This window comes from Chaetodon auriga, chromosome 11 (assembly GCF_051107435.1).
Source record: "Chaetodon auriga isolate fChaAug3 chromosome 11, fChaAug3.hap1, whole genome shotgun sequence".
Taxonomy (NCBI): domain Eukaryota; kingdom Metazoa; phylum Chordata; class Actinopteri; order Chaetodontiformes; family Chaetodontidae; genus Chaetodon; species Chaetodon auriga.
In genome coordinates, this window is record NC_135084.1 from 6,462,631 (window position 1) to 6,606,809 (window position 144,179).

Sequence of the window (144,179 nt, forward strand, 5' to 3'; positions counted from 1 at the left end):
CAAAAGAAACTGTGATTGTTAGGCTCATCGATACCACTTAACTTAAAGACAGCATGTGACTGTGTTGTGGTGGTGTTTTGGGCTGTTTAATATGCAATATATCAGACAAACAGCATGTACACAAAGCAAGACCCAAAGAAATGTGATTTTTTTCCCACCATTTTTTGCTACTATTTTAATGATGGAATGAAGCAATTTATAATCAAATGTGTGTTGAGGCTTTGTGGTAGTTAACAAGCTCTTTCTTATTTAAGTGTATTATCACAATGCATATAAATACATATTCTGCCAGTATAAGTATTTCTCATGGCAGGATACCAAGTACAAATGTAAAACCTGTTTTAATTTAAAGAAAGATGATAACCTTATCTTTCTTGATAATTCAAGTCTGCCCTTTTATTCACACTTGGCTAGTGGAAGTCATCTGATTAGTGTTAAGCACAAACGTAGGCAGCTTTGCAAACTGTTGAACACTGATCAACTAACAATAGTCTTAAAGAAATATTTAACTTACAGACCCCAGCAAAATGCAAACCAGCGTTCGGAGCTGAAGCCTATCAGCGGCTCCTGTTTTCTTTTATTATGCAGAGCAGCTCCCTGCTATCACATGAGGAAAAACAAAGCCGGTTAATTATTCAGTGATGAATTGGACCTTTACACAGCGGCCTCATTACACTGAATAGGTGCATCAAAGTGAGTGGCAAGCTTGTTTTAACATGTCCATGCCTTGACCACGCTGTATGCAGATGCTGTGACCTTTAACCTCAACCTTTATGTCAAGTCTGTCATCTGTGCTCTGACATGCTGCTGGACAACAGCCATGTACTTATTTACATGAAGTGTTTACTTATACACTTAAACTTGCTTTTTATATATATGCTTGGTGCTTATTCATATATAGTCTTGACCTCCCGGTTGCGTTCTTTGCTTTCTGAGCATCAGCTACATGCAAATGTATTGAAAATGTAAATGCTAACATTCTGAATCTAAAGTCAAATAGTTCAAAAGGACAAAGTGCAGAAACAGACTTACAGTATTTGTAGGTGTATTCGAAAACAATGCAGCTAGAGTTACCAGAGTTATCTAATGCAATGAAACAAGCTAAGACCATTTCTTTTTATCTTTATCTGGACAACCTGCAGAATCAATGTCTCCATGTGTGGAGACGGCTCCTGAAAGTCCCACCAACTCTCTCTATGCTTTGTCCAAATCCTATCAGACTTCACTGTGCACACAGCACCCTGGCAACTGTGGAAGCTGCCAAACTCAGTAATAAGTCAAATAAGGAATTACATGAACTCTGGATGTTCATATTTAAAAGCTTGTACCATGTAATTCATTATCTAAAATTACTCAGATAAAATAATAAAATGGGAAAAAGTCTTATCAATAAACCATTTCAGCAGATTAAACGCTTGCCATACTCAAGTTTACATACAATGATCGAGTGATTAAAGATAACTGAACACTGGTTCAGTGTGTACTATGGGCTATTCAGCTAATGCAAAATCCCGATAAAGAGCTTTCCTTAGTTTGATCCCGCCACTACAGACATCTGCATATTTGAAAAAGCAAAAAAGTTATCTGATCATCTTATCTCTTCATGTAATTGCAAAGCACAATCCTCCAAACAGGAAAACTGCAGTGCTGCACGGCTGTGAATCACAGGGATGCATAAACAAAGCAACGTACACAGCAGAGTCTGGGAGTAGTACTGCACTTTGATTAAACTGCACTTGGGTGTTGCCAATCATTTGCCAATCACTGGGCATGAAGTTGGACATGCATTTCAAATACAAGCTTTATATCAATAAATTGCTTCTTTTTAATCTGGCAGTTGTGAAAACACATGCCAAATTCCAAGGGTATTTCCTCTATAAACAAATTTGATGACACAGAGAATAGCTGTGCCATTATGCATGACATTTGGTGATTAAAATAATAGTTAATAATGGTTTTGCTCTGTGGAGCAGGATGAAAACATTAGCAAATATTAGCAAATAAACATGCTGCATATATACATATAACTGCTTAAGGTAAAAGATATTTTTAAGATATTACTTTATTAAGTACAGCTGCACCTTTCCTTATCCAAATTTCGATAATTGTCATTATTTGTTTGGGAGTAGTCAAACCACCGAAAAATAGTGCAAAACAACAGAGGGCTTGAAAGTGCCATCTCATTATTCATTTTCTAATAAATAAACAAAGCATTGGACACAAATCCTTTATCATTTCTGCCCTAAATCACAGGCTATTCAGAGGTCTGTTACTTAATTCATCTCCTCACACAAAAGTAATAGTAACAAAATTAAGTATTCTCAAGTATGTTAGTATTTATTGTAAAATGTTTTACTTTCGAGTATGGTGATAATGGACATACTTGTTCTTCAACAGAACCAGAGGAGTTATTCACAGCCGGGGGTCGTTTTTGCAGAGGTGATGCAGCTCCAGAAATGTTTCAGAAAAGAAAAGAAATAAAAGTATTAAACACATAGAAAAGCATTTTGCTTTCTCTTTAAGCCTGAAGCTTTTGAAACTGCCAACAGGTTTTTGAAACCACCATCTGTTGTATTACTTTCTACTGTATAGAAAAGGTAATTTGATGTATAGTTTATTATCTGCCTGAACAGTATGCTATGAGGACTAGACCAGATAATATGCACTTTATGGTATTATATAGTCATTAGAAATATTACATAGTATTACATAGTTTAGAATGAGGTAGTATATACAGTAGTAGTCTACATTATATTGTGTGGAACTGAGAAAAAGCTACAAAATATTTGGATGAATGTTCACTCAAAGCCTCTGCTCTACTTTATCGCTAAGAAGAAGGTAAAAATAGAGAATATTTTCAACAATATAGCAACTAAACACTGTATAATACTGTTATACTGATCCGTCACTGTATTACTAGTTCTCTTAATATATTTGCATCTCTTTCAAACATGTATTTCTAAACTTTTCCGTGTCAGTAAAGGAGCGTCGCACGAACTCATCTACGTGGTAAAGGCTCAAAACAGAAGCCACAAGGGGGCAGCGTTGAGGTGAACTGTTGTTATAATACACTGTATGATACGGTTTATCATACGTTTTAAATTAATATATTACACTGAAAAAACACCACAGTGAGAATGCCTAAGCTCATGTCAAAAGGTGGTTTATTGTGTTTTGTTTTTGTTTTTTTTACAAACAATTTCTAATTACGCAACATCACCATGAAAAATTAGCACCTCCCCGCCCCGTAAGTGTCTTCTCACTGCTTTTCTTGCACGGTCACATTTGACAGCGGGACCAACGCGGAACGTTAGCAGCCATGGCTAAAAGTGATGGAGGCGATTACTTCAAAAGAACCAGCACGTTCTGGATTGTCAGCGTGAGCCTGGCGTTGGGATATTTCACCGTAAGTTCATGAAATCAGATTTAATCGAAGTCAGATGCACAAAAACAGGTGTTCGACTTTATTTTATCCCGGCACTGTAAATGCCACCGTGCTGTGTCTCGTAAAATGTCGTCCGGCTTGTGTGTTTTCTGGAATCTAAACAGCGGTACTTTCATGAAATTCTCTTTCTTTTATCATAGCAGTTTAACACTTGGTTTCGGTGAAATGTCTTATAGCGGCAGAGTAGCCTTCGAGTTTTTTTTTGCCAAGTCACTGGTATGTTGATAGCTAATCTTATCGATATTCATTCAGAGCACAGGTCAGACAAACCTATGAGCAAAGTCCAGTGGACGAGTTACCTGTCCCCCGCTTGGCTAACTCTACCTAATGTGTGCCTCGACGTCTTCTGTTGTTACTGAAACGTGCCAAACTCCGTTCAAAATATGCTAATGTTGATTAAATGTTCCCTGTTTCTCTGGCAAATGTTCACATCGACGGTCATCAACATGTCTAATTGACCAGTAGAAAAAAAATATTAATGAAATGTCAGCAGGCTTGAAATGTGTTAAACAGAAAGACAACGTGTAACTTTTTAAGTGGGATTTTGTGTAATTCTCTCCTGAAATGGACCCTCATCGCGGACAGCTTCATTCATACATTGACCTCCACTTACACGTACACCGTGATGTGGACAGGGGCCCTGCTGTGAGGACAAAATGACAAACACACAGCAGGGTTGAGTGTTGGAGTTATTTCAGAATCAGTAGTAGGTGAAGGAACATAGTTCGACCTTTTGGTGTGTGTGTGTGTGTGTGTGTGTGTGTGTGTGTGTGTGTGTGTGTGTGTGTGTGTGTGTGCGTGCGTGCTTGTGTGTGTGGCGTCCAAACCATGAATGGAAAGCAACAGAGGGGCCCTTCCAACAGCACCCCTTTGTTTTCCATATGGACACATGCCTGACATGTCCCAGGTGGACAGGAGAGGTATATGGGTATAGGTGTGTAATTACAAAATATCTTCAACTTTAATTTACTGTTAGAATTACTAATATTACTGTGGTAAAATGTTGTCATTTTTGTGGGATTTGTTTCAGAATGCTTTTGAAATGTGTTTGATTGGCAGTAAATGTGATGCAGTGGAAACGAGTGACTGCTCTGTCCACCCCGTTCAAAACGGTATTTCTGTCTGAGGGGATGTTACAAGGTTAGCTGGTTGTAAGCTTTATTTCTGTGAAGGTGCAGCCGAGAGTCTGACAGTGACATAGAAGATGTGGAGTCAAATTCACATGTTTTCTCATTTTGGGTTCACATGACGAGGCTTAAAAAAAACAACAACAACACACACATGGTGCAGAACTGATTCTCCTTCATAACTGCATCAAATTTAATTTCAATGGCATTTCTCACAACAAGGCCAGCAAGTCATTTTTTTGGTCGATACAGCCGTTACAGTTATGATCGGAATGGCTGCAAGGAGCCATTCATGGAGCCACCCCATGAACAGGAATCCTAATAGATGCCTTACTGACCAGAACGTGGGGAACCACAGAGCCAGCTTTCAGAAGAAGAGCCAGTCACACTCGCTTTGGTTAGACAGAGATAGTGATTCACACAGACGGTCGCATAGACAGTCATTTGACTTACATGTCGTGTAAGAAACCCTGAAATTCTTCGTCATGCGTTTTGGGTTAAAAATGTTATTAAAAAGTCAGTGTGTTAATTGTTAATGTTCAACCCCTGTGTCTGTGTTTTGCAGTGCACTGTGTTTGCGCCAGAAAGAATCCCGTTTCAGTACCTCGGCCCCTTTGGCACCTTCTGCAGATACCTTGTGGATAACCATGCTGACACTTTGTACAAAGGGTAAGTGTGTTAAGTGGTTTCAAACACCGTCCTCGGGGAAATACTCTTGTCAATTAATTCCTTTGAGTAAATAAGACCTTAAAACTGAAGATTGGTAGTTCCAAACATGTCAGAGCTCAATCTGTAAGGCGCCATTTCTCTCACATACTCTAAGTGTTGAGATTTTCCCTCATTAGAAGGAAAGGCAGTCACCCAGAGTATCTTTACAGCAGAGAAGCATCAGTGACAATCAAATGATGCGCAAAGCACCCTCACAAGGCTCAAATACACTGTTTAATCAACTACAGCCTGAATGTTTTCCCATTGACAGATCGTTCCCACCACCTCCGCTGATAGAGCACTATGCTAATTAGTCGTTTAAGTCACATGCCTGCCATAGCACCAGTGGACTGTTAGGACAGCAATCAGTACACGATGTTTTGTTGTTGAAGCTATGTGACATACAGAACAGCCGCTAGGTGTTTTCTCAGGAGAGGGCTCAGCTGAAAGACATCACTCAGCCGTTAGTGGGTTGATATTTGTGAACTGGTTGATCTTCTTTAGGCCATCATGTGATTCCTGCTAATCCGTTTGTCAGCAGTGTGGTGACAGCTGTGTGTTCATCTTTGCATGAGGGAAAACTGAACGTGATGTGAAGTCACTGTCGCTCCAGGGCGATGTGTAGATGATCCTTGTTGAATTCAGTAGAAAGTCTGTAGAGTTTGACACATCTCTTTGTTACAGGTGGTGGTTCACCTTTGCCATCCATGTGTTTGAGGGCCTTGCTGCTTTGATTGTGTGCAGGTAAGGATGACAAGAATGTGGTTGTCCACTAGATGGTGCCCTCATCTTCATCATCATAATAATAATAATGATATGAAATTACTGGCTATGGGGATCAGCAGTCAGAGACACATGGAACGGCTGCCATCTTGGCTTTTGTTCATTATTCCTTCTCCGTGCCTCCTGCAGTTACAAAGGTATCAACAGCATGACCAGTCGCTGCCTGTGGTTTGTCCAAAGCTTCCTGTTTGGCTACCCTTCCCTCAGCCTGCTTGTCAAGTACGACCCCAAGCGTCCCAAGCAACACTGACACCAGCAGGAGAAGATGAATCCAGAGAATCAGACGCTTCCTTGTGCCTCTTCTTCTTCCACTGAACAGAGGAAGACATCTGAGCCTTTTCTTTGATACTTTTTCCTTTAATATGAAAGGATTGAAGTGAACCCTACAACACTACAAATCTTCCAACTTAGTTTATTCTGCTTCCTGTGCTTCTTTGATGGACATGCATCTCCATTTCATCCCAAAGATTTTTCATTAATAGAGAATAGAAAGCACAACTATGCCTTTCTAAATGATATAAAGCTTTTATTGATAATAATATTACCAGCATTAGAGCTCTCTTGATGAATCTGCCCTGGGCTGAATATTTACTGTAAAACAAGACAAATCTTTGATGAATTTTTTTTGTACTCTCGTGATGCTCACTGTCAGCCTGGCTGATGGTAGGAGGGATCTTTTCTCAGCTGTTGTGATGAACATATCGTCAGACAGGTTGGCTGCAGATGGTATGCTGCAACCAGCCTCAAAAGTTCTCTGGGATAAAAATAAAGAGCACTGCTGTGTGCATTTTAATTCACCTTTGCCTTTCTTATAATGAAGTGCTGTGAAACTGCAGACTGGAAGTTCTTAATGTTTACGCTGCAAAATAAAGAGTTACTTGCAAACTGCATGAAACGTGTTTGACTGACATCCTCTTGAAATACTCATAACTGTTCGTAATGTAGGACTTCATCCTGTACTTCATTGAAATTTACTGAAGAACTCACTCAAAATAAATTAAGAGCCAAAAGCTGCACTAAGGTAACAGTGTTTTGCGCTACATGCTAACGTCAGCATGCCAGCAAATTCAATGCTAACACGCTGACGTTTAGCAGCTGTAATGTTTACCATATTAACACATTAGCCTGATAACATTAGCTAATTAGCACCTAACACAAAGCAGGACTACTCCTGAAGCTGATGGGTATGTCATTAAATTTGCGGGTATTTAGTCACAAACCAAAGTCTTTGTCAAAGTAAAACTTTGAAGTGATAAAAAAAAAAAATAAGAGATCACCAAAGTGATTCAGTTCATGTTGTGGGGAACATGAATAGAAGTGTTGAATTACACAGCAGTTCATCCAAAAGTTGTTGACATATTTCAGTCAAAACCATGAACGCCCACGTCATGGAAGAAAAATCAGTTTTAATTTGGATCACCATCGTCTTTCAGATTCATCCTCTGCAGACATGAATGTCCACAGTCCATCCAAAGCAGTGCACCAACCAGCAGGCTGACATCGGCATCATTAGAGCTGTGCTGCTAGCTCAGCTAAAAGCATGAAAGTAACATGTATTCATTAACTGATTTTCTGGCCATTTAGGAGCATCAGAAAAACAAGCTTTTAACAAAACGCTGCCGGATTCACAGCTTTTATGTTGACAGCGGAAACATGTTAGTTGCTGAATGTTATTTACATATCCAGCAGACACTGAGCAACCTTAGCATCCATTTGAAGTCATGTTGGAAACAACCTGACAAATAAGTCTAATATTAACTCTCGTTCAGTTTTGTTCTAGTCTCCGTCTGCTCCTGAGGGAAATATGTGGCTTTTTAGCTGCTAAATGCTCCACGATGTTCTCCAGCTAGTCACTAACTGTGTTTGTTTGGTGCTGAGCAGGTAGTTCCAAGGCTTTTCCACTGAAAACTGCCTGCTGTGGCTGATAATGTCACAGATGTGAACAGTGACACTGAACTAAAAGTTTTGGTCGTGGAACAAAAACAATGTATTAAACTACGCTGAAACTCTCCACAGAGCAAAGGGGAACAGCAGAGTTTGGTTGATAACTATTCCAGGAACCCTTAAAGGACGTAGTGTTACTCCAGCATGGTCCTCTTTGAATGTTGTTTCACCTCTTGCAGAGTAAGGTGTTAATGTCACACAGGTAAACAGTGTGACGCCGTTTGAATGAGGCTGAACCCATAACACAGGGTCACGATGTCCTCTGCTTATGAACTTAAGAGCATTAGCCCGTCTTAAACAGCCCAGTCTACACTAGAGCTGTCTCCAGCCATTAATCAGGGATGGATAGCACAGATACAACTTCCTTTCACTTCCCGTCTCACTTTTACTCTTGAGAAATTACACCAATCATCATCTTTTATCAAGACAGAGAGAGAAAGTGGAGGAAAATATTTGAAATATGGATCTAGTTTTATTCTCTACTTCTCCCCAAAAAACATCACAAAACCATGAAAACAGATCACAGAATTAGTCCATTTTATTTGGAGAACACTTACTTGGATTGACTCTACCATCTCAGACAGTATAAATACAGAAATATGTACAACAATTTAAAAACAATGTGGATTGAAAAATACATCTTTTATGCAGGTGGTTTAGGGAGGTGGGTAGTCTATACTTACTTTAGGAAGGAGGGAGGAGTAAGCCTGCATCTACAGCTCATGATTCATACTCTGTGAATAACTATAAGAACTATATTCATCTCCTGAACGCAGCCTAACCACTTTACTGTAATTACAGGGTGCCATGATGACAGAACAATAGCAGCATAAGCAACAGAAGTCATCTGAATTACATTTGCTCTATAATCTCAAGGCTTTTCTGTCCACACTTAGGTTTGCTTAACAGCCAGTCTTAATGAGATTCCTATAACAGAGTTCATATATCATAGTAGTGTATGTTACAGGGTGTGTTTGCACGTCATCTCACATTTTCTGTATATGTCATTTACTCTTCTTTGTTAATTTTCTATTATAAATATAGTTTGTGTTCATGTTGTTGTTGTGATCACCGGTCCAGCCAGCATATAGAGGGGTAGCGCTCACTCAGTGTCTTGCGCAGCTGAGCGCTCTGTGTCTTATCCCTGGTTTCCACCACACACTCCACCTGTCAACACAGGTATACAATTAGCCCACACACACACACACACACACACACACACACACACACACACACACACACACACTAGAATTAAGGCAGTGAGTGGGTTGCCAGTTAATTATGCAACACCTTTCACCTTTTGACACTGCCGGTGAATTAACAGTACAGTGATGAGCTGTCGGTATAGACTACAGAGGCAGTAATGCAGACCCGGGAGACGATGGAGCGATTCTGCTTGTTTCCAATAACGTCGACAGTTTCATTAAGTTTTTTAAACAAGATACAGTGGAATAAGGCCAGTCTAGTAGAAAACCTTTCAAGATTCATGAATTCATGAAGCTTCTTTCCAGTGGCACCTTTTGTTTTTCATTTCATTCAAGGAAATCCGATTTTAAAGTGTGACTCTGTAAGGTTGATCACCATAATAGTAAATGTTAAAATGTCACCTTAGCAGCACAAGCAGTGAAGAGTCATTAGCAAACTAGCTCAGTGCTGTCAGTTACACAGAAATATATAGTTACGTTTTTATAGTTTGCTAACATTGACTAACATTATAGCTAATGGTCATACCAGACCAGGTAAGGCTGTAGCAGCTAAAGCCCTGAGTGTATCGAATTGAACTTGTAAATGAAATATTTCAGCTGTAACAGGAGGAATTCGTTATTTCTTCTTTCAAAAGTTTAGTTAAATAAGAAAAGATAGGATGAGACAGGACTTTATTAATGGTTAATGAATAACCTATTAATTCTGCATATATTTTCTATTCAGTAATGATGAAGTTATGACCAAGTAATAAATACTCATGGGTGTATGAAGTCTGCATTTAAAGTCATTAATATTTGGTTTTGAACCATCGAATGTGCAGTTGTAAGTAAGTTGCTGTCAAATGAATCTGGGGCCTTTTCCAGATCCTGGACCAACCAGTCAGAGAGATTCTCCAACCTGACAATCCCAAACATGTTCTTTTTAATGGATGAATATTGGACCAGGAGTGGCCTCCAAACTCTGTGATGTCACAAATCCTGCTCATGGGCCTGCCTCTTAAAGTCTGATTTTCAGTTAGTACAGAGAAAATTTACACTTCCAGCAAAGAATGTGAAAACAGCCTTGTCGTGTCAGACTCTGCACATGCATCATTCTGCACAGTGAAGCCCAAACATTCGACCGTAGGAACAAGAGACAGATCGCATTTCTGACAGGAGGGGGACTTTAAATTAGTCATAAAGCCATTAGTTACTACTTTACGAAGGGTGCCTCATTAGAAAGTAGTACCAATATTTCTTGCAGTGGGAGTTTGAGCCCTTCCTGGATGCACAATCTGCATATTCAGCAAAAAAAATATCTCTACATTTTACTTGATTTGTATTTTTGGCCTAATTAGTCACACAATTTTCCTGCCAATTCAAAGCCATTGCAGTGACTTAAAAGTGGATGAGTGGATTGAAGAGGAGGAGGAAAAAGAATGTGGTGAAGAGGACAGATTAGCTGCCTACCTTTGCCTTAAAGAGGTCTGCCTTGTCACTTTGTCTCCGATGGCAGACATCCAACAACCTGGGAGGAAAAGACAGGGAGCAAAAAAATTAAAGGCGGCATCGTCACAGGATGGGTGTCACCATGAAACCACAGAACAGAAATCTTTAAATGGGAGGCTGTCAACCCTACCTGACGTCCTCTCTGGACAGGACGTCCAGCAGCTTAGCCATGTCTCCTGGCCATTCTCCCAGCTGCACAGAGAACTTACTGACCCGATCATCCAGCACCAGGGCTCGGTCCACGCACTGCCTCACCAGCTCCAGCTCCATGTTAGCGCTGCTCACCACTACAGCGACCCTGCAGCACACACACACGCACACACACACACAGAGGGAGTCTTGTTTCATCTGCAGCCAAATGGATTAGTTCTACTGACATCGTTTTATTGCCAAAAAGTCAGCTTTTCAGACATGAAGAAAAATGTCTCAGCCCTCACAGCTAGGACTAAACAGTATTTAAAATGACGTTAAAGAGGCGTTTTACATTGTTTCAAAAAAAAATTCTGCCTCAAATACACAAGGAAGCTTTTGGTACTTCTGACAAACATGAAATGGACTGCTTTAATTCTAAGATGTTCACCTGTTAAAAGCAATGAATTAATGCTTCTGTCAGTCAGGTTCAATAATATTAACCTATCCGACCCACTTTTTGCCTCTCAGTTCTGGTAGTTGCCCAGCCAAGATGGCAGCCAGTCCCATGGCTCCCTCCGTGTCCACAGTGGAGCGTTCAAACTCCTGAAACCGCAGCATCGCCACCAAACAGTCCTCCTCACTGTGAGGCAGAGGTAAAGAGAGAAAAAGAGATGGAATTAAACAGTCAATACTTCAAATGACAAAATGTAAAGATGGCTCAGAACAGCAAAGCACTTCATTCTTAATTTGAACATATAGGACATATTTCCTCACATAATAATGGACATCTAATTTCTGAGTTAGCATTCAAATAGGTGGAGATGCAGTACCTGACAGAGATGACTTTATCTACTAGTTTCTTTGCCAGCTGGAAGGTGTTAACACCCAGCGAACTCTCCATAAGATCTGAGAGCAGACAGAAGATTGGCATACGCTCAGTTTCTACAGCAAACTAAAAACCTGTTTGAGCTTCCAACTGAAGAATGTGCAAATAATGATGAAGTGTTGACATGACATTTCTGTCCTGATAACATTACCTCCATAGAGTTTCTTATTGGGGTTGCTGTGTATGTCTTTGACTGGACTGTCAGTTTTCAGAGACTGTAGCAGCAGAGGGAAACCTTCTGGCTCGATTCCCTGTTGAAGAAAGAAAATTCGGTGAAAACTGAGTCAGTTTCTAGGATTATGCTGTTTGTATATTTTCACCACGTTGAAGTCTACAGCCATGCTAGCAGCTCTGTGAGGCTTTGAGCTAAATGCTCACATCAGCATGCAAATAATTTCAATGCTAACACACTGATGTTTAGCAGGTATAAACCTTCCCTGTCACCATTTTAGCTCAAATGCTAATATTTGCTAATACCAGCAAGCACCAAACACAAAGTACCGCAGAGGCTCATGGGAACGTCATCAATTATGTATACTCAGTCTGCAGACATTTCAAAATAAAACCTGTTATGCAGCATCCTGCCTGCTGTAATTAGATTTTCTACATCTTTAATATTAATTTTAATGAAATTGGAAAGATTTGTATGATTACTGGGATGTGTTTTCATTACAGCAGTCATACAAGTCTTTTCTGCCATCTAATGACGGCATGGAGTTTGTCATCAGGCAGAAATCAGTGAATCATGCTTTAAATGTTAAGATTGGATTTATTTACACAGGAAATGGAGTGGCCAAATCTGGTCCTGACTTTGTTTGAGTGAGCTATCCCCCTAATGAATGTATATTGCTTTATTGATTACTTTATATCTTGAAGAGGTGACATAATTATAAAGAGCCATTTATTCTGCTACAGGGGTTTGGTATTTGAATTAGAGTGTTGTTTTTTCTCAGTGTTTGTATTGTTTATATTAATATTGTTGAGTCTTATGGCATATATGGCACATGTTCTGTGTCATGTGTTGTGATTTTTCACTGAAGTGTTGTCAATACAATATGAGGACCACAGAGATGAGCTCCTGTTATTATTACAGAAGCAAATGGGGGTCTAAATATACAAATAAATACAATCTATGGGAAGATTGGTAGCATTTACCAACACATACAGTATGCTGCATTTTATAATGATGACTACTGACTCCACTTGGCAGTAAATTTGATGGATTGCTTCTTCATACACAGCGATATTTACATATTTATGATTGAAAATAGAAGCACAGGGCTGTTATGTTCCTCCAGTGTAAACAGAGCTAAGGCTGTCAGAGTGTCGGCTGTGGGCAGATATTGGAACAAGAGAAAACACTTCAAATACATTTATCTTGTTAAGGAAATCCAAGCAGAATGAAAAAAATGCATTTGGATCAACACTGGGGAGATGTAGGAGGCACATAACAATCTCTTCCTTGCAATAAGAAGTAAGGGTTCATGGGGAATGTGACCTCATTTTAAGAAACAGCACTGACAACATTCTTCTTCTCCATAGGTACTGTAGCTGACAGTGATATACAGATGCATATAAATTCTGCCTCCATGGATCACAGCAATCTAACTTACGATGATAAGAATTTGCGAGTTGAGGTGTTTCATGGCTGCAGCTGTACCAGCCAGTAGACCGTACTGTCCAGCGGCAGGAACAATCACTGCATCCAGTTTGGACACTTGCTCATAGATCTCCATGCCCACGGTGCCCAGTCCTGCCAGGTATGCTGCACTTTCATCTCTGGACATCAGAAAACAAATACAGAAAGGAAGAATACATCAGGTGAAGCGCTTCACAGTGTTATAGGTTAGCAGACTTTACAACAGAAAGAAGAAATATATTCTTGCTGATGTGAAAACAATGGAAAATTGTGGTAGAAATATGATTTCAATTCATGACCAACTTCCATAACAGTATCCAAAAGTATCCAACCCACTGAAGTCCAGTGTGTGCAGTTGCTGTATTTGCATGAAGTAGCTCAAAAGTATTAGCGCATGCAGTGGAAAAGTGAGACATTGAGTGAGAGTAAATAACTTTCTTCTTGTTACAAAGGAAAAATGTAATTCATAAGAAAAGAAAATACACCACCACCAAAGAGGCACTTATTGCCACAGTGGTCACCATTCAGCAAGAGTTACTTAGACTTGCTTTAAAGAGCTTTCCACTGATTTAGCATTACACTCCTAACACTGTCAAACTCACTACCCACAATGCTACTTGACGGAAGAAGTTTGAGATTTGGATATGTAATGCTAGTAGCGCCTAATGTAGCCTCAGTAGCCTCGAGCAGAGGTCTGCTACTTCTTCCTAACTCCACATTTTTTCCATTTCCAAACTTGTAGACTTCAGCGTCAACTGATGCTGACTCAAAGGACACCGCTTGAGGCACCGTATCAGATTCCACACTGCTCCCTCTGGAGCCACACAAGCTTTATACAACTAATTTCACATAAGCAGTAATACTGCCCAACACCTGGAAACACACTTTGATGTGTAAAATCAGCAGAGTTGCTCTTCCCATACACACAAAGTGCCTTCGGCTGGTCACTGCCTACGGTGTTTACAGTGTGCAGTGACTCTCTCTGACAAGGCAGCAGACATGTTTCATGGCAGAAATTCTGATGTGTGATCAAAGGTCTAAATCTTCTGGTTGTTGTCAGTGTGTCTCACAATAAAGTTTTTCTTTAATACTGTAAGTTTTGGTTGAGTAAAGTCAAGCCAGAAACCTGACTCTACATTTTGACATAAGAGGAAAATCATGGATGTAATCAATAATATTAACAACAACAGATTCAGAGTCCTGGTTTTGTGTATAGTGGTTCTCTGAAGGAAGGGGTAAATGAGCAATTGTAAATAGTAATGTAAGTGTAAATTAGTGGGACCGACTCTTCCAGGTAGAGGTATCCGTTCTCTTTGGCCAGATGGCGGGCGTGGTTCTGGGAGTCGTGGCCAGTGCTGCCATAGGAGATGACCATAGCACCGTAGTCCCTGTAGATCCTGAGGCGAGGCGAGGAGCAGCATGACGGCATGATGACGAACACCGGGATCTTCAGCTCCACTGCATGGTGAGCCACGGCCATGGAGAAGTTACAGTCAGTGGCCACGATCACACCCTTCCTCTGCTGCTCCTGGAGGGACATACACACATGCTTGATATATATTCATATATCATATATGTCAACACAGCTGGAAGGCAATGAAAAATCCTTTAGTGTCTATTGGAATTTGCCTTTCCAGCATAAAAATGTTCACTGTTCTGCACGGGCTGATGAGCAGGACTATTTCTTGGCAAATTGTTGTTAAGAAAGATTCAACTTGTTAATTTGTGAGCTTTAGAGATGCTGGTACTTAGATTTTGTACCTTCAAACAAAGCTAGGTGTTGCCTTTGTTTCTTTATGCTAAGCTACGATAGCTTTGTATTTAACAAACAGATATGAGCCAGTGTTTCTCATAATGTATACCACAATTCCTATAATCCCTGTGCTTCCTGTCACAAAGAAGATCTTTACATGGCTTTACTGAAGAGGATCATTTTTCCATCAATGCATTGCACCACTTGCCTTCGTCAGAAACTCAAACTAGGTTAAACAGAAGAATTTATAGGACAATCAAAAATATACATTTGCTGTAAGTCCATTCATACTGTTGACTGGAATTCTTATTAGGTCTCCCAGTTGCCTGAGAGGAAGGCTTACTTGCTCATAGACTTACAGTGTACACATGCAAGGGGACATATTTCCAAGCCACTGTCCCTTAAAGGTACACTCAGACTATACATATCTGTATAGGTCAGTGATGGTCAGTTAACACACAGATAGCAGATTACCTGTGTGAGGGAGGTGAGCAGGTACAGGGCTCCTCTCTCCTTCACAGAGCCCGTGTAGTGCAGGTGCTCCTTCTTCAGGTAGATCTCCATCCCATACTGTTTGGACAGTCTGGAGTACTGCACGCAGAGAAGAGGCAACACTTTAAGAGCAGCGCTCTGTTTATTATCATGAGGAAGTTTAAGATTTGGCCAAACACTATTAATTCAGTTAATCCCTTGAGTTTATCTTTTTGTGTAGAAACCAAAATTGATTCAGGCTCCTCAGTGTACACAGCTTTTGTTTACACTGATGTAATTGAGAAAACTTGGATGATCACAGCATGAAGACTGTTCTCACAGCAACAAATGCTGGAAAAATCACAAAGAATACAGCAGACATGCAGACTGATAAGATACTGAATGGAAATACACAAAAAGTAATATATGAATTTCAGCGTGCGTGCAGTGAGTGCATGCGTGCAGAATAGAAAGCCCTGATTTGTCTGTTTCTGTATTATGATGTTCAAAATTCTTAATACTTTATATTAATAGGTTACCCTATTGAGGAAGTTATATGTATTTAGTCTGTATTTTATTTTCTGTCTCTGTATATACTCAATTGTTCAGTGAGTGTACAGTCAGTGCCGACTTTATTAGATACACCTGTAAAATCTAATGCAATCCAATACACCAGCTCAACCACAAATTAGACCTTTACAATGAAAATAATGTTCACTTTAATTTGATGCAGTCAGAGAGGTTAATTTAGCTACATGTTTATTATTGAGATCGTAGTGATGTTGAGTTGAACTGCATTATGTTGAGAGTTGTTTCCAATGTTTTGCCCACATCATTTAAGAAGACATGAGGAAGAAGAACATTAGAAACACATTTCAATGTAACACAGTCCAGCACAACACCACCACCACCACCTATAAACACAATAACAAACATAATTTAATTAACAGCTTACTCCTAAATCCAATTTTTTCAATAAATTGTGTTACTCAGACATTTGAACATCTTTGGGGGTGCAGATTACGTTTTATTGTCTTTCATCTCCAGTTATGTAGAAATGGACATGGAAATTAATTCCGTGTCAGATATTTCTAATTAAGAGACGTATAGTAAACTATGTCAAATCCAAATAGAGCTCCTATTATGTTTGCCCAGTGATCGAGATGATGTTTGCTCCTCCAACAGAGGTCAGAGGTCATTCACCACTTTCTTTCCCACCACCTCACTTCACACAACACAAGCTCATGCTTAGTGTACCGTGCAGGGTGTCTTCTGTATCTCCGTCTGAATCCTGAAGGCCGCAGCGCTGATGTCCTCAAAGCGGAGGTACTGGGGTTTGGGGACAATCCTAAACTCGCTGACACGTCTGGTTTTCGGGGGTTCCATAAGCATGATCTCAGGACCTCCCACCATCTTGGTGTCAAAGACCTTCACATCCCCATTGAGAAGCTCCTCCTCACCAAAGTCCTTCAGCCGCTCTGGTTCAATGAGGGTGGGTCTGCGGCCTGCTGTGCCGTTACTGACAGGGCCGCATTTGTACGAGCCGCCAGGCTGGTTGGGGCCCAGACGTAACTCTTCCCTGGGAAAGACGACAACAGACAGAAGTTAAGTTTAATTTTCCAATCAGATATGCTGCATTTGAGATAGTCACAGCTAGTTGATTTGTGGCCAAAGAGCTGAGATTCTACATTCATTTCACACTCAAAAATGAAACCTAGATATAAACAATTCACACACGGACACTGTGAAAAGATCATGTGAACCTGAATTCAAAAGGGTTGTTGTTCAGCTGCCAGCTCTCAGGTCATGGAGCGGGAACCTCCCCACAACACATGAATGCACCACCGTGGAAGACTTGTCAAATCAATTTATGCTTTCAGCAGTAACTGTGTACATACATAGAAACCAGTGGCTGCTGACATTCAGAAAGAAATGATCTAGATCTAGAGTACTATGGAATACATTGGCTGGATTCATGACTCGATTCAACTGAAATAGCTAAATTTTGAGAACTTCTAAGTAAAACCTCTCTAATCCCCAGTGTTTCTATACAGAGAAGATATATACAGTATGTTAACTGATAACTCAAAAACGTCTAGTAGAGGGTGTCTTAGAGCAAACTCCAGGGTAAACCCCTAAACTGCTAATTGAGTGATATTAAACTTCCAGTAACTTTCATCTCATGGTACTGTTCGATAAAACATTTGGAGGAACAGAAACATCGAAGCACAAGTAGACCTTAAGGCAGGGCAGAGTGGAAGCCAAAGCGCAAAATCAAGCCTGTCACATTACAAAAGTCTCAATCAGATGTGAGCCACAATAGAAAGCAGTGAGGTCTGTGTGTGGCCTCCAGCAGGCAAAATCAGGGAAAGTCAGTACAGAGTGTTAGAGCTGCAGGAAACCATGATCTGTTAACTGCATACCCATCCCACACACACCACCTTAATTCACCAAATTCAGACGATACACTGAAATCAGAACAGTGTGAACATCTGAGGCTGAGCGAAAATTCCTTTTTTAAAACAAGCTTTTAAGTTTGAAATTCCTGAGCTGATTAAGTTAAAGGTGAGCAGACCTTAACCCTGGGAACCCATGGTATTGTACATAAATGTACCCAACACACACACACACAATCACACGCCTGATCCTCCTGTCTAAGATGAATTGATTCACCTTTCGTGTCAAGCCATCTTCCACTCACTTTGACAGATTACATCTACAAGTCAATTTATGATTCATTGGGTCTTTCATCCACTCTTTTTAGGAGACACACGGGCAATTATAGTGGCAATTTAGGGCCAAGGGCAGGACAGTTTGATTTATAACATCTCAGTAAATGGGCATTGAATAGAATAAAACACTGTGATTCATTGAAATAGCTCAGTTCCTTCCAACATCTCCTGAAACTCCTCTCATTCCTCTATGACATTTCACAACACTGGATGAAACATCAGACTCGATGTGTCTCTAACCACATAGTTAATCAGGAGGCCCTTTACAAAGTATAAACACAATAATAGGATTACACCCTTTGCAGATTAACCCTGTCACTTAGCCATTAAAGCAGATCACAAAGGGTTAATAGCTAAATTTGAGATTTTAAACAAGGTACTTCAGTGGAGCCATGCCAGCCGTATTCAGATCAACAGCATGAGCACAAAGATGTGTGATTGTCTTTTTAATCTGGCTGATGGGTGGAGTTTGCAGCATTATGATCCAGATAAAACTGAGTAACTCAAGATGACTAAAATGAAAAAGAATTCAGTGATTTGCCGTCTTCAGTGAGCTTTTAGTGTGTTCAAATATCAAGAGGCCACCACCAGGTGGAGCAGTTCTCCCAAACAACTGACTGAATCTGCCAACACTGCAGAGAACATCCCAGTCTATTTTTATCACTATGATCTGCCATTAACAATGCTATGACCTTTCACCTTGTCCCCGGCATCCATTACTGCCCCCTGCCCCACTTGTCAGTCACTCGCAGTCCATTATTCAGGCACACAGTGTGCTCTTAACACAGCTGTGAATTGAAAAGTCCAAGGCAGCACCTGTGATTAGGGTGCTGTGGTTCAAAAGCAGAGTTCAAAAACAACATCAAAGGGGGGAAGAGCAACACAGCAGCCAGTATCAAGCCTCAAAAAGCCTCCTCAAACGAGGTGATGTAGAGCTGAGATGGTGGAAATAGGCTCTTTGAATTCAAAATGGTACATAAAACGAAAAGTGAGGACAAAGCAAAAAATGGAGACATTTCAGCCCCACCAGGCTTTCATCATTGGACTATCTCAGCTTCTTAATGTCCTTTTAAAGACTAAATGCCAAAACAGGCTATTGTGCGCTTCCTTTTCCTGCTGGAAAAACGCTCATCTGGGAAAAGAAAATGTCTCCTAGCACTGTATGACCCTGATAGTTCATGTTGGATTGTTATAAGTGCAATTCTGCATCTTTCTGTCATTTAGAGCCTGTTCAACAACTTTCTTGTATTCTTTGTCGGTTTGTTTTAGCCTACTTAGGTACTACGTGTAGCACAAGTGGGTTTGGATACTCACACACACCAAAGTACATGAAAGTTCAGCTTAGTTTTTCTTTCATGGCTGGGGCAATGCCTAAAATTGTTCTGATGAGTTAAACCCTGAAAATCAAGTTTGTTCATGTTGGCTCAGACAAACAGAGGAAGTACGTACAATCCCTATTTGACCTCTTTGATCCTAATGCTCTTTTTAATTTCTTGCTGTTGTTCTCTAAATCTGTGACAATTACCTGGGGACCACGAGGAGGACAAGGTAGAGGACCAAGCGAAGCAGGAAGTCTACCAGGGCTCTGAAAGTTGGATATATCTCTCCTCTACAAGGAGCAGGCGCTGAGGAAGAGGAGGTAGACAGGGACATGGAAGAAGAGGAGGCTTTGTCTGCTGGGTACCTGGATGGAGCAGGAGAAGGTTTGGGAGGTACCTTCAGAGGAGAAAGATTGGTGGAAGGGAGTTCATTGGACCTTAGTTTGGGTATAGCGGCAGCTGAACTTGGATTTGGACGACAAGTGGGTGGTTGCGTTGATTTCCTTTTGTGATTAAGGTGATCAGGAGGTGGAGGAGGAAGAGATTGGAGATTTGAGGTTGTGTTCACCAGGTCAGGCTGCAAAGAAAGTGGACGGGGAGGAGGAATGGAAGTAACTGAAGAAAGAGGCACTGCGGCTGTGGAGGTAGGAGCTATGTCCGAACTCTGGACAGAGGGTAAATCTGACACTACAGGGCTGAGCTGGGTAGGGGAAAGGTCTGGAGGTTCCTGAGGGCTACATGTTGTAATTTCCCACCTCTGCCAGAAGGGGTCATTCTCCTCGCTGTCTTTCAGTGCAGGCCGGGGTGAGTACAAACGCTCAAGTCGCTCACTCAAGTAGCTGGAGTAGAATAACTGGGCAGCAAAGTTCATCCTGGTTGAAGAGCTGTCCTCCTACAGTCCAGCAAGTCTCCGTATCCAAATCCCTCTTCTCTTCCGACTGCTGTGGTGTGTCCGAGGGATAAAAGGACACTGACTGGAGCTGCTCCCACGGCGTAACGTCCCCTGTCCCAGCTCCCCCCTCTTTCCCTGCCCAGGAGCTATTTAAGAAGGGATTACTCAGGGACACATGCATTGTGGCTCTGCAGCGTCTCTCCAGTGGCCTGGCCCCTCCCTGGGCTCTATTCCTGGGCCCAGACCAGGATTACTTCCCCTTTCTATGACGTAGCGATAATCAGACAGTTTAAGGAGATAGATGCAGACTTAGTTTATCTAGGGAGCAGTGATCTGGAAGCTCAACCACACAGAGGAGGTGGCTATGGATGGAGGATCAGAAATGACAGATTTGTGTCCAGAGAACTGCAAGATCTGATAAGTGTACATGCAAAATCAGCAAAAAAGAGCTAGAACTAACTCCTCACATCTCTATTTTCCATATCTAGAATCCAGGTGCATTGCACTTCACCTCAAACATTCACCTCTATGAGGACACAGTAGACAAGTTTCTGTTCAGCTGTCAGATGTCAGCGCCTGCATCTGTAAGAAACTGAGGCAGAATGTTGCTGCAGAGGAGCAAGCTTCCCTGGATAAATCTGAACAACACAATCGAACTGTACATGTAGTACAGCTATAAAGAGAGACAGGCTGCCAGACAGACAGATAACAGGGGCTTTAGGGAAAGTGGAGAAGAGGTAAATTGGCTGCTGCCAGCACTCAGCAGGTAGACCAGATCCTATTCAGCTTTGATCGGATGTCCAACGTGTCCCTCCAACCTGAACTGAGGAGCAACAGTGATACCAGAGTTCAGTGGACAGTGTGTCGTGTGTCCCAACTCACATCACTACAGGATTGTGTATAATCAGCAGACATGATTCAACAGGATTGTGTATAATCAGCAGACATGATTCAACAGGATTGTGTATAATCAGCAGACATGATTCAAACACAGTATTTGCAGGTAAATGTGAATGTGTATAGTGACTGAGGTGTAAAGTGCTGAGGTATAAAATGTGTCAGTCACAGTAGTGATGTGCTGTATCGTACTGCCCACGGTAATAGTGGTATAATTTTTGATATGATTGAAAAAGATGAGAGCTAAAAACCAACTGAGGAGCTCAGCAGCTATTGTGAGTTTTCAACTGTTGTGAGTAGTTTGACATATCATCAAGAATATCTCAGACACCTGAAATATCATGGTATTATTTCAGTCAGAGCAAAGGACCCCGCTGGACACAGATGCTGTATTGACCAATGAGCTGACCTTACGAACCCCTAAAAACCTGAAGCAGCCTTCTCAATCAAACTGCTGAAAATCTGCAAGAGGATCACTCCAGGCCCACCAAAGGTCGACTCGTGACTTGTCTGAGAAGCAGAGGGTGGAGCTTTGTTTCTTTTGATGGAGTCATAGATTTCACACACAACCACACACCTCACCCAATTAAGATTTAGCTCCTTAAAAAGTGGCAGGAAGACAGTGTGTGCCAGGGGCCAGACAGGTACAGAGAGCTGAGCTCACTTCTTGGCAACAACAAGGTTTAGTGAGCTCCCTGTTCAGGTGTGGATAAGTGACTGGATAAAATGAAGAAGGCCAGCCATCTTTCCATGTTTGTCATCGTAACGACTGCCAGGCCTTACACCGAACAAAACAAACAGACTTACAGACAGCACAAAGAGGAGCACTGGACAGAAATAGACGGTGAGAAGGTGACCCCACCTCACACCACAGATCAGCGTGACGTCGGCCGACTGGACGCCATGATCCTCTGGCTCTGTGCTGGTGTAGACGCTCTGTGCAGCACCATGTGTCTGCTGGCAGGACTTAAACTAACATCCACTTCCTGAAAGACGGGTCACAAGATGAACTTTGACATACATTCACATTTAACATCGTGCTGTTTAAGGGAGTCTCCGTCCGTGTCTGATACACATTCAAAAACTGATATTTGTCTGGTACGTTCTTATGGACAACAAATATATTTAGAATTTAGAATTTTTGATTATCTATTTTGAGAAGTCCAACTTTTCTTGAAAATAGAAAATACATCTGCTTTCTGTTGTTATTAAAACAGGTTGTACTGTAAACTTTTCTTCAGACTTCTGTCATATCTCTATTTCATTTTGTGGAATAAAGTTTAGGACAAATGTAAATCATGTAAATCAGAATAACTATGTAACATTATTACGACCCATTGAACATTTATTTGTCAAGTTTATTGCGTCGAAGTGCTTTGTGTGCTGCTGCTTTTCTCCTCCAGGACCTGACAATGAAGCTTTTTTTTTTTTTTTTTTGCTTCTAAATCATTTGAATTGCTTTTTAGATTTTAATATTATATTGTTTTATAGTGTGTAATATCTGTCCAGGGACTTCAGATGAAAAGCATTTCTTTTTCTTCCACATTTTCAGCCACAAAAAAATTTCTTAAAACAAACTGGCCCTGTTAAATGAACTATTAAACAAGTAAGTAATTGTTTTCTGAATAATTCATAAAATAAATGAAAGAGCGGAAAAGGTAATCTGCCATAGAAAAACTAACATCTTTATTTTTCTTTCATGCAAGATGTTCATTTCATTCAAATTCATTGTGACAGCATGAAATTATTATTCTTTTACTTGTGTCCCTTCAAATGTGATGTTTAATCTTTCTGGCGTGGCTGCAGAGGATGTCTGAGTTTCCACTGACTTTGCTAAAACTAAAGTGTAAATCAAAGACCAGGACAGTTGTTCACGTTTGACATATGTGCAGTAATTCTTGTGGTTTCTTTTCTCATGTCCTTGGCCTGTATCTTCAGTTTTTATCTCCTCACAGACACAAATGCCTTCCGACTCTGCTTTCTCTTTTGATCCCTTCACTCACTTTCCTTCAGTTTTGTTTTCTGCTGCTTAACCTGTAGATCTGCTTAACGGGCCAGACTGGAGAGCAGAGCACGAGGCTGGAGGCAGTCTGGCTTAATGAAGATAACCGCGTTTGCTACGTAATAGTATTGGCTGTGTGGTTGTGTGTGTGGGAAGGTGTGTGAGTCACATAGACAGAGGGAGAGGGCAATTCAGTGAGAATAACAGGAACCAATCAATGCGATTATAAAGGGCATTCTCTGCTGCTGCTGCTGCTGCTGCTGCTGCATTGATTCTCATTTCTTTGACTTCCTGCTGAACGGAAACACTGACTGAGTTTCCCAGAAACAGTCGTTTTTTTGGCTGGTTTTTAATTGATTTTATCAGGAAAAAACAGCTGAAATAACGAAACAAAAACAAATAAGAGGTTGTCTGCTTCAATCTTACCTCCAGTACAGCCAGAAATAAGTAATCTCTGATGCATCACAACATTAATCAAAGCATGGTGTGTGCAGTCCTGGAATACAATATGAATATAACGCTGAAATCTTATATCTTGGAAGACCCCTTATGTCATGTTTTCTTCAGAAACTATGTCAGAAAAATACTGATCATGCTTTTCATAAACTTCAGTGTGAACATGAAAATAGCAGTGACCATAAATGTTACACAAAACTTCCACCACATAAAAACACACCACATAGAAGGTAGAACCAAAGCCAGTCAGTCTGTGGCTGAACTGAGATCTGAGTCCCCTCCCCAGCACAACCCTCCCGCCCCTTCCCACACATTGAGAGTTTTGTTCTGCATCTAATGTTTTCATTAGGAAACTGGGCGCAACCAAGTCAACAGGGGAAGGATTAGAGAGCGAAGGAGCAAACGCAGGCCAAAGAGGGAGAGAGGAAGAGTGGTGGAGGAGAAGAAACCTTGTTGTTTTCAATCTGGCCTGAATTAGAGGAGATTTGGGGCCTCTCTCACCCACTATTTCAGTCTTTTCTCCCACACAATCTTCACTCTTCTTCACCAGCTGCTCACCAGGTTTCACCATGACGGGCTCCTCCTCCGCCTCCTCGGTTGGACTCATCTTCCTTCTGATTGGCTGCGCTGCAGCAGGTAAGGGGTGTAGCTGGGTGTTGTTGGGAGGAGGGAGGATAGAGGGGTCGCAGGTCAGACAGGAAGGGCCAGAGGACAGACAGCTGGGAATTCAGCCGGGCAGCGTTGAAGGTGTGTTGATTTACTAGTGAAGGTGATTTATGAACCACTTCATGTTCTGACTGCTCCACTCATTCTGTCTCTGTTTAATGGGGCAGTGCATTTCGCATGCTTCATGGATATGTGTACATATGTATACACGATGGCTGGATGAACACGCATGAAGCAGAACCGACATCAGGGGTGTACATACACATACGTGTGAGTCGATGTGTGTTCAGGGTTTGCCAGCACATCTGTTACTAATTTCACTGCAGCTCTGGTTACACTTCATCTAATATTCTGTCAGTGAAGTTTTAAGCAATCACTCCGTCCTCCATCCTTTCAGCTTCTAACCAGTGAGTTTAGCCTTGTTTACCACTGTTACTAAAATCCAGTGGAAATTCACAAAAATGTGGGCCAATCCTCCAGAGCCAAATCTGTGACTGACGGCCTCAAGTGTGAATTACGCTGACTTCATACCACAAGAATGGCCAACTGCAGGAAGCATGCAGCAAAAAGCACATTCGCCAAATGCTGCAAGCAAGCCGAGAAACATACAAAGCATTGCATCTCCTATTTTATCTTAAAAGCTTGATTTTACTAACTTACAAAGAACTTAACATGGGTGGAATAGTTCCTTTTTAAAGGATTTTCCATGGTTAAAAGTCACTACCTCAGAAAAGGGCAGGATATGGGGGATGTTTTTCTGCATTGAACAATTTTTCTTTCAATACTTTAAGTACATTCTTCTGATTATACTGACGTGCTTATACTTAAGTAACATTTTCAGTCAAGACTTTACTTGTAACAGAGTACTTTTACGGTGCGGTAGTCACACTTTTACTCAACTAAAGGATCTGAACACTTCCTCCTCTGCAGGGAGGATCAGTTGAAGTGCTGAAGACACTTTAAACAGTGGAACTGACAGTTGGCATGGAAACTCAGAGAGCGGCTGTAATGTCTGCAGAGGTGAAGAGCTGAAAACATTTGAATTACCAGCTGAAAGTAAAAATCACTTGATGTGAAGTGTAAGCATTTAAAGCAGTTGAAGTATCAGTTAAGGTGTAACGGGTGAAAGCATTTAAAGTGTCAGGGCAGACTCACTGTGGCACATCATACGCAGTTTTAACGCCTCATATATTCAAACAGGCTGGTATGTAGTACACACATCTTAGTACATTCTTCACTAGCGGTGCTTCTAAAGCACTTTTCCATGGCCGTCTGTCAGGCCAGAGCTTGGTATGTGTGAACTACCACTCTGACCTGCACTGACTTCTCAATTTTGCACTCGACTGAACCTCTCTCCTCTCTCCTGTAGAGAGCCATGTCAGTGCACAAGCCCACAGAGCTAGAAAAAACACTGCACGCACACACACACACACACACACACACACACACACACACGGTTATTCACCTTTGTCCTCGAGTGGGGTCAGTGAGTCAGTGAGTTTGATCATCATATCTGTTTGCTTTTCCTGTGGTGCGTTTCCTTGGAGTGTGCAAAAGCCAACACAAACAGGAACAAATGCCTTCACCCTGTTTGGAGACACAGACTGTTGATGATATTACATCTCAGCCAGTCATTTTTGCATCAGCCCCATTAATTGCATCTGTAGTTTCCTGCATACAACGCTGACGCTTCTTCCTTTTCACACCAGCATTCATCATGAGCATCAGCGTGTCGCTCTCTGGTGAAAGTCTCCTCCTAAAGAGCAGGCTGGGCTGTGTACACATGGATCACACAAACACACACTGACACTTAGATGGAAGCACAGCTGTGGTTTGAGGGGACTTTTTTTTTTTTTTTTTTGCTGATTGTGAAACCAGCAGCACATTCTGTTACAGCTGAAGATTGGGGTTGTTTTGAAACGCAACAACAAAAATCACCACTTTAGTGACTTCTACCTCCGGATCCTGTGGAGGAACTCTTCATGTCTTTAGCAGACTGCTGATAAGTCACTGTCAAACCAGAGCAGGTGAGCTTTGCCAAATCTTCACGCCCCCGTGGCAGTTCAACAAAACCTCCATCATACAAGACACACCAGGGCAGACATCTGCTTTGACCGCTCAGTGAGAAAATCTAATGAACTTGTTGGAGCCTCCATCCATCCATCGCTCTTTCTTGGCCTGTTTCCTGCATGTCCTGAATTGGCACCCCTCCGGTCGGCGTAATGGAGCTTGTAAAATGTTTCCATGGGATATCTCTGCAAAATCAAGGCAGCCTGATGCTGAGGCACGGCTATGCATGGGAGGACAATGTGCAGAATAAGATATTGGAATCATTTCTGGCCAACTCTGCTGGCACAGCCTTTATTGCTTAAGGAGGAAAGGATTTTAAGGGTCAGTGGTGGACTAAGTGAGTACGGACACTGTTTGCAGCGTGAGACTGGCAGAAAAATAATTCACGTATCAATCTGTATATCATCGAAAGATGAAAGAATAAGGACTTTAAATGTCCATATGTGAATACAGTGAAACTGTTGCTGAGAAGCTGGGAAGCTGGAAAGCTGAACAAAGCCGCAGTCTGTGTTTATTTGACAGTGGACTGAATACCTGGTGTTTATATGTGTGTGTGTGTGTGTGTGTGTGTGTGTGTGTGTGTGTGTGTGTGTGTGTGCGCACATGTGACACTCATCCAATAAGGAGAGTGAACCACGCCCTGGAGAAGACAAAATGAGTCATATAAAAGTATTAAATGGTGGCAAAAGGTAAAAAAAAAAAAAAAAAGAAAAGAAAGATCCTCAAATTATCTTATCTATCTGATTATCTCAAACAAGTGTCCAATTAGCTGTTGAACAAAAAAATTAGATTCCAATCTCAAGTAAACCAAAGACAGTCTGGGGGTGTAGGGTTCTTTACACCTGGTAGGTACACCTCAAGGTACTTTGGCTCACTGGAAGTTATCAGCTCATTTCCTTCAAGATGGGACCTAAATTGTTTTTCTTTTTTTCAAAGAATGAGCTCCGATGTTTGCAGGAGAAAAGGTGAAAGCACATCACTGGCAAGCAGCCACGTTATGGGAGGAATAATATTGACAAAGCCCGCTCTGCCGAAGCAACCTAACACCGCCTTAGTTTCATTAATGTTCAATAACCAGACTCACTCTCAGGCATCGGCTGTCCACATGCACCCCAAATGTTTCATCCAAATAACAGCAGCAGCACCGCTGCCAGCATTCAGTAAATGAATGAAAGGTTCACTCATTTATGACATAAAATGCTATCAATGGGAGCTTGGCCCGCAGCCACTAAGAAGGTGTTAGAAAATGGAAGCAGAGCCCTGTGAGAGAGAACGCAGGCCTCCCCTCAAATATGTCTGCTTCAAAGACTAACAGATAATTGGAAACAACTGTGGGGAGAAACGGCAGGAACAATGTGGCCCCTCCCCACCCCGCTGAAGTGAATTCACACCAACAGCACCGTGCGTTTCCTCAGCATGCCAAGTACTGCACAGTTTTTACACTACTTTAGACTCCACATTATAAATGTTACTTGACTGAAGAAAACACAACTCGCAAGCTGATTATTTGAACTGGAAACAAACTAAATGATCCAAGAAGTGAATGTTAGATGAAGTGTTAATACTGCATTCATTGACAGATGTTTTCACTTGTTTATTTCTCACATTTGATTTGTATTATAGCACCAAAGACTCTCATGTATGCTGTGAAGCCACAGCTAGCAGCCAGTTAGCTTAGCTTAGCCTTAAAAGTGGAAAGTGAGGAAAATAATTAGCCTGGCTCTGTGCAAAGGAACCAAAATCCATCTTGGCTCATTCATGCAAATTTGGTGACTGAACCTTTTGTTCCATCCAGTTTGTTCACCCACAAACAGCCAGTGTGAAGCTATGCTAAGCTAACTGGGCTGCTGTTAAGTGTACAAACATGAGTGGTATCAAACTGTTGCTTTAATTGGAAATTATATCTTTATCATTTGTTTGTTTGGTGTGTGGAATCTGTGTTTATGGTTTAAATAGTTGCTGTTTTCCTTTAGTATCTCATTGAAAGTATATTTTTCCTCTTAAGAGTTCCTAATGCCTGTTTAAATTGAGGGATAAAGTGAAATGCTCTATTTGAAATCAGTATGTGTTAAAGCATGTGATCAAAAGCTTTTATGTTTTTTTCTGGGTTTGCTATTAAAAGCATACATCATACTCTATAAATCCACTCACATATGCATCTTTGCTTTTTCAGGACCTGAGCCTGGCCTGCGGCCGCGATCGGTGCGTTCAAGTGCCTGTCAAGAGCACACGAACCTTCACAACCGCCTGGATGTAGTGGAGAAGGTGCCGTTTACAAACCAGCCTCACATTCTGAGCCCTGAATGGTTTGAAACCATCAGGATTTGGGAAGTTTCTACCCCTGGTGTTGTCAGCTTCATTATTAAATGTCAGCTTTTTCTCCATCTTAGGCTGACAAAAAAAAATCCTCAGCATTTCCTTTTAGGGATAAGATGTCGACAAAGCCGTGGCTCACTGCCACATCCACAGTCTCTTACTGTGCAAAACCCCTCAACTTTTTCCAAAACGCTGATGAGTTACTCCAAGTCTCATCCTACAAACCCCACACTTACTCTGACCTTACTTTACTAACTGCTTTGGGCAACTGTATTATTCATATGAATAAGTGATTGTATTATTCATGAGTGATGATTCTATTATTCATACTACAACTTATTAATGTATTATTCATATGTCAACCACACAACTATGTCTTCTTTCTCCTGTAGAAAGTGGAGGACACAGTTGAGAATTTGGAGGTTGAGCTGGCTGCTCTCCTGGATGCCATTGAAGCCCCAAAGTGGCGCCCCCTGTTGGACAATACAGGAAAGACAGCTGTGGATATCCTGGAAGACCCTGGTCAGAGAGGCCGGTCTTAAATCCATGGAGGACTCAAGAAGGCTCTTGAACTTTGACTTTGAAGGGTTAACTGTGTTTCCAATTTAAGCCTTTGAAAAAAAAAAAAAAAATCAAAGTATGCATTTATTGTATCTGTATTTCAAAATAAAGGTTTTATGAGGACGCCCAAGGCCAGAGCTAGTCTCCATTATTTACTCTTACTAATCCTGTGACAGCCTCATCTCTTTTCCCCTCATAGAGATTCAGTCCCAGATTCATCCTCCTGCAGTCAATAGTGGCACAGCTCATGTTTACAATGCTGTTCAAAGAGCTTATCTCACTTTGGACGTCTCAGCTCAGTGGATCCATACCCCTGCTCTCCATCGCCCTCTACTGCCTGCAGGCAAACTGTGCTGCCCTGAAGCAACAATGAGACAAAGAGACACCAAATTTACTGGAAGGAGATTTATTTCTTTATCAAAGCAGTTAAAGCAGCATTTTTTAAACACACGGAGCAGTTTCAGTTGGTACAGTAACAAGGCTTTTCACTGACTCCCCGTAAAAATCCTGCAGCACAAGAACATTATGCAAAATAGGATCACAAGGAGGAAAAGAGTGGCATAAATCACATTTTCTTCTTCTCGGTTTGTTTTCTCAACAGGGCACTGATTTTCAAACTGTATCCACAGAGTTAAGACATCTACAGTATGGTACACCTCGAGAGCATCCATCGGAAAACGGCTGAATAGGAGACATGCTGTCGCTGGTCAAACACTAGCACAATGCCTTTTTTTTTCTCTTTTTTTTTGAAACACCTAACAGCATCCAGAACATTAACACACAAAGAAACATGTCAGGAGGGTTTGCAAGCACGGTCCCATTAGGAATGATCACTGATATCAAGGAACAAATGCCAAAACTGCAGATTACTATTGTAACTTTGAGAAAAGCTACACTTAACGGTCAAAATCGGTCATCATCCATTTACAAATGATTAACATAAATTACACATCCACTTCAGGCCTATGTTGATTCAGATGGTGTGCAGACTGGTTTAATGAGTCTTAGAAATAACTGAGCTTCCTTTTGCACAAATGGAGACATTCAGTGTTTTAATAATGCAGCAAATTCTGCGTTGGGGTGAAGTGAAAACCTGCCCCAGTTCCAAATATTCTTCCTCTGCTGCAAAGACAATAACGCAACACTTAAACCCACAACAGAGCATCACACACAACTGCTGACCTCATTCCACTCATCCAGCAAGGGTACGAGCCTGTATACTTGACCAAAGCATTAAGACAATCTACGGGATGCCAAAAGGTACTGCATATCATCTAAAAATATCATGCCATCCATATAACACTGGAATTATACGATTTTGTACAGTTTAAAGTTCACAAAACTCACTGTCCAGAAACATTTATGCAGGCCAGTTATACTCCGATTTGGACTGTGTCTATAGTCAGGTGAGCACTGAGGTATGCTATTACCGAAAGCTTGTACATGCACAAATCAGCCAGTAAGGCTCAAGCTCCAGGCTTTGGCAAAAACAAGCTTATATTGTAAAGGTGCATGCAAAAAAAAGCACAGGGCTTGAGACTATTAAATTCATCAAATATTTGGGCGGACTTGGAAGATGCCACTTGATATCCCTTTAGAGAAGCTTCTCAGTCTAATAATGTATACTGTTTAAAGACATAGTTAAACGTTTTGAGAAACACTCTTTTTTGCCTTCTTTCTGAAAATAAGCAGAGAGGCTTGACATTACTCTCAGGTCTGTGTTCAGTATGATGCTGCAGAGGCAATTAGCCTAGCTTAGCTTAAAGGCTGGAAGCACAGGGAAACTGCTGGGACACTCTCATAAGACTGTTTAAACCTACAAGACCAGGATCACATGGCTGACAGAGGCAGCCGAGCTAACACTGTTGCTATCAAGCTAATCTGTTAGCATGTCTACTGCAGCCAGTCTATTATTACCAGCGTTAGGCAAGGTACTGGAAATGTAATCAATTACTAACATACTGGAGCTCTGCTTGTTTCATTTTCAGATCTTTTCGGCACCCTTCGTATTTAAGACAAAGTGAAAATTCTGTGACAGTAGAACAGTAACACAGGGATCAGAACTCATGAGGGCTCCCGAGGGCATTCTTAGCTGTGGTTTTCAAGCCAATGTAAGGTTTTATACGCGGCCCAGTAAGTGAGAACACCGTGTAAATGTAGCCCACGATGCCTTTGGCTGCCTCCGCCTCTCATGTGACCAGCGCCTTGCAGTTCTCCAAGAGTCTCCTGAAAAAGCAGGCCTAGCTCTAACCAAAGCTTAGTCCACCCAGCACACCTCTGAACCTCACTAATGAACGAACTGTTTCTGATTTTTAATCTGTGTGCAAATATAAAGCAGAATTTGAGGTTTCACAGCAAATGACCTGGTGTGACTATGTGTTGATGAGCAACACTGTTTCCATCAATCCAGGACTTCTATGCAGCATTTCCAGAAATTCACTCCATCAGGTTGCTGCTGGCCATACAGAGCATGTGACTTCCAGTGAAATGAATCGCCTCTTGGCTCCAGCTCTGTATTTAACTCACAGACATGAGGGTGCTATCCATCTCCTCATTTAATTTTTGTAAAGACAGCGAATAGGTGTATTTCCCAAAATGTTTAACAATTACTTTAAAGCCCCCCCCCCCTTACCTGAAATAGATACTTTATACATAATCACAATATGATTGTATAAATTATAGTATTTTCACTTGCAGAAGGAACATTGACTTTATGTAATACTGGGAAAAGAGACATACATTCACACACTCAAAGTTCCTTAGAAATGGTTATGCAAATGGTAGAAAAGCTTTGGCATATCTTGCCTACAAGTTGTGCCTGCACACTTGGAAAGACGAGCAGAACGAAGCAGTACGAAGCTTCACACAGCTCTTCCTTTAGTTTATATGTCGAGTTCGCAGTCCCACATAAAACTGTGGTGAGTTTAATTACCTATACTGTATGTTATTTACATGGGTTTCATTTATTAGGCCTTAGGGTTTTAAGGTGGACCGTTGCTACATGTTCCCAGGCGCTCAGACTGAGATTAATGGTGCCACCTTAAAAGTACCACTATCACTATGACAGTAATAGACTAGCTCATCTATAGATTTGAAGTACCAACAGGGCACAGCTACACATTTAAGTACAGCCCAAAAACAAGCTCTACAGGGAGATGATCTTTACACTAACCAAGCACTTAAAGAGAAGACGATGTCTAGTGAAGTAAACAGAGCTTTCTAAAAGATTCTTAAGAGATGTGATTGTTGGTGAGAGTTTTGGGATGCTCTTTAACTCAGAGCATGGCACAGGGCTAAAATGCTAAATCTTGGTAACCATTACAGACACAGTGACAAGCAAAAACCTTTCATTCTGATTGCTGTACTGATTTCCCATTAATGACAGTACGTTATCATCCTAAAAAAGCCGGGAAAAAGAATATTTGGCAAACACTTCAAATTAGCATTTTGACCTATAATGGCTATAATTTGATTAACAAATACTGATTATCATCAACAGGCACCACTTTTAAACAGGTTTACAACATGAGACCAGCCACACTTTCTTGGCCGACTGCAAACAGCCATGAACACTTAACTGTAAATGTGTCTTGAAAAGGTGTTGCAACACGAAGAAGGTGCTCCAGGAGAAAATGAAAAACAGTTGTTCCGAATCAGGGCACACAACATGAAAGAGGCTGAGGGGAAGAGCGAACTGAAGACACAGGCAATAATATAATCTGAGTGCCTGCCCGTGCTGAATAATTCAGTCGTCCCCATCAGATTTTGAACAGGAAGGCTGAGAGGGCGTCTCCACAAAAACCGCCAACCCTCCAAAAACTGCTGACTGCTATTGCTCGGGATGTCATCATGCTCGTGGAGCTTTCTGCTTGTGAACAACACCTCATAGTAAGTGATACCTTATTTGTCATGCTATACTGTAACATTGCATAGAAGTTAGAGCTTAGTCTAGGGCGGACGGGTACAGTAGGCGGGGACTCTCTGGCAATCTGCTTCATTCATGCCTTACCAGAAGGATGCTACAGAACAAAAAAAAGGAGGGGAAATGGTGGGAGCCATATCGGGTCCTGCTGTGCGTCAAGTCGAACCTGCTGTGCGATTCCTCCACTCCTGGCTACAACAGAGAAGAGAGGTGAGAACGAATCTATTGGCATGGCAGCAGCCAGAGAGACCTGCGATCGTCACTGTGAGGCGATGTGGTGCTAGCAGCTGCCGGGGGAGGAGCAGACTGAACCACACATGCTCAGTTTGGAGGAGGACTCAGGCTCCGGATCGGGATCTGGCTCCGGCTCGGGCGCGTCATCGTCAGTGCCCCCGGCTTCGGCCTCTCCGTCCCCGTCTCCACTGGCATCATCGCCCCCGGCCTCTGACTGACCCTCCTCCTGACGCCTTTTCAACCTGAGATGAAACACACGAAGAGAGTCATATATGATCATACAATGTGCATGAATAAGGCAGGAAAAACTCTTTTTCTGAGTATTTTCCTTATTTTTCTATCCTTGTGAGCACATTTGGTCCTCAGAAATGTAGTAAAATGAAACACACGCCAAAAGAAACTGCAGTTGTTGAATGGAATGAGAGGCCTTGAGTCTATTACACAGTACTCATCTCTGCTGTGCATAATTCTAGATATTATGTCCTCCGTTATAAATAGAAGTAGCCTGTCATTAATTAGAGCAATAAGATATAATAAGACATTTGCCAAACAGAAGGATTTCAGTAACGCTGTAGTGGCAGGACCTGGTCAATAATAAATGAGGCAATAATTTAGAGCAGCACTGAACCAATATTCCTGTCCTCACGCTGCAGAGAGGACACACTGTCAGAGATATGTGGACGTCGTAGTCTTTATTCATGATAAACTGCGTATATTTTACTGACATATGCAATAGATGCATAATATTTAGCCACAGTAAGGTGGGTTCTTAGAAAACATTCAATCATCTATGACCTATATATCCCCCCTCATTAAGGAGGCTTGGCGGTCGTACAGGTTTGAAATAATATGCAGGCCTCTCCTGTAAGCTAAATGCCTTCATATACCAGTAATTTCATCAGACATCCTGCATGCTCTGTGGTTTTCTTTTGTAGTATTTTACAGATTTTTTTCACTGTGCCTCTTCACATACTGCAGCTGATACAAGTTCTTAGCGTTCCTCATCTCCTGATGGTGTTCCCTCAGCGATTTTGCACAGCAGTGATGCTTCAGGGTATGTTCAGTGTTAGCTCCACGTTCATCCATTCTTTAGTATCGTGGTTTAAATGCAGGTGGCAGTGAGGAAGAAGTTTTCTTCGAACTCTTCATTACCCTAAAAGCATTAATTGTGAACCTTTGGAGTGTGTCCCTTCATGCCCCGTCGTTATGGGAACATTGTACTTCCTAAAGTAATCACTGAGATCTGGGAACACGGCAGCAAAGTCAGGAAAGTCTGACGGGACAAGGAACATCGGTGATTACGCGATCACACACGATGTCATCCAGGTTAACCAAACTTATTTGGAGGAGAAAACACAAACAGTGACGTGGTTACGTCCACTTTCTACTCTCTGGTTCAACTTTGACCTCCTCTGTGTTCCATAGTTGTGTGCTATCATGAGCTGTGCCCCAAAAATCAACCTACTTTCTTTAATTTTTGAGTGTTTTCATCCACAAAGCAATGCACAGAGGAGATGGAGGAGCTTCTTACAGCTGCAAGAAATCACATCTAATGTGGATGATGGTGAAACAGATCTGGGAACATCTCAGGACAAAACTTCATGCTTTGGCAATGACATCAGACAGTACAGTCTTAAGTCATTGCTTATAAGTATAAAACAGTAACAGTAATATATGTTGATTTTGTGTCTACTAACTTTGTGTATACAGTTGGCATGCAGTATCAAACTGGGACACAGCAATAGCTTTCCTGTGCAGTGACAGATTATGAGCATCATTACGGGTGTGCACACTTTTGGTTTCACTTCCAAATAAAGTGGAAGCAACTCTGCCAAAACGGTTGGTGTGTTTAAAACAAACAAGGAGATCTCAGCACTTACTTTGGTGAGGACAATGTTATCCGAGCAAACAGAATTTTCCTTTAAGAGGAACGGCAAAGTGTCACTACAGTGGCCTGACCGTTAAAGAAAAGGGCTAACACTAATGCAGTGAGACAGCGGATGCGATAGCACGGCCTCGTCATACATGTGTGATGACCTTGTTTTTGTTCCCATGCACTCATGTAATTCCTGTGATATTTCGCCTTTTGGTCCAGAGGGATGATAACTTTCTCTCTGTGTTAGTGCATCACTGTTCAATGACGACACAGAAAACTGCTCTTTTAGAAATGGTCTGCTGCTCCTGTGTTGTCTTACTTCTCACGGTTGAAGATCATGAACTCTTGCTGCACCACGTCAAGGCACTCCTGTAGGTAGTCATTCTCCTGCAGGCAGTCAACAGACACAGCATCATCATCCTCCACATCAACCTCGTTATCATCATTAAAACTTCACGTCGGCTTGAATCAGTCAACTACATGACGTCTGAGGCGAAAATGCCTTTTTCCTTATTTCCATTTTATCCTTCGTTGCTCCTTTTGAACAAGTCATGAATTGTTTGTGAGCCCTCCTCAAATTGGGTGTTTGGCCTGAGACAAAAATAGAAGCTCATATTTCCGAAAGCACTTGAGGCCATGACAACAGCAGCGAAGGCTTCATAATTTAATAATCTTGGTAATAACGGAGTATGAGCACACACAAGCAGCCACACACACATATGTGCTCCACACACACACACACACACACACACACACATACAGATACAAAGTCTCATAACCCTGCTATTGTCTGAGGTACACACTCCTCGCACGCACTGATGAGCGCTGGTAACACGTGACACACACAGAAAGGACTGACGTTAATAACACTGATGTCATGATGACTGTCTGATGGGAACAGGCTGTTTCTCCATAAATACAGAGAGGATATCTCCTGTCTGTGGGAAATAATCTCAATCAAACATAACAAGGCAGAAGAGACAAGAGACTCCAGGACTCTAGATCCAGTATGAGCCTGGTTTCAGCTCACACAGAGAACATGAGGGCAGGTCCAGAACTTATCATGAATTAATTATGATTCATTCCTACAAAAAATAGTCATTTTTAATGTTAGGACTCGTCTTTCATGTCAAATTTTTTTTGTTTTAGATCTTTGACTGGTGTGTCCTCCTACAGTCTTTTCCCATGGAGTCTTTTTCCAGGATGAAGTCTATGTCTGAAAAAGGAGTACATACAGTTCGGGCTGAAACTAACCATTATTTTCATTAACAATTCCTCCTTTAGACTATAAAATATCAGAAGCTAAGACCAGCAAATGTTTTGGGCTTGATAAGTAAAAGGAATAGTTGATATTTTTTAGAAATATGCTTACTGACTCACTTGCCGAGCGTTAAATGAGACAATGGACACCATTTTAACCGCAAATATGTAGCTTTAGTCAGCAGCTGGTTAAGGACTGAAAAAGGTGAAACAGCAAGCCTGGCTTTGTCACGTCAGTGAATAATTTCCAGTGAGAAACATGTTGTCTTCACTTAGAGACTGGTTTTCCAGAGTAGTACAGAGGACAGATGGAGAGCTTTATCACATGGTGCAACAACAATCACCTGAGGCTCAACTTCAGCACAACTATGTGGACTATGGCCGTAATATTGATCTATCCTGTACATGCATCATCTATTGCACAGCTGTCTGTCCTGTGTGTGTGTGTGTGTGTGTGTGTGTGTGTGTGTGTGTGTGTGTGGCTGCTTCACACATCTACAAGCCGGCAGCATAGAAGATCTACAGAATCAGCCCAGTTTGAGGGTGGACGCCCAAGATTAGTGTCTCCAATTCAGCATCGGAGCAAATGTGAAATATGGTCACAACCTCCTCTTCTGTTCCTGAGTTATAGTGTTGAACAATGGCCAGAAGAGCATTTCTACAGAACATTATGATGTCACAGTAAAGTTATCATGTAATGAAACTGCCTTCAGGTGCTCCTGAGATATTATATTCACAAAATTGGGACGTACATATGTACATATGGACGCACAGACAACTTAAACTTGATCTCTGGCCACGGCTGTTTCAAGCACAGAGGCAGAAAAATTACAATTTTCCACGTTTTCAGCGAGCCACTGCCAGGCATCCAGCAAAGACTCCTGCAACTGGTCCATAACCTAAAGAAATTGTAATTCTCACTTTAAAGCTCTGCTTTCCGTACACCTTTAACAAACGTCTTCATGCTAAGCTAAGATAATGGACTGCTTGCTTAAGCTACATATCAAATGTACAGATATGAGAGAGCCATCACTTTAGAGTCTATTTTAAAACACTAGTAAACATCAATGATTTGAAAGATATAATTACAGTAACCTGCATACTTACAGGATGCCTGCAGCTAGCATGTTTGTACAGTAACTCAATCTTTATGTTCACTAGCACTGTGTTATTCCCTTTGGAACAGAGATAACTCACAACAGAATAAAAACATACAGAGGTTTGGTTTGCCTCCATTCTAAAAATATGCAGTTTGAAGGGAACTGACAGAGCGGAGACCAGCGTAAACCTGAGCTGCATCGATATCCAACACTGGCCCTGCCTCTTCACGCGAGCAGCATCTATGAGCAGTGCTCCTATAGACAGCTTATAGCTTGCTCAGACACCAGTGTGCTGGTGTGATCTTAATCATTTGCTTTTCGCGCCTACATACCGAAAACAATAACCCTAAATGTGAAAAAAGCTAAAAAAAATAGCCCTTTCAAATATGCATAATATGCATTTTTCTAGATGCTGAGAACTTGCGTTGGGCTTTTGAAACATGACTGTGTGATTTCGAGTGCAATGTGAGCAATACAGGTGTTTGTTTATAGGAGAAGTAACGAGCAGAGCTAAGTCGCCATGATGAATCTCACTCCTGTGTGCAACTCTCTCGATCTCACTCTCCATTATTCATTTCGGAGGTTTGCTACTTGATTGGCACATAATGTCAAATACCAGTCAATTTTATATGATGTAAGAAGGCTGCAACAGTTTTCATTCATGTTGAAAATAAAACGCAACTTTTCAACTTTTCAGATTTTTGTACAACTCATGACTTGTTTGACCTGAGCAATGACTTGACCTGACTTCTGTGGCTTGTAGCAGGAACTTGACTTGACTTGCTAAATTCTCACCACAGTAACTCAGGACTTACTGGTGACCAGAACATGTGTGACTTACTCCACCCTTGAACGTTTGCACATCTTGCAGTGTTCGAACCTTGAATTCAAATTGATCTTGAAGGTACAAAATCCTTTTTGTTGTGACACAATCACAATCTGTTCAATCTGTTGGATGCACAGGCATTCACTCCTCGAGTCAACACTTGGTAGGACCAACTTTCCTTCAATTACAGCACAGTCTTTTGGGGGTATGCCCCTACAAGCTCTGTACATCTACAGACTGCAATTTTTGCCACTCTTATTGCCACAATAACTCAAGCTCAGTCAGATTGGAAGAAGACCTTCTGTGAAAAGCAATTTTCAAGTCTCGCTACAGAATCTCAACTGAGGTCTGGGCTTTGATTGGGCCATTCGACAACATTAACATTCTTTGCATTTAACCTTCCAGTGGAGCTCTGGCTGTATGATTAGGGTCATTGTCCAACTGGAAGGCGAAAGTCCGGCCCAGTCTCAAGTCTCTTGCAGACTGAAGCAGGTTTTTCAAGAATCACCCTGTATTTGGCTACATCCATCTCAGTCCTGACCAGTTCAGCTGCTGGTGAAAAGCATCCCCACAAAAAGACGCTGCCAACACCATGGATCACTGTGGGGATGGAGTGCTCAGGATGATGTGCGCTAACGAGTTTCTGCCACAGGTTACAATTTATTAAGCATTTTTCTCTGTTCTTTGTTTCCAGTATTTCTTGATACAGAGTGCCTGTCGTCATCCGGGTAAAGGCTTCAGCTGCTAAACCAGTACTTTGTCTTTCTGTTCTAAATAAAATCTGATGTGTTTTTTTTTAAATTCTAAATCTATTTAAGTGTTTTCAATAAACCAAATAAAACCAAAAGGTGTTGAGCTCAGAGCTGGTACTGGCGGCTGCTGTTATTATATGCAGACATCTCAGCAGCTCTCTGGCTGATCTATAGCCTGTGCAGATGGCGATGTCACTCACAGACTGTGAATCCTTGCTGTTGTCTCGAGACCGGTTCTTGGCCAGCCTCTTCTTCTTCTTGTGAAGGGGGCGCGACTCCAGGATCATCTCCTCCAGCTCAAAGGTGGGGTCGCAGTGGAGGCGACCTTTCTGTAGGAGGAAGAAGCACCAGAGATAATTAGAAACACAAACACTCACACGCGGGATCATAAATCAGCTGCGGTATACACAGAGCCACGGAGTGCACTAACGCATAGAGCACACTGAACTGAGTGTATTGAATAATACACATGAATGCACTCGCACGCATGCAGTAATGTACTGTCAGACAACGTGTACACACACTATAGCGAAATACCACGAAGAAGCTGCATTCACTTTCCTTTGCATTATTTAGTTGCTACACATGCTCATTACGATCAGCAAACAGGGAGTGCCTGTGTGTGCTTTCAAGTGTTTATTGTGTGTGTGTGTGTGTGTGTGTGTGTGTTAATATCTGATTGATCACACTAACGTTAGGAACAAATCCAGCCTCCATCTTCTTCTCGTACACAGCGTCCCAGTTGACGTCAGCGAGGTAGGGAGATGTCTGCATGTCAGACAGGCCGGAGAAACGATGCTCTGGGTTCACTGTCAGGAGCTGGAAGGAAGACACACACACACACACACACACACACACACACACACACACAGAGTCAGCAACGTCATGTCACCTTTTGAATCGCAATATCACCTTCACAACTTCTCTCGTTACTCACAGCCAGGCTCCTCTCCCTAGGGGGGTGAAATAAACTTGAGAAATTGTGGGTGAAAAATGGAAATCAATTTGTTGCTTTCTTTCCTTTTTATTGTGCAGTTTGAAAGAGCAGTGAACAAAAACCATGTGTGTGCCATGTGGCTGAGCTGGGGGAAGTGAACATAACAAGGAGCCAGAAATATCAAACTAAAATGGAAATCTGTCCGTCTGTCTGTCTGTCCTTCGATTTCCTCCATAACCTTTCATCCAGTCGCCTTCACACTTGGTGGGTGTGTTGCTGAGGACCCAGAGAAGCTCAGTGTGGAGTGTGAAGGAGTTTGGATGAGCGGTTCTACAGAAAGCTGAGAAACATGGCCCTGCAGAGATGGAGAGCCCCTGCAGTTCTAGATGCAGCAGTTTTAGACATATCAATGAGCGAGTCTGAACAACTGCTGTGACTACATTATACCCAGAGCCATGCAGAGAAAGTGTTATGGTTGAAAGTCTCTCTCAACAGAGACTGGTTGCATCTAATGAGGTGTCTTCAAGGTGTTTCAATGTTAATGTCTTGATAACCCTGCACAGTGGTTAACTTGATGTGATTATGCTAACATTAGCTAGCTATCTACATTGAATGATGCCAGCCTATCCTTTGTAACGCCCTGAGAACCAGATATGAGTTGGGGTAGCTGGCAAGCTTCAGCATGAATTCATGAATTTTCTCAATAGTAATGATATAGCAATAAAGATTAAATTCATTCACTGTCACGCCTGGATGAAAAAATTAGCTAAATTTTCTCAATTGTGTATTTTGATATTTTGAATACATGAAAAGATTGCACCTTTTGCTTTTCATTTCTGCAATTAAATGTTATGTAACGAAGAAGCAGACATAACAATAAAACTGGTGGCATGTTGTAATATTACCTTGTTGTTAATTAAGTTTTACAATGGGGGGGGGGGGGCACAAGCATTCAATATTAAACAAATGGAAAAAAAGGAAATAATCACATCAAATAAATTGTACATTTAATATATTATGTAACTGTCCCCGGCCTCACGTAAGTCAGTAGGCTCGATAACTGACACCAAATTTAGCCACTTAGCTTCTGTACATCAATACGGATTCAAGGTATCTGTACTTCACTTGAGTATTTCCATTTTATACATCTGCTCTATGACACCTTGGATGCAAATATTATACTTTTTACTCCACTACATTTGTCTGACCGCTTTAGTTACTAGTTAGTATAGTTAGTAACTAAAGTACTCGTTACAATTTACAGAAATTTTTATTACCCATCCAGTCTGGTGAAAACCATGTATCTCCTAATGTGGTGATTTTGAATGTTTGTGACAAACTGAAGCAACTGAAGCGTTCCTTTATGGGTTGAGAAAATTGTGCGACTTCTTAAGATGAATAAATTATTTAAAACCTCTCTTGGATTAGCAGGAAAATACACCATCACAAAGCTGGAAACAGGCTGTTTTTCTGAGCTCATGAGAGGTTGAGATCAAGTAAAGCTTTAAAGTCCACGAGGGGCAACTGGGCTTGCAGACAGCATTCAATAGTAAATACAACAAATTAATAAAAATGGTGGTTCACACAATATACATTATACATACCTACACAATTAGCACAAGTACACAGGACTTGGTTCAGTCCTGTCTAGTCAAGACACTACAAACAAATGATGCTCTTATAGAACGTGATGCATTGTGGCACATTAAAGTACCCGACAGTACATCAAGTAGTTAACAATCACTCAACCATAAGCATCTACAGCTGTAAAATGTAACAAACACATTGATGCAGCAGTAATATTGATCCAAAAACATCATATCTAAGATTGAAACACAGGGACCATTTTACTGCACAAGGAGTACTTTTACTTTTCATACTTTAAGTACTTTTACTTATGGTACTTTTCACAGTGTGTTATTAGTAATTTCATATAAGCAAAGGGTCTTAGTACTTTGTCCACCACTGGTCAAAGTAATTCTGACTCACCCAAGGCTGCTGTTGTAATTAAACACAGTTCACACAATAAGTAATCTCTTCTATTTACTTCGTATTTTCTCAAAGTGTGGCCTGCAGGCCAGTGGCGGCCCTCAGGAACATTTCGTATGGGATGAAAAGCATGCATTAGAGTTTAATCATCCAGCGTTAGCAGTGTTCGCTAGCTCTGTTGGCTCGGCCGACCACAAAGGAAAAGCTTCCATCTTTTTGACCTTCACAGAGTTATGTGTCTTTGTCTGAGGAACATCTTCAGAATAACCAGTTACCTGCTGGTGCTAACACCTGAGTAAAGAACCAAGCTCACAGCTAGCTATGTAGCTAGTTAGCTGGCTAGGTGGTTAGCATGCGCAGCCTTGTTATGCGGAGGTTTGAAAACTATTGAGGTGTAGTTACTGCGTCTGTGTACTGTGTTTATTTTAGAGCAGCTGGTCAATTGTTGCTGTTCTTGCTAAATGACTACATTTTGTAGCAGTTGTTGCACTTGCTTGACTGACATGATATAAAAAGTGACATGAACTGAATGTGTCATTAGGTGAAATGCCATTATAACAAAAAAAAACAGGCTTCTGGAAAAATAGTTTTCCAGTAAAACCCTGCTAATATGAAATCAGCATGATGCAAAGCATTTCATAATAATGTATTTTACACAATTTATTCCTGTAATTATCTTTTTGATAATGTGTTCATTTAATATATGCATTACTGTGTTGCCACGAAACTTCAACAGCAATACCAGATCATTTCAAGCCCCTCTGATGTACTAACCAACAGGGGGCACTGTTAATCAAACCAGCCACTCATCAGGTTTGAATCAAAATTGTTGCACTGATCAGGACAGATGAACGCCACACATGAGTGGACTCACTTATTCCAGAGAGGAAATAAAACCTGGTGCTGATACAGTTGTGTTTTTAATGGAACACCATCTGTTTCATCTTTCTCCTCGGGGTAAACGCTGAAAATGATAATGGGATGTGGCTTCTGTTGTCATGTTAACACTCTTCCTGTGCTTTATTTTCTTCCTTTGGTCACAGGTTGATTCAGTTTGCTCCTGCAGGGCCGGTTAGGTCTGTCTCGGTGGAGCCCAGACATGGTAATCGATCAGCAGCAGAGCGGAAGAGACCAACGCTCCGTCCAGAACACTCAGACACACAACACACGCACGCACTCATGCTTACACTTACACTGCCAAAAAATATCCTGCTTAACAAGTCATGATTTTCATATTCGCTCTAAAATCCTATCTTAAAATGATGACAAAAATACTGCCAGAGGGGATGAGATCATCTGTTTGCGGCGCGGTTTCGCTTGTTCAGATGACAACATGTTGACACAAAGCAGAATCAGGTAGACTATTTTTATATGGAAAACAAGTCTGGGTTAACAAAAGCATGCAGCAGATTTATTTCCACTTGATGTAAATGATCTCATCACGCTGGTAGGTTTTCACTCATAAGAGAATTTTGAGCCTCAATATGAGCTTAAATGACTTGGTATAAAATACTTGTTAACACACACACATAGGCGCACACATAGACACACACACAGCATCTCTTCTCTCACTCACTCGCTGTGTTTCTGTGCTTCCATCCCTCAGACTCCCATCTGTCGTTTTTCTTCTCCTTTGCCCTGAGGGTCTCGGCTCATCCTCCCTCCCTCCAGCTCCAGTCCCCCTACAGTACCTGCTTCCTCTGTTCCTGTGGCTTCAGTGCTTTCTACCTTAATATATACCCGAATATCATCTCTATAGCCCTGCTCTGCTTCCCACCTGCTCCTCTTTCCAGGGTAGACAACATGTGTCCCGGCAGAGGGGTCACGGTCGATTTTACTTGGATTTGACTTTGCATCTACATTCCCTCATTCTTCCATTAATTGATTTTTTCTGATGTGTTTACAGCATGTTCACGTTTTACTACGGGACATTTATGACTCTGGAGAACATGATTAATTCCGTTATGGATTCATTTGCAGATTATTTTCTTGATTAATTCTGCTGATCACAATTTCTGCATCCAAGGTGACCTCTTCAAATTGCTTGTTTTGTCAGATCAACATTGCAAAATCCAAAGATGTATAATTCACTGTAATATAAGAGTGAGCGACAGATCTTCAAAAACGACATGTTGGAACAAGGGAAATTTCTGCTTAAAAAATCATTTAAACGATTAATCAAATATCAAAATAGTTGACGTGAATCGACTGATTGCTGAATTAGTTGTACATCATTTCAGCTCTGAGTCCAGTTTAGCCACATAAGGACATTCACGTGTCAAATTACATTAGATCTAATTACTGTAGATCATAACATGTCGAGCACCGCTCCAGCCACAAATCAAGAAGGTGCTGGATGCAAAAAGTTCCGGTTTCAAATTCTGATGTAAATCCAACTATTTAAGTGGAAGAACTGATAGTAAATGGTGTCCAGCTCACCTTCCTCATGAGGGAAACCAGGTCCTTGGGCCAGGCCGGGCTGTACTGGACACTGACTGTACTGAACAGCTGAATCAGGGACTCCACTGAGTTACTGGCATGGATGTCATAGGGCCTCTGGTATCGAAACAAGGTGACAAAGAGAAAAAATACAAAGATGAGGAGAAGAAAGAGGGGTGGACATTCAGTTTTGCGACCTAATAACACAAAAACTCAAACTCCCATCTTGCCTTACCCATCCACGCAGCACTTCGAAGACTGTCACCCCTAGTGACCACCAGTCTACTTCAAAGGCGTAGCCCGTCCCTCCACTGACAAAAGACTGGAAGATCTCTGGGGCTGAAAGCACAAATAGGGAATCACTTCTAGAGCAGAAAAAAGCTTTTCAAACCACTCTCTGTAGATGTGGTTAAAAAAAAGTGTTCTTTTGCAAAATGTCAGCTGCAACAGTTCATTTCCCCTCAGCAGTGCAGTATAATCACAAGACAAGATGGGACATTTTTGCATTTTTGACTCACCTTTTCACAAATAAATATGGAATCGTTTTAATTCACACAAGTGCCTCTCAATGTTTTTGAACACAGTGTATGTACTATAAGCTTATCACATGCTTACAATTAACAAGTCGCATCTTACTGAAGGTGTTATCTGCCTCAAAATGTCAGAAGCGGTTTGTGCAAATGAATTAAGCTGTCTCTTCTAAAGGCACATTTACACATCATTCTTTCTTATCAGCCTATTCATGTTAAATGCAACACAACTCAATTCTCTAATGTCAAGAATAGAACAGCTTTTATCTTAAAACCTCCTTTTTGTCCCATTTATTGACACAGACTGGCAAAGATGTGATGCAAAGCAAAATTACCCATGTAGGGCTTGGTTCCAGCTAAGGCTGTGGCTCTCTCTCCGTCCTTTATTATGGTTGCTATGTTGAAGTCTGTCAGGTGAGCGTGACCTGAGAAGAAGCACAAAATCCATCGAAACAACATCCATTCAAATTTCGGCATTTTCAAATAAATGCCTTCGATCGCTTAAAAAGGAAACATTTCAATGTGTGACAAGATAATGAAAGGAGCGACAACAAAATCTGACATTTAAGCAGACTGGATCATTGTGTCCTTGTGGTTTTACATGTCAGGCACACATCCATCACTCCTTTGACCCTGTTACCAATGTGACTAATTAGTAGCTTGCAGGGTCACTTTTGGTCCCTACTTGTAATGATGGACTCAATCTCACCGCCTGTAAACTCAGCACTAAAAAGGTTGGAGTTATTACATAATTCCCACCTTTTTCTGATCACACAGGTAGTTACAAACAGCACTTGTACTTTCAGGTAGCTATCAGAGCTAAAGGGATGTGTTATGGACATATTTATACATAAGCTTTTCCGGTGATCTCAATGAGATCAAGATCTGTGTTGAAAGAGAACCTGATTACAGCAGAGGAAATGAGGACAGATAAGATACACAGCCACTCACAAACACATTCAGTACAAACAGCATCAGACATCTCCAAAGCGTTCCAAAATTGCTAATTTAAAATCCATCCAATGGGCTGAGATGTTGAAGCTTTGAAGTCCTTTGTAGTTCATGGATAGAAGGAAAATGTAAGGTAGAATTAGGAGTTCTTGAGAATAAAACACGATCATCATTCGCAACAAGTTTGAAGTTCTGCAGAGATAACTGAAAAACTCCACACAAATATGTATGAAACCAGTTCTGAGAAAGATATTTTAATGGCTAAAACATTATTCAGCCCATGTCTGCTGCTGGCGCGCACACACACACACACACACACACACACACACACACACACACACACACACACACAAAGTTTACACCCTTACCTTGCTCATCCAACAGGATATTGTCTGGCTTGACATCTCTATAAGAGACAATAGCAAACACAGATCAGTACAGAAAAGAAACCTGACTTTAGTCATAAAAACATCCAAATGTAGTGAAAATTTTCATCAAGTTAATATGCATTTCCATCCACTGCTGTGCTGTGAGTATCAGTAGTTGGCTGCATAAATGTACAGCTGCTGGCACTGTCAGGTGAGTGAAACACTGCAGCACAGGAGGTGCAATGAGATGATGTCACTGAGAGAGCGCCAGTCAAACCTCAACTGGAAAACGATATAGAAAACGTGATGGAAATGATGCATTTCTGTGTGTTTCAGGCATTTATCTGAGGAACATCAGAGTCTCTTCTTCAGCATTTTTCATTTTGGTAGTGGACATTTCACTGGATGTTTATGTTGCGTGCTTCTTCATTCACGTCATTCTGTTTCCATTGCACCGTTACAGGTTGTTTTTATCAATATGTCGACTTTTCCACAAACTTTTTTTTTGTGATAGTTGGACTTTTTTTCTCCAAGTGTCTTGTGTTTCCAGGTTTGTTTATGTTGGAGTTTTTTTGTCTGAGTTGTTTTATTTTTATTGAAAATAGGCATAAGTACATGTGTATGGAAACCCTTTTTGGAATTGTTGCTGTTCGGAAAGGTGTTTGGATTCACGGCCTTCGCTGAATGTCTGGTTTGTTCCTGTAATTCTCAGCTGAAATGCAAACACTTACTGTAACGATCCCTCAAGTCGTGTAGTTCATGGTCAGGTGGGAAAGACTGGGATTAGATATGTATAGTATGTGTGGATGTGAAAGTGTGCAGGAGGTGATTGGAGGCTGATGCATGTGTGAATTACATGTTGGTGCAACGTGTGAAGTGTGTGTTCAATGAGGGAACGACAGTGAGAAAATTCTGGTTCCCTGCATTTCAAATGTTGCCTGAGCGCAGGAGAACACAACCCTCACCGATCCCCCCGGAGGCTCTCACAGGTTTGTCTGCACATGCTTATTACACCGGGTACCCATGCAACGGACACATTTCAGGCACACACTCACACCCGTGCACACACACATCTCGCTCGACATTTCCTCCAAGCCCTCCACAGGCAATTAACAGAGTGCACACGGCTTATTTAATTATGCCGCTCGTCACGCTGGTGTGGAGAATACATGCAGTCCACAGAGAGCGTCTACACTTCCCATAGGACGCATTTGTTCGCTGCGGCTACGCAACGCTAAGCTGATGCTAATATCATCTGCCAAAAGTCTTTGGGGGGAGTAGTGGCAGCGGTGACGGGGGGGTCGGAGGGATCCTGCGGTGCAAAGCTGGAGGGAAATACATGTATGTTCACAGGAGGAATCCTGATACGAGTGCCAGCTCCGGCACCGTGCCATTTTGTTTGATGTACAAAATTCACTTGACATTGAATTCATTCTGCAGCAAGCACAGAAACACCAATTCAACATTTAAAGGGAATTCTTACATGGCACTGGAACAAACTAGTTGCGTGAGGTGATCTGACAAGTACCAGTTTTAACATCTTGAGTGCATGATGAAGACAAATGAAGCAACCTGGAGGTCTGTGCAGAGAGGAAACGGAAAACAGAAGAGAAAAAGGACTCTCCACTTTCACTTCCCGTCTCCTCATAGGACCAATTTTACCTCCCTGGGCATGGCGGCAGCAGACTGTTGCTAGGAGACCAGAGACCCTTCTTCCTTCAGTTGGTGCAACAAAATAATTGTATAGTATTCTCCTGTCAAAAACTTACAGGGTGGAACAAAATTGTAGAGCTGGGGACGTCCGTGGATACCCAGGGATTGGATTACGGCTCTGGGAGCAGACACGATTGTGTCAAAGGCGGAACAGTTGATGTCAAGGAGAGGGTGAGAAAACAATGGGAAAAAAGCATAGATAAGCAGTGTCTGTCACCTACTTCTAATGGCAGTTCAGGAATGTACATCACTGACGTCTTTGACAACTAGAAGGGCAAAAAATGACACCGGCTACCTGTCGGGAAGCGTGGGAGAGCTGCTGACTCGTTGAAATTACATCACATCGCACTGCACACAAATCGACATCTATGCACAGCATATGGTACACGGGGTCTAATTTACGTACTAATGCTTGAATCTCGTGTTTAATTAGGAACATACACTTGTCATCACCAGGAGGTTGCCAGGCAACCAGAGAAAATTCCACATAGTGACTGCTCCGAGCCAAGAAATAGTTCCACACATAGTCCCAACAGAACTTGTCGTTTTTTCTCATTTTATATGGGTTAATGAAAGAAGATGCATGCGATAACATCCCAGCGACTGAGCTTAGGGGGATCTGGTGAATTCTTTTTTCCTTTTTTTTTTTTTTTTGGACAGGCAGGCTAGCTGTTTCTCCATGTCCTGTGGTTATGCTAAGCTAAGGTAACCATATTCTGGCTCCGGCTTTTATATTCAACCCACAGACATGAAAGTAATGTCGATCTTCTAATTCAATCCCCATCAAAAAAGTGAGGAAGTGCATTTCAAATGTCAGGTTATTGCGAATGCACAATTTCATCTTCGTCATGCTCAAACCCAGGATGCATAGTTGTTCTTCTTAAACTGGACCAAGGTTGGCTACTCTCCCTTCTGTGATGTAGCATCAAGTTCGTCTTTGTTAAGGTGGATATAACTAATATCTTTTTTCCATTTCCATATTTTTTTTTTACCGACCTGGAAGCTGCTCTTAAACATGTAAGCTGTGCTCTTTTATGTATTTTCAATTTCTTTATTTTACTATTTGTTTTTATTCTGTAAAACACTTTGATTCTCAGAAAACACAGGTATGCCACACTGTATACATACATGCAAGACTGCACAACTAGAAGCACACACACTCATGCACACAGACAGCGCACTGTTGTTTTGAAGGAAGAAATGCAGCCCAACGAGGTTTTGAACAAGGTTCAAACAGTTTTTCAGCCATCTGTGGCACTAAATCAGCAGTCTGCAGGGATCCAGCTCTTCCACTTACTGGACTGCACAAACACATACTGCTACGCTCAGCATATTGGGACAAAAAGCTGTGGACAGCGAGTCTACCCTGTTTGTAGATGATGGATGGTAACAATTATGTGAACACACACGAGGGCTATCTTTATATATGTAAACTAACATAAATAGAAACAGAGATGCCAAAATGCCTATAAAAGGTGATATCTTCAGCCCACACCAAGACTCAATGAAAGACTGAATGTATGAAAAAAGCTTTAAGACACTGTGCTTGAATACGGTTCCTTTCACTTGTGTGGTATATTTTTCTAATAATATTTTTATGTTATCTCTACTTTTATGTTCTATCTAAATCATTCCTAAAAACAGATTTTGGACTAGAAGAGAACGAAAATAGAGAAAATGCAGAGGGCACACTTCCCAAAATAAAATATGACTAACCCTTTTTACTATGCTTTCTCAGGAGCTGTAGGGCACCGTGCACTCCTCTGCGAGAATAATTTAGTGTCATCTGACAGGATGTGGTCTTGACCAGTGAGGTCAACGTGGAAGCTGCTGAGATTAGTCAACAGGACACAGTGAAGGTGGATGGAAACATATACTGTATATATCCATGTGAACTGTTACCCTTGAGTCATGTTTACAACAGGGATGATGACGATTAACTGTGAATAGGTCGGAAAATAGCTTCAGTTATTTGTTAAACAGGTCAGAAAACCAAGTCCAGTGACGTTACAGTGAGAGTATGACAGGAAGTTTGTTAGGATTGTAGGCAGTAACTAGGACTGGCTGCACAAAGACATCGGCTTAGATCAAATAAAAAGTCTTGAGATAGACATTTTAATTTGCTATGTATTCTGCACAAAGTAAAACTATTTGAACATTCATAAAAATTTGAATTTTTAATCGTTTAACCACAGAGAATATTTTTGACTGGTTCCGCATGATGGTCTATAGGTTCATTTGCGGGCACACACACACACACACACACACACACACACACACACACTGCACAACGACCTGCTAACTAGCAGTCTGAGGCTCAGGTAAAAGATGAAGCCTTCGACATGAAGCTCTGTGTTGGAACCTTCCATCCTGAAAGCCAACACAGTCAAATGTAAATTGTATGATGCTATCCTTCAGTTTAGTAGTAGGAAAACTATTCTGTACCACATTAAGAGCAAGTTCCCAGTCAGCACATCCAAGGAAGGCTCATGGCCAAAGATCACACCATTGCTAGCCTGAGAGCCGATTTCTTACTCTTTGTTCTATTTGGACATTGGCCAGTTGGTGGGCTGAGTGATTGACACCCAGATACCACCAATCAGTATGGTAGAAGCTGAGAGATTCAAAGAGCTAGAGCGTTGGTTAGTCAATGGAGTGGTGGACTTGTACCTCCTTTTTTCTTAAAAAATAACCAGCTAGGTAAACGTGTGTTTGGCCAACGAAAGCAAAATTGATCAAAACTGACATCTCTAGTTTACAGTCTAAAGAAGTGCATATAAAATCAGTTAGAGAGGCACTGTGGCTTTGTGCTGACACAAAGGAAAAAGATTACTGCAGGATTCCCTCTGGAAATAGAGGGGAGATAATGCATTTGCACAATTCATGATGTAAAGAAAAGACACTTGACTTTTACTTATATTCCTTTTGGTGTTTGCGTTCCAGTCTGAGGAGTAAATCATTGCATCCATAAATCTCCAATAGTAACGCTGTGAGCTGGAGAAGCAGAACACAATGAACAAAGTCTCTCGAATACTAAAAGTCCCAGACACAACCTTGAGAGTCTTCAGTTTTTTTCAACGCAGGAGAAATTCGAGGCTTTATTTGATTAAACAAAATGTAATGATGTAATGAGCTGACATTGCTGCTTTGGGTGTATTTGGAAAGTACTGTAAGTATTATTGATGAAACCAAAAGCCAGAAAAATGGATGTCTCATCCTGCGATGGGAGCGTCAGAGCAGCAGGCAGCCTTTTTTTTTTTTTTTTTACCAAAACGTTAAGATAAACTCACTGTATGCTTCCTGCACAGCACCAAACTGCAGACAAAGGTAGTAACTGACTGGTTAACATTGTGGAAAACGCAAAAGTAGAATGAATACTTGACGTGCATTTGTCACCGAGACTGGCTTCTGCATATTTTACACATGCCGAGTAATGATCTTCATGTCATGTTAAAGTCTAAAACAGTTTTAAAGCAAAAAATGACGCAGTGAAGACAGGAGAGACTGTAGAAAGATTGGCCTTGAACTGAGGAAATGAAAAAAATCAATGTGTACCTATGGATGATGTGCTGGCTCTGCAGGTAGTCAAGCGCCAGTGTCATCTCACAGAGGTAGAGTTTGACAGCGTCCTCGCTAAACTGGACACTCTGCTGCAGGTGGTAGCGCAGGTCTCCTCCCAGCAGGAGGTCCACCACCATGAACATGTCCTCCTCATCCTGGAATGAATACCTGGGACCAGGGGGAGGACACAGCGCTCACTCACTGTCCAGCGTGGAAAGTATAAGCAATAACTGAGCACACAGACAAAAAAACACATACAATAGAGGGCCTTGCATTTTCTCGCAAACGTCCACAGACACACATGCATGTTTACAGTGCAACCACAGGAAACATGCACTTTTCATGCATCTGCCTCTGTCTTTTATGCCCACTGCATATTTATGTATGTCAACGTGTGTTTGAGGCAGGCTCTGAACATGCAAACAGCACAGTAGTCTATTAACACCCATCATTATCCTAATAAAATGACATTTGAAGGAATTCAAAAAGAGGAGAAGTCATTGTCAAATCAAAGCTTGAAAATAGCCCATCTCTGCTTGATGTGACTTAATTGAAGGCTGCTCGTGGTCCTCCAAACGCTTTTGTCAATCAGGCTTACTAATCATGCACATCAAATTAAAACACGGCCTCTCAGTGATCTGGGTGGGGATTTGTAACACTCCACTCCACAATTTCTGCCCCAGACACTGAACAAAACATTAAGCCACACAGATGAACAAACTGCTTCTGTACGATGGAATTTAATTTCTCATCTAAAAAAGGCAGAATAATATCTTAACAAGCCCCCGATGTCAATTTGCAGCAGAGGCGGGAAAACAAACTGAGCCTTAGTGATTTCTTCTATCAAGCTTGGTTTAATGTGGCTGCTCCTGAGCCAATTCTTCATTTTCCCATTGAAGTTGTGATAGTGTGGTGGTATTACTTCTTTTTATAGCTGCAGGTTCCCTCTGTATCTTCAGGCTTGGCCTTGAACACCCAGGGGGACATTCTGATTGGACCTATTCAGGTGCAATTTCCTGCCTCTCTATAAGTGAGAAATGGGGCCTGCGTTAGCCGCAGAGCGAAAATCATTCCATCTCAGCCACAGATTGGTGATTCTGCCACAGAAGAAAAACAACCTATTTGCAATATTGCTGGTTCCTTCTGTTCTCCTCACACAGAGCATAGATTAATTGATGAAATGGTCTCAACATTCATGTGATAGGGTAGAAAATGAACAGGAAGGACACCCTACTGGCTCAATAATCACAAAAACAACACATATAGCATTGTCCCCTGATGAAATAGATTATGAGCCTTACTATTTGATTGCAAGAAAAAGAAAAAACTTTAACCGCAATATCAAACAATAACAAGCTTGCACTCAGGATTATCTTTGTTTTACCATCAAAAGGTTTTTTGGACAAGCCTGCCATTTCCTCTTTCTCATTAGACACCCTGCAACCACTGTGTCAAGACAGTCGTGTAGAACGCACCCAACACGAAATGACAGTAGAGCCACCTACATCAGACACTTTAAACCAACCTGCCCTGACCCTTCAAAGATCAGCCTCACTATTAAAACAGAGCAGCCTCAGCAGATGGCCAGCCCCAGGATGTTGTTTGCCGTTGGCAGGGATTCCTCACTGTCACCTTTTTATCACCTCATTGTCACAGTCTGATTCCCAGTATCCAGTTGACAGATGAGCTTCCTCTGAGGCGGCACTCGCTATCTCAGTGTTCCACAAAACAGTCTTCCCAATCCACCGCCAAAATATCTGGGCTCCTAAGAGAGAGACTGCAGTGGCTCGGGCTGGTTGTCACTTCCTTCCCGGCTTTCACTGAGGTGACAAGGAGATGTCAGATATGGGCCGACAACTGGAGCATATGAAAGCTCTGGCGCTGACAAGCCATGTCACCTTTAAGACTCTAGCCAAGGATGGGACAGAGACGAAACGCAAACAATTTTAGTCCCCATTTTTGGGAACACTTCACTTCAAATAAATACAATGTGAAGTCCACATTTGGCAGTCCTCAAAATCAAATAAAGGACTCTTTTGCTGTCTGGGAGTGGAAAAGAATACTGGTTAAACGATGAGGCCAAGTTACAAGTACAGTATTAATTGACCTTGTTTTGAAAGATTATTTTAAGACATCCATCAATCTCGCCATCTGATTTCTGGCACTTATTCAGGTTTCGGTCACAGTGGTAGTAGGTCAAAGGGGTCAGAATGCTTCAGCCGAGGTCCTTAACAGATCACCATCCCACAATTGTTGGGACTTTCCTAAGGTGAAAATCCGACAAGACACCACAATGATTTTGTTCGCATTTGTCTGGGATAAAAACAACGAATGTATACAACATTTGCATTTCCAGCCATCATTTAAGTCTGCCTCAGTCCTGGGTAAAGGTGTGCACAGATGTGTGGAAGTGAAAACATTCAGAGGGTCTGAAGAACTCAATCTCCTTTTTTTCCTCCCTCACGTAACTTCCTTCATCACTTTTAACATACACAACCAAGTACAACACTATGAATGCCTAAGGGGAGACAGTGTGTGCCCTTACCCCCATTTGTAGAGGTCACTGCATCTTATCACTCTCTATGACAGCAAGGTTTTCACCATATCATTCAGAACAGGTATTAACCCTTTCACCTTTTCGTTATGTTGTACAAACTCGTTAGTTTCAAGGATACTCCATTTTCCCTTCCCTACCTACTTCCAGTATGCTCCTGCAGGATGCCAAAGAGCTTATAGGCCAGATAAAATATACATTCTATCCAGCATGCTCAGGGTCTACCCTTGGGTCTTCTCCCAGGTCGACATGCCCGGAATACCGTTACAAGGATATGTCAAGGAAGAATCTTAATCACATACCAGAACCACCTCAACTCCTTTTAAATATGCAGGAACAGTTCCACTCAGAGCTCTTTCCAGATGTCTCTCATCTCATAGGGATAAATCATTTCAGACATGCCACTCAAGGACTTGTCTATTTTAAAGTTCCCATGTGGTCAAAATCGATGTTGTAGATGTCATCATCTATACGCCAGTATCCGGCCCAACAATGACAAAACAGTAATTTTGTAGGTTTATTCTTAAGTAGAGTTTGTCATTTCCTGTAAAATGATAAACAAGGCTGATGACTCATCCGGCACTTGGAGGAATATAGAAATTTTGCGTCCAATAAACATTTTCTCAAATTTTTATGACCCTTCCATGGATGGTTAGAGAAGGATGTGGCTAGAGTGGAGTGTTTCTGTGGGGCTGGGCTTCATTGATTACTTTACAAACACACAACTTCATAACGTGCACAAAAACACAACTGTATAACTATACCCACTGATCTGATTGGAACCGCCTCATATTTTATGGATATAATATTTTCTGGTTTTCCCTCTAATGTCCCCCTGCTGCTGTTCTCTGTGATTATGGAGTTTCTTGATGGACAGATAAGCTTTACTTGTTTCTAAAAGGAACTGCTAACTGCTGCTAACTGTTCCAGGCTCCCTAACCCGAACTCCTAACCCAAACCCTAGCTTTACTTGACCTAGTTAGCTAAGTTAGTCCCGCAGCTAATGTTTGTGGTCCTATCAGCTGACTCCAGGGTGCCAGGACCCAAACTCTGCATGAAAACCAACTTGGTGCTTTATTCCCTGTCATCAAACTGGCCTCCATGAAAAGAGAGATGAAATGTGACACATTTTGATCTACATTCAAGGTGATGATTTTGTCCGCATTTTGCACAAACAATAGTAACAACATCGACCATGGAAAAATAAATGATTCATTGCTGCTACTTCTGTTAACATGTTTGTTGGATGCACAAGTTCTTCATCTCCTGAAAAGTATATGAATGTAGGACATGTGAGGAGATGTTGAACTTGCTCAACTCATACATCATTCTAACTGCTTGCTTGTAAGTTTCAAGGCTGCATCTTGAGTTGCAGCCTTGAGTTGAGGTAACTTAAATATGAATTTAAGGGTGTGTGATGCTGTAGCTATGATATTGATTGGTATCCATGGATAAAAAACACGCATTACTACCTACCTGTAACCTTAAACCTGCATTCATTAATCTGTTAGACACTTACGAGCAATGCAAAAAAGCTGTAAATGATGAAGTTGATATGGCTACTCCCTCATTTTATGTGCCCTTTGCTGTTCTCCATGTTTAAAAATGAGCACAGTTTACTGAGTGGTGCTTTTACAATGAGCATGGAGGAGTTGCAAGTCAAATTATTGAGTGTGAGTGAATGCCTGGCAGTATTCTGGGGTCTGGGGAGAGCTGCTACTGTCCAAAACCAGGAGGAGGCCATGTGGAAAGGCCAGGACAGGAGTAGGCTGCGACAGTCACAGCGACTAAAAGAGGAAGGTTAGCCGGCTGGAAGGAGTACAAGGAACAGGCTGAAATAATCAGGCCACAATGACAAATGAGTCCAGGGAGGCAGGGAGGGAAATAGAGGGACAGTGGAAGAGGAGAACAGTTTTGAGGAAAAAGCTAGAGAGACACAAGAGCTTGTGATTCTGCTGGCTCGAGTTGGGCAGCAAAGTTTCAATGGCCTACATAAAGTTGATGATAGAGATGTGCTGGCTGAACTGGCTGCATGACTCCATCACAGGACACTGGCATGCTCCTCTGAGGATTCCTGCAACAATGGCACAAGTGGACGCTGTCTCTCCTCCCAGCTGCCTTCAACCAGTCGCCTGAAGACACAACACCTCCACTGGCCTGCTTTCACAAGGTGCACTTTCCATGTCCTACAAAAAGTTCTTCTTTAAAAGTAGTGTGTGGGGCAGTTTCAGTAAAAGTATTAGGTCCTTCAAGGCTGCAATTCCAGGACAAAATTATCTGTGGATTCACAATGCTATATTGGAGAAACAGACTCCTGTGCTTTTGGAAATGATCCCACATTTCGCTTTTTATAGGGATGATTTAAGGCTAAGCCCCCTCACAGGGCTTGTTATAACTGCTGACTGGGGGTGTAGAGGCTAATTTGTTCCACAGTCTCCCAAGGCCTTGTTCCATCTAGGCCTTCAATCAATATTCCTAATGGAGGCTGAACATCCATCCTCACCACTCCTCTTGTTCACTTTCTGACTCTGCTGAAGGCACGGACAGTAAGAGGAAAGCACCACATATACTGCTCTTCCAGATGACTCACCCCTGTTTTGGTTTTGAAACCCTTAAAATCCTTAAGATGATCCCAAGGGACTATGTTTAAAACTCTAACTTTTTGACAACACCGCAACAACCCTAGCTACCCTCGCTGCTCTGCGACTGTCAGCAACAGCACTGTGGCAGCGTCCATTTGGTCATGATTCACTACTGCATCTCTGGGCCCTCAGGGACAACGGGTGATGCTGTTTGGGAATGATCTGTTGTGATGTAACGCTTAAGGCTAAACCTTGCTTTTATAATGAAGCACTACATTCCGTAGACCAGGGGATCAAATTCATTGCTACACTCTAATGCTGGTTCTTCTCTGATTCCAGGTGCAGCGAGGTGACCCCTGCACTTTAGGGTTTCAAATATATGCAAGGGAAAGATGAAGAAAGCGTCTTCTCATGTGTCACAAATCCTTACAAGGATTTGTGTGGATTTGGTGTGTGCAGTAGATGATAGTTAATTTTTCCTCCTCCAAGGTAATCCATTCAGTGTACCCTCGACTCCTACACATCATATCTATGCAGCGAGGGAATGGTCGCAGCAATTACTGTGGGCTGCAAACTTGACATCCGCCCAGCTTAAAGCAGCCTTTACCGAGCTGATGGGATTCAGTGTGGGCTTTCACAAGGCTGTTTCCTAATGAATTTCCTCTGAAGCTACGGACGGAGCTGTTTAAAAGCATGGAATTCAGGGTGTCTCGATGAAAGCAAAACCCCCGCTTCGAGACAGAAAGTTTGTCGGTGTGTAGAGGTAAGAGCTGAAGAAAAACCTTACAAATCCTCTTAGTCTGCACATCTCTTCTTTGACAAAACAAATCAATACCAAATACTTTCTTAGTGCTGTTTTGTGCTCTGCTCCTCTCTACTTGATCCCCCCTCACTGTGATTGCAGGAATCATTACTTCCTCTGACAGCTGTTTGGTGTGTTTCCCGCATTCTCTCTGACTCTGGCTGTCTCTCTGGCTGCCTCCTAGCACCGTATCAATAAAAACACTCCTGTGAAGCTTTATCAAAGCTGGCGTTTCCTGTGACTTGCATTTTTTTTTTTTCTTTGTTTGTTTGTTTGTTTTTGAGAATAGGCAGTTCCCGAAGAACCCAGCTGGTCTATTGCACATCCATTTACAATGCAGTGAAGTGACGAAATGCCGAGCGCCAGAAATCGGAAAGCTCTGTTTGACAAGCCTATGGATACTGGCAACTGTCTGATCTACGGGGAATTGGTTAAACAGCATACCCACGCAGTGAACCAATTAGGTTCCTAGTTATACAGTAAGGGAGACGATGGGAAGATGAAGCAGAGCTCTCATCAGTCCTATCTCATTACTTGCCCGGCTGAGATGCTGTCTCAAGCAGCAGCTAAATGAAGCAGACAGTTTATGAGATGCATACAGGTGCAACACATAACAATGCTGTCATGCACAGACTCTCACAAACTGGGGCAGAAATAACTAACTCATACATAGATTCAAGCAAGAAATTGATTTCCTTTATGTCTCACTGTCTTCTCCTCTCCCCAGCTGGGAGAGAAAATGCTACACTTTCCTTGAATTATATATTTTTGTGTGCTGCGAAAGCTCAACATAGGAAGACAAAGGTGACTTTGTATTTTCAGTCACTCTGATTGTTGGTTTCCATGATGAGGTCACCAGTTCTGGAGCAGTTACTCCAGACACATATTTTGTCATTTGCATGGGACCAGTCTGGTAATATTAACATTACAAAACATTAACACATCTGTCCCAGTTCAGGGTCTTCGTGTGCAACACCCACACACTTGTATTGTAACAGCTGCATCCAGACATTATCACACAGCTGTTTTTACATGGAATCTCTCTCTTGTCACACAGTCTGATGGCACTGGCAACAGCCTGTTGAGGATGTGCCTTTGTTTTCTGCAACCTGTCACTATGATATGATTTGTTATGTAGATTTGACAGCTTCCCTATGCTTTTCAAGAGGGCCAGTCAAATTCAAGCCGGCAAGCTCTGAGCAAGCTGAGGGAAGGGGACGCGTCTGTTTAGAGAAGCCGTCTTAAGGCCCTTCACTTCTACAGCAATAACTGTCACAAAAAAAAAAACATAAACCATTAGGGTACACTGAGCATTTACATCAAAATGCTTTATCAGGCTTTAATGCTGATTATATTTTCTTGTGGAGACACTGAACTTAGGCATTTTTGCTTCTTTAAAGGGTCAAATCATGGCAAATACAAAAAGCTAAACCTGCCAGCAAGTATAACGGGGTCCACGAACCCTGCATAATTCGGAGCTGAAGGCTTGTCGAAGCCAAGAATGCTGAAAAAGGCAGCAATGCTAAGACACATTTGTTTGAATGCCTGGGCGGGCTCAAACACCCATCTGCAGAAAGAAATGCACCTACCTCAAGGGGTATCAAGCCCTGCAGATAGCTTTGGTTCTAGCTGACCAGGTTTTGAGATCTCAGAGATCTCTGTCACCATTGAATACAATGGAAGTGAATCGAATGCTTTATTTGTGGTGGTCAACGCGTTGAAAGAATTCGCTTCAAAATTCAAAAGCAAACAACGTCCCTGTCACTTTAAATGATTCTCAGTCCTCACCATGAACAGTTGTTGCTGGAACCACTTTCTACTAAAGAAATTGTTCTTACAAACCACAGACAGTGTGTCCTGTGGATTATCCAGAGTAGCTGCTGTTGCTGTGACAAAAATTCAGTCCCCCTCTATTGTCTTGGAGTGGAGGCGGAAATCTCAAATCCATGGCAAAAAAAAAAAAACAAGAATCCTCTGCATGCACAGATATCACGAGAGGTATGTCAGATGTCTTTTTGTAATTAGAGTGGAATTATCAACAATCCGAATTACAGCTGTCAAAGATAATTGTGCAATTAATAGAGACTGTGGCTTATCCAGGCTAACTAAGACTGCTGAGTGTGTGAGCATTACAACTTTGGTATGAGGGAAGCTGGCTGAGATATTTTTCTCTATATGCTCTCAGTGAGATGGACAGGCCCTTTCTCTGGCATCGCTGTGGAGCCGACTAAGAAAGCAGAGAGAGGAGGTGTGAAGTGTGAAACTTTTCATTCCCACGTAGCCTCAGTAATACACTTTAGCATTATTGTCACTAATGGGCATTTGAAATAGTGCTGGATACAGAGTATGAGAGAGAGAGCAGAGCAGCACAGCACATGGAAAACTAGAACACAGAAGGCTTTGGCAGCCATACACTCCTGCAGGGAATTATACTATAAAAAATACACAGGCCTACTACTGTATGCTCATTAAAATGCCCTCAGTCTGTTCTAGTAGAGTGGCTTCTCTAGCAGGCAAAAATATCCTGTAGATTAAACTTAAATCATTCACAAGTAGGTGAGGGAATGAGCCCAGGACACGACTTTGCCTTGGTTCATCTGCTCACTATCTACACATAATCAATTCTTCATGGAATGCGTGAATAATAAAATCTTCTGCCGGCGATTGCTCAGAAGATAGGCACGTGCAATATCATTCCTCCAATTACAGAGGAGTAAAGTGCTTTGTGTAATATGCCGTGAATGCCGTGCCAGGTCCCCAATTACATTTAGAAACGTGTCCCGCTCGGAGATGAGCGTTGAATAATGAAAGCAGCCTCCATTCACCCACATATCAGACTCAAGGGAAGAGTAAGGTCATTTCAAACCACAGTAATTATCAAATGTGTGCTTGATGGGCTCAGAGTCAAAATTAATATCCCCAAAATATCTCTCCTGTGTTAATTGTTTCTTCAGTTAATACTGTTGTGTGACTGAGGAAAATGTGTTTCAAGCCTTAATGAGACTAACAAAACTTTGCTTTTCACTGAGTGCCAAATGCAGAGAGTAAAGTGCATGCAACACTAGGAACATAATATTCACAGAGTACATCTATTTTAGGGCTACAACAGATTTTAGAGTGAGCGTGCACTTATCTACGGAGCATCTCTTAGGTAAATATACAAAATGCACAGACAGACAAAGCAGGCGACCGACACAGGCAGCGCAGACGACATTGATAGTGTAAAAACAGGATAGTCACCAGAGATTTACTAAAAAAACATGTTCAATTTCCTGTAGGATCTCAAGCTCTCTAAAGACGTTTCGGACCTCATCTCTCTCTATGCACTGCTGTTTGTTCATGTACTTCATGGCGTACATCTTCTCGGTGTCCCTCTTTTGCACAATGCATACCTGCAGCAAGCAAAGAGAGGAGAGCGAGAAAAAGAGAGGGGGAAAGCAGAAAGGCAAAAGTAAACACGTTAGTACCAGATCAACGTATATTTACACAGTTTGCACACAAAATCTGCATGTGGATTTTTAAAATAACAAACATGCATAATGGAACACACTGATGTATAACTGCAAAATTGTATTGGCAGAGAGAAGACAGTTACATCACTGTGAAGCTGTCCAAGCCAAGTTTCAGCCTCACGAATGTGGCCACGCTGCTATGCAAATCAAATATGTTTTGAAAATAGCCCACAGCAGCTTTCAGCTGTTGATTAATGCGATCGTTGAGATGGATACCCTATACCGAGGCGTAAAGCGCTGACACGCTGAGCAACTCTAATGAACTTCATTTTCAAACACAGGAAACCGCTTCCGAACAAATCACCTTATTATTTATTTATCGCAACTTTTGCGGTTTTGTCAGGAAGTGGCTGTGAAAGGTCAGATGCAGGACGGGACTCCAGGGAGGTCAGAGTCATTACAGTAACATTACTGTCCAACCGCAGTCATTAAACAGATCATGTGTCTGCTGCGAATCCTGCCTCACACACAAATAAGGAATCCTGACTCACTCTGCTGTTTTGTTTTGGTTTTTTGTGTGTTACCTTAAGACCAGATACTTATACATTTTTAATCCCTGGAGGATAACATGAAATGGAGACAGTTAAAGGATAGGATCTTAATACGAAACCGTGTGTGTGTGTGTACACTGAAAGAGCTACTGGAACTAAAAAGGGATTGCTTTGTGTCAAGTACGGAGAGGTGAAACCAGCCTCTCAGCATTCAGTGCATATGGCCTGTGTGTATTGTATTAAAATAGACTATTCTTTAACGTGGCTTTACAGCTGTCTCCAAAGGGTGGTAAGATCTAATTTGCATGACTGTTTAGCGGGGATGCCACCAACGCTCAACACTGTCAGTAAAATGCTTAACTGGGCCAGAGGGAAAACACGCATTTACAGTAGCTTTAAAAGCAAAATGGCCAACAAGACACACAAAAATACTGTTAAGCCTTTTTTTCTTCAACCTGATTTTTTTCAATATCATATAAACAAGAACCCTGGTTCTTACCTGGGGAAAAGGATTAAGAGAAATCTACTTAACTCAGCGGGATTTCTAACAGAGACAGCTGATGTTTGACGTTTTACTGTATGAGCATTGGTGAAGACGCGAGTGCAGCAGGAAACATCAATACTCATCCTGGTAATACACTTAAAATATGCCAGCCTCGATCCAATGGTAGAGGCTCACAGTGGAATCTGATTAGCATGTAAACACACTCCCTGATCTTCCCCCGTAACTTTATTTCTCCCGCTAACCTTGCTTGTCGTGTGCATGTAAACACGGTGAATGTGAAACCCTGACTGACGACAGAAAATCCACATCATCATTCTCTGTCAAACTACTTTGGGAACAAGTCCGAAGCAGCTGTTTTGGCCCTAAAATGCGTCCCTCGTTGCCCCGAGACTCGCACTTGACCATCCTGTGCAGCACTAAAAGCTAAACAGCCCCCTGCTATTTCTGTTATAGACAGAAGGCCTTAGCTGGATTGAATTGTCCACCAAGGCACAGGTCCCCTCATTACAGTCTGAACCAGACAGATGGCTGTTTTACACAGCACTCTGGCCCTGATGCACTGCAAAAAAAAAACACCCGTCTCAGATATCCATTCTCTCATTTGTTCAGTTTACAGAAGAGAGAATAAATGCATGATTTAACATTTTTTAGGAATATGGTGATGCCCTCTTGAAATGAGACACTACCTAAGTTGTCTGCTCCATTCAAATAGCAAACAACTATCTGAATAAAGTGGGTAAGCACCTCCATCACTGGAAAAGAAAGAATAAATGTATGATTTAACAATTTTCAGGGATATGGTGATTCCCTCTTGAAATGGAGATGTCTGCTATATTCAAATGACCTCTGTGCTACAAACAAATCAGACAGATTAAGAAATGTGAAAGTGCTCTGCTAACATGGATTTTCCATTGCACTGGGGGATTGTTTCACTTGACTGAATGGGGAGGGGGGGAGTGATTTTAAAGATTGAATGGCAAAGTAAATGAGGTGTTAAAATAGACGTTTTCCATGTGTGACAGGAGGAAATCTATTACTGTGTAGAACACCATCTATTTAATCGTGCTCGTGGTTCCCCCTCAAGCACAGAGCTCAAATGAGTGCCAGGTCTGAGTCGGCTCTCTCCCGTTTCCTCCGTCTGGATCTCCTCCAAGCCCGGATTCTGTCACTTTCATTAGTTCATCACAAATGAATTTCATCAAACCTGTGCCTCCTCCTCCTCCTTCATCGCGTGTCAGATTATACCGAAGAAGAGAGCTTCTACGAGCCATGGAGTTTACGACGATAACTCCAGATTTACCGGTCAAAATTAGCAGGCTGCTAATTAGTCATTTTCAAAACAATGGTTGGATAAACACTTTGACAAAATCCGCCTCTCATTTCTTGCCAGCAACAGTCGATTTTACCAGCTGGAATGGTAAATGGACTGCATTTATGTAGCACTCAAAGCCCTTTACGACACATTCACACACACACACACACACACACACACACACCCACACACACACACTCTCAGACACAGATGACAGCATCAGGAGTGATTTGGGGTTCGGTGTCTTTGGAATGGAAACAGTCGCTAGAAGATTTTATCAGCTTTGATAATTTGTAGAGAAGACAGGGACATAAAGAAACAGCAGTGTTCTTATAGTGCTGTGCATGAATTCTGGTATTCTGATAAGGAAAAATGTCACAGACTGTTCTTTCCTTCCAACGCAAAAGTTTGTCTGTTCATTAGCTTATATTTAACATTTGCAGTGTGATTTCACTTTTAATTTCACAAGAAAAAGGGGCTTTTAGGAAGAGGACTAACCAGTGCTAACCTCTTCCTAGAACCCTAATCCTAACCCCTAATCCTAACCCCATAATATATGTAACTTTGCTGTTGGCCTGTAAATCTAATAAAGAACAGAGCAAAGCCGCTAATGTTAGCCTAGACTTTGTCAGCATCCAGGACAGGCTTCCACCCTGCGGGTACATGATACTCTGAGGTTGTGCTGGTTGTAAACATGCACCGATCATCATCTGTTTGAGCGTCCAAAAACAAATTCTGATGCGTGCTCTGGTGGAGCAGCCAATCACAATGGCCACAAATGATCCACAGAGCAAGAGCAGTCACTACATCTGTGCTGCAGCTATGCTAACGTCAGGCAACGATGGGTCAACATTTACAGCAGGTAAGCAGATTCATTTTCACCTTTATTATCTCGATGGGGCGAGTGTGTGTGTGTGTGTGTGTGTGTGTGTGTGTGTGTTGGCAGGTGGGGATGGAGGCGGCTCACGGATTTCAATCACTGACTGTGGATTTCAGTCATGTCAAATTGACAGGCATGCAATGGTCATTTGTCAAATTTTCTGATTTGGTATATGGGGAAGCTGCCCCCCGTCCCCCGTCCCCCCCCACCCCTCCCACACACACCCATAGAGGACTCCCTCATCCAAACATATCTTAATTTAAAAATGTTGAATATCAGCTGAAAAAAATGCTTATTGCCAGTTTAAATTTTAAAATCCTGCTATTGGATTTCAAGCCTCCCTATCAGTTCAGCCATACCCCATACCTCATTTTCAGACTTTTTTTTTTTCTTTTAGCCCTCAGCATGATAACGCACCGCTCCAGGCCCGATCCCCTTTTCCATCTCCCTCGTTGAGACCCAGTTTCTCTTTGCTCTTAGCCAGGACAGTCTGTACCATCTGCACTGTGCTAGAAGGTAGACTAAATAAACTCCTTCAAACCCTGCAAACAAGGCTCCACGAGGTCATCCACACAAACTCATCCTTCTCTCACTGTTAAGACTAATACGTCTCTTTCCCACGTGCACCTTAACCTATTTATGTTCAAGCAATTTTCCATGTCTGCATCATCTGAGAGCACGAAACAGAGTGAATTTTCAGAGACATTTCACTGGCTCAGGATCTGTTTTGCAAATCTTCTTCATGGCTCTGCTGGGAGCAAAAGCAGTAAAATTCTCTAACAGAGCAAGCCAAAGTGTCTTACATACAACCAGCGGACCAATCACAGGAGACTTCATGTAACATCCAGATACCTCGTGCAAGTGAGAAACACTCATGATGTGTGGGAACTAACTTGAGGGGAAATTTTCTATAGGAGGCCTGTGAGTGACAGAAGAAAAGCAGAACCCAATCTGAAAAGCTGGAAATGATGGCTGCACTCGTATTACAGCGCTCAGTAGACATTACATTTCTTTTCTATTATTGGTACAGAACACAATTTTCTAAGAGATGTGATCTGTTAACTTGAAAGCACTGCCGAGGAGAGTGTTTTCAAAAATGGGCCCTTTACTACGTGAGTGTAATGCAACTTAAAAATGCGGGAAGCCAAATGTTCACAGTGGTGGATTATTTAAAGAAAGCATCCGGTCACAGCACTTTGAGACGACCGGCAGCAGACAAATCTGACGCTCTCATTTAGAAAACGTTAATAATAATGTAAAGTGTATGCATGTATGCATGTTCTCAGTTAGTAGCAGTATTCATTAGCCATCATCCTTCAGCTTCCTCCCATCATAACCTTTGAATTTTTTATGTGGTTTCATTCAAATTCAGGACGTGCACTGTACGGTGGCTCCTGAGGCTCAAGTTGCTGGCACCTTTGTCCTTTGTTGGCAGATGCGCCCCCTCTGGACCAAGTAAACAGCAATCATTACAACTTTTATTGCACTGATTTAGTTGTGAGAAAGCCCGCCGTTCGACGAGTCGCCATCTTTACTGTCAGGATTCATTTGTTTCAAAGGTTTAGTTGAGACAAAAATCTACACCGGCATTTATTTTTTGATTTTGAGGTCTTCCCGCCCATGCTATGACACCACATGTTACTGATTTCAGCATGTAACTTTAGATACGGAGCTCTAAGTTTGTTGCTTAGCACTGTAATAGACTGACAATTGACTATGGTTTACCCAAGATGAACACAGCCAGTGCTGTACATTGATTCAGTAACTCTAAACACAAGAGAGGCAGAGAGAGAAAGAACTGATTTTAGGCCAACAGGTGAAGTGAATTATTATCTTGTTGAATTACTGCTGCGTCCCCACAAATGTCTGTGCATGTCCCTTCGTCCAGGTTCAGCTCAGTATGCTGAGGTTAACTGTTTACTGTCAGACTTCATGTTCATTCAGAATGCATTGATGTTTTCCTGATTGTATAGTCTTCTGCATATTTTGATGCAGCTGCATCATCATTATTATTATTATTATTATCATTATTTTTTTGTTCGACTTTCTTTAAATTAGACTAATGTTCGTGTCAGCTGTGTAGACTGTAAAAGGTCAAATCTCTCAACCAATCACATCACACTGTCAGTCATCTCACACCAGCCCATCTTATCTGGAATCCTCAGGAGCCGGTCAGCCGGGTGAAATGATGACTTTTAAAAAGGATTTATTCATATATTCATTGAGCACATTAGCAATTCAATGCATTAGTCCAGTTTGGCACGGAGCAGAAAAAAGTAACAATTTTCAGGCGAGAGGTGAGTGGCAGAATGTTTTGCAGGTTATTTGCATACGAATGGAGACATTTTCACCTAGACTGGAATCTGTTGAGATGGAAGATTCCGGCTATCGCCCTGACGTGCCGGATTACAACTGAAGCGCCGACAGAGTGACGGCTTCTGAGACCAAATCTCTCCATGCAGTAATGGATACTGAAGTATCCCTAATTAATTATCTCCAAAATGCTAATGGTCAGCATGAGCCAACCTCCTATTACACTGCTGGCGAGGTTTTCACTGTTAATTCTAATTTAGGGACACCTGCTATTCAGATTGCCTTTGACTATTTGTCAGAGATAAAGGTCATTTTGTTTTTGAACAGGCAGGGTGGAAGCTAGGGGCATGTTAGCGACTGGTGCCAAATTTCTCCACTGGCTGGCTGGCTGTGCATCTGGGGAAGCTGCTGGTGAATAAATCACCTGATCAGAGTCTGGATTTTCAAGCCCCAAGCTATGACTCATCTGACAAAAAGAGCATGTGTCGCTGTCCCCTAGATAACATTAAGTTCATGAAAACCTCAAAGTTTACGGGTCCTGTCTTCCACTCAATGCAAAGTGGCGCACAGGACAGTTGTCATTTTCATGCCCAGCACCCACGCTGTGTGAGTAACAAATGTACTTGGACTCATCTGTGCACCCATTAGCGTGTGGTCTGCTCTCAAGTCAACGGCGCAGTACTTTCCTGCTTTTCAAAGAGCACATTATTCAGATAGTAAGATCCTCCCACATCTGCTTCACCTCAGGGAGCTTTGGTGGATTTCTCCCTCCCATAGACGGTCTGCTCACTTTCACTTCAGGCACCAGCAGATCAGTTTCCTCGGAAAACTGTTCACTTCTCCAGTTTGTTGAATCCCCCATTGCAACAGGAATGCACCAGGACAAGGCACACCTGGCTTTGAAAGGGAATGGGAGATAACTGATTGGCTTGATTCGCGTCCATAACCACACCTACGATAATTAAGAGGCAGAGTACAACCTCTTTGCACATTGTACCTTAATTTGTGTCGTTTAAGGAGCAAAAATGGCTTTGGACACACCCTAAATGCACTTGCGCCATGCACTTAAGACCATGTGCTGTACATCATTTAAATGGGGCAGTGAATATTTATGACTAAACAAGCAGCAATCAAAACACCTTAGTAATAAGATGGTTGACAAAATTTTTTAGGCCTTCATGAGACAAGGCAGGTGATATTCTATACATACGCTTCCATCCAGGACTATTATTTGGTCAATTTGACATTAGTTCATAAAGAATGACTGAGATAAACTTGATAAACTAATTCAAAAGCGAGGTGACGTTAAACCATTGCAGAAGAAGATGATTTCAATGGGAATATGGCATTTTGAGGAAGGTAACAGTCTCTGGATGTTTAAGTCACACACACTTCATGCACTTCATGATTTATTCGCCGTGTCTCTTTCCACTGCACTTTTTTGTGGCATCTGGAGGTTTTTTCTGAATTTTCTGTGTTTTTCATATGCAAATTTAAACTGGCCGTTGTAGTTTTTAGCAAACGTTCCTCACACAGGAGTAAGTAGTGTATTTGTTGGAACTATTTTTAGCTGCAAATTTATTGTACCAGTGAGAATCAACAGCGAACGCGGAATTGACTCAAAACACACAACTGTGCCTGTGCGCATGGTAATAAAGGAACATGTCACCAGTGCAATAGTGTGGCTCACTGATGTCTTTAATAGTTTTTAGACAACAATGGAGCTCTATGGCACAGAGGCTTTAGATACACACACACTACCTGTTAGCAGAACAACTCATTGTTGACTTTGGTCTTTTCATGGGATTTGTTGCTGAACAGGAAAACATACAATATCACCAAACTTATCCTTTACTGAGCTGCTTTCACTTGTATTCACTCATTTACCAAGACCATTTGAATGCTAATAGAGCCTTGTTTGACGAGCACTGAATGTACAGTGTTTTACCAGCTGTATTTACGCACAGTGTGAGTGAGACTCGTCGTTACGGTGCAGGTGACAATGAATTCAGCACTGCAGCCGTCAGACTGCTCTAGTTGCATGCAACAGGGAACTTGAATGGCGTCTTGGTTAATGATCAAATACAATTGGAGGAAAAAAAAAAGGGGCCATTCATACAGGCTGTGTCCAGGGTTTATACTTGGCTCCAGTTTCCACATCTCCGAGCAGTGTGGGAAGGACGACAGCTCTGGCCCTGGGTGAGATGCTGTCACAATGTTGGCTGTAATCTCTGACCACCAGCTGCACATGGCACCTGTTTATCTCTCCTAAAAAGAGCTTTTTTTTTTTTTTTTTTTCACAGAGTAAACTTAAAGGCTGGACCAATCCATTCCTGCGTGGACAGTGTTAGTAGTGCAGTCATTTGATGTGGAGGAATCCACAGGAAAGATGATAGCACCTGTCAATCTCATCCTCAAAGACAGGCGCCAAAAGAAACCCTCTTGCATCATATCCTTTGCATCCGATGCTCGCTTATAGCAGGTTCGAGCTCTGAAGCATGAAACTAACTTTGTTTTTGTGCAGCACAATCATTATTTAATCAGTGCTAAGAAAGGAGAACGGCACTAATAATGAGGAGCCGTTTCCTGGAGTTAATCTCCATAGGGTCAGCCAGGGGCGCCTGGCAGGCAGAGAAACACGTTCCTGCGATTGAACAGCACATTAAAACATCCACTATTCTAAATAAAGCCACCAGTTATTCATCCATATGTTCTGAAAACTTGTGAGGATCCCTAATGAGGCAATAGGAGCAGCAGTTCCAGAATAACGATGGTGGGTCTTCCATGGCTTGTGATCGGAGCCGCTACTTGTAAACTCCGGTTTGAAAGCAACACTAATCCATTAATAATTCAGCATTTCATATTCAACAGACCATCACAGACTGCGCAGTAAACCAGATTACATGCAGTCCAGCGAAAGGGCAAAGATTATTCATAGATGCTGTAATTGACATTGATGCAAAAAAGGCGCAACGCAAGAGCTACATTAGCGTCAAATGTAATGTGTATAAATCCATGATGCAATGTCTCAAACAAGAAAAGCTTTTTAAATCCTTTCTCGTGAGCCAAAAGTCTTCTTCATTTGCTGGAAAAATTCCACTGCGACTCAATGTGACCTATCTGCTGGTATGAGCCATCTACTGCAGATCATGAGACTAATTACTGTATATATTCCACCGAGAGGCTCTGCCCAGCTCTGACTTCAACCTCTTTACCCAGCTGCTGCATGGGTGGATGGTGTTAATTTGGGAGGGCATTGGAGGATTCGCAATAAAATATATGTATTTTTATATTATTCACCCTCTTGACTAAAAAGAATCCTATTTATTTGGGGTAACATAAATTGTTTCTGACAGCGAGCAGTAGCCTATGACAGAAGCATACCAATTAAAAAAAAAACAAAAAAAACAGGCCATCAGGTCATGCAGGTAATTTTTTATTTTAGATTAATTAAACCTAAGAGGTACCTTCCTTCAATTACATTAAAACTTCATCTGAATGGGATGCGCCAATAGTCCTAACACAAAGTAAGCTCTGTGGTATTTAAAAGCTGAGTTCAAGATGAGCAGCTCCTTTTATTAACTGAGGAATACCAAACATTTGAGAATTATGCCGCCAGACATCTGAAAGAGGAGGTGAATATACCAGAGCAGAGTAGGACTGACAGGCCTGTGGGTAAAAGCCTCAAACCATGCTTAAAATAGGAAGCCAGGAAGTACTATCCTTTAATAATGTGTTTCATTCATCACCGAGGAGACGTTACATTTTACCCACCACAACAATTCAACTCATGGCTTTTCCAATATATGGTCTATGTTTTTTGTCCTTTATCTCAGTTAGGCAGGAGATCTCGTGAGAAGGTCAGGGTATGGTGTTCTGTTGGAGGGCGCTGACATGACACTGAATACCAAGTGAATGTATGACATGGCAGGGGTTGTAAAGCGAGGCAGCAGCAGCAGCCTCTGAGGACCATGGTGAGTTTAGAGGCATTACAAGATGATTCATGGTATCTATAAACAGAGCTGGGCGGCCGATACATTAGTGTTGGATGGGACTCGGTTGTTGTATTATCATGACTGAACTACCCTATAATGCAGACATATTCTAAAATATAGATGCATTATAGCGATATCACCTCACAGATCAATACAATATTGGATCCACTTGTTTTTTGAAAAGTCTAGTTTTCATCATTTGTTCCACAGACTGTCTCTCTTAAATGAATAAATGACCTTGTTTTGTTGTTTTGTACAAAGATTCTTGTAAGCATAAAACTGAAGTGAAAATCTGGAGGTGAAAGTCATCATTAACGCCAAAGCAAACGTCTGAAACAGGCTGAAATCACATCAACATTTTTCACGCAAGGCATGTTAGGAAAAGTACAGGTGTAAATAATGAAATGAATCACGGCTGAGCTCCATTTAGCTGCCTCAGTTTACATAATACAAAGTGAACTGATACATATATAGCGGCAGCGGCACGAGTGCAAACAAAGCCAACGAGCAGGCACAAACAGAGGCGAACACATGCATTTGGCACAAACCGAGGTGACGCCAAGGTGTGTCTGCTTTGGGTGAGGGAGGGGTTGACGGGCTGCTGTCTAAATGGACAATTAAAGCAGCACGGCGTACATGGCGCCATATTTTGGAATGCGTGTGTGAGTGAATCATTTGGGCTCGAGAATATTCTAGTCTCACTGTGATGTTTCAGGATGAAATATTAAGAGCACTCCAGCCATTTAGTGTTGCACTTCCATAATGTTGGATGACTTGCATGAGACAGATGGTCAAAATCTGTGCAGCACTGGAAGTCCTCATACGCATCATGCTCCAAACACATTGCATCTTACACCTTAGACCTATTTGACCTGCCCTTTCCGATAAACACCCACATCTTTCAAACTCTCTGCTCTCAGCTGACAACACAGGGTGATGTCACATGGCTAATATTCTGACTTCTGCGACTAGTAAATTAACTCTGATATAGACGGGTGATAGTTTGTTCAGATGATCCCTGTCTTAAAGTCATAGATAACTCAACTATGTGCAGTATTTACAGCACCACAGCATCATTAGTCACAATTAGACAGTGATTGTGAGATAAAAAAGATTGACACAAGGTCTCAGGACAGACTCTCTTACCATGCAGCCACCTTCATGGAGTATCAGGCAGTATTTTGATATCATATCTCTGGAAATCATCCTCCTCTAAGGTATCAGAGCACGCTGCCCTGTAGCCACTCTCTCTGTCCTTGTGCTCTCAGCCTCTGGGCAGGTGAATTTCAACAAATAATAATAAAAGCATGAATTCCCTTTGTGCCGCTCACGTGTTAAGAAACACTTCTGCACCCCCGACCTCTTCCCATTGCTCCTCTCCGTCTACCCAGACCTCCCTCTGGTTAATCTCAGTGTTATGTGCTCCTTGAACACATGCACTTATTAAATGCTTATTAGCTGAACATATCACTCAGTCACAAAAGAGGTTCTTTTATGTGGCGCTTCAAAGCGAAGCGTCGCTGTTCAGTCCCAGGGATGGCTGCACGTTGTTTACCTTTACAGCCCACCTTCCTTCTCGCTCCTCATCCCCCTTCGCTGTTCTGCTATAGTTAGCAGTCCTATCAATTGTCGTCAGACGGTTTAAAGCTCTTGGGACAACAAGGCTTGCAGAGAGGAGAAAAAGGTTGGGTGTTAAATTTAGTGGACTCAGTCAGGAAGCTGCGGATTTTCTGTTTTCTAGGTCAGGTAAGTGCCAAGTCGGCCAGAAGCCTCTGACTGAGACACATGGGGAAACACGAACAGATAGAAGACCACTGCCTGAGGGGAGGGAGGAGGGGGGAGAGAGAGAACAGCTTGTGTCACTGCTCTCGAGTTCACTGGAAATATACTGTACATTAAGAGCTGACATCCATCATTCCCTCAGATTAAGTTTCAGCTTGTTCTTGGTACGATGGTTTGACACTCATCGTCGGCGAGCAGTGATTTTTAAAAGAGTTGCATAAGCAGAGGATAACCTGAAATGTGAACACGCACACTCGCTGGCACGCACACATAAGCACGCATACGCACTCTTGCCAATGCTGCATTTGGGCAAGAGTGCTTTGAGAGAGGCAGGCGAGGCAAACACACTTTCAGGGTCTGATGAACATGTCATCCAGGGAGAAGAAGGAATAATTTGCTCTTTCATTTGGTTCATTCCACTGGATGTCTTCTGCTCCACAGCGGCTGCTGTCAGCCTGCAGGAAATGAAAGTGTTTACCAAGCCTGGCCGTCCATTTGCGCCGCTCCAGGATGCACTATTACAGCAGGCATGACCATTAATAAGCACAGTCATGGATCAGACTTCTCTGAGACTGAGCAAAGCGAGCCTTTGTCAGGCATGAGGAAAAAAAAAAAGGGAGGAACAAGTGTGAGAATCACCAGTACAGATAAATACGAGTAACATGATGGTACATTATTTGCTGACACGCAATGCACGCACATCAGGACCTCACACAGACTGCGCACACGCAAACACACATTCCTCTGACAGCCTGAGAGTGCTCCAGCCTTTGAAGCCGCCTCCACTGAAAAGCACTGAACATTATACAGGGATTTGGTGTCACTAAGGGAAAAGCCAAAACAGTTTGAGCAGCGGCTCCATGTTTACACTCTTCAAAGTGAAAAAATCAAGTCTTTCTGTTCCTCTCCTGATACCTGGTCTGATACCTTAACTCACAGTATCTGTCAGTAACAGGTACCAATCCGATTCCAATATTCAATTTTCTAAAATTCGGGATCTGTAAACCTTCCTGTAAAGAACTTAATGGGATCATGTTTATGTACGATGACATGAGGCCGGGTGATGCTGTGAATATTATTTTCTTTGTCGGTTAATTTACCAATAGTTTCCTTGATTAATCATGTATCCCTTTGTTCAGAAACTGTCAGAAAATAGCTCAAAATGGTACAAGGTGACATCCTCAAATGTCCTATTTTGTCTGACCAACAGGATAAAACCTAAAGATGTTCTGTTGACGGTCATGATGGACAAAAAACAGCAGCAAATCCTCACTTTTTGCTTGAAAATTGACTAAGAAGAATACCCAGTTATCAATACAGATCCCACTTTTTCCAGGTCATGGCTGCTGCCCTGTTTAAAAAGGTCAGTTCAGCTGCGGTGTATCCGACTGGTGCATTACTTACTCATTTTTGTGCTCGTGGTTGTTCCGGCTGCGTAAAACTCCTCTCAGAAACGAGAGGGAAAAGCCAGAGCTAAGCTGACTTCTTAATATTGTGCTGCATGTCTCCAACAAAAGAAAAACTTAAATGATTCAAATAATATAAAAATTGCAAAATGCCCCCTGGGAAAAGACACAAATGGCAAAAAAATTGTTCTCAAAGCACAAATGTATAAGAAAGCTTGCCCCGAGTACGTGCTTTCCTCCAATTTATCTACTAAAACGCACAAAAAAGACTTTGAAGTCATTCATGTATGAAGGTGGGAAAAGTATAAGGGCGGCATAATGAGGACCGCATGCATCACAGCACCTAAAGGAGACCTGATGCACATGAAGCGCCTGCAGGCTCATCTCAAGCGTATTCTCTTTAGGTTTACTGAAGGCGCGAGAGGTGTCACTGCACGTTTCATTAAAGGCGGAATCTCTCATGTATATTCATCAACATGATACAATTTGGCGGCTGCTGTTTGACATTTTGTTGGGATTCCACGCTGTTTGATAACTCAAGCTGCCATGGTAATACAGCACTGCTTCTTTTAAAATCATAGCATGATAGAAATCAGCGAGGGATAAAACTGACCATTACGGTGATTGACAGCCCGCCTGTTACCTTGATCCCCGTCTTGTTAACTGCAGGGACTTGATACGGTATTTCAGCTCACGTGGCTGACAGATTTCAATCCCTGAGCTCTCTGTTAAAAGGAACGTCATTCATTTCACCATTCCCCATGCCAGTGGGACCGACACTGACATGCATATGTTTGCTCTGCAGCATGCATGAGCACTTCAGCGCTCACAGCTGATTGACTGATTGACTAAGCCCGGCCCACCTCGATTAATATTTACGACGATACTGGTGGAAAATTTGCCACTCAGAATTTTTTGTAACCTTTGATGTTGTAATCTTCTCGTTTGAAGTTGGCAACTAGCTGATTTTTATCAGCTTTAGCTAGCTAGATAGTTAGGATAACGTGAGCTGAACCAACTGACTTTTAATGTGAAATACATTCTTGTATTAAACTGAGAACCCTGTACTGTAAATATACACTTAATGGCTACATACTGTTCATGATATTATGCTAAAAGATTGAGGCTAATGCTCCATGTTCCTGGCAAAAGTTTAGCATCCTCACCAGCTAATGATCCAAGCAGTAGGATCAAGTCAAATGTGCAGTTTTGCTCTTACATATGCCTGTTTGGCTGCTTATACGCTGGTAATTGTTTGTATTTTTAACGTTACAAAAGAAGGCTTTAGGCAGATGAAAGCTATCTCAGGTAACGTCGGCTATCACTGGAGTGTAAACGCTCCATTGGCATCGGGTTGCAAAGACGACGTGAGAGAAGCACACATCTTAATCAATTCCTTACAGTTTTGCTCATTTTCATTTGGTTCTGGAAAGGTTAAAAGAAAATGCACCACCCTCCAAAAATATGTAGCTCTTCTCTGACTACAAACCCATGCACACTGCTTCAGGCCAGTGAGGTCAGCTACGATTGGACAATTACTGTTCTGTTCTATTGGACATATTGATGAATTTAGGGAAAAAAAAACCCAGTCACTCACGTGTAAAAAAAAAAAAGTCAATTTCTAGTATCTTCAAAGGCTATAAATCAAATATCTTAAAGTCTCTGATCTTTCCTGATGTCAAGCCCCGGGCAGGTACGCTGGAGATGAAAGGACACTGAGTTTGCAGGTTGATGGAATTCTTGTCTGAACTTTTAAAGCTAAATGAGTCATTTTATCAAAGTGCTGTATCAGATTTTAATCAGAAAATGTAACCTTATCCTAAGAAAGATGCTGGATACTGTCACACTTTGGCAATTCATTCTCCATGGAGCAGCAGAGATATCAAAAAAGTGGAGGTGGAGCAAAACTCTCTTGTGTTTCTGGCGAACGCAGGCGGGGTAGTTAAACAGTGATATGGTACATGTGAAAACTGAAACTGTGTGGTATTCTCTGGGGAAGTGTGGTAGGAATGATGATGAAGACGAGCAAGATTTAACACCGTTATTAGTGCAAAAGCTCCAATGCTCAGGATAAATCGTTCATTAGTGGCTGTAGTTATGTCCATGTATGGAGCCGCTTTGGTGCACTGGACAAAGACCAAATAAGATGCAGACTGCGGTGAAAAATCTGAGAGGTCATGACAGCTTTCTGGCTCGCAGCATTGTTGCCATTCTCATTTTCTATTGTACCGTGTATTTCCTTGGCAGGAATGTTGATATTAACAGCTTCAAAAGCACATTTTTTTCCAAATTAGGCCTGCTTTGTTATCCACAAAAAAACAGATGGGTAAAATGATATCCTCGAAAAAAATCTGATGAAAATGGAGCATTTCAAGATGTCTGTGCTCTCTCCACATGGCCCCCCGCTTCTTTCCATGGCTATGCAGTGGAGCTTTGTACTGTGCGGTCTATAGAGGAGTACTGTAATGGAAGAACATACATTTCTAGGCTAATAGGTTGCCGAGGGCTACACTGCGGCGGGGCTGTGCTGCAAAGCTGCACTCTGCAAAACCAACTCTCATCTGAGCTCTTCACACCTGCAGCTAGAAGGTAAAGAGGAGGGAGAAGTCCTTATGGGCAACATGAGGCTCAACTGTCAGTCTTCAGAGGCAGGAGGACACTCAGCGTGCTGTCTGGGAGCCCTGCTTGCTAACTAAGGCTTCATCATCTCCTGACCTTTCCACAGACGCCGGTACCTTCCCCCGATATGATGAGGGTGTCACAGCCTCCCTCGCTGTATCATCTCCTTCTCTCTTCCACTCCTACTTATTTCCAGTGCCCGTCTCCACTCGTCTGTCTTTCTACTTCCATCACACTCTGTCCTAATGAGGACGTTTATTCCCACTGAAGTGTGTGTGCGCTATAGAGTATGAGGATGTAGAATCCACCAGCTGAGCTCCTGCACCACCTCTGACCTCCCTTGTCTCTCTCCATCCGCCTCTCCTCTCTCTGTTTAGATGTTTACCTGTCCGTCTGACTGTTGGCATTAAGGACCTGTCACTAAACTGCTGTCAGTGCAATTGGCTGTCATGTCTCCCTCGAGTGTCGACTCCCCCCTCAAGCTCCCTCAGTACAAACCTTAATGAGCCCTGCGGCGGAAACGACAGTCTCCTATACAGCCTTAGCTGAGAAGACGGAGCGACAATGGGGGGCAAAAGTGTGATGCTCATGGGGAACAGGTAGAGAGGGAGATGGAGCAACAGGGGAGCAGGCAATTATCCCGACACTGGTGCTGTGTATGGCCATCCGGCCCTCTGGCAGGCATGTTACAAATGAGCTATATCCTGTACTGCTGTGGAAATAATCACACCTAGCCCAGCATCACTCATCACCCCACCTGGTAGAGGACAGATGCTCCAACACATCAGAGGGAGAAGTAAAGAGAGGCTGCAGCTTGAGTGGGAATTCAAACAATATTAACGCTGTATTTTACCCTTAATAATACTGTATTACTTTGCCAACACAGATTTCTTTACTGCTGAGCCCATAAAACACCCAGGAATTGAATTGTGAGAGGAGCAGAAGGGGATGCAGATGGAAAGTGACATATTTAAAGGAAGGGAGGAAGGGAGGGAGGGAGAGAGTTACCTATGTTGATATATCAGAGGGAGAAAAGGGGGGGGGGGGATAGGGTGAGATTCTCGGCACAAGAGGGTGAGATTTGAGAAAAAGCTTGAGCAATCTAGATTGCTGTAGCTGTGATTTGCCTTCTGAGGCAGTATGCAATGCGAGCAGAAAATGGGGGCAACTCTCCCACAAGAATAATGTTGTGACCAGAACAACTTGTCTCAATGCGCATATATACTGTGTGAAAACAACAATCTCACACACTCATTCTATGTCACACTGTGCTGCGCACACCTTTTAGGTCAGGTGTATCTTCCCTTCAGGGTCCTGCAGTGGTCAGGTTAAAAAAAAAACACTCTAACACAAACTGACCCCTTACCCGCAATTATCTCTACATCTACTGTGACCTGGCCTGTTAATAACAGACCTGTTGTGGACTTGTTTAGGTTTACTGGTCTGTAGAGACTTAAATGAGGGTTTCTGAATATGCAGAGGAGGAGCAAAAGCCTCAAGAGTAACCTGCTAATTAAGCTACAGTTTGCATAACTATAACCGGCATGGCAGGTAAACCAGCAGCTGAGGCACCAACATACAGCGTACTAACAGGCAACTGTCAGGTTATTTCCCATCAATTCATGTCATGTTCCAATTGGCTGGTTTGTAAATTGCCTGTCAGTGAACTTGTCACACGGAACAATCTAGCACCGCTGTTTTGAAATTGATAACTTCAAGTCACAACTGTCAACTTCAGTCTGCGACGGCCCGAAATCACAGTGTAATAAGGGACCTTAAGATGAGACCCCCATATTAATGTGGTAACACTGTGGGACAGAACATACAGCCTGTGACAGCAATACAGAGGGATGAAGAGGAAAACCAGTGTCGGCTATGTTTGTGGATGGCGTTCCCTGTGGGCAGCCTCTCCTTTTCTCTTTTTTTTTTCAATTTCAGAATGGTTTACGCACCATTTTAGACAACTGCAAATCATTCTAACCAAATTGAATTCAGTATGTCACAGTTTCAAAGCATGTCGGTGCTACACTTTTTGGGCAAAAAGTAGAAATTGATGCAAATCTTAAAATATTATGTACTTTCTAAATCATAGTTTTTCTCTGTCCTGTAATAGATCCCAATTGGAGATCACTGTTTACTCATCCTCTCTATCTCCAGCTACATGTCTGCTCACACAAACCGACGCACGCCTCAGTGTGTTCAGTTAAAGATTCACGCTGTTAAGTATTCAGACACAGCAGGAGCACAGAGCGAGGCCGCGGTGGGCCAAAAAACACAGACAGGACGACCTCCAACAAGGACAAACTTTATCTGGATGTTGCTGTGAGCATGTCTCTGACTGTGTGTGCACACACGTGTCTCATGAAAGTGTGTGCGAACATGACTGTGTTGCAGATATTGCGTAACTGGAAGCCAGACAAGAAACGTGTCCATTTATCGAGCCTCTACCATGAAGCGGTTGGCTTCTCTCGTCTGATGGAGAAGAAAGAGAAGTGTCCAGAAAGAAAAGGCAGCTAATTTCAACTTCTTTATGTATGAATTTTAAAACCGAAAAGATGAATTAACGTTTATTTACTATAGGGGTGAGGAGGTGATTTAGAGCATCCATCGAGGGCTAGACTCAGCGGCATCCCCAGAAATGTGTCACAGGGGTGGCACACATTGACATTTCTCGCTGTAGCTCATCCAGTATAGCATGTTTGTAGTTGTCATGATGCTTGAGATGCTAGCATAGCGTGAGCTTATCCCCGCAGACCGACTCCATTTCTTTAAAAGCATGACACCACGTCTACTTCTGTTTTGTTGACAGGCGCCATGACGCATTGATGTGATATCAATTGCTATGAGCGTGTTGCATTCAGGGGCTGCTTGGAAAAACGTCTATTATTTATGTCTATTCTTTATTGCTGAAAAAAAAATTAAAGTAATTGCTTTTTTGTATTTATGAATTGCCTCGTGGACCGGAGGCCGGAGGTTCCCTTCCACTGATTTACTGCATGTGGCATTTATTGCAGAAGACTGGAGTGAGGGTAAATCATTATTCAAAGCATTTTGGTTGCCCTGCTTCAGTCTCTGAAGCTAGACCTGCACGCAGTGTATTTCCCAGCTTACTACAGAATCCCCTCAGTATCATAAGGGAAGTGACAGCAGCTTGAGGGAACAAAGCAATAAGTAAAAAAATTAACATAAATTCACATGGTAATATATTCAGCATTGGGCAATGGCTTTCCATATAACAGAGGGACGTGTTTTTGAAAAAAGATTGTGTTTTCAGAAGAGCAAAGCAGAGAGAATTTGCAAAATCGTGCACAGACACGAGTACAATGAACAAATATTAGCCGTGATATTTGGGATTCAAAATGAAGATAAACTATTCCAATCTCTGGAGCCCAGTTGTGTGTCAACACACACACACACGCACACACACACACACACACACACACACACACACACCCCACACGCCCTGAATTCATTACTGAAGTCCTATACAGGCATTCAATATGAACACAAAGGAATTCTTTAACTAACAAATGGCCCACAAGTTAATCCAAAAAGTCTCTTTCATCAACAATGGCCACCAATGATAACACTGGCACCTGAGACAAGGTTGAAAAGAACTGCAGTAATTTAGTTTCACAATACGCAGCACACACACACACACACACACGCACACGCACACACGTCAAGTTTTCCTCCCTGCTGCACTCAGCCCAACCACTGAGCATGTTGACAACTGCAGCCACAGTATTGTGCTGCTCTGTAATTAAATGGAGATGTGGGGTCAAAACTCTCAACAGGTTGGCTGACACGACATGAAAAGGAAACTGGCTCTCCTCTAAGTGACTTCATAGAAACAATTACATAAGCTGTATTTATAGCTATTATTAAAATAGAAAAATTATTTATCTTTTAAGCACCATAATATCATGAGAACCAAAGTGGGATTTCTCCCAGCCTGTTCTGCCTGGCCTCGTCTGATTCTTCAGCACAGATAATGGCTGTGCAGGGTAATTGAAGGTACAGAACGCGCACACGCACACACACACACACACACGCTGCATGAAAATGGAGGTTACATTACCTTTCCGAAGCTCCCTTTCCCAATGGCCCGCAATATCTGGAAGTGGTCAAAGTTCACTGTGAAGAGAAAGAGAGAAAAAGAGAGAAGGAATCCGTCAGCGTGCGCTCAGCTACATTTCAGGACAGGGAAGGTGGCATATAATCGCAGTGCAATCACAAAGTATTAGCACAGTGACAACTTCGCTGTCGTTTCGGATCTGCAGACTGTGAGGCTGACTCTAAGCATTAATTTGAAGATGAACAGTGAACGAATCGCAGTCCTTTTTGAGCCCACTTGTATGGGACAGAAAGTAATTGGATAAGTTCACATAAAGTTGTCACATTTAAGGGTTAGCTGCAAGTCTCACACACATTAGCAGACAATTCCTGGATGATGCTTTTTGGATGAGGACTTTTTCTTTTCAGTCTGGTCTTTGGCAACACATGCTCAGGTGGACTCAGGTGAGAACATTTAGTCTTAAAAAAGCCCTTGGTTGTCTTGTCTTGTCTGCAGGCAGGCTCAGACTGGCCATTCTGACAAATGCCAGTTGGGCTGTGAGACCACCACCAACAATGTGGTACAAATATTTGACCTGCCAGCTGCAGCTCACTTGATCTGACTGAGATCACACAGTTCATACTGTAAGGTAGGTAACAACCATTGTCACTTATTATTTTAAAATAACATTACAGATGCCAGTGCATGCCACTGCAGCGATAAGATTAACAAATGAAAGAAAGGGAGTCTGGAGTAATGAGCAGCAGAATGATTCCAGTGGAGAGCGGGGGCAAGAAGGGGAGGCCCCTGCTGAGGACGAGCGACATGATGACCTCCCAGCAGACAGATGTGACAGCAGAGCCACTGTCGGGGCCTTGCAGGGGGAGTTGCAACACCTGGTTTCCCACCAGGACACGTTGAGGTGGTTTGTTTTTGGATGAATATGTGGTAAGAGCCAGCATGGAGGACACAGAGGATGGAAACGAGCAGAGACAAGGTGAAGATGAGTGGGATCTGGTGAATAAGTCTTGCTTTTCATGCAGAAACTAGCCAATATGCTGCTACCAGGTCGATACAAGTTATTGACTGAGACCTAGCACCTTATTGGACTGGGATACAAATCCTTCCAAACCTTCTCTGTTACACAAGTGGCATGTGAGCGCAGCTGCTCAACTTTAAAATTCATTAAGAATAGATTACGGAGCACTAGAGCATCTTGGAGCTTTCATGATAATGGCTACAGAGAAAGGCATTCTTGTACCTGTATATTATAAACAGCCTGATATTGCTTTATGCAGCTAATGAGTGCATATGCTGGGGGAAATGGGGCTGGTCCAGGCAAAAATTTCCACTTTGCTAGATCGCTTTCCTTCTGCATAGTCCTAAAAACAAGACTGTCTCCTGCCATGCTCATAGGGCTGTACTTAGAAACAAATGCTAATATTAGCATGAAAAGATGCCAGCAATGACAATGCTTTGACACTGTTGTAATGTTATTATGTTAACTATGTTCATGGTAAGTAGCACAAAACACAAACTGGTGGGACTGTCATTAATTTTGCAGTTTTTTGGTAATGAACTAATTTAAATTTTGATCTGATGATGCAGCGTTACATGCAAAGGATCACCGACGTCATAACAATTCATCCTCAGGGGAACATGAATGCCTGTAAACTTTCATCGCAATCCGTCCAATATTTCAGTCTGGACCACTTGATGATGGCATTGCCATCCCCAGAGCCAAAAAGTGCTATGAGTCCTGCACTGCTCACCCAATACAGATTTGAAGACTCTCAAACAGTTATGAAGCTGAAAGTCAGCACTTACAGTCACGGTTTCATTTAAAATCCAATGCGCTGCAATGCAATAAAAACCTTATTACTGTCTATGGTACTTTCTGGCTGTTCTGTACATTGGATTGGTACTGTCAAGTCTTTTGGAATCAATAAAACAGAAAGAACGTTTAGTGTAGAATGAAATCCATCGTATCTGAACACCACTGAGAGAAGAATGGAAAACTGGAAAGCAATGACACTGAGTCATCACAACATGAAGCATGTCTGTTCTCGCAGGATGTGAACAATGCAGCTTCAACATATCACCATGTATCAGGAAGGAAATGGACATAGTCGTCGTCTCCTAATTTTATTAAGGCTCCGTCGGACTAATTGCAGTGAGGAGATTTCTTTGATTATTTTTTGAAAAACTCTCAACAATCTGTCTTCTCATCAGACGTCACAACACTATACGCAAGCCAAAACCACGCGGCAGAAAATCGAACGCTTTTAACAAAGCCACAGAAATAATAATCAAGATCAACGACTACATGTTTAATTTTGTGTAAATGAGCAAGAGGAAATGAAAAAAGAGCCCTTATCTCTACATGGAAATGCTTATTTTAGAATTCCAGTTTGTCTCGCAGGAACATCAGAGCGGAGAGAGAGAAGAGTCTCAATCATTCATCTTACTTTATTTTGTTCTATCAGTATGTGTAATGGCACAGCGAGATGCTTTGGCTCATTGCCTTCTCCAGTGGATGTGTGTGTGTTGTGCTGATTGATAGAAATGTCCTGTGCGTGGTACAGAGTTTAAACTAAGTTTAGAGGCAGGGAGAGGGAGGCTGCTTGGATTATGAACATTTGGACCTGAACAAACAGTTAAAGGAGTCGTATTTTATGAGTCATCCCATAATTTATTCTATTTCTCAGTGATCTACGTAAAACCTTTTTTTTTTTTTTTTTTTTTTGTTCAAAGTCACATTCATTACTTCAAAGCCGTCTTTCTCTTTGGCTTAGAGCGGACTGTTATGAATACTCCATCTCCATTTGAATGAAAGCGAAAAGGTCCGGTCCAAATGTTGAAAGAATTGTACCAATTAACGTCCAGCATGATTAGTGAACCATTCCATCGCATCTTGCCCCATTAAATGCTCTCATTCTGCCACCCACCACCAAATTCCCGCCTCACATTTAACACCTTTAAGTTTCTTTGCTTACATATCAATGTAGAAAATGTAAAAACGCTCTCCCATTGACTTGTTTGTACCCTCTACCTCACTGCTCTAAAAATACAAAGTGCTGAGTGAGCCACAGTCCACACAGCTTCAGTCTCTTTTACAAATAAGAGCCGAAAATTAGCTGAAAAAGTTCACTTCATTTTCACAGCATTTGTGCAACCTTTGTCATTCTCTGTGTCCATGGAAACCACGAAGGTATGATTTCCTTAAGCAGAAAAGACAGTCCCTTTCCTTTTCTGATAACTACATCAGTACGTAACATAAATGCAAAGACGGGCTTGGTATTTGGTTATTTGTGACGTTCCTGTATGCAATTCAAAGATACATATATTTCTCCATACTCTCTTTTCATTTTTCCAGACCTGGAAATGATCTGAAAAGTACCATCTCTAAACTGCTTTGATCACCATGTTTCTATGTTCTACACGTACTATAATGTGGGAATGTGGGCTGATGAACTGACTGACCGACCTCCTCCTGGTCATCTGTGATGCTGATTGAAACTTGCCTCTGTTCTCTGTGAGAGTGTGTGTATGTGTGTGTGTGCGCAGCAGGGCCGTAGGCAGATGTGAGCACAGCAGGCATGAAGCGAGCTCACGAAGCTCCTCTTTAAAAGTCAGTCATCTTCTAAAGCTCACGTCCTGATCTGAAAGGAACGATCAAGAGGGAAGAATGCCCACGCTGGGCTCCTCCAGGCAGACCCACCACCAGCTGACCTGTGCACCCCAGGCTGAAGGCGGAGGCGAACCCCACGATGCTTTTTGCTTCCTGACAAAAGACACAAGGTGTGATTTGCATGTTTTGTCTGGAAGATAAACTAATCCAGTGTGGATTCTCCCCGCTCAGTCTTTTGTACATGGCTAATCCTCTCATATGGCATGGCTCTGACTGCACCCTGGTGCCGGCACACAGAGACATTGTACCATGAACATAGCTATCCGTGAGGTATTAAAAGGGATAAAGAGAAATGTGAAGAAAACTGTATGTACAGCATGGTGGGTTCATAGATTCAATGGTTCCTCGTTCAAAGAATAATGATGCATTTCCCTCCCTCCTGTGCTAACATTAACCTAACATTAACACTGGATCATGTTGAGCGGCATATGCTCAGTCCCAGTGTACTCCAGCAGAGGTGATTGATGGATAGTTAAACAGCTTTGGAAATGCACTCTCCCCACACCTTTCTGACATTAGAATAGGGCTGTGTCCAACAGGCAAATCAATATTTTCACCCACTTTGCTAAATGATTGGCCAAGTACGCAGAGGTGAAAAACTAAGCAAGCCTTGAATTTGTCTCAACATCTCTTTTTTTTTTTACTCTATTATTAGTGTTGTCATGAATCTGATCACAGTTCAAAAGACTTTGTAAAATTTCAGTTTCTCCAACAAACTAATATCATCTGCAACTCTTGACAGAAATCTGAGAAGGAACACTCAATCCATCATCCATCATCAGCAGGAATCGTCAATTGGCAGTCCATGGGCCACATCCAGGCCCACAGAATATTACTGAATTCAGAAAATGCACTCGTATACTCAGTTTGTCCTGAGAGTGCTGATCAGGAGCTGACTCAACAAACAGCACGCTGGACAGACTACAGAAGGTAACTGCAGAGTCGTCTGAAAATCACTAAGCTTGTCTATGAGACGCAAGAGACGTCACTGCGGTTTATCCTCATTGGTCATTATTGTGTTGAGCCTCAAACTGAGTGTTTTTCTTCCCATCCTGTGATCCTGAAGAGGATTTTTTTTTGTTGATATAAGGACTCACAGTGAATGTCTCTGGCAGAGGCTCATAAAAATGATTAATTTTGTAAGCAAGTGAACATATTAAACAATAACAGACTAATTATGTCTAAATCCATTGATTTCTTTATTTGAAAGTCCGGCTCCCACAGTGTCTACTTGGAATAAATCTGACGTTTGGGTGAATGTAGCCCCTGTAGGACCCCTGATCTGTCTCAGTTCATCAAGTGTCTCACTACATATCAGATAGGGTAAGCACCTCACAACAAGCTTCCTGTACCTGAAATAAAATATTTTAACACATTCCTGTGAACTGACTTGATCCATTTATCTTAATTTATTTAAAAGATAAATTCTGTTGTAGCAAGTTGATTTTTTTCAGTACACCATATCAGACTTTCACGAGGACTTGAGCGCACCCTGAACCTGACCTGGGTCCAACCTTCTCCCACAACCCAGTCACAATGAGTCAGACGGAATAAATGTAGTCTGACATGTTGATATATTACAAAACGAAACCTAAGAAATGCAAATTCACTATCAAAGATTTGGGATATAATTCTACATGACAGATAACACAATTAACCATCCACATCAACGTTTCTTTCAGCCCATCGATCGATGTCGCCAGTATCACAGCGCTTCCTCGAAGTATGAGTCATCAGGTAATGGGAAGCAAAACAAAAGTGCCCTCCCTCCACCACCACCGCTCCCACCCTTTAACTAGCCCGGAGAAGGGAGCCGCTCTTCAGATTAAGGGGAAAAAGACATTTGGGCCTTGATCCATTCTAAAGGGATAATCAGAGCAGACGCGGCATTTCCTGTAGCCATCACTTCAGCATCAGAGACTCTCTTTTCAACCCATGTGCCAGCCTGGCTCCCACATGCTGGGAGGAAGAATTATGTGGGAGGCAGTACAGGTCTTTCATGTCATACAAGCTTGACTGCAAAATCACAACATGGGCTGTCTCTGGTCAGTTAAATCAAACAGCGGAAGGTGAAGCAATTACAGCGCAGTCGATAACTGGGTTCACAGCATCGCAAATTGTTCAATCACGGCCTTGACAGTCGTCATCTGAGAGTTTTTCTCTTTACCTGTGGACTCTATTAACAAATCCTGTGTGACTAAACATTCCCCGGCATTTCAATGAATCTTTTTTCTAGTGCTGACAGTGAGCGTCCTCAGATAAGCAGCGCTTTTCTTTCCCAGCATCGAGTGGTTGATTTCTGCACAGCTTCTGCAGTGAGTGTTGAGCTGGATCATTAAAGCACAGAGGGCACCCATTTGATAATCTACAGTCAACAAATTCTGCTAATGGTACTTGTAATTTGTGTCGTTTCACGGTCAAGAGGTACTAGAGAGAAACCAGCAAGTTGATAGTTAGTGCGGTTGGATAGTGTCTGCAGTCACTGTGTTGGTTCCACTCTCAGGTTTCAGTGGATGCTGCACAAAGGCCAAGCAAACCCGGCAGCCTGTAGTGAGAGCAAATCTGATCTACCATGGAGACTGTGGGAGAACGACAACATCTTTTCCTCCCGAGGGGCTGGAAGCTGCTGACACACCAGGATGATATGCTGAGTGGGCTTCACAGGGGTCCTCAATGGGTGATTGGTTCCTGTGGAGGAGCTGATACTGGCATAAAGCCCGTGTCAAGGGGCATGGAAAGTGTGAGTCTGAGAGATGTGTGTGTTCATATACTTAAAGCCTGTAGTTGAGCCAAAGTCACAATCCAGCCCTCCCTAAAAGAACTTTTTTCAACAACAGCAACAGATTTAACACTTGTCTGCCATTCTGGACCAATGATCAGTCGGCCAGTGTCATCATTTCTGAATACATGCAAAATTGACCCAGAATTCCAGAGTTACGTGATTAAAGCTGCAGATTGTTTAATCAGTTTTCACAACACTGTGAACTTCTCACTGCACATAACAGAAGTTTGAGCTCAGTTAATGGATCTTGTTTGCCATAATGCACTGACATGAATGCGCTCCAACTATCAGTCACCCAACTCTGTCTATGTAGAAAACAAATGGGATTTCTGTTGCAAGAACCAGGGCACCCAAAATATCACAATTGTTGATAAGTGTACTGTAATTCAAAACTCTATTAAATGTTTCAGGACTCCTTGGCGCTATGAGAGGTGCAGTGATACAAAGAGATGGACCTGTTCTCAAATCTCTCACTCAGGAGCGGCTTAACAAACACAGTAACAACAAGGCAGTAACCTTGGTGGTGATGCAGTGGGGGGGCTTCGTACCAACTGATCAAAAGCTCAGCTTACTCCTATAATAACTGCAGTTAATACAACCAGTTGCAACACGGTGAATGATAAAAGAGAGATGAGGGGAGGCTAGACAAGGTGAACCATGTGGAGGACACCTTCAAGACCACAAGGAATACATTATGCAGCAAGATCATTAACCCTGCTAATTATACCCTGGGAAATACTGAATTTCTGAGGGATCTGGAGAGACAGAGCAGTTTTCTTCAATGTGATCATTTTTAGAGTGAGACAAAACAAATCTGCAGCTCATGTTACAACTGTTACATGACAGGGTTGGTATCAATCCTTCAAAGGAGAAAAGTAAATGGTGTATTACACACCAGAGTCATTATTGAAACATAGTTTAAAAAAAAAAAAAAAAAAAAAAAAAAAGACTGCAATTAAGAGCTGGGACAACATGGAGAGGCAGGAAAAATTAAATAAATGTAAGAAAATGAAAGTGAATTTAGTGTGTGGTGCAAACTTTCTGTAGTCATATTTTGGTGTTAATTATGAATCCTAAGATAATGTAATTTTCATGAGACGTTCTTTATTAATCACCATCACAGTCGCTGCTCCCGGCACAAAGGCGGTTGTGTGGGGGGAGGAGGGGTGGCGATTTATCAAGAGCGCAGATGCTGATGAATTATGAGTTCAATTCGTATACAAGTACCTGCAGTTCAGATAGCTGCGGCATGATTCACTTCAAACAGATGCTTGCCGCTTCAAGGTTGCGAGTTTATGTTATGTAGTGCGACTTGAGAAAAGTTGGATGGATTCACTGTTTTCTGGTGCTGCAAGGTGTGATAAATACACAGTAGCTGCAGTGTGGTCAAGCACACGAATTACTCCGAGATATGCATTCCTGTGTCACCTGGATTATTGAGGTTAACTGTGCTTCCATCTCACGCTAATCAGTGTAATTTTAAAATAGAGGATGTGAAGTTTAAATAGGCTTAGCCAAATTTGGCTACAATGAGTGTTGAGATACATCATCCTCCGCTTTTCCCCCAAACCCAACAAGTCGTCCTCTGAGAACACCTCACAGTTATCTAGTAGAGAAAAGAGCTGAAATTCAATTGGCTTTAAAGCAAAAGCACGCAGACAGCAGAAGATTAAGTATTGATGCATTTCTCAGAAAATCAAAACAGCACCCACAACATCTCATTCTCCACTATGTGGCCTCCAATTTCACCCTCGGTTCCCCAAAGAAGCTATATCTAACTGGAAGAGAAACACTACATGATCAATAAACTGAACCAATGATACTGTTCCACTGTCACCTGAAATGGATGCATCAAGCTGAGCTGGGATGCTACCGAGGAATGAGAAGGAGGCAAAGCTCTATCCTAATGGGGGGCAACCTAATACCTTTGATGTCAGAGCTTGAGCACATTGATCTATGCGATACCACTTAATGCGATGGAGCCATGGTTCACCGTGCTCATTCCAGTCACGAGTCAAAGTGTTGTGCTGAGAGGGCTGAATTGGAAAAGGCAGAGATTGAATTTCTGTCACCGTTACTGTTGCTTGTAAAATACTTCCATTTAAAAACGTGACTTACCTTTCCCCTTGCACCTGCCTGTGCTAAGTTGACATGTCTATGACAAGCATCTGACAAGCAACGAAGCATTTAAAAGGCTGTTTTTTAAGTCAGACACAGCAACAATTGACCATGATTCTTTCATTACACCCAGTTGATGGATATCACTTCACTCCTCAGCTTGTTTTCATTTACTTTATCAAAATCAATGTGATAGGATGTTGAAGTTCGCAACCAAGCTGGAAAGCAATACCTAGTTCATAGAGGACTGCTTGCTTTGATGAGTTCTGTGCTGTCATAACAGTGCTTTTGTACTTCATACTGTTTCTACCTAAGACAACAAGGTAGATGGATGCACAGTTTGCACAAAGCCCAGCTTAACTGGCTCCAAATGAATCATTATGTCAATAATGGCAAAATTAATCTGAATATTGAAATATTGGTTGAGTGTATAATTAGTGAATATCAAAGTAAGGTTCAATCATTTCAAAATCTAACGCAGTTTGATACACAACACAGAAAGTGAACTCTGAAATGCTAATGCAGAGTACATGTAGAGACAACCAAGCCATCAAGTGAATGTGAATGCACCCTATGTGGATAAGCCCATTGGACTGGGATCAAAAAACCTCCTAGCATCGATCCCTTCCTGTTCTGTCTTTGGAGAATACGCCTCTGCTTCTAATCCAATCCCATACTGTCTGCCTCCGTACTATGTTATCAGCCTGTGTACAAGCTATTTCTCAGATTTTGCTGACAATTTTTTTTCCATTTGCATACACAGTGCACATAACCACGATGCAATATGCTTGGCAGCTTTATGGCATCAGCATCAGGGCACTGCTGGATATGATGGGCTACATACTTTGCTCAAGTTCTCGTGGCAGTAGTTTAGAATCTCTACACAGACGCTGGCTGAAGGATCAGAGTCTGGGTGCATGCGACACTTCGCCGTGCATGTGACTCCACACAGTGCCACTCGGATCATAGTAAGAACTGCTCTCAAAAAACTGTTTGCTTTACAGCAGCTTTTGCTCCCACGTGATTACTGAATATTTCATCGCAGTAGTAAGCCATATTTCACGGTCTGTAGTAGTCGAGCTGCTACTGGGACACATTTGAGTCTTTGATATTGAGCATCCAATCGAAATACACTGAAGCAGACGCAGGAAGACTTACTGCAGGATTCAAGTCATTGTAAATCCAACACATTTTGCTCTTGGCATTCTCCATTTCTCAAGTTATCTGACTGTAGGCCATCTTGATCGTGACCTTACACTGATGGTCTTTGATCTTTATTGATGGGACTCTCATTACAAAAAGGGGGGGGGGGGACTCACACATTCTTTTGATCAGCACAGGGAAGGCTGCATGTGCCCTGGATGGCGATATGGTGGCTTCAATCATCGCTGTTGGCAACATGCTTCGTTTCAAGTGGGTAAAGTTTTAAGACCAGGCTGTTGGAGGTGCACAAATAAGAGTGCATTTGCTGAAGACTGAGAAACACATGCATCAGAGGAAAGAACGTCAGATACATTGCTTGTTTGTGACAAAGAAAGAACTACTGCCTCTGTAGGCGTGGTGTTTCCCCTGTTCGCCTAAGAGATTTGTATGTAGCTAAAGTTTACTCTATAACTTGATGAAAGCAGATGCTTGACGCCTTAAATTTCAAACCAACACAATGGCAAAGTGCCTCTGAAGAGCGCTGAAGGCCACATTTGATGAATCTGTTTACTTAAATCACTATCATCACCGAGCAGCCATCATCATCATTTTCTCCTTGTACACTAGAGCACTAATACAGCCTAATTGCAGGCTCTCTAAACAGAGCATCTCATGAATATTCATAAGCGCTACAGAGCTTATTGTGTTTACAGGCGTGACAATTTCAGCTATGGATCTCAACACATAATTGGACAAGGGTAGGGAGATACGTACACAGGGTGTGCCGGTGCAACTCTATATTTAATTCCAGTGGTGAGTCGACAGTCCCTGCAGGCGGACTGTCATGTGGTTAAAATGTCTTTGAGTCTCCTTGCATGTGCATTAATTACCCTCAGAGTGGTTTTTTGATCTTCATCTGCTGGACGGCTTTTATGATGACACAAAAGAATCATGCTGCTGGAAAATTAAAGCAGCCATTAAGGCTTGATCTGGCTGGATTTTTTTTTTTTTTTCCCCTGGCAGTGTTTGTGTACTTCGCTAATGTGATGAACCTCTATTCAAAACAACCGCTGGTGCATGTGATTCATACACTGCACCTTGTTGCTAAGGTTACTCTGCAAATTAGAAGGGACTTACACTGCTGGTGCCTGAAGACCAATTGAGGTCATAGATCAGGGATGGAAGCGTCAGCTAGCCAAAGTTTCATTTGGTGTTTCACTGCAAACTGACAGAAAGTGCAGATACACAGGAAACACAGTGTATTTGTCACTGTGGTTGCCAAAGGGACCGCTCATCAACATGGTCATTTTGTGCATTTTTTGAGAGGGGATCATTTTTAACGTCCACAAGGGCGAAAAGGAACACCATGAAACAGCCACAGTGAGCTGTTAGACGAGCTGCAGGCCACAGGCTGGATTCCTCCATCTCCTCAGCAAGGTAACCAACTGCGCCCTTCTGTTGTGTGCAAAACTCCTCACTGTGCCAGCATGGAATCAGATCGCTGTTTCTTTCATTAAAACTAGAGTTTGTTTGGTTGCACTGTCAACAGATACACCAGTTGCTTGCCTATTGTGTTTCTAACAAAGTAGCTGTTCAAGGAGTATTGCCTCCTGGATTCTGTGTCCTTAAACAACACTTGCTGCTACCACAGTAACCAAGGGTGTCGCCAAATCAACCAGGACCCAAATCTAAAAGATTCTAACTTTAACCCTGCGTGTTTACCCCTGCACCCTGCAAATGTCCTCCCCATGCATTCAGACAAACCCAAACTCACAAACTGTGTGTACAGTATGTGTGAGTATGCACAGTATTGCATTGTCGTAACATTGAATAAGGTATGAAAAAGCTGCACAGATGTCAAGTAAATCCTCCCAAACAGGGAGCCATGTCCCTGAGAATGAAAGAGGAGATGTGAAATTGGACCGCTACACATAGAGAAATCACTACGGGAGGCTGTATCGTACATCTAAAGGCTGTCAAGACGAAGAAGGAGCAAGAGGAGAACACTTCAGAGGATAATTCTGCACTGCAGCATGGGGACTCTCGCATGCACAGCACTGTCACAAAGAAACATCATCTGGACCGTGTGAAAACTTCTGAGGTTACCATAGCAATGTGTCCCTTTGTGTGTGTGTGTGTGTGTGTGTGTGTGTGTGTGAGAGAGCGTGTTTTTCTCTGTCTATGTTACGTTACAGTGCTGCCACATCATCTCCTGGTCCCTGCATTGGCATAATTAATTCACTGTGATTCACAGCTCCTGGGACAGCACATTGTGGATTCATCATGTTTTGGCTCATTAATAAAACACCAGAGAGGCATGGTGCTGGACTTACGGTGAACTACCTGTTATAACTGGGGTCAGACAATGCACATAGATTATACTGCAAGTCAGTGTTAGTGTAGCACCGTGAAGCCAAGTCAGCCACTACATAATCACTGAAGCTGAAGGTACAGTCAAAGCTTCATCACCGCTGCTACTACGGCTTTTGAACCAAGTAGCAGATAAATGAATTATTCCATTATTGTCATCATCGAATTATCAGTGGAGTCACTTTTCAAGCAAAAACGGCAAACATACATTTGCTAGTGCCATCCTCTTCTGCGGTAAAGTGAAACACCTGAGGGTCGTCTGAGGGTGCCGACAAAACGAGCTTCGCTCTGGGGAAGACTTCACCTTGGTTTGTCAGAAAATGTTTAAGGCACTTTTGACAAAAGTTATTCAAGAAAATAATCTGCAAATGAAACAAGAATGAAAATAACAGCCGTAGTGTCTTTTAGATTTCATCGTTCTGATTCTGCTTATCGATTCTTATCAGTTCTTGCTTGTGACTCTTTCCTTTAAGTAAGAAAGAAACCAGAATATGGCGCAGTATAGGGTGGAATAAGCCTCTTACATGTTACTAATGATGAGGCGTTTTGTGATTCTTTTTGGCAAAGATTAAAAAATTATGTATAAATACATAAACTGAATGTTTCCTGTTTTATGCTTTTATTTCAATTGACTCACATTAGCTTTATTCTGTGGTCTTATGAAAAACACTGGATTCTTATGCAAAGTTTGGCATTCGAGAGCGAGCTGTTGACCACCGATGAAGGCAAACTCCCCGCTTCCGGTGTATTTCAACCCTGTTCTTCCAATGAAGACCTGTATCTCAGTGCTCAACCCTAACTGCTTCCACCACTCTTCAGTAGCACCCAGTTTTACAAACCGCTGGGCTGTGACACATGGCGGCGAGGAAACTGACCAAAATGCCATACTAACCTTTCGACTGTTCACAGAGGGATACATTAGGAATCTATTTAGAGCCTGGTGGGAGGCGGTGGGAGGGATTATGGTAGAGGGATAGGAAGAGGAAGAGCAGTCACAAAGAGTCTCCAAGAGAAAAGAAAAATTGGGATGGTGTACTGTAAATAGAGATCTATACTGTCTAGTTCCATACTGCTCGTGAGTTTAGAAGAAGAAAAAACAGCACTCTTTGTTTTCAGCCCCTCGCGGATGAAAAGAATACCGACAGCTGAATAATGCATCGTCCCTTCCAACACCAGCTGTCTTTATATGAACACATGCACAAAACACCAAAGAGCAGTATGTGATCCAGTGAGGCAGTGTTGAGGCACCACGCATTATTCACAATAGCATCTCTGCTCCTGATTTCAGGTCATTTCCAGGGAATGTTTCACAGACAAACATATGTTTTGCGTGTTTTAACAAGGAGAAGGAAAACTTTTATTATCACTATGAACAAAAAGGAAATTCAGTAGAAGATTGTAATTACATCTCAAGACCAAGAACAGCTTAATTTAAGCAACACTGTAGCTTTGTTTTCCAATCCTGGCAAAGGATACAATACACTAGCTGTGCTTAAGGTGAAGCATGGTATGTATGACACGGCCTAAAAGTGTGTTTAAGGTGAGAGGAAACCGACTCTGTGGCCTAGTTCTTTCCCCTTAGCAGCTTCGATTTGAAGAACAGGTAGGACACACAGTGTTCTGGCCTAGATACACATGACTTCTATTAGTCCTCACAGGTATTTAGGACAAGCACCAGAGCTGTATATCCAGTTCACCAGTCAGGTGTGCATCATATGATGCCTCAGCCCAAACCCAATTTTCAAAACCCCAACACTGTTACACAACACCTTTTTCACAGCACCCTTTGAAATCAACTGAGACGCGTCTCGTTTGACACCTTTAAGTGGCAGTGTGGCTGTTTTTATGGATCTCTGATGTACCAAGTGGAGGAGGTTTGTTTGCATACACACTCCCGGAGGTATAATGGGCAGCTGGAAAGGAGGAGCCTCTGTCAGATGTAATGGTGTCACATTTCAGTGCCCATTCACTGTAGAGAATCTCAAGACTGAAAATATGGACATGTGTGTTTGTGTGCCACCAGTGAGTCAGTGTGACTGCATGCACAAAAGTAAGCCGGTTACTGTTCGCTGTCTGTGATAATATGAGATACTGAGTGTCATGTAAATGAGAAACTCAGTGTACTTAATTGGGGAGAGGACTGGTTAGTTTCTGATGGGAAACCTGACGGGCTTCTTACTGTGTTTTACAAAAAGCATGAGTGCATGAGCACGACTTCACTGCTTTGAGCAGCTGGATGAAAGGGAAGATTATTACTTGTAGTGGTGCATCCTAGTGTCCAAAATAATTAAATCCAAAGCCCTTGGTTAAAAAATATGGTTGGGGGTAGGGGAGAAATCGGATTACTGGCTAACTGCATGTAAACACAGGTTTTAGAGAAACATGGATGTAAACACGCTCGCTGATTTCCTGCCTTTAACCTGATTTCTCTCAATAACCATGTTTCTTGTGTGCATGTAAACATAATGAGTGTGACAAACCCTCCGGCAGCACAGTTGGGCTCAAAGCAATACATAAATAAGTACAGTGGTGATGGTGGGTGGTGTGGTATTCTGACATCAAAGAGGCTGGCCAGCAGGCTGACAGTCCTGTCCTGTCCTCTTGCAGTCATGTGAAGAACAGAGTCACCTTACCCTGACCTCATTCTCTCAGTTACAAATAGCCTCCTGAAAAAAAAAAAAATCAAGTCCCAGATGGATGGCCATAAAAGAAAATGCCATCATTTCATTAGCAGTTTAAAAAGTTTGACCAATCTTGCACTCACATATATTAGAAATATATCTCAGATCTTATGGTAGTAGATTAAGTTCTATTGCTTTTCTGACGTAAAGAAACTACCTCTACTACTGTGACTTTTTTTTTTTTACTTTGAAAATATTATGACTGCATCGTGTCATCATAAAGATCAATAAATCACTGGAGGTTCACTACATGCATCCTCCAAACAGTGATGGTCCAATCATAGCAACTGTAGCACTAGGCACGGCAGGTCCGTCCACATGCTGAAGCAGTGTGCACTGGACTGTGGCAAAAACACAGTCTGGAGATTTGTGCAATTTTTATTTTATTTATTTATTCTTTTTGGTTTATAGCTTCTCTTGAAATGAAAATCCTCATAAGAAATTAGGGTTAACCTGTGTTTCTGTTAGAACATAAGACGCAATTGTTAGCATGTCCGGCTAACTAGCTAACTATCAGACTACCGCCGTGCACTCTGCCTGTACATTCATTGCACATGTCCAGTCTTCCATAAGGCTAGGCTAACATATTGCTAAAGCTATAGCAAGCTAGTCTCACAAGAAAGGCAGAGAAAAAAACAAAAGAGGTAAAAATTCCTAATGCTAACATGCTAGCTTGACTGCTATGAGTACTAACAAGTGAGTACTTCACTGTTAAAATTCATCATGATAATGTTAGGTCTTACCTGTGAATGAGACATGAGGCAGTTGGATAAAGTTAGCACTGATGATGATGTGCTGCACTCCAGCACACACCCACAGCAGTGAGCAGTACCTGCCAGGCCGGGTAGACGATTCAGAAAAAAATGGTTTTAATTGGTTTCCATGGGCAATAATGTCTGTGCTGGCTGCTAAATGAAACGTAGGAGCCCACGACACAGCACAGAGGCCTCCCCACACAGCCAGATACCACACACACACACACACCCTATGTAATGAATGGGATTACAAATGACAGAGAGTTTACACCTGTCTGTCTGTCAAACAACTTGTGTTGACTTTGTGATTTGCGATCTGTGTCTTTATCTTCTCCGATCCTCCTCACTTGCTCTGAGGTTGCCGCATGGGCACAGTGAAAATGTACTTACAGTTTCATTCAGGTTTCCCGCAGGAATTGGCTAAGTGAGAGTGCTGCGTCTCTTCACTCTGTCACGAATCTAGTTCAGTAATTGAAGTCGCTGGAATGAACTGAATGTGGGCAGAAAGCAGTGATATATTTCTCTTTAAAATAACTGTACGGCCAGAGAACAAAACATTGAGCTAACCTCACTGCTGCTGCAAGGGCGCCTACAGGTAACAGATTTGTTTGCTTTATTAGACACTCCTCTTATCAATTCCAGTTTTTCATTTCTCTTGACAAAGATGAGCAGATATATAAAGCTCAAGAGGTTGAGAAAGGGCACATGCAATGACAAAAACAACAGACTAAACAATCAGCAGGTGTGAGAGAATCCACACAGACACCCCTCCCCCATACCAAGCCCACTTCAGTTGCATCCTCCTGGTCTAAATCCCTTTCTCTCTGCACAAAAACTGACACACACACACACGCACACACCTGAACAAGCGAGAGCGACCTTTTTTTTCCCTCTGTTGTCGCCTCAGCATCAAGCTGAGCTCATCTCTTTGAAGACTCCTTCACTCTGGCACTAGAACTGCTACAACTGTCATCACCTGCACATCACCTGAAGCAAACAAGGTTACATAAGAGCGGCGCGACAGACAAAACGCACACAAGAGGCATTGTGAACTGCACAATGTCTCCTGTGGAGGAAACTATTTGTTCCCTAATGAAAAAGCAACGAGTTGGGAAAAAGTGACGTCCACTCTTGGAGCAGGACTAAGCATGGAGATTTTGACACGCCGCAGAGGGAAAAGCACAGGTGCAAATAATAAGAGTGATGGCAGAATTCCATTTAGCTGCTTTGGCTTCAGGGGCCTGCTGTTGTGCATGCTGGCTCACTGTCACACTGTCAGTACTATGACAATTGATAGAAAAAAAGCCATTATCAATGTTAGTTATAGTAACACCTGTGCTTTTTTCAATGCTGTGAACAAGGCTTATGCAAAGCTGTCAATAGTAGCAGAAGATGCAGTCAGATGTAAAAACACTGTCAGACCTGATTTACCAGCAGTCTGTTATTATGATAGTAAGTGGCCATCTATGCAGCTGTTAAATATAAATACAATGTCCTGATTAGAATGAATATAAGTGAGACATGTCAAGTATACCTCTAATGTAACAGCTTCCATCTGTGTAAAACTGGTGCGTTTTTCCACTCAAAATGAAGCAAGCTTGCGTAGGAGGAAAACCCTGTAATGCATCAACTGACATTTTAGCTGCTTTCATCTCTTACTCTGCAAATGCCAGTTTCACTCCTTTCAGTGCTTACACATACGCTGACGTTCTTTCATTTCATATTCTTTAAGAGTTCATCGGCTTTCAGTGATTACACTTGATACACAACTGACGTCTCAGCCCCTTTCAACGCATCCGCTTCAAATGACACTTCAACCCCTTTCAAGTCTCAGGTCTTCATCTTTGAATTAAAAAACTTCAGCTGTTCATACATTAATCATTCCTGTTGCCTTCAGTGCTTACAATTATACCGACACTTGAACTGAAATCTTTTAGTTTATACACTTGAACATCATGTCTTTCAGTTACTCCACTTCAACTGTCATGTCGAGCTCAATTTATGAACCACGCTTTGACTGACATTTTAACTCCTTTCAGTGCTTGAAGTTTGAGCTAAATGAGAGGCTGAGTGCTCTTCAGTTCCTTTCATTTTTGACTGCTGAGAGGAATTTAAGATCTCTAATGGTTTCAACTGATACTTTGACTGTACTCCATGGTTCAACTTCATACACTTAAACTAAAACTACAAAATCTTTCCTCACTGCCATTTTAAATGCCAGTTCAACTACTTTTTATACTTTAATTATCACTTTGACTTGAAGCCTTTCACTACTCAAGCTATTTAAAATTTCAGAAGAGATCATGCACATTTCCTTCGGAAAATTGAGCCTTTGCTAGTTTCATCTGATTTTATACATGTAGACTACAAATAAAGGCCTGCAGTTTAATTTATGGGAAAAAAAACTGCAATATAAATCTAAATATTGATCCGAGCTAGAATTACCGTTGTACACTTACAGTTGTTTGCCTCCAACAACGACTCAAGTTGCACTTTACTTTCATGTCTGTCCAGAAGACTTTGAATGAATCTGATAAAGGTATTTTTGTATTTTTTGGCATAAGGGAAGTTATCACGATAATGACTTCACTTAGAGACTGTTTTTCCACAGGAGAACAGGGGACTGATGGAGAGCTTCATCACATGGTGCAACAACAATCACCTGAAGCTCAATATCAACCCAACCAAAGAGCTTGTGTCAGACGACAGTGCTTCAAATATGGATGTTGCTGCAAAGAAGCTAGAAATTGTAAAACATGGCTGCTTCACACACATCTTCAAGCCTGCAGCACAGAAGATCTACACAATGAGCCCAGCCCAGCAAATGTGAAAGATGATGACAAACTTCCCCTTCTGTTCCTAAGTTATGGTGTTGAATAATGTCCAGAAAAGTGTTTTTGCCAAACACTATGATGTCACAGTGAAGCTGACCTGGACATAAAACGTCATCACCTCATCATTTAGCCTATGACACATTTGTGTGGAGTTTTCTCATAAATAGCAAATGAATTTGAATTTTTATGCCTCTGGTCAGGTGACTCGCGCAAAGTCACAAAAGCATATTTTGCTCAGTGATTTGAGGAAAATATGTCTGTGTGTATATTAGCTATTGCTTTACACTTGATCACAACAAGTGTTAAGTTGCAGCAAGGGAAATACTCAATAATCTCAGCTGTAGCCACTCACTGCGAACACACGATACCGAAATATGACCAGGACAATATTCGCCACCTATTGAGTTACTGCTAAGGCCAATTATGGTGGCCCACTGCTGTGGCATGAGGCCAGTAGCTGCAGGCAGCCATGAAGTTGGTTGAATAAAGAGAGTGAGAGAAACTGAGTGTATGTAACAGAGATGAAAGAAAGTGAGAGCCTCAGTATTCAGTGCAAGTAATCAACCATCTCTCTCTGCATCTATCTTTATCCCCAACCAAATCTGCTTTCATTGCCTCATACACTTATCCTTGAAGGGAAGAGCAGTCACGCACACACTCAGACATTCAGGCACAAACATGCACGCTGACACAAAGAATAGAAGTTGATCGTCCACAGAAGTGGAAATGTGCCTTTGGCTTCGCAATAATGATCAAATGCACACAATAATGCAACGACACAATAGCCAGACAACACAATTAAGAGCATATTCTGCATGCACAATCACGCACACATTTGGAATACTTTGTAAATCCTTTGGAGCAAAAATAACAAAGTACAGCAAGTCCGTGCCCATGCTCAATTAAAGCAGGCATTTGTCAATTCTGCGCTCTCTCCTGAATACTGCAGCACATTCACAACAAGTGCCCCTTTCAGAAAGCGACAAGCCAGTGCTGTTCCAAGTTCAGATGAGGACTTGGAGGGAGCGAAGTGCTCCTTTGTCTAGAGCCTGGCTAATGGTTAAACCAAAGACTCAGTCAGCTGCTACTCAACAACTCATTCACATTAGGGCTGCAATGAATGATTCTTTTCTTTATTGGTTCATTTATTGATCATTCTACCAACTGATTGATGAGTCATTAATTTCTTGAAAATTTAAAAAAATATTGACAATTTATATATATTCTGCACACGGAGCTGCTCACAATGCATCATTATTCACAAAGGTCATGGGGTAGGAATGTGCTTTCAAACCAAGGGGGAAGTACCCCCCTAAGGGATCACAAGATCAACCAGAGGGGTCGTGTGATGACTGACAAGAAAGGAAAAAAACTAAAGCATAACCTACATACATAAAATTAAGTTTCTTTTTGCTTTCTAGTCAAATACTGGATGGTAGCGCTCTTGAGGCTTCTAAAAATCATTCAAATGAGACAATCTGAGGGGAGAATCTTCACGTTTAAGACTTTATTTCTGTTCATTACTACATATACAACCAGTGACAAAGATGCCCAACTACCCATTGCTTCATTGTAAAGGCATAATTCAACATTACTCGCTTTTCTTCGCATGTCTAAATATAAAGCTACCACCAGCAGCCAGTTAGTTTAGGACAAACATAATGTGGTTTAATGGGTGGCTATGTGCTGGACTATCTCTTGGCCGGGTGCAGTGTCTCAGCTGGTTGCATCGCAGCCTTACAGTGATGACACTGATGAAGTTACCTTCCCAAGCCTACAAATAGTTCAACACATCTGAAAGTTAACAAGCTATGTTCATTGATTTAGCAGCCAAAGAGAAAAAGAAGAGACTTCTGTGATGAATGATGATGCAGGGCATGCTGAAGTGTCTACCAGACCACACCTGCTTAACCGCCATCTATCTAGCACCGACTTACTAATTTCTCCCCCTGGATGCTGTTGTCAAAGAGCGAAAAGCAGTGCAGAAACATGCAGGATGTGCACCTCAATCAATTCCACAGCCTTCCTTTGCTAATCAAACTATCTGCCAAAAAAAGCCCTTTTGGCAGCTACGCTTGGACATCAACCTGACCGCTTGATTATGTTTGCAGCCTTTTCAGCCAAATGCTGCTCTAATATTACTGCCTAATGTAGGCCATATGCTGTTTTCCAAGAAGCCAAGAGATACTGTTTCTAAGAGACCTGACAGCCAGCAAGAGACATCTAGAGCCTAAGTCAGCATCCACAATGCACTGCACCACTGTTTGCTCACACAGTTATCAGCGCTCGGCAGCTCTTTGAAAGATGAACAGGGTAAAAGAGAAGCAGCTGCTTTACAAAGACTGTAAACTGTGCAGAATCAGCGCTTCACAAGTGTTCAAGGTGATGAGACTGACGTTAACAGTTGTCTCTTTTTCATGCGTATGTGCCCTCCACTCCATACCTACTGTTCACAATGTGTGCAGCAGAGGAGTGTTTCATTGCTGCATAAAGGGACGCACTCTACAGTACAGCTTTGTAATAGCAACACTGTGTAATTGCATCAAACGCATCTTCGCAGCAAAGAACAGAATGGACCTCAATCTATATACATCGTGGTGGTTATGACAAAGGCAGAGACGATGACCATAATGATGCATTGACTCTTGACACAAAGGACAGAAACTGAAATTGAAGCACAGCAGTTAGAACTGTTTTCTAATTCATACATAAATGGCACCTGCCTCATATTGATGATAGGGGTGTATCAAAACCGACTTCAGGTGATTAAGGTGATAGAGGCTCTCTCTCTCTCTCTCATTCCCTCTCTCTTCTTCTTCACACCTCAGCCTTGAGATGTTCAGCACTGAGCCTCAAGGTTTCTCCTTTAATTGCACTGAACAGCTCCAGAAACACAGCCTGGCCAAGAACATCTCTCCAAACCTTAATGTATACTAACCAATGTGGGCTTTGATCAACTGCTGGGGGGGGTGAGAAAACACCACTTATGACTGTAGGGCCACTCCTCTTCTTTTCAATAACCGCTCCCTGGAACAGTCATCTGTCTTCCAGCTGCACACTGTTCTTCAAGGCTATTGACAAAAAGCTGTAAGCTTAATTGGGTTATCCTTTTATGTAGGAATGTGCGCTAAACACACACACTCACACACACAGGCCATATGACCACATCCCTGCAGTGAACTGACCTCATTTGCTCAAGTTTCGCCTGTAACTTGGCCAGCACATTGATGATAGCTCTGTAGCAACACTGGATTTCTGCAGTCTATCGGAGAGATTCGGTGATGCAGTGCAGAGCTTACTGGGTGCACGTCCAAGAGGCTTATTCCCCATACAGTGACAAGAGATCATGAATTAACATTACTTCCATGCATGACACTAATCTTGTCTTAATTATGCAATTAACTATCTGTCTTGGAATAGTGCACACTTCAAAGAGTTCATTCAGGCATTGACGCGTTTTCTCACACTATGAGCGGATATTTCACAGTGACTGAGTGGTACTGCTGCACTTTGAGAAAGATTCACGGGCTAATTTAAAGTGGGAAAGTACAGTGCCGTCAGTTTGCGTTGTGCAGGCGCTCAATTTAAGGTTACTTTGCTTGTTTCACTGACGCCTCTGGGTGATAAACCTGACACACAGGTGAGCTGTCCGTTAGCAGAAAGTTAGACTCAACACCTCCAACATTTCCGAAACACAAAAATATCCAAACGTGGGAAACACACGTCGTCTTTTACAAAGCAACCGTGTCCTTCCAACAATCCTAAAAGTAACTTTGGCAACTTCGGCACCACAGCACAGCTCGACGTCAACATGGCAGGCTGGTGCTAGCTTAAAGCACACTACGCCGTAAAATAAAGAAAATATCGATTAAATAGTGGCAAACATAACTATAACTCTTAGCTGCAACTTCTAAACTTAGCGTCATTTTTGCTCGGGCTTTTGAGGAAGCCGCGCTTTACTTTTCCATCACTTACCATCTTCCTTTTCGTCGAAGACTGGTCTCTTTGAAGAACTATTGGCTCCCATCCTCTTCTTCCACTTGCCCCAGTGAAACATTGATGCTCAGATTGCATTCCTCGCCTCTTGAAGAGAAACTACAGCTCTGCGTTGGACACCTTCCTCAAAAGACAGCAGTCAGAAACACACATTTCACCCAAACCGTGGCCGTTATTTCGCTTTATTTTGTCCGTTATTTTATTCTGCCGACAATTTCAGCGCCGCGACTTAAAGTCTGTCTGAACCCGAGGGGAACACATGGAGCAGGCGCCGACGGACTGCAAAATATTTCATAAGAAACACTGTTCGGGTTTTTGTTTCAGTTGGAGGTAAATACAATCACTCGGTTCTGGTGGTGTTCAGTTGTCTTCCGTAGCCTGCCAGCCGAACCAACAGACTTGTTTGTCGGGGCTGAGAGTAAGAACTGCGTCGAGTTAGATACAGTTAGCCCCCAAAAAACAGGAAGTCATACAATCTGGCCTTAGAAATAAAAGCTTTAAATATTGCAGGAGCGCTGCGGTCGCCTCAAAAAGGCGACTGCACGTGACATCATACAGAACAATTGGAGAACTATATAGGCTATAGGTTAATTACCTTAATCAACTAATTCGAACAATTAACATTGTAGCAGTGTAAAATCAAGAATAAATCAGACAGTAGATATGCAAGAGAATGGGTATGATGTATATTAAAATGAATAAATATTACTCCAGGAACAGAACATGAAGAAATAAAATTGATTTATATCATTCATAAGTCCTTCTAGTTTAGTTTTATGTTTCCTCCTTTACTTTTGTTGCACGCCTTTGCAGAGGATACTTTTATGTTGAAAGTAATAGCCGGAAGTTACCCCTTGGTACTCTGACTAACTTAATACTTGTGAGAGTGTGTGACAGTTTCTGACCAGTGACTGTAGTCGACGTAGCTCTGTATCACCGACTGTCATGCATATCAACACATAAAGACCATCCTCTTTAGGTGAAGCCGGGATAGCTCAGTACAAACTGGAGGGTTTCCATCGCTTGTTACCATCAGAAAACTGGTGCTATCACTTGTCCTCCAGCCCAAATGAACCCTAGTGAATTATTCCACGATTTCATTAGAGGATGCATGGGTGGTGCCGGATCACTGAGGGGGAAATGGATTTAACACTTCGGTTTATTTGCTTATGTTGCTGCGCTGTTGCAGTAGTTCACATTATAAAATATGACATGTAAATTTATACATTATAAGTCATGCGACATGTACAAACTATGAATCAGTTTTACATGTTTTTTGTTTGTTTGTTTTGTTTTGTTTTAATAACAGGATGATACATTATGGATGCAGTTCGCTTTGTTTGCACGTGGTCATTTGCCGTAGTTTGTGTTGACCTCGTTGCCATAGTTACAACGTCAAACCGGTGAGTTAGCCGTAGGGGTAAAAGTTAGCATGACATTTTCCTTGTTCGTATTTTTTCGTTTTAAAAACTGTTTATTTTAAGAAGATACTGAGTCACGTTGACGGGCAACGAGTACGTTTATTGAAATTAAGTAGATAAGATAATACCCGTGCGGGTGCACAGTAGGTCAGCTGAGCCATATGCTAATATTAACTAGCTAATGTCAGGGAGCAGCAGTGGGTGAGTAGCTAGCACCTGCTACTCGGCAAGTGGTTTAGACGGAACCCGTCCATTCAATGAGATACTAACACGACTTTTCTCCCTTTCAGACACAGGCAGAAAAGACACCTGAACGCCACCAACAATGGCCTGTGTACAGCACATATCTCAGCATCACCTCTAACTACAATGTGTTCCCCGGAGAAGGAGGAGGGGGCGTCCGACCCGCAGCTGAGCTTTGTCTTTGGGAACAGTTTTGTCACACCACAGGCCCCCCACATTCCGCCTGAGGATGCTGAGCCACAGGAGCCCCCTGAACATTATTCAACAGAGACATTGTGTCTGAGCAGATCTAAGCTGAGACATGTTGCAGACAGTATTTTGAAAAATAGCGCTATAAAGGTTCGTTTGGGCTTCGCTGTGCATTTGTCAACCTCTGCCCACCGATGGCATCTGCTGCAGTGCTTTTCTGGCAAGAAATCAGCAGTGCATTCAGTGGGCCAACAGTTTTATATCTCTGTATTATTTGCTCTTCTGCTTTGTCTGTTAATTCTAACTGTTCAATGTATCATCTTCAGTATTTATATCTTGAAGGCAACCAGTTATCCAGTGTCCCAGATTCATTGTTCATCAGCTTAGCCAACCTGCTGTGGCTAGACCTCAGAAATAACCAAATTGCATCACTCCCTGCCGAAATTGGCTTGCACAGGTAGGTTACTTATGCAACTGCTCCTTGAAATATACACTGATTTATTACAAACGCCTCGGCAGTGGCAGTACAGTATGTTTCCTTGTCACATTTCTGACCATTTTGAGATAAGAATTTGCCTATTTTTGAGTTCTGTTTAATAGCATTTGCTCTGAAAACCAAGTTCATGATTCCAAAGTATGGTCAAATGAGATTCTTTACATTCTTTACACTTAACATGTGTCTTGGTTAATATATAGCCCTTGCAAGCATCTTGTAATCTGTGATTTAATTCATGCAGGTCTTTGAAAACGTTACTTCTGGAAGGGAATCCCATCTCAGAACTTCCACCAGAGTTGGGTGAGTTGACTCACCTTTGCCAGCAAACAATGTCTCTGTCCTTTTAAATACCAAGCTGCCTTTCTGTTTGATCTGTTTCAGTAAACCTCACTGGCAGCAAATTGTAATCTAGATTACATGCAATGAAAAACTAGTAATATGGTTCCACATGTTTTGCTTTCCTCTCAGCTGTTGTCACTAAAACTGTTACTGATCCTCTGTTGCTTGCATGTACAGTACATTAATGTTGATAATCAAGGAAGATAAAGTATGTAAGATTCTTCTACTGATGTTGTAAATTATTCTTTACAAGAGTGTCAGTTAAAAAAGTGTAACCAATAAACAAAGTTCGAAAAGATTCTTTTTCTGTCCATTTTTCCCAGGAAATGTGATCACCCTCAAAGGCCTGAACCTGAGGAACTGCCCCATCAGTTTCCCTCCACAAGACATTGTGAACCAGGGGCTCCAGAGCATCCTCCAGTACCTCAGGAGTGTTATGGCTAATCGGCCAGTTAGCGCGAGGAAAACCTCCCCAGGTGAGTCAAAGGCACCTTAACTTTGTACAGTGCAGCAGCACGTTGTTCAGTATGCACGTGCATTCTAGCCATCTGCTGTGTCAAAGATAGGACGGCTGGCCACAAAAATAGCTCCTTGCCCTGGTACCACTTCACTGGTGTGACTTCTGTTGCCTTGGAGACAGCGCATGCCACTCGGCCGACTCTTTTTTCCCCCGTTCTAGCTCTGTAATATTTTTAGCCAGATGAAAATGATCGATAACCTGTGGGCTCTAAACGGGAGCTCTCTGTCACTAAGCACTGTCTGGAGGTAATCACTGTGAGAAGCCCAAGACAGCCCTCCACAGGAGAGGCTGCTGCTGCACAATGAGCAGAGCCAAACCCCTCAATCAAACCATTTATCTCCCTGCATACAAGGTTATTAACAAAGGCCGGGCTCCTGTCTCCTGGGGGAAATCTCCGTTCATTTAATTGGCTCAGAGTTTAGCAGATTTGAATATATACCATTCATTTACATACTGCATTGTCATCAAGTTTTTTAAGCTGCGATAATATAGAGTATTTAGCCCATTTGAGTTTAATTACCCCACATTTGGATAAAAGTTACATTCAGCCCCTTGATTTCTTACTTAAGTAAAAAATTGTCACTTATCCCTCTCTGCAGTAAGAAGGAAGTGTTTTATTTGCTATTTTTGGTTATGTAATTGTGTTGGTAGAATGCTGGCATATCTTTGCTGCAGTTGGAAATGAACTGTATTCTATCAGTAGTTCTTCATAGTCAACCAGTTATCATCGTCTGCCAGGACTGGCTGCCCCCACATTATAATTGTAGCTGCCACGCTTGTTTCATTAGTAGACTTGCCAGTGGTGGAGAAGCTCCAGCTGTCAGAGCTGATGGGGTCCAGTGTGGAGGAGCATGATGAGTCGGTGGATGAGGACGAGCTGCAGAGATTCAGGGAACTCAAACAGAAGATGATCCTGCTAGACAAAGCTGAGCTGGACCCAGTAACTCAGTGCAATAGAAACCCAAAGTCACGTCTTCTTCCTGTTACTACAAGGTAAGCAAAGTAAAAGTATTTGGGTGAAAGGAGTATGTTGGGAGATGTGCTTATTTCTTTGAGAACACTGGACCACTTTCATATCTGTGCATTGATTATGAAGCTGCAACCAATGGTTATCTTAGCTTAGCATTAAGACTGGAAATGAGGGGAAGCAACTAGCATGGCTCTGTCCAGAGGTTACAAAATCTTCCTACCAGCATCTCTAAAGCTCACACATTATTTTACAGGGTTATGTGCCAAACCAGTTCTTTGGCAGGGACCAGTAATTTCATGGAGTTGCCTGACAGCTGGTCCCAGCCAAGAAACAGTCACTTATAACTAGGGCTGCAACTTATTTTCATTGTCGATCATTTTCTCGATTAATCGATTAATTGTTTTGTATATGAAATATTAGAAATTGGTGAAAAACGTCAATCAGTGTTTCCCAAAGCCCAAGATGATGCTGTCACATGTTTCAGGTTCATGCACAACCCATAGATATTCAGTTTACTGTTAACCAGAAAATATTCACATCAAATAAGTCGGAATCAGAGAATTTCCTTCAAAAAAGGAAAGGTAGTTAGGTAGATTTTGTTGTCGTTGGACATTGAAAGGCTAGCTGTCTCCAGTCTTTATGCTGCTGGCTTTAGCTTCATGTTTATCAGACAGACAGTGTCGATCTTCTCATCTCTCTGTCAGAAAGTGAAGAAGTGCATTTCCCAAAATGTCAAACTATTCCTTTTACAAAAGTTCTAGGCCAGATGCAATTGAGAGTTGCACATTTAAAATATTTATTTCAGGGTGAGAGAGATCAAAATGGTTAGTTTTTTAATGTCTCCTGCCATTGTTTTTGTACAGTGTTTCCAGGCAGCAAATACCTGTTGGCATAAATCATTTTTTACCTGTTCAGATATACTCTGCAGTGAAGTTTGAAAGTGTTACTGACTAATAGTAGGACAGAGGAGGGGAATTAGTTTTGTTTCAGTAGATAACTTTTGTGCTGAGGTTGGTAGGTGGAGGGCCAAGTGTATGGCACGGAGCCTTGGAAAAGGACAGCAAAACACTTTTTAATGACATTCTCTGCAGAGGAGACCAAGTGATAAAAATCTCTCAGGCTGTCTCCACTGGGACTCACAGCTCAGGAGAGCTATAAAAATAAAGCATTTTGTTTCAATTTATTTGTCAGAAAAAAGGCAACTACCAAGGGTGGCATAATTCCCGAGCTCTCCCTGTTTGACACGCAGCATCGGAAGAGGCCAGAGGAAAGGAGACGGGCTGCAGTGAAAGAGATGAAAGAGAAACAAGCTCTTGTCGAGCAGAGAAGAAAGTAAGTTGATTTCTGCTGTAAGAGCTTAAGTTCAGTATAACAAATACCCCACTGACTATCGTATTGCACTCAATTTTGACCATTAAATTACATTGACTACATTGCACAGAATATTCAGGCCAGGTGATAACAAAGATAAGACAGCATGCTATTTGATAAAGCAGGGCTACATTGTATTTAATTGGCATTTGCCCAACACATCGTGAAAAAAATATGTCAAGAATAATCAATGTTTACAGACCCTTGCAAACATTTAGGCACAGCAGCCCAAGTGTTCCTTGACATACATCTTTTTACAGCACATTGTTATCTGGCTCTCCCATAGAAGCCAAGAGGCTCTTCGTAAGTGGCGCACGCAAGCCAAGATCACACAGCAGAAGAAAATCTCTGAGTACAAATGGAAGGAACATGAAAGACAAAGAAAAGGAGAGGTATGTGTGAAATAAACCGCCTAAATTTACACCTGTCAACCTGCCAGCCACAGGGGGGCAGTAGAGCACCACCTCTTTCTCATTAGGCAGACAGCTCTAACAAAAAATAGGAGATTACAATAAGATAAAACATTTTTATGTGAGTGATGGTCGTTTCAGGTCCCTGTTGAAGGCACTAACAGATGCCAGTGATCACACAGCTGCAACATAAGCTATCAAAGCTAATGTATGCATGCAGGCATGCACAAACTGGAGACAATGCAGATGGATGGTTTTGAGTAATTTGACTGTCAACCACATTTGCATGCATACAGCTGAAGAGCTGCTCATAATGTTTGCACCGAACCAGCAACATCAGAGTAAATTTTCACTGAAAAATCTAATAAAAACCAACAACATTTTGAGCAATATGACACAATGAGGCTGTTACGTTGCAGCTATGCAACTATACCTATAAGCTATGTTTGTGGGATGTGTTGCAATAGCTGTATCATCCTATATGTACACAAGCGCTGCTCCAAATTTTTTTGTACCTGATAGCAAACATCTTTCTCTGTTACAGGAAGCAGAAACAGACTCCAAACCTGGTGTGCAGGACAGCAGTGATACCCCTCAGAGTCACATGCCCAGCATGTCCATCACAGGGTGTGAGGAGGCCAGGTAAATCGAAACTCTGGGTGACCAAAATGCTGTCTACTGCGAACCAGAAAAAAAGTAGAACATCACAACCTGGAACCTGAGCCAGTGTAACAATTAGAATCTGACATGCTGCATTGTTTTGTGGGGTCAGTATGACAGATAGCTTTAACACTGAATGAATAGAAAAATAAACGGTAAATGGACTGTATTTACATATGAACCTGAAGAAAAGACTGCTGTACATACTGTGCTTGTAATATTTTGGATTTTGGGTGTATACAATTTAAACCACTATACAGAACATTCTGGTCCATAGGGGTACAGACACAACAGGTCTTTGTCCAGACCTTAAGGCATTTTGCATGGTCTAGAATCGCTGTGCAGGTGCAGGTGGAAAGCTAGAGACACCTAGTGGACAAAGAGAGAACGTGCACCCACCATAAAGCAGCAGTTTCTTTTGTTCTTCTTGGCCAACATTATGTCTAAAAACAGGTAAACCAGAGCAGATACTACACCTTAAACTTTTCTGTTTTCGTTGAAAGAATACATCTTAAGTGTGGAGAAAACAGCCAGTCGCAGGCTTACGTGTTTACAGAGTCGTCTACCAAACATAAAGGCTCTGATACCACAGGCTATACTTAAACATCTAAATATTCAGTCTTTTGGAATGAAGTTTTGACCTTTGACCTGTGTGGCCCTCCAGATCGGCCCATGAGCTGGAGCAGCAGATCCATGCCTGTGTTGAGGCGATGCAGGAGAGACGCAGGAGTCCCAGGGGCACAACCACTGAACAGATGGCAGTGGCAGAGCGAGATGTGGAAGAGGTCAGAACTATAATTTATTATTCACACAACCCATCTTGGTGGAACTCAGAGGTTATTGATCTGAATTTATTTTTTGCTTTATTGTTTTGTTCTGTTTTGTTTCTTCTCACTCTGAATGGCAGGTGAGGAAGCTACAGGCTCGGCTTCTGGAGAGGAAGAGAAATCGGGGAAGAAATCCTGGAAATAGTTTTACTGTCTTCACAGGAGACACGTTTCAGAGCTTCCTTGACAACTGACCGAGAGTATAATGCATGCCATTCATGCTGGTTGACTTTTGCGGTATTGAATTCATTCTGAAGATGAATTGTAAAGACAAACCCTTTTACCATTGTAATGCTCACAACCCAAAAATAAAGATCACAAGGCTGTTACTGGTCAAGTGAGTGTTTAGAAATTTTCCATGGTATTGTTCCTTCTTTCTTTCTCTTGGACTTCTGAAAGACACCCTCTCCATTATACAAACTAGTCATGTTTCACATTTACATTACCATTGTAAAGCAAATATGTACATGGACATATGGTGCCGCGACTTATTTGCGGTGTGAAATGAACACAGTGTCAGTTATAAAAACTGAAGTTCCTCCACACAAAGAAAATCAAACAAGGCTTAAAATACCCGAATGTTTAAGGGGGAAAATAAAAATGATCAAGAAAGGATAAACCTGAGCTCAACACGCTCATTTCAGATGAGCTCTTTATTCAAATGCAAAAAACACCATTTAAATTACTACTATGTATTTGCAGCAGGGTATTGTGTAAAACAGATTTTTCAAGGGCATTTTAGTAAATAGTTCACTTAAAGCTCTTGTTAAAGTATAATGATTATTCCATGAGATTGGTGTCTGAACGTCTTAAATGAATAAATAAATTCAGATCATATTTATCTCACATTAGTCAAATTTTACGAGCGTATCGCTCACAACATATTAGACCATGCATCCATAATGTATCCATGTTCCTGTTTAATGGTACTACAAGTTTAGATCAAAATGAAAAAAGCCCACGCTGTGTCAAACGGAGGCATCCCCGAGGTAAAAAACGCTCTAATGACCGCCATCAAACAAGTCAAAGTGAGGCAGAGAAAGGGTAGGCCTTGTCTTGGGAGCTTTTTGCTCCTCTAGCACAGAGAGCGTGATGTCAGCGGTGGCAGTACTGTTGTAATTGACTTGGTGGGGGTGATGGCGTCATTTTATGCCCTGGTGTAGCCTCCTGCTCCAATAGCGAAGGGGAGACGGATCTTTGGCCGACGCGACCGTGGCTCCCTTGGCCGGGATCGAGCACCGCCGAGCCGGACACTTCACGCCGGGAAACATGGAGGCTGTGGCCGAGGAGCTGCGGGCCGGCTCTCGGGTACCTGTCACTATCGATCAAATAGTTAACGATACACTGGTCGTGACGCTGACCTATCGAGAAAGGAGCTACACGGGGATATTACTTGATTGCAACAAAAAGTGAGTGTTATTTCGTTTATTCTTTTTGTACATTTATCTCTGAAATTAATTTGCTAAACTCAGCTAACGGCTAATCTACCTTTGATGCTAACAAGTCAAAGTTAGCTGTTAGCTAACAGGGCCTCCATACAAAAGACTCGTAGGTTATTGTAGCTGACAGGGTAGCTATCTGCTAGCTTGTCGGCTAATGGCAAATTACATTTTATTACAGCCCATACTGACATGGTATAATAAGTTATTTCACGATGGTGATAATACTGTATGTGAAGGTAGTAGCTCTGTCTACAGAGAGTGTTAATGACTTGTCTTGAACAATAACTAAAGTCAATGGGTTCATCTATAGCTTATTGTTAGCCTAATCAAATACAGAGCAGCTAAAACGTATTGAGTCAAAGGGTAGGCCTTGGCTCAACACTGTCCTGTATATCACTTATGTTTGGATGTATTTACCCTTACGGATGGTATTCCATTTGTGTACTAGTTTTCTGGAGTGATGTTTCAGTCAAATAATATGAAATACAGTTGCTGTTGCTTTGAGAAATAGCCCATCATAACCAGTCACTTTAGATCTGTAGACACAATGGGAAAAGGTAATAAAGATGCATGTGAGGTTTGATGATTCACAACTGTAATGCTCTTTCTTTAACCCTGGTTTGATGAGACACAGTGACCATCTGAGTTTGACAAGAAAGGGCCCTCTGTTGCCAGTTAACTGTCCACAAACCTGTTCAACTGAAAAACACATATGTATACTTAGACATGAATCTCATGGCTTATTGCCCCTCTTGGTGTGTGTGTGTGTCACATGTTAAGCCTTGTGTTGCTGTGGGTGCTGTGCACCTTAAAAGCCACTGGCTTTAGACTATTTATAGACTACCAGAATCAGAATCTGACCAGCTTTGCTCCTTAGTATGCTTAGATAGTTTTTCATGTGAGAGCTCAAGCTGTCCTGAAAATAACCCACCCAGATGGGAAAAGGCAGGCCTTGAAATAACTTAAAATAGGCCCATGTTTCAGGCCTTGTCACTGACAAAATTTGACTACTTCTTCCTTTTCAGCTCATGGAAACACATTTCCTGTCATTGTCTCCCACAGGGTTTTTTTGTGTGTGTGTGTGTGTGTCATCATCTAGGCCTATCATTCAAGCTGATCTTCGCATCTAGTTACACTGTACACAACGTGAAACGGTGCAGGGAATCGTGGCTGGTCATATGCTGCAGCCTTGTACTGTGCTTAACTAGCACTGCCTGTTCCCTGTCACAAGCAGTCCTGTTTGTGCCGTGTCAGTCATTATGAAGGGTAATATTTGGCTGCTTTAGGGGTGCGTATAAAAAGGTGAGAGGACCAAGCAGCGTCAAGAGACTATTATTTGGAGGTGCCTGCCAGTTACCTCTCCTGGGGTGGAAATTGGCCTCCCCAAATGTGCACTAATTAATAATCTCACCACACATAAGCCCTGAGTAGACACCGATGCAAAAACAAACTGAAATCTCCTGGCTCCTTCCCTACATCTCTGAATCCCGAGTGATTCATGGGATTGTTTTTGTTCAGTCAGATGTTGGGGAGGGGGGGTTCCTGGGCATCCTGTAGTCTCTTTGTCTGCTGTCTCCTGACTAAAGCAACACAGCCATGTTACTGTTGCCTGCCAGCCACCTCTCAAAGACTCCTTGGCAGTTGGGCCTTCTTTGGACATGTTTGCTGGTCCCAGAGTACGAAAAAGAACACATAAAATCACTCAAAGAGACCCAGTGATACTATTGCTCCATTTTTGTGGCCTGAGGCAACAGAACAGATAACTGTCTGGGTGATTGCGGACTCCAGCCCCCACACCTAAAGAATTTTCAGCATACAGGTGACAGGGAGAGTGGTGTCAGTGGGCTCAGTCAAGCTACAACGAACTGGTAAAATAGGTTTTCCTACTTAAAGCCTGGGGGAGGCCACTTTTAGGGAAGACTTTGAGCAGTGTTGGGTGCTCTTTTCTCTTTTGGCTTGATTGAAACTGTGCGGTATTTGATTTTAGTTGCTATCTGACACGGTGAAATGCAGACACGGCATTACAGTATCGCTCTTGTGAAGGAAATTGCTTAACTAAAAAATTCAAGAAATGCTTGTCATGTGTAACAAGAATGTTTGTACTGGCTTGCATGAACTTCAGTGCAGCACTCGAATGAAACTCAGTGACACAGTTATTCATTTGTTGTTTGTTGTTTTTTTTTTCTCTTGTTCATTGTAGGACTGGGCTATTCTGTCTCCCAGAATTCACGACAAAACCCGAGGACTGCCCAATATCTAAACCAGCTTGTGAAATCCCCGAAGTTCTGAGTGAGGAACCGGTTTCCAAATCTCCCAGCCAGGCTTCACACAGACCAAAGGATGAAAACACTCTCCCTGAAAGCAGCATACCTACTGCACCTCCTCCCTGTCCCGTACCCACACCAGTGCCAGCTGGACAGACTCCTTACCCTCCTTATTTTGAAGGAGCCCCCTTCCCTCAGCCCTTATGGGTGCGCCACAGCTACAGCCAATGGGTGCCTCAGCCCCCTCCACGACCAATCAAGAGAAAGAAGAGGCGAACGCGAGAGCCTGGCCGCATGACTATGAGTACTATCCGTCTGCGGCCACGGCAGGTACTCTGTGAAAAGTGCAAGAACACACTGAATAGTGATGAGGACAGCAAAGATGGCATGAACAACACTAAGACTTCTAGAAAAGAGAATGCACTACAGAGCGATGACGATGGCGATGACAAGGATACCCCCTCAAAGCTGTCGAGAAAAGAAGACGGAATTGCAACCAAGGACACTAAGAGACGTGAAAATGGCACCAGCCTTGACAGCAAGCGCCTCAGGAAGGACAAAAGGGGGGAAGCTGAAGGGGAGAAGTTCCCCGGAGGAGACGTTATCCCCCACAGTCCTGTCATAAAGATCTCCTACAGTACTCCACAGGGCAAGGGAGAGGTCATGAAGATCCCTTCGAGAGTCCACGGTTCAGTCAAGCCATTCTGCCCCAAACAGCTGGTGCAGAATGGTGTGGGAGAAAATGGCAAGACGCCTTCTGATCCCACCAAGGAGCAACGGCACATTCTAGATGCCACCAGGTCTGGCCTCACCGTGTCCATTCCCAAACTCAAACTAACCAGGCCTTTTACAACCGTGGGTCAGGACTTGCCTTCTCCAAAGATCCACTTGAGACCCCCTCAGAGGGAGGGTGAGGAGAGCGTGGTTGAGTATGAGGCAGAACTTGTAGGAGGCACCAGGAGACGAAGCCCCAGGGTGCCCGGTTCCTGCCTGCCTGGTTCCTGCCTGCCCCACTCTGAAGACTCAGGGGAAGGCAAAAACTCTCTGGAGCTGTGGTCGGGGAGTTCAGGAGAGGAGGCGGAGCGTGGCCACAGTGACCTCACCCTTCTCATCAATTTCCGTAAGCGTAAAGCGGATTCTTCTAGCCTGTCAGTCTGCAGCAGTGACAGTCTAGATGAGTCCAAGTCTTTCAGCTCAGATGGCACCTCACCAGAGCTGTGTGATCTGGCCCCAGGTGAAGACCTGTCCGTAACCTCATCTTCTGTACCCTCACGGGAAGACTGCAAGACAGTGCCGCCGCTTACGGTGCGGCTTCACACCCGCAGCATGACAAAGTGTGTAACAGAAGAGGGTCACGCTGTGGCGGTGGGCGACATTGTGTGGGGGAAGATTCATGGCTTCCCCTGGTGGCCAGCACGCGTCCTTAGCATCAGCGGCACCCGCAAACAGGAGACGGCCAGTTGCGAGGCCCAGTGGCCCCAGGCAAAGGTGGCGTGGTTTGGTTCACCCACCACCTCCCAGCTCTCCGTTGCCAAACTGTCACCCTTCAGAGAGCTCTTCAGGTCCCGCTTCAACCGCAAGAAGAAAGGCATGTACCGGAGAGCCATCTTGGAGGCAGCCAAGGCCGTGGGCCACATGGGCCCAGAGATTACATCGCTGCTTTCCCACTGCGACACGTAGGTTAGTTCACAACAGTTAGACTTTAAATGTGGTTGTATCACATCTGCAATTTTAGATCAATGTGTCCCTGTGATTTCTGAACCACCACTATTGATCCCCCACCTGCCGAATTTTTGTTATGTGTGCATGTTCGCTTCATAATCTTCTGACAGGGAGTAGTCGACCTCCTTCAGTGCACCTGAAAGTACAACAAACGCCATTACCTTTCATACAAGCAACCACTGTCAGTCAGCAGGTGCTTTTGTCCTTTGACTGGGCTCATTCAAACAGAGGAAGTCCAACTCATTGTATTATGTAATGTCACTAAGAGTGCACAGGCTAACTAAGAGAAAACAACTCAGACGTTGGAGAAATTGCAACAGGTGCTGGTGCATATATGCCCTGTAGATTCCCTGTCGTTGGTTTGGACGCACAAAAAAAGCTAAGCGTTCTGTATTGTTGCAAAGTAGCAGCTACATAAAGGAAGCAGTAGGAATTTATCACAACAGCTGAAAGGCAGTCAGGTCAGACTATATGAAGAGTGTATGGCCATGAGAGAAAGACACAGGTATGAGTAGGATCTATACTTGCATTTATTTTAAAGGAACTTTAAGGGGGCACCAGGTTATTGTATTGTTTTTTTAAAGAAATTACATTAAAATCTCTGATCATTAATCATACACTATGTATAAGATGCCATTATAGTCAGCCCTAATCAAGATATTACTAAAGAGTTATGAAACGTAGGATCTTCATGGAGCCTAATAAAGGACATAGGAGGTTTCTTTTTATCTGATCTAAACACAGTATCAACTCTGCTTTTTGAATCAGTCCGTTCAAACCTACCTTACTGAATCATTTTTTAGGTGTAGGGTTCAAAATCTGAAAGTTACTTAAGTTGAAAGACTGCACAGATTCAGCTGAGATTTCAAGGCTGAAATGTTTTGAGTCGCCGTCTAATTGATCACAATCTGCAGCTCCAACCTGAAAACGCAACAGAACTAATTCATTCCCAAATGTATTCCAACGTAAACTTGTGCCAAATATGCTCAGTCCACATAATTTAAAAAAAAAAAAAAATAGCAGCAGAAGATCTGAAATGCTGATTAAATTTATCTGGCCTGTTGAAATACCAGCTCGAGCCTCCTCATTTTTCATGAGCCACTTGATCTGAATATGAAGGCACTGGTTCAAAACTATGAAGCTGATGAGATTCAGTTGTTGATCTGGCATGAATGAAAGATTAACTGTGAGCTTCTGTCTCCTGAAACCGATGGGATGCCTGTAGACAGATCGCCCTGCAGGAGAAGATGTGTCAGTGTTGGAACGACAGAAACTCAGAGTGGAGTTTCTTCCCTCTCAAAGGATCTTTGGCTCAGTACAGATGCACGCTTGCATAGAGCACGTTAATCAGTTAAATTTTGTCTCATTATCACATTACTCACTGATATTAACATTAATTAGCGACAGCTGATATGGCCTGCTGCCGGCGACGTTTGTCATTTTAACCTGAGAACACAACAGTGAAAATGAAGCTGCTACCTGAGTGTTTTATACACTGCTACCCTTTGCTAATGAGAGCAGCCAAAAAAAATTCAGTGGCTGAGTTTAGCAAATCTGGATTTGACCGACTCGGGTGTCAGAAGTCACTCCCTGTAGGTTGAATGATGTTCGTGTTAAACTTTTGGGGAACGTGGCCTGACTGAGTGAAAAGGATTCTGCACCCGCCTCCTTTTTTTTTACACAAATACTTGTAGCTCTGCCACGCCGGCCGAGGGACCCCAGCTACATTTATGTCATGAAGGAGTTGCTGTGTTCAAAGCGGCAAAACAAACATTCATAACAGCTTTAATGCAGCACAGGCTGTACTGCAGGCTGTCAACAGGAACGGCTTGTTAAATCAGCTAATTTAAGTCCCAATAAATAGACGCACCGCTGTAGCACATTGTAAACAAAGGTATTATTCCACTGCAGGCGCATAAAAGAGGTTTTCTGCTATGTCTTAAACAACCTTGTTCCCCTGGTTTCCCAGTGCATTTTCCCTGTGTAGCCAAGCAGCAGGTCCTCAACACACACTCAAAGGTTAAATATTGTCTTTGAGTGATATGGGAGACAGACAAGCAGCTCCCAGCCCCTCTGTTGACTCTGCTATGGCCTCAGTAGCCATGAGGAGGTTGGCCGTAGTTGAGAATATACACAGTAAGGAGTTAAGACGAGCCTATATTTGGTACTTTTCCAGAGCTCAAGCGTTTTTTGTTTTTTTTTGCCCTGTCAGCTACACAGAGGCTTCGGCAGGCTGGAAAGTAGCTGACGTTCACTCCACAGTGCTCCATAATCTTCAGATGAATAACGTGACATGTTGAGAGCCACGTCTCTCCCAGGGCTGAGGCCTGTACACAGCATCTCTGACCTGCCATGTTTGCTCATTGTCTCTACTTTGTGCTCTTTCTTTTCTTTCTCTCTGTGTAGAGGCTGAGGACTGACTAGAGGACTGGTTTTTCTGAATTCTCAGACTCTGTCATCAAGACCCGGGAGGGGAGTACGTGAGGTTGCCACGGCTACTATTTATATGCCGTTTTTTTTTTGTTTTTTTCTTTTTCACATGGCTGGTTGAAAAATGGCCGCCAAGGTGGAGAGTTGTTGAGACTGGATAAGGGAGCAAAAAAACGGCCAGGCATCTCATGGCCTCCTATGAACTGAACTATTCCTCCTTTTGTTTTTTTTATTTTCTAGGTTTAATCATATTTCAATAGAACCGAATAACAACACTATGAGGACCCAAATATTTATTATCTGTAATGGTTTATTATGATCCACCCATCTACTACAATCTTGACCTCCCAGTCTGCTGCTGTCATTATCACGGTCCTCGCCGCTGATGTCTTCACTGCGAGGTCCACCTCATCCGGCCAGAGGAAGCCGGTGGCATCTTCAAAGGAAATAACCCCCCCCACCCCCACCCATCCCCCACCATCAGTTAAAAAAAGTCTTACCCTGAATCCTCTTACTTCTGAAAATGTGAACGGCTCCATCCAGAGACAGTAGTGACTTTTCCAGCTCTTCTAGCGATCAGTGTTCCATCCTCGTAGCCTTCTGCGACATTAGTTGGATTTGTGGATGTATTTATACTGAACTCTATTCCTCTCCAGAATCATATTGTGTCTCTCTTCCATTTCATTTTTCACTTTCGGAGTGTAACGTCACCCAGCTTCCCCTCTCCCCCCACGTTCGTTTGTCCTGAGAACCATTTTTTTTTTTGCATCACTTTATTTAATGCGTCACGTTTAAGAAAAAAAGCACTTTATCTGTACCTTGGTGGCCTGCTGTAAGCTCACTGTCTGAAACACTATTGCGAGATACAGCCCTGATAGGCAGCAGGGGAGTTCAGAAGTCTTTGTGGTTGACTATCCATGGCCTTGGAGATACACAAAAAAAACTCTTTTTTTTTATTTTTTATTTTATGTTATTGTACGACTGTGGGTGGGGACACCAGACACGGATGGTTGTGTACACTGTATTCTCGCATTTGACTCGTTTCTCTCTCAGCTTATCTGCCACACACACTACAAAAAAATCCACGTTTAACATTTCCACTGGAGAAACATGGGTGAACAAATGTGTCAAAGCCCCTATGCATTATCAGTTAAAGCTTTATGAGTGACTTTGGGAGAAAAAAAAAAAACTGAACTGAACAACATGCTGTAAGAATACTGTGAATTCAACTGCTGAGTGTGCTGAAGAAAAGCTCGCTACTAGTCGGAGCCTGCAGTTATTGAGTCATCCGGCAAAAGCAGACTGCAACGCTGACCTTTAGTGACCTTTGTGTTGAAAGCAGCACTGTTGGAATCGGGGTTGGGGGGGGGGGGGGGGGCAGTGAAGGCAAGAGACCAGGGCTGTCAAGCGCAGCCCGGTCTGTATTAAAAACTTACCGAAGATTGCACACAGTCACGCTCAGCCAACCAGCCTGTCTCCTCTCTGCCTCTTTGGGAACACTTTGTTCAGCTTGAGGCTGAAAACTAGCTCAGTGATTGTCAGTGAGAGAAGTGTGTTTATTAGGGGAGCAGGTAATGCACTCCTCCCATTTTGATAATCTGCGGTCTGACTGTTTGCTGTCAAGCCCGGCTAGTTTCCAGGCAGCCTTGCACAACGAGGGGTGGGAGAGTCTAAATGTATGTATGCCTGAGAGGGGAAACGGTCGTCAGGATTTTCCCGTGTATGAGCAACATGGCTATCTACTGTTGCGCACGTTGGTCAATGTTATTGGCTACTTTTTTTTTTTGTTTTCTTTTTTACATGTACTGTGCATAAAATAAAATATAAAGCAATACCTGTGCTGTTTTGAGTGGATCACTTTATTTTCAGTGTGGGAGCTCAGGTTATTTTTTTTGTCCAGGCGTGGAGTGTTTTTACTGGCTGCTGAAGGGGGAGGACCCATGCAAGATTTTAAAGTTTCGTTAAAGGGGAGTTTCACCAGTTTTACACATGAGTCTTCAGGTGTGAAATGGATGAAATGCCCCTTTTACTCATGCCGACCCCAGTTTACTCATCATGTGTGATCTCAGCCTGTGCAAGCTGTTGTAAAATAACCCTGATGATGTCATAGCGATGTCATCGGGGCTATCAAGATTTCAGCTTGTGACTTCAAAATGAAGTGTAGCACTGATTTGCTTGCATGGTTCATTAATACTGTAAAATTTTTCAGAAATGTTTGAAGGGGATATAATGGGTTTATTAATGCCTCATTAACAACTCCTGTTGATTGCTACTTAGCTTATTAGCGCTCAGTATGTATCGGTAACAGACGAGTCATTCAGTGTTGGACCTCGGGGAGAAAGCCACTTTCACGGACTGTTCTCTGAAAAGTTCAGCTCCACTGTCCAGGCTTGCTGTCGAACTATTTCATCTTTCCAGACCTAAAGTCGTGTATAGATACTGTTCTTAGGCCCGTTTCAGGCTGCAGCTCAACCTGTGGCCTTTGATTTCTGTTCGCTGTCATCCTTTTGAATCTACTCGGGGTGTATTACGGCTTCACATTCAGGGTTTCCGCACTGCTAAAATGGTGCTGCTGCTTTTTGGTCTTGTGTCAGACATGTCCCTCCGTGCTGTGACTGCACCTTTGTGGAGATGGAGCTGAATCGAGAGATAATGAGTTACTGTGCTTTTCACTGTGCACCAGGCTGACCCTCCACCTCTCCTGGTAGCTTCCTCTCTGCCCTCCTCACCCATCTCCCAGGCTCTCCCTCAGCTGTGACCATGCCATGCCTGATGATCTGTGCCCTCCATGTCATAAATAGGAGTGGTTAAGTATGTCTGTTGCATAAGTAGTGTGTGCTGCTCAGTGGATAGGCCAGTCAAGGTGAGGTGACCCTCTGGCTACCTCCTGATCAGATCATTTTACTATAGCGGCTCAGCTGCACTTCTCCCTTCCCCCCACGCCTCCTCTCATTTCATAACTCTCCGCTCTGTTTCCCTGTGACCAAAGCTGCCCCAGAGCACATTGACTAATTCAACAGGATGGACCAGTTCAATATGAGAGCAACTTCACCAAAAGATCCATTTCTGGGGTAATTTAGCATTCTGCTGCTGCGTTTCACTACAAATGCAGCCCAGAGTTCTGGAAGGAGGATAAACCTCCTTTTATAAGATGAAAACATCACACAGCTGCTAATCATGTTTTGGATTTGTTTCCACTCTTTAAGCAAAGCTCAGTGGTCTCCTCGCTGTAGCTTCATGTTTAGCACATGGCTGTGAGGCTGGTGGCCTGACTCTTTTTCTAAAATACATGTCTGACTACTCTGAGCTTTAAAATGCCATGGCTGAGGCTGAAATGAATGCTGCGTTGGACTGTGTTTTAGCCCAATGAGAAGCTGCTCAAGCTCAGACCACGAAGATTCTCGTCAGTGAGGCTGTACTAGAAAGCAACATTTTAATCCAGCCTGCTTTAGGAAACTGTGAACCAGCTGTGCATCTGCAGAGAGCTGATGGGATTTTTCATTAAGAAACCTGCAGTGAGTACTTCCCACTTTTCAGGTGGAAAGTCAGCGAGGTTGCCCCTCAGAGGATCACAGTTCTGTTGTCTCCTTCATCACCCATTCAGTGTCTGATGCCACAGCTGGAAAGCGGCTGCGCTGCCGGTCTGTGTTGCTTCCTGTATGTCAAAAGCTTCCATTGTCTTACGAAAATTGATTAAAAACCGCTCATTTCTGCATTTAGCCACACGAGGGAAAGGGAGGGCTTCAAGCAAGTATGATACTGCACTACAAAAGACCAGAAGGCCAGTTGAGTGCCAGCCTGTCTGTGGCTTTACAAAATACTTTGATTATCATATGAAAGAACCTCGCACATATCCGAGCTGATTGTCCGGTATTCACATTTACACAGTCACATATTAAAGGTCAGGGTGAGCCCAGTGGAGACGGAACCCTGATTTACAGTTTAGATAAACCCATCTGGTTCTGCCTCTGTGTTTATTACAGCTGCAGCATCTGTGTTGGTTTTTCTAGTTTGTGTTAAGTCTGCTCTTCCCGCAGGCAAGTCCTCGCCATCTGAGGCCGTGTTTGGCTCGGTGGCTGTTGCTTCGAGTCGATCCTCCACACTGTGCAGGTGAGGCTGGGGAGAGGAATGCATGCCGGCACGCACGCCGCATTTTCTGAACCTAGCTGGGAGCCACACGCAAATAAACACACGCACTTATGCACAAGATGCCTGAAACAAAGAAACTGTGTGCGCTGAGACCTGCAGGCAGCACAGCAGCGACCACTGTGGAGAGATTTGACACGCTGAGGGCAGTTTTTATTGAAGTGGAGCCAACACCGCCTTCCACTGTGGATCCCTTGGCTATGAAGTTTATTCACAATGGGCATTTTGGCATGCATATTCCACTGTTATCTGCCATTCTGAGATGAGACTCTTTTTTTTTTTTTATTCATTAATATTTCAATATTCATGAATGTGTGTATATGCAAACACTTCATCCAATGCATGATCCGGCCAGAATGTGAGCTGTAGCCCTGAGAGAAAACACAAATAGGAGCAACACAATCAAATGGAGAAAACATACAGCGCATATGCAGCACAGCAAAACACATGCAACGCAAACCAAATACAGAAACGCTGCAAGTGGCACAGAAAGAAACAACTGCAAGTTTCCAGGACACACTTAACACTGCAGAACATGCCCCAGCCTGCAAGCTGCTACACATGGTTGTGTTCTGTGTTGCGGTGGTTACACTGCATGTGTTGTAAATTTCCTAAATTTGTTCATCAATTTGCTCAAGTTTTATTGCTTTGCATGGTGTTTGGTTGCAGACATTTTCTTCATTTGCTTGTGCTTTATCTATTTGCAAGTGTTTTCTTAAGTTGCAGTGCATGGAGCTCTCAGGGCCACTGTGGAGTAGCATGTGTAATACTAGAACAGAGCCCTTCTAGATATTATGTAAGCCCAAAGTTTCATCTCCATACAGGTGGAGTGTGGTGGCGCACTGCAGCAGCCTACTTTACAAGTGGAACTCTCCAAAGTGGGCCTCAGCCATCTGCCTGGCCAGATTGTGGAGATGAAACAGGCTAATTGCATTTAGATAGGAAAAATCTACAGTTCATGGTTCAACATGCACCAACCAGTTCCACAACCAAGCAGGAGTAAACAACTGTTCCACTGTTGATGTGAAAACACGTACACCTATCCACATGCGCATGCTTACACAACAAACACGCTGTGCCTCTCAGTAATCCCTGTATTTCCTGGAGTCGATGCGGAACCGCGCCATCCATCCACATGTGCTGCTTTTCCGCGGCCTCTTTGAAACCCGGTCCCACACTCGGACCTGATAGATGTGAGCACATGCTCGCACACAGAGGACCTGCAGTTGCGTCACTGCCTCCCCGCCATCCACCACATTTCCAATTCGCAGCATGCGGAAGGGCGCACTGCTCCTTCATGGATCAGTGCAGCGTAAATCTGGGACAAAAAAAGGGAGGCACATGGCAGTGGGATGCTGTGTGCAATTACTGCTAATGATATGCCTCCATGCAAGCTGTGGCCGTAATTAACTTTGGAGGAAGCTTGGCCTATCTGAGCTCTGTGTGAGGGGATGCTCGCAGGAACAGGCACAGTGCTGAGAGCCAAGGCTAAGAAAGCAAACCTGCCTTGACATTATTCAGACGGCATGTCTGCTACCCCAGATTAGACATGCTGGGTGGTCCCGTGTTAGGGGTAACATGAAGCGGATGTTAATGGAATTGTCCTCCGGAACTTAGCTAAAACTTGGGCTTACTTAAGAGGGTGTGGTGAAGAAGAGTGGTTGAACTGAAGGTCAGCGAGTTACTGTATAACTTGGTATTGACAAGACTGGATGTTCAGCTCTGCTGGTATAAGTTAGTCATCACTCAGATTTCCTAAATACTCATGGCAAGACAACATTTCTGCTTACTTGGTTGAAATATGAGATAATAAGTCAAAATTCTGACTTTGTCATTTTGACTTTTTATCTCTTTTTTAATCCAGTAAGTCAACAATGGGCGTTTCTGTTTTTCATTTTGACTCACTATGATGTACTAGGTCAAAAAGTCACATTTCTGACGCACCATGAGCATTTCATCAAGAACTAATCAATCAAATTTGATTCAGCATGAGGATATTTTTTATCTTTTTTCCTCTCCTTGCAGAAATAGGCTTCCAAAGGAAGGAAACCTACAGTTCAATAATCGATGTAATGTAGATGCATCTTCCTCTTTGCTTACCACAGAGGATACCTTTGTGTCTCTCAGTGTGTGAAAAGGCTTTGCAGTCATGAAGAAAATGACAACCATCCAGCCTGAGGTGTCCGTGTGCTGGACACGTTCCACCTGTCCCTGGAGTTGCTAGGCAAATGGCATGGTGGCTTCAAAAACAAGCCCTGGCGCCTCTCCAGAGCCATGCATGGGAGAGCTGTTTCCTCCTTTGTCCTTGATGCCTCAGAGTCATTTCTCACTCCTGTCATCTGTATTGACAGCCTAAGTTTGCCGGCCAGGCTTTTTTCAAATTGGGTCGTTTTATTGATCCAAGTTAATCATTCAGGGTTTGATTACTTCAGTCCCTCATTTACATTCACAAGAAGCCAGCCTCCCCCTCTTACTCTTTGCATTCATAATGTAATAAGGATGATAAACACTTTATATATAGGTCATTTTCTTTAGTTTATTTGAATATTATGGCCTGAAGGTGGAAAGAAGAATAAAGGAGTATAAGGACGTGTGTGTCCTTGCAGACCATCAAAGACTCTAACTCTGATTAGGAGCATTTCAGCATCAAGATGTTCCTCAACAATAGCCACATTATGCAACTTTTGAATTTCGTCTGTGGTTGCCAAATATGCAGCCTTTCCAAACTCACCCCACGCAATTCCAGGAAGAGACTATCAATTTCTCAAGGATCTGGGTGTGGTCAACTTGACAGTTTACATGACAGCCATTGGGTCAAGCCATGTGACCTGGGAAATCATAGTTCGGGTCCCGCCAGGAAGCAGCTGTCAGTTATGATGGACTTTAAACCATTAAACGGTGTGCGTTTATTCGTCATGTCTCCCTCCCACCCCGTGCAGCCGCACAGGGATTCCTCAAATATTAACACAAGTGGACAGACTGAGTAAACACTGGGACTTCTTTGTCAAGGCCGTCTTTATTTCAGGTTGCTCCAGTCTGTGGTTGTTCGTGGCCGTGAGCATGCATGAGGTCCTCGCTGAATCTTCCAGGATGTGGCTGTGGTTCTGCCCAGCAGTAAGGCAGCAGCCCCAGGCCTCACCGAGCAGCTGTCAGCAGGCTCCAGAGACTGAAAGAAAGAGAGTCGCCCTGCCCCCAACTTTACCAGCCTGCCTGCTCTCACTGCAGGGACTAAAGGGGGATGGGCTCTCATACAGACACATGTAACATGGAGAAATCATGAGCAATTCCTCAGCATCTCTCCATGGTTGGATTTAAACATGTGGACTTGTATGAATTGCACTATGACGTCGATTTATTGCGTTTCCCCAAATGGTTTAAGCCTTTGTCTCATGTGTCTCCCCATCTGTCCTCCTCTTCCTTCTCTTTCTCAACCTCCTGTTTACCACCTCCTCCATTGTCCTCTGACTGTAATGGTGTTCTCTTCTGAAGCCACAGCCAGGCGAAACATCCCTGAAGGTTTCAAACCACCATTGCGCCAGTGTCACTATAGGAAGGAAGAGAGTCTGTGCGAAAGGCAAAATGACAGGATAATGTAGGCTAGGCTGACTAATGATTGTGTAAGAGTTCACTGTCGCAGCTGCGTGTACCAAGAATACTTCTGTATTTTGTCAAGGAAATGCGCCGTGAAAGAGTCGAGCAGTGAAGAGGTCAGGCTGGATTTATAGATCGCTAGCTGCATCTTAAATGTTAAAATGCTAAAGGATCAAGCATTAGTGATGTTTGACCTGGAATGGAAACAAGCTGAAATAAGGCTGCATTTGACTTTTGAAAGTTCAGACATAGAAGCTCAAACTTCCACTAAAATCTTTCTGTTGTGTAGAATCTTTAAATCTGCCACTCTAAATTGTCCTTGGTCAATAAGTCTGTCTGTGATTTGTTTCTTTAAGGCTGCTTTACATAATTGTTTTATTAGATGCAGTGCAAGCCTGAGACGACATGAAAAGGTGCAAAAAGATGAGGGATGAGTCATATTTGAACTGAGGACACAGGAACTCTTCAGATTACAGCCCACATATTACAGAGCAATTTGCAATGAAATCAGTTAGAATTTATTAAATGTAATGATATGCTTACAAAGCGGATACTTTTGGAAATTACATTCTTAAAAGTTCTGACATACTAAATGCTTATATTTAATACAGTATTGGTATTGTGGCTGGGGAACAGCCTATTACATAATATAATACTATTAAAACTTTGGTTTGTGGGAGTTCAGAAAACAGTGATAAATGCCTGTCTCACTTAACCAAAGTGACACCTTCACAATGCTTGTTTTGTCCCACTACAAGTCCTCAAATTTGTACTTAAGTACAGTACTTAGTAAATGTAGTCACATTAACACATTTATCCTACACTGTAAAAGATTCTAACTGTAAACCAAACCCTGGTCCTCCAGACGGCCTGTAATAGTATCCTAACTGAATGTAACATTACTAATGTTTTTCCCCAGTGACCATTTCTTGCCATTTGTCCTCTCACCCAGTCAAGTCAGCACACAAGAGTGGTTACGCCATCATTTACATGAGAACACACACTTGAATGTTATATGAGTGCATTCTTGGAACAGGAAATTCAAGGAGACATTGCGCTCACCACACCTCTGTGTTTACTAAGCTCCCCTGTCACCAAGAGCCAGAGCAGGCACACACACACACACACACACACACACACACACACACACAGTGATAAAGAGTCATATCACACTGATTTTTATGAAAGAAACTGATTATTCCACAGTTAGAGCTGGGTGGGTCAGCTAAGGGCTCATTGGTTCCCTTTTAAACATCAACATTTTAGTATTTACAGATATTTGTTGGGACTTGGGACACTTGGGACACATTCATAAAAACTGGATAATCTCAGACAAACAATGTAGTTTTGAGGGAAACATCTCAACAACTGGACAGATTGTCATGAATTCAGCCAGTCATCCATACATTTATGTCCCCGTCTGGATGAATGTTATGAACTCTGGTGATCTCTTGAATCTTTTTTTTTTTTTAAGTCATCAGGTCAAAATCTTAATTTGTCCAATGGCCTACTTGGATTTTTAACCAAATACCTGCTAAACTAATGACAATCAGTCTTAGCTGTACTCTCTGGCTGGAGCATCAGCACATCAGCATTGTCACTGTGCACAGTTTAGCATGATGACGCTAGCATTAGCTCAAAGCAGCGCTGTGCCAAAGAGCCGCCTGCATGGCAGTAGACTCTTATTGGTAATCCACATTAAAAAGGAGACAGGAGAGCTACTGTGTTCAGTACGTGTTCTGTTTGCATGTAGGAACAAATCAGCGTTGTTTTTATTTATTGCTAAGGCTATCTGAGCTCATTTCCCTGCTATCCGTTACAGTGAAACAGTCAAGCTCATGGCAACAGTGGGAGCCTCGATCATTCATCGCAGATATCATTACTAAGCTCAGGATGTATCATGATGACTCCTTATTCAGCAGTGTCTTAGTATTTCCTTGAACTGTGTTTCATTGTTGGGCAGGATGTTGATTAATGCCTCCTGGTGACACCTGGACGCCGTGTTCCCAGCCAATAACAGCGAGGTCCTGTTCCTCGTGGCCTCTCTCTTGATCTCCTCACACCGCCGGCAGCGTATTGTATGTATTGAACTCAGTGACTTTTGTTAAATGAACGACTTTAAACCTTAGAAATGGCGTGTCTCCCACATTTGTCATGGTTGTTGCAATGTGTACAGCTGAAGATCTGAGATGACGCTTCACTAACTGTGCCCCAGAAATAAAAATACACTTGAAGCATAAAAGAACATGGAGTCCAGGGGTGATGATTGAAACGTTTGATAATATGTTCCGTGAGACGGGTGAGTGACGAACAGAACGCTTCTAAAAACACTTTCCACATGGATTGGCCCCAATTCTTCCGTTTGTGGTATTTTGCAGTGAGCTAAACTGAATCCAGCCGGGAGCAGATCGCAACCCTCAGGCTCATTTGTCTGCATTTGATTATGTATTCACATCTCCACCTCTTCTCAAGTGTGAGTGCCAATCAAATGATTCTGTGGAAAGCTAGATGAGTGTTGTAGCTGTTTAACCGTTTAACTGTAAGAAGGAGTTGTGTACATTAGAGGGGGATGGTTCCTGTTAATATCTAACATGTAACCTATGACACCGTCTGTCATCGCTCATCTTGCTGGTCTCAGTCTGCACTTACACATTTCTTACATGTGGTGGCATTTACGCCATCGCCTATCTGCTGCTGTCTCTTTCTGTTTGGCTTTTCAAAGCTATCCTCCAGTGTGCCCTCCTTCTGTATCTGTCTATTATTTTGAATCACAGCATGTTGCTCACATCAAAAGAAGCAAGCACAAAGGAAAAGGACATTCCAAGATCATCGACTCACACGCAGCGAGTCAAACACACAGATCCAGCTCTGCTCTGCGAACTGTACGTTCAGATTAGGGATTGGAATCTAAAGAGGGAGAGAGAGAGAGAGAGAGAGACATGTCACATATATGACATACGTCTGTCTGGTTGTGCAACATGACAATGTGATTTATGTCGATGGAGATGTCTGTAAAAATGAATTAGGTTATTTATGTGTGTGTGTGTTCAGATTTAAGGCTGCAGTGTGTTCATCTGTGACTCTGTGATGTGAAAAGCAGCAGTGTGTGCCTGTGATCTGTGTATATGTGTGCTTTTGTGTAGCACAACTGGACATACACACATCTGTAGATTTACATTGACTCCCCTGTCCTGTGTGTGTGTGTGTGTGTGTGTGTGTGTGTGTGTGTGTGTGTGTGTGTGCAGCCCGGCCCTGCAGCTATGCTGATCCCATCTGTGGACCCTGCCTCCTCACAGCTTGATCCCAGCACCACCTCCATTGTCTCACTAATCCAGGACTATTAACATTGCAGCACCACAACAGGCGCTTACTGGAGACCCAGAGAGCTCCCAAAACTCTCTGCTCTGGACAGACTGCAACATAATTAACTTGGGAAGGGGGGGTGGGCGGTGAAGGGGTGTAATGTGTTTGAGAGGGTGTGTGTGTGTGTGTGTATGTGTGTGTGTGAGGTTAACAGGATCCAGTGGATTAGCGCCTTTTCATAATGGGGTGAGGCTGGGCTGCTACAGGTGCCAAAATGAAAAAGGCCTAAATCAGGATCACCACATTATGTTCACACTCAGCATCAGAGTGTCTGCCCATGTGCTGCTGTTCACATCCAACATCGAACGCAATCACACATTTGACAATGCTTTATATGGACAACCTGATTAACCTGTTTGATTCTAGATGATATGTTTGATTATCAGATTCTTGACTGGAAAACATTTGTTGAAGCCAACAGGAAATAGCTCATTTGGTCGAGGCCAACTCGTTGACTTGAAACTTGAGACCTTTGTTTTGTTCCATGCAGAAGTATGAAAATGCCTCCTTCCCTCTAGTTCACTCCTCGACCTTGGTGGTGCAGAATCAAAGCACACAAAATAAGATCACATCTGAGCACGAGAGAGAAATTGAGTATCTTGACTCAAGTGTTGATGATTTTGACGTTACTTGCAATACTTACAGTTGTAGCATATAGAACAATGGGACGTAACAATGGGAGGAAAGGAAAATTTAATTCTGTGCGTTTGAAAAATGACGGCGCAAAAATGCATCTGAGCAAATTTATTTGTGTGTCCTTCGGGAGTAGGTGGTGATGGGAGCATTGTGATGTCACGACCACTTGACAGGAAGCTAAAGGTTCACATGTTTATCTTAAAACAAAACGCCAGCTGAAGCTTTAGGCTGCTGTAATTGTTCCTCTTCTCCAAACTGGCTATCAAAATTTAGAATACAAAGAAAGAGGAGGGGGGGGAGGATCCAGGGGACTTTCTGCATAGTGAGTACTTTTACTTTTGATACTAAAGTAAAGGATCAGGACACTTCTTCCAAAGTTCAGGCAAAGCTAGCATGAGGCTTCAGCAGTCTGATTTAGCCAAAATCCAGGGGCTCCTGCTCAGCAAATAAACAATGGAAACTCACAAAGAGAGAACTTTACTCTACAAACTTCGGATGATACCCACTTAATCTGGCTAACACAGACAGCTGAAACTGCATATCAGCACAAAACCAGGACTGTGGATGTTGTCTCTGATGTTGACGTCTCGTTTGTCAGTGTCACAAATGGACATGTCAAAGTTCACCAAAGTGCAAGGCAGATGTATGTGAATGCATCTGCAAGCGACCCACTGATCAGTTCCTTTGAAATGAACTTTTGGCTTCAAATCCAGCTGTTTTTTTCTGGTGTGTCCAAGAGCTTATTTTGCACTCGCTGTTCTCTCAACAGCTCTGCCACTTCATATAGATATTGATATGTATAGCTTTGCCTCAAGGCCTGCTGGCCTGTGGTATCACTGCATGCACAAATTGTTTATGTAGATAAAAATCACATAATAAGACGTGGTACAAGCACAAGTTACCTCCAGTGCTTGGGGGTCTGTGCAAATGGTCTTAGCTCAGCTCTCCGGAAGAAAAGAAAACAGATCTGTACTCAGGTTGTGGTTAAGCCAAGAAGCTTACTTGCTTACTGTAAGTCAGAGCAGCTGAGTTTGCATAGCTCCCACCTCCTGAGGCCTGGGAACTGTTGATTCTTCAATATTTCTGTGTGTGTGTGCACATGTGGATGTCTGGGTTTGCCCCCATGTGAGCTCACAAGCGTGCACGTAAAGTAAATGTGTGCGCCCTGAGAAGTGAAAGCGAGGGAGCTTGCTTCATACACTCCCTGCCCTCCCTCATATTTGACATTCTTTGGCCTTGTATGGCAGATCAGCATCAGCTGGTGCTCCAGAGGAGAATAATAACCGCAGCTCGCTAAGTTCTGCACGCCACCGCCCTCTCCACCCTGGGTGAAAGAAGCTGTACATGTCATTCCGCTGCTCTCCTTTCATATTCAGTCCCACAGCTGGAAAAGCACGCTGACATCTGCACCAGGGACCACGTTAAACCCTTTAAAACGTTCTGCACACTCTCATTAAGGTAACATCTGACACTGAAGAAATGATAAATGTTCAGAACAAATTACAAGTTCGGGTTCTCTCCTCTCCTCCTCTCTCTCCCGTCCTCTGTCTCTCTCCTTACAGTATGTGCCGTGATGAGTCAGTGTTTCAGGCCTTGATTGCGGGCTGTGTTCCCAGAAGGAGGAAATGCCAGTGTGTGCATTCATACCCATAGCTGCACAGTCATTATCTCTGTCTGTCCATGTGAAACGCACAGGCATTTTAAAGAGGCTTCGCTATCACTGCCTCATCAAGGACTCTCACTTGGGTGAAACATCAACATGAACATGAATTACTTTTCTGATAACGAGTGTAATTTTTGTCCATAATTGCCGCTTTGCGCCGTAGGGCGTCAGATCAAGTTCATTTCAGGTCCCTCTGGTGCGTTCAAGGAAATGTTTACAGTCACTTTGGATGAAGGTCAGATATGATATCGCAACCCCGACTCCAGAGAAAGTTGACACTGTGTAAAGCATAAAAACACAACGCAACAATCTGCAAATGTTTTTCGACCTGTACCCAACTGAAAACAGCACAAAGACAAGACATTTAATTCTCAAACTGATAAACTTTATTGATTTTTGCAACTATATGCTTATTCTGAATTTGACACCAGCAACATGTTTCAAACAAGTTGGGACCTGTTTATCACTGTGTTACATCACCTCTTCTTTTAACGACAGCGTTTGGGAACTGGGGACACAAATACCTTTTTTGGAACAGGGATTTTGGATTTCTTAACTGAAACTGAAACATCCTGTACTTGCACGTATCTTTAAATATGTCTGTTTGCCTTCCAAAAACTGGAATTACAAGTGCCATGTGACATTTACAGCACTGCTGCGGTTGTGATGACGCCTATAGCTCAGAAGCTGTAGCAGCTGAATGCTAACAAAGAAAAAAAATTATTGTTGGTTAAACTACTCAAATTTTAATATCCACTGAGGTAGCAGCATGTTTACCCATTATGGGCAAAAAAAAACTACTTTCATGTTTCTGCCTCTCAGAAAAAAGGAATTCAAAAGCTCTATCGGAGGCTAGTGGAACAAAAGCTAGCTGGAACGTATGTAAACAGATTCTTTTGCACACTCTGCCTTCATCCGGTTGGAGAAGGATGGTGAGAACCAGTCGAGAGGCAACACATTTCTCACACACTATTCCCTTGGGCCATGGTGGTGTTTAACTGCCACCTCACTCTCTGACAGGTTTTCCACTCATCACACTGACATCTCACAGCTCCAGCTCAGAGATGAGTGACTCACACACACACACACACACACACACACACACACACACACACACACACACATGCACGTACACCCACACACACCCACACACACACAGAGTTATCGGCAGGGAAGAAATCAATGGATTTCTCTGACAGGAAAGATCAGAGCGCTGCAGCTCTGCTAAAGCCATCCAGTCAGGCCTTTCAACTGTTACACATTCATGTGTTTCAAATGAATCAGCCAGAATGAATGCATCTGTGATTCACCCTTAATCAGAGCAGCAATTAATTACCCCCTAATTAAATCTCGCACAATCTGTGTTTAATTTGATATCAGATCTGAAATAATTATCGTCCGTGGTCCCCTCCAGTGAAAGAGCAGATCTTCATGTAATGCCCCCTGGTGCTCAGGCTGCTGCTCTCCCAAGACATGCACACAAAGAACGTGTGAGTGAGCGCACACTGTGCATGTGGTGTGGACGAGACGTCTCAGGCTTGTAATGCTTAGGTTATTCAGACTCTGAATCACAGTGCTGTAACCTTTTAGACAGAATCAGTGCCAGACTACCTTGATGCCAGCCCGGTGAGTCATGCACAGTGGAATTATACAGGACAGAGGCATGTTGAACCAAGGTGAAAAAACAAAGAGAGACAAAACATCCAGTGAACCCAGGCACAGACTCAGCCTTCAGCTGTGTGACACCCTGCCTGCTGGTGCTGCTCCATATTAGCAGCTTTCAAATATGCTGTTTGTTGAAGAGCATCTCTGCTGTTAGCACCGTGCTGTGCTCATTTAATGTTGTTTTCTGTTCTGTTCAACACAATGAAGCCAGTCACAAATCCATAAGCTCCACTGTAGGGTTGCCCAGAGGGACTAGATAGAAGTGCTCACTAAATGGATGAATGAATCTTTAACAACAAATCTTTAAAGATGAATCCTTAAACTGAACTGACCATACTGAATCATTAGTGCAGTTCCTCACTGGTGAGCGTTGCCGTCAGCTCAGCCATGTCACGCAGTATTTACTGCCTCGTTAAAAGCCTATTAAAAGACCAAGAAAGCAACAGAAACAGATCAGATTGCAGATCAGCCATCAGAATCTGATAACTCTGTTGTTAATATGCAGCCTGCTGAGCGATCAACCGTCTGTAGAGCGCTTCTATAGGCGACTTTCGCCCTGAGCTGAACATACGTGACAGCTTGGCACCAGATTCAGAGCGCTGCTGAAGGGAAAACAGTGTGTACGTCAGGGCGGTGTGAACAGTGATGCATTCATGTGCTGTTGTACATACTGAGGTACAGCTGTACGGTGATGCAACTGCTGTACTTTAGCAAAAAAAAAAAAAAAGTGGATGAGCAACACAAGCTGTGACTATGAATCTTTGAACCGAAGCGAACGAAATGATTGAAATCAGCGAAGTGATTTGTGATTTCCACCTCGAGAAGAAGAAGAGCGGCCTGGCTGACAAGCACATTTGTTAATCTGTGGCGTCTTCGTGCCTGCTTTCCCAGAAAAGGTGAATGGCTGAAAGAGACCCAAGATTATGTTTGACTGCTCCGAGTGGATCTGGTTTTAAATTAACCCACCTAAAAAATGTTTTATTTGACTTTGTTGAGTTTGGTGTCAGCAAATGTGCACACAAGTATAAAAAATAAGGAACCAGTTCATATAAGTCACTGATGATACAATCCATCCAAACGAAAGTTAAGTAGAGCTCACCTGAAGCTTTATTGAAATTCATGACTTAATTCTTGTAATTAGCTTTTCAGCTTGCAAGGGAGCTTAAGCTTGACAAATACAAGGAGCTTGCCTGGAGCTCAGTGTATGGCTTTTAGGTTCATGTTAGCTAAGCTACATTTGTGAGTTTTCCTTTCTCTGCTGTTTGTGCATGCACAGATAACATGAAACACAGTACATTTTTGGGGACATAGTAAGCGGTGACACCTCTATGAGTCTTGTGTGTGTGTGTGTGTGTGTGTGTGTGTGTGTGTGTGTGTGTGTGTGGTGTAAGTGACAGTGCCAGGGATTCTGCGGAAAGCAGGCCGTGAATCAACAGGACGGTGGTACACACAGGAAGGGCTGTGTCATTACGGTCATTGGATTAACCTCTTCCCTAAATTAGCAGCACAACCTGTGACTCATCTGCCAGACAGGCTGGATTATTCTCTTCTATTGAGGGTTGTTTTATGCAGTGAGAAAACCCTCACTGACAACTTTTAACATCTTTCATTTCCCGTTGATGAAATCAATGATAAACCTGCCCAGGTGTGAAGAAAAAGGAGTTTGGCTGGCTCTTTCCAAAATCCTCCATGAATGATTAACAGAGAGACGCTTCTCATACAGCACATAGTGCTGAATTTACACTTGAAAGAGATGAGTTTGGTTATTAGAAGAGAGGCACGAGAGCATGCAGATTTAATATCTTATTAAATGGTCTTCTGTGCTGCGCTGAATCAGGATCTCATTATGTGATCCACAGTGTATTCTGTACTATATGAGTTTGTTCTGCATTTCACAATCGAGTGGTAAAGCACAGGACAGAGGGGGGGTCTGGGCGGGCAATCAGAACGCTATTATACATTTACAGCAAAGAATCCCACACAGCATTTACAGCCTTGGGTGGAGATGTTTATTCTCTTATAAAACCGTCTCACTGCTGACTTTCAAATTAAAGATTAAACTCTAGTCACATCAAAGGTGTGGGTTACTGAAAGCCCGTAGCAACACTTATCCTGTTGGACTGTTTTCATTAGATTAGCCAGTGCAGATTAAGTGAAATGGTTCCAGTTTTACAGAATCCAGCTGTGTTATGGTCATCACATTGGGAATGCATGACACTAACAGGAAGATATTTGTATTTTATTAACAGCTAATACTGTCCAACCCTGAATAGCTGTTATGAAATATAGCCATGCTATATGTATGCAGAAGGAGTGACGTGTCCATGAGCTTGTGTGTGACTCATCCTGTAATAAAAAACACATCTGCGTTCATTGAGTTGCCTGCTCAGCCCATCCTCGTACCATATCTGTGCTTCTTCATCTCCACTTCAGTGATCTTCCTCTCCATCAACCACCTTTGATAATGCCTCAAGGATGACCCTGCCTTCTTGTAATTTAAGTATTTAAGATTTACAGCTGCCTTAAGTGGACATGACACGATAACTAAAACCTACAGCACTGACTTCTAACTGGACTGGCTTGTGACCTCTTCAAATGAAGTAGTCTCTACTTGTGACCCCCTCCCACAGATACTGGTCTGACAGTGGAGCCTGCAGAGTTTATCAGAAGAGGTGAAAAATATCCCTATTGCACAAGAAACGTCAAATTAGGGAAAGGTGGGAAAAGTAAATATCATTTTGCGTAACATATAAGGATTTTTTTCCCTGTTTATTAGCCATGCTAACAGCGCTAGGCTCAAAGGACGTCACTGTCACTGTCAGTCAGCTGGTCAGTCAGATCCTGATTGGCCCAGACTGAAATATATTGACAACTATTGAATGGATTGCCATGAAAGTCTGTACAGACCTTCATGGTGCCCATAGGATGATTCCTAACGACTAATGACATGATGATGATGATGATGATGACTTGTATTGACACCAGCGGGTCCATGTTGACACTTATCCAGTGAAATATGAACATCTCGACATCAGCTTGACGGACTGGTACTTGAATTTGTCTGATACTTCGTGTTTTGACCAAATACCTGCAAATCCAATGGAATTCCCATCAGCTTCAGTTGCCCTTTGTGTTTAATGCTTATTAGCAAATGTTAGCATGCTAAGACGCTAAACCTAAGCTCCATTTGGACAGAACTGACATTACAGGGGGAGATGGGGAATGAAATATTCATTGTGTTCCTCAGTAATTTAACACTTTGTCCCAGACGGCATCTCAACCTCTGGGAAATTATAGGATGTGTGATTCCAAAGGACAAGGCCAAAAAAGAGAGCCAAAAACCTCCCCAAGAGGGCGTGGGAGAGGCAAAATGCTGCAAGAGGTGAATTTGAGTCAAATGTCAAACTCCTTTTTTGAGCCAAATCTTCACACACAGACATAAAACACATGTTGATATAACTGCATATGATTTACACTTTCTGAGGATATGTCACTATCTCCGATGTCCATCGTAAATAAACGTCCATAAATCCGCTTAGATATCAGAAAAATGCTTCAGAACTTGCGTTGGAGTCAGCTTTAATAGTTTCCCAGCGACCGTCTGTGCATGCATAGGTACACTGCAGACAAGAGCTATTCATAGTTAATTCAAGATACTTTCAATGGTGCCAATTTGCCAAATTTGTAAGCCTGTTGACGTTAGCATTTAGCTCAAAGCACCATACAGTGTCACAGAGCTGTTAGTATGACTGCAGTCTAGTTAATCGTCTGGATTGGGAGTGCTGGTCTACAGTATGATGACCATTCACTGCTGTCAGTCTTATGCATACAGTTGATCTGCAGCCAATCTTTGGACAACTAAAGCAAAGAAAAAGTGTTGATTTTTCCACTGGTTTTTATTAGTAAAAACACTGAAGGAAAGTACACTTTTAGGTGAAGATGTCAGGTTATTTTAATGTTTTACTGCACGCCTCCATGTGTCTTTCTTGTCACATGTTTGTGAAGTGCTTATTGTTGGGGTTTTTTTGGATTCTTCTTCCAAAATGCCATCTGTCAATCAGACTAAGTGCATGCACAGTGACATCCTGTTTCTTGGATATTCTGTTGAAATAGTTTGAACTTCTCTAGGTGTTGCCTTTTTTTTTTTTTTTTTTGGTGTCTTTATGGGTCATTCCTTTTTGTTTTTTTCTTTAATCCAAATTCAGTGCATTAATTTGAAGGTTTCACTTTATTGTTCAGAATGATCACTTAGTCATGCATCTTTAATCACTGCACCAAATTCCTTCTCCATATGTAGAGATTTCACCTCTCACTGGCTGGTTTCAAGGGACAGCAGGTTATGGTGAGAGGTAATGATGTGGAAATGTGTGCTGGAGGAAGGGGTGAGGGTGAGAGGGGGCCGTGACAGCTGTCACACAGTAACAAACACCTCCCTCTGTGAATGGACACTCAGAGACGAGAGGTGGGGTGGGGGGGGAGACCTCCCTCACCACACAGCTGCCACAGACTTGTCACTCAGGATGTTATCGTGCCCCCTCATCTGGACTGGAAAAAGGGCTTGTGGTCATCTCCACAGTGACTGCTGGATACCACCCACAACTCTTAAGTAATGTCCTTCAAAAGCTGTTTAAGTGAAATGAAATGAAAATTCACTAAAGGCTCTGAAGGTGCCTTGAGGAGAGTTAGTTTAACACTAATTAGTGAAATACTTTCAGGACTCAACCACTTGATGGTGTGTCTGTCTGGATTCTAGGATCACAAGGTCAGATAATGCTAAACTGATGAAATTATACAAACAATACAAACTGGTAGCATTTGATTAAGTGAGAGTCCTCCCAATTAAAACCCAAGGTCCTTTATTATCCAGTGAATACAGGGAAATGAGGTCCAACACTGCCACCCAGTGGTACTCAGCAGCATTCACAGCAGATGAACTGGGGTAATCTTTTAGTTGTCGTTAAATAAATGCTAATTTGCACACATTTCCAGAACAGAAATCTGAACATTGGATGAAGACAGTTTCAAAATTCTAGTTTTACTGTGTTGACTTAATAGAGTCAAAGGTTTTTGTAGAGAGAATTTTGGACCTGTCTTTTTATCGCTCCATAAATATGAAAATACTGTTAATAGCCATAACAAAAAAAAAAAAAAAAAAATTGGCCATGCTTTTAGGAATAAAATGTTAAAAAAAAGAGAGAGAAGAAGAAAAAAATCCAAAACTGACCATCATATGAAAACATCGTTTTCACCTGTAGTGTTAGTGTCTTGCCTTCAGAGGTCACTGTCAGTGTGTAAATACAGTAATAAGTTGATTCTTGGAAGCACAAATGAAGCATTTTATTAAATATTAATTTCCATGATAAGCCAACTTCATGACTGAAAGATACTGAAAGAAAAGTTAAGGAGGGTTCAACAATGCTGCCCTGCACAAGAGTAAATAGAATTATTTTTATCATTTTTTTGTTTTTGTTTTTCTAGGTGCTTCGTTGCTTTTCTCCCTTGTTGACAGCTGGTTTTGAGTTTTTGAGATGAACACCTCATGGAGCTTCTCAACCTTAAAAAAAAGGTATCAGTATGTGACTGATGTGACAGGTGTTGTACGCTGTAACTTCAGTGGCTGGTATGCATTTATTTTTATCATTTTCTTGCTGTGCTGAAAGCATTTCCTCCTGTTGGTTCAGTACAGCTCTGCTAGTATTACAGCTAACACCATATACTGCCATAATACTACAATAACTATGACAGTGCTGAGCTGCATTTGCTAAAGCTTATATATGAACCCATATGACTATTTTCTCATAAATGAAATAAGTAATGATATTTGTCAATTTGGAATTAGTCATTTGCTTAAATTGAGAAAAAAAAAATCATTTGATGGGAATCATGGTTGGATAAGAAAAATCTGTGATTCGTATGAACCAAATACTTTTCATCTTTCAGGTGATTAAAAACAATTTTGGCATAAAGATTACAAGGAGAGCAAAATATTATCTTTATCTTGATTCAGTGCATGTTCTGTCTCAGTATTTTATAAGATTATGGCAAATACAGTAATAAAGATGAGGGAAAGGGAGCATGATTCAAACATAGGAGAAGATATATGGGAAAGGGGTTTCTGCCGAGTGGCCAGTAAGAAATGCACTGAACATGACAAAATTATACACAGATGATATTATACACCTTGTTAAGCCCCCCAAAATGTGATGCAGCACTTCTCTTCATTTAACATTCCCTTTGTGTCGCCTTTTTGGAAACAACTACGCAAAAGTTTTGGAGAGTGATTACAGAAACCGCTTTCTGTGTGCAGGTCTGTCCGACCACCAGACACATCAAAAGAGTTAGGACTTGCACTGGCAGGTGACAGCTTTTTGTAAAATCCATGATCCTCTGATCGCAACAAGCAATGATAAGGGAATTTCAATGAAGTTTGTTTTATTCTTATAATAAAGTAAAAGTAAATAAAGTAAATGTGGCCATATTTGTAGTTTTTGGAATTCGATCAATGGTGCCAAAGTGGTTTAACAGTGTTAATCTCTACTGCCATCTCCTGGAAAAAAACAAGAATGCAAGTGTCACATTTTTAATTAGGATTCCTTGTGAGACTCCTGTTTATCACCATGTATTCATGAATCTGTATTTAAAAAGAGGATTTAATCATTCAAGCTCCTTCGCTTGATACCTGTGTAATAAGCAGAATCATGGTCGTATTTAGGCCTGTTTTGTAGACGGTCTTAACGTCTGTGTGTTTTCTGGTAAATGGTTTACATTCTGACATTACTGCACTGCCAAAACATATGTAAACAGGTCGGACAAGGAAGCTCAGTTATGACCCTGAAAGCAAACGTATGTTGGTCACAAGGTGGAACAATTTCATCATTTTCAGTCCGGCTGGGGCCACCAGTTGATGTCAATTAAGCCCCACTCGCCCGGGACATTTACATAAGGCTCTGGAGAGCAGCACAGAGCGTGGTTTGTTTCCCATTTTGGCAGCGGCCGTTTCCTAGATACACACAGGCCTGTTTTCAGCACCTTCAGGAGCTTTGTGTTTGACAAGTAGCAAAAAAAAAAAAGGCCTAATCCGCTCAGTTTATATTTAGTACAGTCCTCTCATTACAAGAAGTCTGAATCACGGGGTCATTGGCTTGACTTATTGCCAGTTATGGTTTGAATGAATGGAGGAATGAGTGGGAGAGGTGATGTTGGCCCTGAGCAGGGTAACTTGTGTTTTGGATGGGCTGCTGTTGCTAAAATGGCAGTTGGAGATCGTTGAATGGCTTCAGACCTGTGACGCACAAGTATTTCTGAGCAGACTCTATTTACTGGAGAAAAAAAAGCCTGACTTTGATACAAAGCTGCTTTGTAACTGAGGATGTCATCACTAACATTCATAGAAGTAAGACATGGGATGAAACTTTGTGGATGCTTAGTAAGTCACCTGTAGATGGCAGTAACACAGTCACAATCCCGTTAGGGCAAATGATGTGTTCAAAGATGGACAGATTTGGGTGTAACATGACATCTCAGTGTGTGGCATCGAGAGAAGAGTTTCTGTTACATATTTGGTTTAAATGGTGTAAAATAAGCTTGAGTTTGCAGTTCACCAACTTAATAAATGACCCCCAAAAAGATTGTGCAAGGCAAGCAGTATATGTAAAGCAGAAGAAGGGAAACTAGCAAATATTCTATCGGAGGAGAGGTCACACAGTCAACATTTAAAGATGCTTTTTGTGTTGTGGGTAAGCAACAGTGACATACCACCACCACCGCCACCATCAAATGATCGCCTATTTACACATCCAGCAAACATGGAGCAACCTTAGCATGAGTTTTCAGTCATGCTTTAGCTCCATTTTGGTCTCCACCAACTTCCCAAGGAAATGTCTTTGTGTACTTCATCAGCTGTCTGGTGAGAGCAGTGAGTCTGAGTCAGATATTTTTCTCAGGAGTTGGTGGAGACAAAAACAGAGCTAACAGGAGACAGACTATTGGACATTCATCAGGTGGACACAAACAGAACTCCACATGAACACTAATATTTCCAATGTGTAAATAACAGGCTGCTAACAAATTCATGCTTACACTGGCTCCCAGCAGCTAAAAAAAAAACTAACACATGTTTAACTTTTCAAGTTTGTTTTCTTTCATCGAATTTCAAAGTTTCATGATTAAATGTTCTGAAAATAGTATGAGCGATGAGTTGAAGCGGGGACGGTCTTACCAGTCAGTCCCCCTTGAACTAAAAATGATTGAGGCCATCAGCAGCCTCTTTCAGAAAATAACTGACCTTTGTCCCAGTAGAATAACATGCTCCAAATTAATTGGTAAGGGAGGATAAATTAGTATGGGGCGATATTATAAAGCACCCAGTGGGAGCTCCAAAATAGGCTTCTAGCAGTGGGATCCACTCTAGCCAAGAGAGCGGGGTGGAGAAATATGCCAGAGATTTAAGGCGACAGTGCAGGCAGAAAAGGCTAACTTGATCTAACTGAAGTAATATGTCGGGGTTAAGTGAAACCACAGCTTTTCATAGTGCTGCATTTCCACTTTTTGTGGTTGGCTTTTTGTGTGGGGGCAAAATGTTTTCCCCATATTTCAGTGTATTTACTTTTACTCTGATTAGGGAATCAAGGAGAGGTGAAATTGGGGAATTCAGGTTATTTTTTTATGCTTCACTTCATTTATCTCTTTATTTTTTGCAGTCAATATGAAAAAGACACACTTACCTTGTGGAAAAAACAGTCCAGATCAAGCAATTCATCCTGAGGATTTGGGAGCAAAGTTTTAAGAAAGAAGTCCTCCACAGTGTCAGCTATTTCTGAAACTCATTTTAACTTCATTAATCACCAACTAACTACTGGAAAGACAGTACGTCCTCTAACCAACCTTCATATCCACACATTATTTTCTTAAACGTAAGAACCATAGATGTGATAAACAGAATTTTGTATTAACTCTGTTAGGCTGGTGGCCCGTTCAGGGTGTGCCCCAACATGGAGCGCTTGTGATCTCACGAACTGAGCTGCCTCACAAGGTAAGGTCTACCTGCCTCTTGCCCAGTGTATCCTGGGATAGACGTCATGAATGGTCTATGCTGAAATTCCTTCTCATAGTCTAACCTGCCAAAAACATCAGCTAGCTGGACGATAATACTTATGAGCACCGTTGTTCGTCGCTTTAAAGTTTCCATATAATTTGGGGGGTTTTCTAGAATAGGTTTACATACTTAAATGTTTGAAAAAAATATTATTTTTCTTATGCTGTACATTGTTGCGACTCCCCTCACCCTCTATCTGAAATGCTCTGTTTTAGTTCGAGTCTCATTAAAGACCCCCTTGTAAAAGCCCAGCTTGCTCTGATTGGTCAGTCCCCACAGGCCTGAGCAGCACCACCCAGTGTGTTTCCGCAGCAGCTCTGCACCTGTTTTTCACAACCATGGAATCACTGTTGCCAAGTATAGCTGCACTTCTGCTGTGAATATAACCACAAAAGCCACTTCCAAGCTTTATGGTCTGAGCAAACTAGTTGCTGGGTGCTAATCAAGTTCCACATCTTAGCCAAGCAAATGAATTCCTGCAGTTTGGCCATTTCTTTTTGTAGCTATACCTTCAGGGTATCCTCAGGTGGTGGGAGAAGATGAAGAATTCTGTGTTCTTGCAGCCAATGAAAGCCAAATTGGAGTGCTTTGCTCATACTTTCCACATCTTAGTGTTAGTAGAGTTGGTGTTAAACTCTTCCTGGCCTCTACCCAGCTTTGTCACTTGGTGTCATGCCAATAAGTTAACATTACTAAAGGCCTTTGAACTGACTGCATTCCTCAGTTCGGAAATAGCACACTAGCTAGCTCTCTTTTGTGGTTGATAAAATAAATAAATAAATAATAAATAAATTCATCAGTGTTGTTTCTACATCCAGCAGGCAAACCTGCTACCTGTCCACCACCAAATGGCAGACAGACAAAATTTGCAACCAGCTGGCTAACAAGCCACATGTTTCCACCATCATTTGAAAGCTAAAATGAACAATGAAAGTGTACATATTATGTATTAGGAACAGCAGCATTTTTAAAATGATGTTCTGCTACTCTACAAAAGCAACTTTTCTTAAAGAAATTAGTAATTATTGGATCAAGATAACATTAAAGACTACGTAATCAGGAATGGAACATACTAATAGGAATATTAACACCTTGGGGTAGCTGCTTATAATCTCAGATGCAATAGTAAGAATTATAAGACCCCCATACTAATCCAGGAGTATCAGCAGTCTATCCAAGACATACCAAAAAGTAAAGTGATAGCTGTTCTTGAACCATTTGGAGTACATGCATGGTTTTGGTCTCGAAAGGTCTTGAAGGAGAAAACATATTTCTTTGGATTATTATCATGTTTTGGACTTGTTGCCATTTATAGTGCCTCCTGTGGTGATTATATTGAAATGGTTTGCATCACTTGATTCAGGAGAATCTAAGCTTTCTAATGGTGTATAATGAGCATAAACCTGAATGTAGCGTTCTTGTCAATAGACGGGAAGAACAAAAAACAACAATCAATTCTCCTATGGGCTGCGGACAGCCTGTTGAAATGGTAAGGGGCTCTAATGAAAAGACACTCTTTTTTTGCGGTTGGCAGCCCCCTTTACCTAAAACATCTTCCTACATGCCTGGATAGATTTCTGTGGTCCC

At 42.3% G+C, this 144,179-nt stretch overlaps 6 protein-coding genes across 6 annotated transcripts; 4 read left to right on the top strand and 2 right to left on the bottom strand.

Moving 5' to 3' along the window:
- Positions 1-3,289: 3,289 nt before the first annotated feature.
- tmem254 (transmembrane protein 254) lies at positions 3,290-6,958 on the top strand. The gene is made up of 4 exons (XM_076743307.1): positions 3,290-3,406; positions 5,138-5,241; positions 5,965-6,024; positions 6,193-6,958. The coding sequence occupies exons 1-4, from the start codon at positions 3,320-3,322 to the stop codon at positions 6,311-6,313; spliced, it is 372 nt and encodes a 123-aa protein (XP_076599422.1). The 5' UTR covers positions 3,290-3,319; the 3' UTR covers positions 6,314-6,958.
- A 1,569-nt stretch (positions 6,959-8,527) lies between these two features.
- LOC143327764 (L-threonine ammonia-lyase) lies at positions 8,528-20,659 on the bottom strand. Its single transcript, XM_076742237.1, has 11 exons — positions 20,388-20,659; positions 16,839-17,160; positions 15,585-15,701; positions 14,644-14,885; positions 13,332-13,497; positions 11,870-11,969; positions 11,663-11,738; positions 11,347-11,472; positions 10,831-10,998; positions 10,662-10,719; positions 8,528-9,174 (listed from the first exon to the last, which is right to left on the bottom strand). Exons 1-11 carry the CDS (start codon positions 20,501-20,503, stop codon positions 9,076-9,078), a joined length of 1,590 nt encoding a protein of 529 aa, XP_076598352.1. The 5' UTR covers positions 20,504-20,659; the 3' UTR covers positions 8,528-9,075.
- Positions 20,660-24,223: 3,564 nt separating this feature from the next.
- On the top strand, positions 24,224-29,620 carry LOC143328517 (placenta-specific protein 9-like). The gene is made up of 3 exons (XM_076743697.1): positions 24,224-24,515; positions 28,789-28,880; positions 29,324-29,620. Exons 1-3 carry the CDS (start codon positions 24,449-24,451, stop codon positions 29,471-29,473), a joined length of 309 nt encoding a protein of 102 aa, XP_076599812.1. The 5' UTR covers positions 24,224-24,448; the 3' UTR covers positions 29,474-29,620.
- A 262-nt stretch (positions 29,621-29,882) lies between these two features.
- On the bottom strand, positions 29,883-103,551 carry stk32c (serine/threonine kinase 32C). Its single transcript, XM_076743538.1, has 12 exons — positions 103,110-103,551; positions 80,785-80,840; positions 61,129-61,280; positions 51,945-52,118; positions 46,677-46,714; positions 45,693-45,782; positions 45,063-45,166; positions 44,828-44,944; positions 40,156-40,281; positions 39,663-39,791; positions 35,844-35,911; positions 29,883-33,890 (listed from the first exon to the last, which is right to left on the bottom strand). Exons 1-12 carry the CDS (start codon positions 103,189-103,191, stop codon positions 33,695-33,697), a joined length of 1,332 nt encoding a protein of 443 aa, XP_076599653.1. The 5' UTR covers positions 103,192-103,551; the 3' UTR covers positions 29,883-33,694.
- Positions 103,552-104,452: 901 nt separating this feature from the next.
- LOC143328455 (leucine-rich repeat-containing protein 27-like) lies at positions 104,453-110,892 on the top strand. The gene is made up of 11 exons (XM_076743602.1): positions 104,453-104,533; positions 104,842-105,133; positions 105,310-105,440; positions 105,721-105,779; positions 106,142-106,294; positions 107,130-107,331; positions 108,500-108,640; positions 108,966-109,071; positions 109,634-109,731; positions 110,414-110,534; positions 110,657-110,892. Exons 2-11 carry the CDS (start codon positions 104,921-104,923, stop codon positions 110,768-110,770), a joined length of 1,338 nt encoding a protein of 445 aa, XP_076599717.1. The 5' UTR covers positions 104,453-104,533; positions 104,842-104,920; the 3' UTR covers positions 110,771-110,892.
- Positions 110,893-111,706: 814 nt separating this feature from the next.
- On the top strand, positions 111,707-120,268 carry pwwp2b (PWWP domain containing 2B). The gene is made up of 3 exons (XM_076743775.1): positions 111,707-111,985; positions 114,219-115,962; positions 118,411-120,268. Exons 1-2 carry the CDS (start codon positions 111,846-111,848, stop codon positions 115,960-115,962), a joined length of 1,884 nt encoding a protein of 627 aa, XP_076599890.1. The 5' UTR covers positions 111,707-111,845; the 3' UTR covers positions 118,411-120,268.
- The last annotated feature ends 23,911 nt before the right edge of the window (positions 120,269-144,179 follow it).

Coding starts and splice junctions, on each gene's coding strand:
- stk32c (XM_076743538.1), bottom strand. CDS start 103,191: ATGTTTCACTGGGGCAAGTGGAAGAAGAGGATGGGAGCCAATAGTTCT. Junction 61,281..80,784: donor GGAAAGGGAGCTTCGGAAAG/GTAATGTAACCT, acceptor TGCTTGCTGCAG/GTATGCATTGTGCAAAAGAG. Junction 35,912..39,662: donor ACAGCAAGGATTCACAGTCT/GTGAGTGACATC, acceptor GACTGCCTGCAG/GAGAATGACTACCTACAGGA.
- LOC143327764 (XM_076742237.1), bottom strand. CDS start 20,503: ATGAACTTTGCTGCCCAGTTATTCTACTCCAGCTACTTGAGTGAGCGA. Junction 14,886..15,584: donor TGCTCACCTCCCTCACACAG/GTAATCTGCTAT, acceptor ATGTCCCTCCAG/GAGCAGCAGAGGAAGGGTGT. Junction 11,739..11,869: donor CAATAAGAAACTCTATGGAG/GTAATGTTATCA, acceptor GTCTGCTCTCAG/ATCTTATGGAGAGTTCGCTG.
- LOC143328455 (XM_076743602.1), top strand. CDS start 104,921: ATGTGTTCCCCGGAGAAGGAGGAGGGGGCGTCCGACCCGCAGCTGAGC. Junction 108,641..108,965: donor CTTGTCGAGCAGAGAAGAAA/GTAAGTTGATTT, acceptor GCTCTCCCATAG/AAGCCAAGAGGCTCTTCGTA. Junction 109,072..109,633: donor AAAGACAAAGAAAAGGAGAG/GTATGTGTGAAA, acceptor TCTCTGTTACAG/GAAGCAGAAACAGACTCCAA.
- tmem254 (XM_076743307.1), top strand. CDS start 3,320: ATGGCTAAAAGTGATGGAGGCGATTACTTCAAAAGAACCAGCACGTTC. Junction 3,407..5,137: donor TGGCGTTGGGATATTTCACC/GTAAGTTCATGA, acceptor TGTGTTTTGCAG/TGCACTGTGTTTGCGCCAGA. Junction 5,242..5,964: donor GCTGACACTTTGTACAAAGG/GTAAGTGTGTTA, acceptor TCTTTGTTACAG/GTGGTGGTTCACCTTTGCCA.
- pwwp2b (XM_076743775.1), top strand. CDS start 111,846: ATGGAGGCTGTGGCCGAGGAGCTGCGGGCCGGCTCTCGGGTACCTGTC. Junction 111,986..114,218: donor TTACTTGATTGCAACAAAAA/GTGAGTGTTATT, acceptor TGTTCATTGTAG/GACTGGGCTATTCTGTCTCC.
- LOC143328517 (XM_076743697.1), top strand. CDS start 24,449: ATGACGGGCTCCTCCTCCGCCTCCTCGGTTGGACTCATCTTCCTTCTG. Junction 24,516..28,788: donor GATTGGCTGCGCTGCAGCAG/GTAAGGGGTGTA, acceptor TTGCTTTTTCAG/GACCTGAGCCTGGCCTGCGG. Junction 28,881..29,323: donor GCCTGGATGTAGTGGAGAAG/GTGCCGTTTACA, acceptor TTTCTCCTGTAG/AAAGTGGAGGACACAGTTGA.